At 37.9% G+C, this 144,179-nt stretch overlaps 1 long non-coding RNA gene across 6 annotated transcripts; it reads right to left on the reverse strand.

Moving 5' to 3' along the window:
* Window positions 1-24,154: 24,154 nt before the first annotated feature.
* Window positions 24,155-85,276, reverse strand: LOC131087127 (uncharacterized). 6 transcript variants are annotated; one of them, XR_009114839.1, is made up of 6 exons: window positions 85,021-85,276; window positions 55,366-55,478; window positions 49,536-49,654; window positions 38,071-38,194; window positions 25,896-27,558; window positions 24,155-25,245 (listed from the first exon to the last, which is right to left on the reverse strand). It is a non-coding gene; the product is annotated as an uncharacterized LOC131087127 (long non-coding RNA). The 6 variants fall into 6 exon arrangements; XR_009114840.1 differs by having other exon boundaries at window positions 24,155-25,089; window positions 25,172-27,558; XR_009114838.1 differs by having other exon boundaries at window positions 24,155-27,558.
* Between the last annotated feature and the right edge of the window lie 58,903 nt (window positions 85,277-144,179).

The raw sequence follows: 144,179 nt of genomic DNA on the forward strand, positions 1-144,179 counted from the left end.
ATTAATTTACGATTTCATTGACTTTATATGATTTATAGTGTTAATTAACATTGTGTCTGGGAACTGTTTGGAAATGCACCTTATTTAGGAAAAATCTCTGAAGGACACAGGAACATTAATTCCCATGAGTTTTCCATCTCTCTTTCACATGATTGTTTGCAATATGAAGGAATCTATAGCACCTATATCTGTGTTTTTTTCTGGGGAAAAGACAGTATCAGAAATTAAATTCCAATCCACTGTGTTGCATTGGTCGGTAGGGGAGCATTGGGCAGTGTTTTGGGGGTATATTACCTGAGAAGGTGCTGGAAGCTTCTCTGGAGCCAATGCCAGCCACCTCCAAGATGGATCTGCTGCTGGCTGAGGCCAAGCCCATCAGCAACAGCGGCAGTGCCTCTGGGATAATATATTTGGAAATGGGAGGGAAACACTGCATATGGAGAGAGGAAAAAGGAGTGAGAATATGGAAGAGAAGCAGCTCTGCAGACACCGAGGTCAGTGAGGAAGGAGGGGCAGGACATGCCCCAGGCACAGGAGCAGAGATTCCCCTGCAGCCCCTGGTGAGGCAGCTGTGCCCTGCAGCCCAGGGAGATCCATGGGGAGCAGAGATCCACCTGCAGCCCAGGGAGGAGCCCACACAGAGCAGGTGGATGCCCAAAAGAGGCTGTGCTCTCATAGAAAGCCCACACTGGAGGAGGCTCCTGGCAGGACCTGTGGCCCCATGGGGAGAGGAGGCTGCACTGAAGCAGGTTTGCTGACAGGAATTTTGCCCACTCTGGAGCAGCCTGTTCCCAAGGGACTGCACCCCATGGAAGGGACCCACACTGGCACAGGGGAAGAGTGTGAGGAGTCCTCCCCTGAGGAGCATGTAGTAGCCAAGACAATTTGTGCTGAACTGAAAGCAGCCTCGGTTCCCCATCACCCTGCACTGCTGGCAGGGAGGAGGTAGAGAAATCAGGAGTGAAGGGAATAAGGAAGGGCTGGGGGAAAGCCATTCTAAGATTTCTCCTTATCCTACTCCAGTTTGATTACTAAGAATTTAATTTCTCCAGGTCAAGTCTGTTCTGCCTGTCACAGTGCTCACTGCTGTGTGGTTCTCTGTCCTATCTCAGCCCAGGAGACTTTCATTACATTTTCTCTGCCCTGCCCAGCTGAGAAGAGTGATTGAGTGACACTGGTGGACACTTGGTGCTCAGACAGAGTCAACCCACTGCACATATGTCTCTGACCACTTAAAAAGAACTCGCTAATGTTGACTCAGGAAGATAGACAGGAGAGGACTTCTGGGTCCCACTCTTTCCTCTCATATACTTTCTAGATAACTTTTGTCATGGGTGACTGTTTCTGGTTTCAATGTCAGGCTTGCAGAACCTCATGATCCCATGGCTATTCTTTTAGATGGATCCACAAATCATGGTGTGACAGAATAAGCTTTTTTTTTTTTGCTGCAGGATACAATTTTATGCTGGGTCTGCACTGCCCATCTCACAGAAGCTTTTGTCAAAAAAAAAAAAAATGCTGTTCAGGGTGTTTTGACCCTGAACTGTTTTGGGCACAGCAAGAATGAGCAGCTGGAGTAGGAGGCAAAAGGCAGGCAAAGAAATGTCTGCTGTGAGCTCCCTCAAGCAGCCTGGGCTGCCCAAAATGAAGGAAAGCCCTCACCTGCCTTTGAGGAAGGAAGGCGAAAATACAGATCTTTGACAGAAGTTGAAGGTCTTGACTATTGTCAGGAATTTTGCATCATTTGCTGATTGACATGATGTCTGCTGAGTGTTTGCCCATGGACCTTAGCTCCAGGATTTCTCCCTCACTCAGAGACAACAGCTCCCACGCAGCTGCACCAGCCTTTGCAACATTCACCCCTGTGCAGGCACAGGCAGTCCGGGAGAGGGATGCCAGGACACCCAGCGCCTGTTTTGGACAAAAAAGGGACCAGCAGGCAACATCTAAGTCAGGCAGGGGTCAGGAGGTGAGGCAGGATCAGGTCAGACTAGGAAAGCCTATGCAGGATGCCTGTGGAGCAAACACCATGCCTGATGTTCCCAGTGTGGATGTGTTTAGAATGCCTTACGGCTCTGAACTTCAAAGTACTTTAAAGGGATTGCATTATATATCCTTTCTAGTACTTTATGAAGCTATTTATAGTAGTTGAATGCCAGGAGTTTGGGATTAAAAAACCAAAACACCCAAACAAAAACCCCTAAGCAATTCTAGATGTAGCCTTTATTTTCTTCAGTATTGTGGCTCTGTGTCAGATGGACAACACAGAGTTAACAATTTCACTCTTTCAAACTGGCATATTCTATTGAAAATGAGTCAGGAGCTACCCTGTAATACTTCTTGAATCCAGCAGAGCTAATGCAGACTTACACTAACATTACTGAGAGGAGAATTTGGCCATTTTTGGACATCAGTGATTTCTAAGCAATGAGATACAACATATCTCCAACATGGCTTCAGAACCCCTCATTAATGAGATTTATGAAACTTGAAAACAGACTGCTGAGCAACAACTTTATTGTTTGCAATTTTTGCAAGCTGGTGATACATACCTTTTACATTTAATAACAAAACTCCTGCCTGGAGTACCTTTTACACTTCAGCTTGTACGGGCATTGTGTCATAGTATTTTATTCCAATTTCTATCAGATAACTCTACTGTCTGTACACAGGAAGAGCTTTTACAATGCTTAGTAAAGCTCTGAGTCCCCGAGACTGGATTTTTAGTTCCCAAGTAGGGCATTCTCAGCAATAACTTTCCACCACTGCATCCAACATTCTTTGTCTCCTTTGAAAATCATGGCTGATTAAAAGTCTAATGCAACAGCTGTTTGTGATCATATGATTGATTGATATGTTTCCTAGACAGATGCTGAGTATTAGATGCAGAAACATTTTTACAGTGCTCAAGAAATTTGGAATTGATATTTTTTAAAGTCACAGTAGAACAGAGCTGCTAGACAATGCAGATTCCTTACAGACATAATTAAGAATTGCTGCAACTCAAAAGATTGATCACACCACTCAAAAAACCCATCCTCATAGGTGGTTTTTCAGGAGGCAAAATTATAAAATTATTTTCACTAATCAGAAAGTACTTTGAAAACTTCAAAGATTGCACTATGCCCATAGATTACTACACAATGTAATTTCTTTTCACTCTTGTGAACTCCCGTTGTGAAAAAGCTTACTGGTTAGCTCCCATTAGCTGGTCACTATGAGAAGAACTGCTCCTGGCAAGACTAGGTGGAGCACAAGTAGGGATGTGGCAGCTGAACAGTTTGCAGTATAGGAGACATTAGGTTTTGTAATTCTCTTTAAGATATATATATATAAAAAAAAAATCTTTGTGGTCAATCAAAGGCTGCATGATAGCTCCAGCCTGGGGAGGCATCTCAGGGCACAGATCCTCATCCACAGCCCTGCCATGAGCCTGGCACTGAGGGTGATGCCTGAGAGAGCCTCACCAGCACCCACTGGGAACACCTCTGTAACTCAGGGCCCTGAGGCCCCGTGCCTGTGCAGAGAGCCTGGAGGGGCTGCAGCAGGGATGTGCAAAGAGCCTGGAGGAACAGCAGCAGGGGTGTGCAAAGAGCCTGGAGGGGCCGCAGCAGGGGTGTGCAAAGAGCCTGGAGGGGCCGCAGCAGGGGTGTGCGATGTGTCACGGCCTGCGGTGAGGCTGCCTGGGCTGAGGGGGGGCACGGGGACCTGAGGGGATGCACCTGGGCACTGAGGGGCGGCGGCGGCAGGGGGAACTGAGGGGTGGCACCTGGGGCCTCAGGGGATGCACATGGGAATTGAGGGGTGGTACAGGAATCTGAGGGAATGCACCTGGGAACTGAGGGGTGGCACTGGGAATTGAGGGAATGTCTGGGACCTGAGGGGTGGCGCAGGGATCTGAGGGACTGCACCTGGGAATTGAGGGAATGTCTGGGACCTGAAGGGCGGCACCGGGACGTGAGGGGATGTACCTGGGGCCTGCTGAGATGCACCGGGACCTGATGGGATGCACCTGGGGACTGAGGAGCGGCACCGGGACCTGAGGGGATGCACCTGGGGACTGATGGGATGCACCTGGGGACTGAGGGGCGGCACCAGGACCTGATGGGATGCACCTGGGGACTGATGGGATGCACCTGGGGACTGATGGGATGCACCTGGGGACTGAGGGGATGCACCTGGGGACTGAGGGGCGGCACCGGGACCTGAGGGGATGCACCTGGGGACTGATGGGATGCACCTGGGGACTGAGGGGGATGCACCTGGGGACTGAGGGGCGGCACCGGGACCTGAGGGTATGCACCGGCGCTCAGCCCACCCTTAGGCTCCGGCAGGAGCTGTTCCAGACCAGTTTCCAGCCAGCAGCAAACTCTTTGTGAAGGGTATCCAGGACTGTCCCGTGAAGAGCTGGAGCACTCAGGTAGGCTGTTGCTGTTAGTTTCCCTCAAAGCTCTGCCTTGCTGCAGGATTATCTGCGTGGGTGGTTGGAGAAGGGGAGGGGAAGGTTCCTTTTCTTCTTGGAGAGAATTGGAATTTGAGGTTTTAAAGGTTCTGGCTTCACACTTGGATAAGGCTGCTGCTGTGTGTGTTTGAGAGAACCTCCCTGGGTAAGCCCAGGCTCTGCTGTCTTGCCCTAGGCTCTTCACATTTTGGGGAATCAACATGGAGAGGAGGCTTGGGCTTTTAAAGGATGTGGACAGGGAAACTAGGGAAAGGTTTTCCAAAGGAAATTGCATGCTGAAGTGATTCCTAACAAGTGTTCATGAGGGAAGTTTGAATGTGCCCTCACCTCCTGTATGTGCTCTTGGTATCTCTGGTTGTCTCACAAGGATTTCTTTTTCTGGTGCTGTCACAGATCCTGAGCTCAGGTAAGATATTTTTATGCCAAACTGGGCTCATAAAAGTAGGTGAAAGTGTTTAAAGCTTTTTAAGGAGGAGCAATCTTTAGTGGAATGCCTTTCTTTCTGGAAGGTGTGTACTTTTGACAATCCAATTATACATGCAGTTTTTCTTGGTACTAGTAAGACTTTCTGGTTTTGTTTTGGGGTTTTTTTCCTTACCAGTTCTACCTGAAATCAAAATTTTTTATCACTTCCCTCTGTGTCATGGACAAAGAAAGAGAATGTAAATGTGTAATTACTTTACATCAGTGCTGCACCTGAAACTAGTTAGTGGCAGTTGCTTGGATTGAGGGGGGGAGGGGGAAGCAAGTTTATTCCAATTTGTGACGTTAAAGTCTGTCTGTGGAATTTTTATACACTGGGACTAAGGTCAAAATAAAGTTAAGTTTAAGAACATAGTCTTGAAATAATCAAAAGCTTGAATAGGTGGTGTCTATCCACATATTACTGTTTTCCCAGGAAGATCATTTTCTCTTGATAGAGGAATTTGGTTACAGAGTAAATTAGTGAAGCAAAAGTAATATAGCAGTTACTGGCCTAGGGAGGGAATTCTGAGTCTCAGAAAACTACAATAATTTCTGCTCTTGGCCATCAGTGTCTGTATACCATGGGAACAAATAAAAACCAGCATATGAAATTAACATTCAAAGAAGGCCTTGCTCTGTGTAACATGCAAGACAAACAACCTTTGTGTGTTAAATCTGTGGGTCTTTAATGTAAAACTGAAAGAAAATATATGTTCTTGGTAATCAACTCTTCTTTAGTGTTCAGCTCACTTTAAAAGTCTTTTTAAAGCCATCACTGCCAAAGAACCAAATGCAGAACCAAATAAATTCTTTTCCCACTTAGCAGAATCCAGCTTCTGAAAAATGATAGAATAGGATTCTGAAAATATAGGGGACATGAATAAAAACATCCAAATAGGCAAATGGAATATTTCTGTATTTGTGAAATCATGTTTTTGGGAAAGAAAAGGCTCTGTTTCCTCCAAAATTGTTGTTAGTTTCCCTCTAAGAAGAAACTGATTACAAACATACAAAATAAGTGCAGAGGACATGATATGTGTTCAGTTTGTGTCAGCATGCAAGCCCCTTCTAGTAAATGAAGGTCAAAAAGCTTTAGCCAGGAAGTTGAACCAATCTATCAACACATACAAAAATAACCCAAGCCAAATACCAATTAAACATCACATATTGTTGTTTTCTATAAAGGAAAGCAATATATTTAATTCATTTTAGATTCTCTGTTTTAAACTAGGAAATGTCTATGATCTACAAGTATCCATACATTAATTAGCTCTTGTTATAACTGTTTTTAAGTTGCCTATTTCATTATGTGAGTTGGAAATATTTGTACAGATTCCTAAACTGCAAAATATTCTCAAACTTTTGCCTAAGTGGTACTTTAATTGAACTATGTGTAGTAAGCCTAATATTTGTTTAGCTGATCTATGGTGTATTTTCTTTAGGTATTTCTGCTTACATTAGTAATGTAAGGCAAGGTTATTACTCCATTAGATCACACTTATGTTGCTTTTAACACCAGGAACTAAGAAAATGGGCAGCTATGTAACCTGAACAATGTCACACAGTTTGGGCTGTGTGACTGCAATAGTGTCATTGTAGTCCCTGTAAAGCCAACAGAGCAGTGCTTGTCTTGGGGTTGAGAAACCCCTTTGGACAAAAGGGGGTCAAGCTTTAAAATAACTTACAGGGAACATAACTTCCCTGAAAAATTTCAACAACTTCATTTTAGATTCTTCCGTGCTTCATCAGGATTATTTCCTTTAAGCGTGGATGCAACTGTAATTGTTATAACTTGATGGGATTACTGTGGCTAGATGAAATACAATAAGTTTGGGTGTTGTTTTCTATGTGGAGTATCCACTAATTGTAAAATTCTCATAACACAATCAGGGCTGATTGGCTGGTTGATGATTTTTCTGTGAAAGGAGCGTGTAAGCATCTGGGCAAACAGGTGGTGCCAGTCCTACATGCATCTGCAAGGAGTGGCAAGCTGCAATGCATGTCTGCCCTGCTGAATCCAGGTGTTTTGGCTGTCCATTAGCATCTTCCTGTAGCTGGTCCCAGCTTCTGACTCAGGACTGTGTCCATATTGTAACTCTTTAAATGCCACCTATGAGAGCTGCAGCAGGTAAAGCTTGAAAGGCTCTTCCTAAGAGCTTTCCTAACCTCTAGTAGATTCAATACAGCATGATTTAAAACAGGTGTTGGATTTAGAACATGGATGGAAAAACTCCAGAGAAACAAGAGATCCACAGCCATGTCCCTGTGGGGTAGATGGCTAAACTGAAATGAAGCACTGTCTCACAGGGTTTGTGAATGTGCATTTACAGTCTCCGATTTATGGATGTATATTCTGGTATGGGTGCAGACAGCTCTCTGCACACAGCTTTCTTTGTTAAGCAAATGTGGGTTTTGAGGGAGACCTAACATTGTGTTCATAAGCACAGCTTTGCTGTAAAGCTGACTCTGGGAATTTAGGGCATATGTTTGTTTGTTAATAGTGTACTTTGTTCTATGTATATAAAGAGAGGTCATCAAAAAGTGCATTTCTGATTTGTAGCTTGAAATGCAGATCTCTGCTAAAGCTTGTTTCTGTTCCAAATATCTGCTCATAAAGAAATATGGGTATGTGTGGAGTTTAGATATTGTGAGATTAAACTCTCAGAGGCAAACTTTGCCGCTCTGTTTATTAAGGGACAAAAGCACTGTCTGAAAATTTTACAATAGAGGAGTAGTTGTAGACAGACAGCAAGGCACCACTGTGGGGGCTGGTTGCTCATTATATTTATAGATAAGTAAGGAAGCAATGTGTGAAAGATTGCTTTAAGGGCTAAAGTTTTCTAGTATAGGATACAAAGTACCAGTGGCTGTTTCTGAGAGCTGAGAACACAGATTTAGAAATGGGACCCTGTTTTTAACAGCTGCCTAAAGATACCAAGTGAGAATTCTCTCTTCTTAAAGACCTTTTTTTAAAGTTGTAACACTTCTTGTTTTGTTAGTGAGGACTTACTTCATTAGCACCTAACTTAGAATGCCTGATGAGGAACCAGTGAGCCCTTAAATAAAGATTTCTCAGTATGTTGCATAACCTAATATCTGGGGTTGCTAATAATCAGCAGCCCTTTGACTTAACCTAATTATTTTTTGATTTACTATAAGTAATGCTCATTTGAATCCTGGTGGGCAATTTGATAAAGAGCTGCCTTCCCACTTGACCAGTGCAACCCACCGTGTATTTAGATAATACTTAAAAGCTGGGTGATCAGTATTATATCTGTGTTTTAACAGGGTCATTTTCTTGCTTGGAAAGTTCTTAGACTTATCAAAGAGCAGTAATTTATTTTTTAAGAGGAAGCCTTATGTATCATTAAGTATGATTTTAGACTTCAGACTTTAATTTCCATACCCTATTGAACCTGACTAATTTAACTTGGAAATTGAACTTTTTTTCTTTAAACCTTGCATAGCATTAAAGTTGCTGTACCTGATACTTTAAAAAAAGCCCCAATTTAATTTTTTCTTTTCAACTTTGCTTTCCATGTGTATTTTTCAGCCCCTTCTGTAGAGAAAGACTATTTGGGACTATATTTCTCTTCCAATAACATGTCAAAATATAGGCTTAAGAATAGTGTATGCCACAGGCACTCTGTTTCCAGAATTAGCATTCAGAATTTGCTATTTGCTCTGATTTCAATAGGTCTATGACTTATTTGAGGTTCACAATAACATCATCTGTGTTACACAATTGTGTGACTTCTGCTTAAAGATCTTTGGAGAGTGTCCAGTCTGGAGTGCAAGTTGGCAGCTTTCTCACCCTCACCTCGTGTGGTTTGGGAGCTGGCTGGAAGCTCAGCAACCCCAAGGTGCTGAGGCACTCCTGATGGACTGAGTGAGGCTCTGCACAAGCCTTTCCTGTTTCATGTGGGAGCAGTGATAGAGCTAAATCTGCCTGTTTGTGACATCCTGCATCAGGGTCTTTCAGGCCCTCTTTCATAATAAGGTCACTGCTTGCTGTGATCCCAGAGTGATGCATTTTTATTTTCCTTTGCCAATTCATTAAAGTGGCCTAAACTGCAAACTTACACCCTTAATTTCCCTGGATGCCCAGAGCATTTGGGTGCTGACTTGCTCAGTCAGGGTGAGCTTAGGCAGGGTGTGAAATGATGCAGCTGCCTCAGGTAAAGCCAGTGCAGGCACTCTCACTCATTCCTGGGGCTGCTCTTAGTCTCAGCCATCCATAAAATCAATGTTTTAAAGATGTTGTCCTGTGTCAGTTTGGAGAACCTCGCAGCTAATTTAATGGCATATTGTGCATGATAAAATCTTCATTGCCACCCAGGTTCATGTCTGATTTCTGCCAGGTTATGCACATCTTATATGTAAGGATGTGTTAAGAAACTAAGAGTTCTTATTCTCTTCTGAACCATTGTGTGTTTACATTTGCCAGAGAATCTCTACCTACAGTCTCATGTTCATTCATTCCTTAATCTTAAAACCCTCAAACCCCTAAAAACACACCAACTTCTTACCCTCTTTCCCTGACAACTTCACACCCCTGAAAAGTGAACTGCAAGCTACATTAACCAAGATGTTCATTCCAGTCTGGGCTTCTGATGCCAGTCCATGCTCCCTTCTGTCTTCTGCTGTGCAGGTTTAGTTGTTCTGTGCTTGTATGCGCTATCATTTGGCAATTTTGTATCAAATGTATTCAGATAGAATATTGAATTTGATATTACACATAAGGAAAAACCCATTTCCAGAAACAATGATGAAAAGTATTACTGATCTCATTTCAGTTTCCAAATTTGGGGTAAAAGGTAACAGCTTTGGAATGTGACTGCATAAGGTGGTTTTTCCTTTGTAGTGGAGAGCAAGCATCTCATGTCATCAGGTTTCTAGTGCCTGAGTAGGTACCTGGAAGAAAACAAATACTGGATCCTTGGAGCTAAAACAATGGATTTAATTTATCTAGTTTTCCTTGACTGTTTTATTGCTACTTGGAATGTTCAAAGGTGACTAAGTCATGTATTCAGTTTTCCCTCCTAAAACACTGGAAATCAAAGCTCAGACAGTAACTGAACAAACCAATAGCAAGTTTCCTGTGTTTCACACAGACAGTTGAAATTACACTCCAAAATATTTTTTAATTTGCCACAACATTTTGTTTCATTCTGTATCTAACACAGCAACCCAGGTTGCCTGCAGACATCATTGTGAGGCATGATTCTATATTGCTTCTTGTGCAAGATAAAAGCTTAGCTCACTCTCATAAGGACCAAATTTTTAAAATTAGAAAACATAGGAAACAAATTAATTTTGAGCAAGGTGCAAGTGAATAAAAATGCTTCTCTATATCACTTAGTGCCATGCAGCCTCCCCTTAACCTTGAAATATACAGTATAGTTACAAGATGCTATGTTTTTTGATCAAGCTACTCAGATTTTATGTAGATTCCCTCAGGAAGGGACTTGCTCCTCAAAATGCCTGGAAATTTTAAGGAACGAGAGTTGTAATTACTGAGGAGTGTGATTGAGTGCCATCATTTATAGTGATATCTTCACCTTTCCTGCACATTTTACTTGGACTCTATTATGATTAAATACTATTTTTGTGTGTAGAACAAAAACCCATAGATTCTGGCAATGCCTCAGTCTGAAGGAAAGCTGAAGCAGTGCAGGAAATGCTTTCTGTGTGGACACTGTCTCTTTTTGCTCGTGTTCCTGTGCTTGTATGTAATGTTTACAAATCAGACAGACACCTATTTCCCTTTCCTCAGTTGTAGTCCTTGGGTCCAGTGAAACAGCTTGTAGAATATAATGTTTGGTTTTTCTAAATGGGGAAAGCCGCAGTTGAGCTTACAGGAGTGCAAGGTGTGTGGAGGAAGCAAGAAAGCACCTCGGGTCTGTCTGAATTCTGCAGCAGTCCCTGATGTGATGCTTTGTCCCCATCAAACTTTCTCTGCAGTGGTGTGCACAGAAGATGAGCATGGATTCCGTCCCCGGCCTATCAGTTTGGTGTGTGACCTCTGACAACAGCTAATAAAGTCCTAACAAATTTAAAGATGGTCTTTGCAATATAAACACTGCTTAGCAAAAAGCTTTACAATCCTCCAGTTATATACATGCATCAGAGCACAGATGTTAAATAAAGCCAGACCTTTACAGCTCAGTGATTGAATTAATGCATTTGAAAGGAGGAGAGGGGAAATGGTTTCAGGACAAACCAAACCAGATGGAAGAAGGTGAGGCTTAGCTTTCCTATCATTTTTTTTTGGGTGAACTCAAATACATAGTCTGAAGTTAATGTATTAATTTAAGAATCATTTTATGTTTTTTTAATCTATATTAAATGAGAGATTTTTGGATTAACATGTTCAATGTATTTCTTGAAAATACTGAATGAAATTAATCTGAAATCCCAATTTCCCCCCCATTTTGATTCATTGATGACGCAGTTGAGAAATCACAAAAGACTTGTTCTACTATTTTATGGTTAACCCATTATTTTATTGAGGGGGAACAGGACATGGAAGTCCAGTTACACAAAATGTTTGGACTTTATTGCATGTTTAAGTGCTGTAAAGTTTCTTCAAGATAGAGGATCTGAGGGAAGAATGATTTCCAAACCAGAGTTGCACTGAATGTCAGGTCTGTCCATATAAAACAATACAAAAAATGAACCTGTCACACGGCCTTTTAAAATTTTTCTCCAATGTCTCATTTGTGGGTATTGAGTTTTTTGGCTCAATGTTCTTTTAAAAAATTCATTGAGATACCGAATTACTGTCTCTTTCCTACTTTGTGTACAGTAGTACTAGATTTGGAAGCATTAATTTTTTATTTCAAATAGAATTTTTTATGAGAAAAGAGCTGCTAAATCTTTCAGATCAGCAGAAATACCCACTGTAATTCTAATTTTGGAGTCTTGGTTATATGATAAAGGCAATATTCACACATACAAGTTGAGGGAGCTATTTTGATCCCAGTCATAAAAAACCCCTGCACAGACTGCTGCTATATATGAGTGTTTACCCAGAGCACGACGTGTGTGGACAGTTGGAAAGGTTAGTGCTGTGGTTATGTACTGAGTTTTGTACATGGCACTGCAAACAGAGATGTAAAAAACCTACACAGATTGTTTCTAATAGTGGTGAATACTGTGGTTTTGGCTCAACACATTTATGCCTTTCTAGATGAAAGTAGAACATAAGTTTGCTAGAAGCCAGAAGATTTTTTTATGAACTCTAACAGTCTGGGAAAAAAAGAAGTTGGCTCAAAGAAAAGAGAACTGAGATGAAAAAAATTAACTCCCAGAAAACAGTTTTTGCTGCTTTTAAGAAAATCAAAAATGCCTTTATTGTTCTTTTGTTTCTGTGTTTTTGCTAAGTTTTGAGGCAGAAAGCAAAAGCAGTCTGACTATGGCTTGTCTTAGGACAAAGCAGCTTCCAAGTAGTATTTCAAGAGGATGAAAGAATTTAGCCAGGTACTGCTGTGAGTAGTTGTCTAAGGCCTCCTGGATGAGGCCCATTCTGTTGTGCATATAAAAGCATCACACAGTGAAGAGTTCCTGCAACATAAGTATAACTTGAGAACGTTTCTTAAAACAGAAGAAATGAGAAATCTTGATTAACCAACGTGGAGAACAAAAATTGACTATTTGTTTTGATATGGCTGTGCAGACAACTGCCTGGTGTGACATGGGATCAGCAGCTCTGCATGGACATGGCTGTCTGAGCATGTTGGCAGCAATGGGATATTCATCCTCAAAAACTCCACCCAGAGACAAAACATTTCAATAAATAAATAGAGCAATGAAAACTTGAAGGCTTTTTATCCTGGTCTGGCTACAAAAGAACTAATACTGATTTGCCAGAATCCACAATGCATTTCTCAGACATTATTTTCCTCCAAAACAGCCAACTCCTTCAAATTTGAAATGCTCTCACAAGGAGGGGAAGAAAACCTGGTAGCTGTAAAAGCAAAATTTATTGCCATTTTTGATCCTTCTAACTCTCAGTTCCTATTGAAATGCTAGAAGTAGGAAAGCTTATTTTGAGAGTAAGCTATCAAAGATTCTTTGTGCTACATCACTAATATCTTATCCAGGGGGCAGGACAGGTGCCTTTGGCTCTCTGGAAGGGGACAAGGCCAGTGACATGCCAGCTACTGCCAGTCTCTGGTCCATATAAGCCCACCTTTGAGTGGACTCCAGCCCAGAGTCACAGCAAGGCAATGGGCCCAGATTGCTACCTTAAAACATGAGGGTCTGGAAAAGATGGGTGCCTGTGTTGGTAGGGCTGTTGCTGCACAGGTAAGCCCTGCTGGCTCTCATTCTGCCATCTTTGTCTAAACCAAGGGCACTGATGATTGCCAAGGTTTGTTAGCAAACATGGATGTGAGCAGGAAGAGTTCCAACAGCTGCATGCCAGTCATTGGTGTCCCTCCATGATCCTTTTTCTGAGACATGTATTGGCCTGTTTTCCCCATTCCTGCAAAATATCTCACCTCCTTTTGTTGAATTATATTTTAACCTATGCTGAGACACCATCTGATGCTTCTGTAGTCTCTCTTACTTTTTTTTCTTTTTAAGTTTTGGTTTCACACAACCATTCTAAACCTTTTCTCACTGGAATCTGTCTATGAAGTGCTCTTTTCTCATCTATCAGTGCTACAATTCCTTAATCCTCCTCCCATTTCTGCCTGACCTAATCCATGCACAGCATCCACCTGTGCCATCGGTGTCCCAGTGCCTGAGCCACTTGAGCCCTTCCCTGCTGTCCCAAAGCACAGCTGCCTAGGGACCAGCAAGGATGCCTGCAGGCTTCACCGTGGGACGTGTCACTTGTTCCATTCCACTGTTGGCCTGCACTGAGAACATGGCACATGTGCTCTTGTCTACAAGTCTTTCTTCAGTTCTGATATACTTCTCCTCAAGGAGGTTTTCTTTTCTACTGCCAAGTGTCCTGGTGCTGACAGTGTCAAATATGTGAAACTTTCTAATCTCTCTGCAAACTTTTTCCTGAAAAAATGCCTGAAAGATGTGGTTCCAAGAAAAGATTGAAAAGCTTAGTAGGAGGACTGATGATGCCTGGAAAGAGGAACAATCTTTTACATCTTTAAGAAGTGGGACCAGGATAAGGGGAGTCACATCGTTGTTTGTCTCTTGGCTGAAGTTAAATTCCTTGGATTAATATTGGAATAAATAGTCCAACTTTGAAAAATCTCAGGGTATGTGAGGAGAATGACTTGTGTTGAGGATTTCTAAGGAGCAGACTGTAAAATTTCCAGTACAATGGGATAATAGGCCTTGAGAAAAGAGAGAACCAATAATGTAGCCTTGCACTAGTAAGGTTCAAGGCAGTTGTCAGTTATTTGCCCTCCAAATAAAAAGCCATTGAGTGGGGTGGGAAAGCTTCTGTTCCAAGTCAGGACTATTCAACAAGTACTCTGAGAACCTGATGTTGTATTTGAGTATCTTGGCCAGCTTTAGAATTAAGGATAAAATTGGGAAAAGGGAGCTTGCAAGTATGTTGGGGAACCATAGGTCCCTTCCTCCATCTTTCATGGACTAATCTTTGGCACAGACCTATGCAATTGAACATCAGAAATTTGGTACTGCTCCCTTGTGTCATTTTACATTATCAAAATTCTTATATCTTTATATGGGCTCATGAGGATCTAGTAAATTTAATTGTTCCAAACTAATATTGTTTTCATGGTACTTTTTTCTCTCCCTTTAAGAAAACTCCTAAGAAATAGTGAGGTGATGTAATGGTTAAAGAGATAGCATAAGAATTGATACTAGTGCTTGTCCCAATAGGAGAACATTTCACATCTGTTATTTATGATGTGAAGCACCACTGGGGACAGCTTCAGTAACTATGTACATAGTAATACCTTTAATTAGACTAACAGAATAAATATTGCACACAGGCTTTAGGGATTTCGTAAAAGCTCTACCCCTGGAGAGGAAATTGGTGCAACTGGATAATGATAACTGTAACCTGGGAAGATCACTATCTCCTAACTTCTTGTGCAGCAAGATTCTTGCAGCACTTGTGGGTAAACTTAAGGTTCCTCTATGACCTTTCAGACAAAACCTTCCTGTGAACCTGGAAAGCTTCAGAGTGAAATTTACTTGTCAGTCAAATGACAAATGTCAGATGACCTTCTGCTATTACTATGCTTATATTTAAGATTTAAAAAAAACCTCTCCAAATCTCTTAGAAGTACTACAGAGATTAGATTATTAGAGCAGAAAAATATCTTTACCTGAGACTGTGCTGCCTCTCTTCTGGGCTGCACTGCCTGAGGTATAGAGCTGAAGCTTGGGGCATGAGGCTTTGAAGTTAAAGCATAACAGGCTCTTTGTTTTCTCTGTTTTCCTTGCCATACAGAGCACATAACTGCAGTGACAGAGTTCAGTGAATAGGGGCTTTACATGGCTGCCCAGTGCAACACCTGCTGGCAGCTGAGTGTGACACCCTGCAAACCTCTACCTGTGGCACAGGAAGGGACACAGAAACCCCTTGTTCAGCCTCATGTTTTGTAATAGTCAGAAATATACATGTGCTGGCTTGCATTTTCCTCCTTGAAGCCAGTTTTTCCATGTGTTTCAGCCAACACAAGGCCTGCAAACAGAAAGAATAGTTTTCCAGTTCAGGACTTTGGAAGTACCTATAGCAATGCTACAATGGAATAGTGACATCTTTAGCTTGTGGGGCTGCTTTCAGTGTTTGTAGTGGTCTGCAGGCATAAGTGGACAGGGTATTTTAATAATCTGTGGCTGTGGATTGTGTCTTGTAGCTTGTGTCTATCTTGAAATAAAAAGCCAATGGTTCAGTCTCCAGATTAAAGAAAAACTGATTGTAAATTTAGAACTTTTTGCATGGTTGTCATAAATGAATACTTTCGTATGAATGTCTATTAGGGGCAAGGGAACTGAGGTAACAAAAAGTGAATTGCACCTCGTGGATGCAGAATGTCTGCTCAAATAATGGAATAGCAATAACTTCTGCTATTGTTGAGAAATAAGTGAAAACACATGAATTACCAGACTGGCTTCAACTTGTGTTCTTATCATTTACATGCCTTGGTCCATTAACATTACTGCTTATCTTCTTCCAGTACCTTTCTAAATTACTCTGTTTGTGGGTTTGGTTGTTTTAGTTTGGTGTGTTGTTGGTTTTTTGGGTTTATTTTTTTTAAAGGTCTATTTGTCCCTTGAAGAATTATAGGATCTGCTCTTACAAAGAACATGGCTTATAGCCCCTGCCAGATCTTTTTCTGACTTATTAAATGTTAATTTCCAAATGCAAGGTTTGAAAAAACAGCAAAGCAATGTATTTTTTACAAATAGATGCCTCTGAGCTATGTTTGATATGAAGTAGCTTTTTAACATTCCAATTTTATGTCAAGAGTTAATAATTTATCCAGAAAAATTCCACATAAAGTGAAAATTAGTGCCCATATTTTGCTGTTTAAAGTTTTATCTGAAACAGCACTTGTGGCTATTGCCTGAGAGGCAGGCTAAAACCTTATTAAAAGCTGAGCATCTACTGCAATATTTCATTCTCTATTTAGCTTTTTTAGTAGTTGAGAGCTTTCTTGGTGGGAGATGTTTTGTTAACCATAAGAAAAAATTCTATACACGTATAAATAAAACTTGGTGATGAAAAGTAGGTCAGTCCTTCAATATGGCTTTTAGCTACATCTTAAAGATTTTTCTCTGCAGTGATTTGCTGATCCAGTTATTCTTAATATCATAATCCTCAAATTTATAATCCTCAGTGATAGTTAATGATTGCTAACATGCAGAATTTTCCACATCCAGTGTCATCAGTGGCAGTGATACATTTGGTCACGTGTTTATAAGTGGCTGTCTGTTTCAGAATCTGGTTTTTTAAAGTGTATCTAATTTAATTACCAAACAGTGAATACACTGCCTGCAAAAGTCACTGACCTAGAATGGTGCCTCTAAGCTTTTGAGCATGGCTGATAGTGGAATGATGTAAAATGACATGAAAGCTGAAGACATAATTGCTCATTGTGAATCTTTTTTTTTCAGTAGCTAACATTATTCCAAAGATGAAAAGTGACAGTTATATATTTTTGGCAATGTTTCCCTGTAGGAAAGGAACAGGCAACCTACTTATTTTTTCTACTGTTAGGGCTGACTCAAAATTATATTCATAAGAATTTTATTTACTGACATTTTAGACTGAATTTTTGAGCAGTCTGTACCCAAGTACTAATTTAGGGCTCTTATAGTCTAGGTATGTAGTCATGAAAAATGAGCTGTTGGAGGTTTAGCCACAGAATATCACAAGATTACTTCAAGGAGCAAATGCTGTGTTTGGGAGCTTTTAAGAAAATAAAACCTGAAAAACAATGAAGCATTCAAAATTCAGATGTTCTTTCTGAATATCTGGCTCTACAAAACTTAAAAATGCCATCTGGTGACAGCTTTACCTTCTCTCAGATTCCATCAGACTGAGTGTGTGTTGTTCCCATTGCTTGCAAATTTACACTTGTAGCTGATGGGAATTGTACATATGTGAGAGCTTGGAAAGCAGTTACTGAGCAGCCTTATTTCCAAAAGAGCTGATAAAATGTAGCAGCCAACAGTCTCAAAGTGAGCCCAGAGCCTGAGCTCACATTGCAGCGTTGTGTGCAGGCTCTGGGCTCACTTTAGCAGCGGCTCTCACAGCTTCTGATGATGATCAAGGTCCATCAGCTGTAGGCAGCTCAGGACCCCACCCGTGTCTGGGTGCCGTGCAGAGATACTGAGTTCTGTCTCAGCAAGTGAGAGTTCTTTTCTCTGCCTTTCAGCTGTGAGTCCTCCTCTGAGAGGAGCATAGTGGTGCCAGCACCTGGGACCTCAACTGCAGGAAGCTGCTAATGTGATCTTACTGATTTGGGATCCAAGTCCAAATTTATTTGTAGACCTTACAGATGTATATAAACACTTGTTATATATAACACTTTACTTGTGGTAGAAAGAAGGCAAAATAATCTGTTTTGAGAACTACAAATAGTCGTTAAAACATGGTCTATTATTTGTAGGCACTTTGATTAAATCAGTTTTTAGTTTCAGTTCATCAAAGGATAGTACATCCTCCTGGCAAATCTGTCACGAGTATAGTGAGCTAATCTGACCTCCTCACAGAAAATGAATGAGGTAGAAAGATTTCTGTTTTGGGAAAATATAACTCTGGTGGCTCACCTAAGTAGAGAGGAGCCTCTAGTGCTAGATGCTAAGATGGGAAAGGCACACTCCTAAGTTCAAGCAACAAACCCTTCTGCACAGGCATGCATGTCTCAGACTTGGATTACTCCTCAGCAATGCTCCTGACTAATTAGCAATAGACACAGCAATGCCTTAGAATCTCAATACAAGGTTTAAAGCTGAAATCCTGTTCCCATATAGATAGGCATCTCTGTAAGGAGGAAGGAAATGTAATGTTTTGTTTGGTTTTGGTTTGGTTTATTTTTCTCCTGCGAGGATGAAGTGTCTTAAGTGCTTGTCTGCTTCCACAAAAGGCAGTGATGGGATGGGTGATGTAGCAATGGAGAGATGAAAGAAGGGGAGGTTTTTTTTGTTTGGTTGGTTTTGTTTTTAGAATTCACCCTTAACAGTCAGTTTGTGGTATTCAATTTGAGCAGACCTGTGGTTTGATTATCTCACTCTTGATACATGTCAGCTCGTTCCAGAAGGCACTTGCAGTCAGCACTTAGCAGCATTTGTACGTGTACCTGCATTGTCTAATTGTGCAGAACATAAATCATGTCTGGTGAAGGCTGATACACATTTGAAGTCCATATGTAGCTCTAGGCCAGAGAGGGATGCCAAAAAGCTCCCAAAATAAAGAAGCCCCTGGGTATTGTGACAGGAGATATTTTAAAAGATGTGATAATGTTTTGCTTTGATTTTTTTTTCTCAGATGCAACCAATAAGTGGCTTACTTGGCTAGCTCTGTGTCAGAATAATGGGAAATGATGGAAGTGCACAATGTGAAGGGAGGGAGAGGAAACAGGCTGCCATTGCTTCAAATATATACACTTGTGCTGTGGGAGCCATCGCCAGCCAAAAATAAGCTGTGAGCTCTTTCCCACCCACATAGCTCGAGCTTTGTGAAGCTGAGGAGACTGTCATGTGGTGGCAAAGGCCAGATTATCATAATGTGGGTGACATGTTTCTGCCCAAAAATACTCTCCTGCCTGTTGTGTTCTGAAGCTCCTTATTTGTACCTGCCAAGCAGTAATCTGCACCTATGCAGAGTGAAGTGTCCAAGTGCTGTTTGTGTGGGGCACCCACAGTTTGTCTGTGGGCAGAAATGCTCTCTCTGGAGGTGGAAACTGGTGTTTTTTCAAGTACATGTTATTTTGTTTCTCCTCCTCCCCCAAGAGTGACATCTACCTCTGCATTTTTTCCCTTAGTGTAGGATGTGTGGGACCATACTTCTTTTACAGTTCTCTTGTATGTTGGCTTACCAAATCCTCAGCTTGCACAAACTGGCATAATTTTACTGAAACTGTTGACTCCAAAACCAGCAGGGAATCTGAATTCATTAGGTAGCAGGCCATGATCCACATGAACTTCTGGAACAATCTCCTGCTATTGTTTTGGGGATGTACAGAGACACTCCTGGAGAGTCTGCAAAGATTTCTTTTAAGATTTGCTAGGCCACAGCTGGCTGTTGTCTATAAAGTAATGTCTTTTTTTTTTTTTTTTTTTTTTTTTTCTCCTGCTGTCTCCTACAGTTATATCCTGAATATCTCTCAAAGTTCTTTAGTTTTGCTGTCCCTCTAGCAGTTTGTGGCCTCCCTGAAGCGTGTTCACTGTCTGTGGGAGAGCCTAATTTCCTCATGTCTCTCAGTCTGGTAACCAGCAGCATATTGATACTGAGTGAACTGGATGGCATTTAAATGTAAATCTATTGTCATGAACTCGAGGCTTACTATGGCTCATTATTTTCAGGCAAGCAGAGTAATTAGCACAGGGTGTGCTCTATGATAATTAGAAATGTTTTACACATCAGATGGTGATGTTGACTTTTGAGGGCAACCACCTGGACTCAACTCTCACTAGCTAAAACAAATATTTTTGTATTTCTTTTTGTTTCAATGTTTCAAAATGCCTGTGGCAAAATACTTTAACTGTTTAATCACTAAATAATAGATCCATGCAATCAATTAGCTGAACAGTATGATTATTTGGACAAATTGCTGGTACCCAGAGATGACACCATAGTTGAGATATGCAGTTTATGTGTATTGTCATTTCTCTTGAATGCAAGGTGGAACTTCCACTATCTTGAAAGCCAGGCACTTGTTGCTTTCCAGCTCTCCCTCCTCTTTACCTGACCTGGTATTTGAACCTTCTGAACACTGGTATCATAGATTTGTGCTATCTGGTCCATTTTTGACATTTTTTTCATTATGAAGAGTAGTGTGACATTCCTAGTGAAAAAAAAAAATTATTAAAAAAACACTCACAAAAAACCCCACCAAACAAAACACAACCCAGACATTTATATTATCAGGTCTCATTATAATCTCTTTGTGAACTTGTTAGATTAAAGCAGATTTGTTAAAACATCAAAAATTTAGGGCTATGTTGGAAGCAGCTCTATTTCATGAAGCAGAATCAGGAAAGATAAAAATATGTACTGTGGCCCTATATTCTGTCTGCAGAACTGGGGGGCTTATTTCTGATTTATGTTGAAATACAGGCAGTTTCTGTTCTGTCCCTCATGGCTGTGTGGATTAGTTTCTGTACCTGAAGCTTTCTCTAAATTTCTGGTGTTAGTTCATATCCAAATCGAGGAGGAGGAGGGCGTTCTCCTTTCTAGTGGCAATACAAAGGCAGGCTCATCAGAAGATGTAGAAGCTGGGCATTTCTGTCAGTTTCCATCAGAATTGTATTTGAAAGCTGTGCAATTTGAAGATTTACCATGTTTCCTCCTCAGGTCAATAATTGCTAAACTCAAACATAAACTTTCTGTTATGTATATTTGTATTCAGTGTGATAACTGGTTGTTATAAAGTGAAGGCTCTACCACAGCCATGGAAATACTGAGCTTGTAAATACCCTTTAGGTACAGACATCAGGAGAAGTTAATCATTATGCTTCTGCTGCCTCTTTTTCGGTTTGTACTCTTAAAATAATGTGGGAGAAATGCAGTGCAATGGAAAGTTTAATTTTTTAAAATTAAATCTTGATAGGCTTCTGCTTGTATTCTAAGTTCATCCCTGCTTCTATGTGTTGCCATGTAATTTCTGACTAATTTTCAAAATATTAGTGATTGGGTGAGGGAGGAGGAAGAGGAGCTATATTGTGAAAAAGAACCTCTTAAATTAAAAAAATTTGCAAGTAGTGCATTTCAAGGGGATGAAATAATCTATTTTAAACTAGGAAAGAACTTGTGGACTCTGTATCTATGGAATAATGTTAGATAAATTTAAATGTGTTAACTGTGTGGTGCCATTACAAGTGCTTTTTTTGGCTGAAAAGGATCAGTGATTTCTTGTAAAATCAAGAGACACCAGATTATTTCAGCTAGCCCTGCCTGGGCTCTTTGGAATGTGGTCTAAGTTTCTGGCACTTGCACTTAAGGAGGATGTATGGGAAGAAAAAAAAAAACAACTAAAGTTCAAACAAAATTACACAAACCTAAATAAAAGAGAAGGCAAGATGTAAAAATTATTCTGTAATGGGTGTGACCATTCAAATGCTTGGAAAAATAATTGGTTACCATTGCAACTGTGGCAAGGAACAAAGATATACGTTAATAGGGGAAAAAAGGTGGTTGGCAAGAAAAACAGGTATTTACATGAGGTACAAGTCAGGATTGCAGGAGCATTCTTTTTTTTTATTTTCCCAGAAGACATGTTTGGAGTCTAAAATTGTCTCTATACTGCTTCTATTTCAACTATAAATGACTTCTATATTTAACTCTTTAACTTACTGTGTGACTTCACCATCTGTAAAGCAAGAGATGTTAATGCTGTGGTGTCAGCTGTGCCAAAAAGCAAGTCTATCATATTCATGCTGCCATGGTCCTGAATATCACAGACTATTTCTATCATAGAAATTCTTTGACTTGTGGTTTTAGAGGTACAATCAAGTGTGTTTCTGTACTTGCTTAGCAGAAGTTATAGCATTGATGCAGAAGCTGTTGGGTTGGATGTTTTAAATCATCTTATGCCAGAAGCCAGGGAGAAAAAAAGAGCTTAGAGGTAATTAAAAATCCCAACAACTCCAAACCTCATAACAAGCCCTTAGTTCCACCTCTGCTGTACTCAAGCACGGTGATGGGCACACTGGCGAGCAGCAACTGATCTCTCATGGATGGGAAGTGCATTCCCTCTCTCTTCCTCCACTGCGGTAAAAGCAGTGCTCCTATTATGTCAAGGTCCATTGCATTTACTGCAACTTTGATATGCTTGACCTAAAAATATTGCTGTGAGTGAATTATTTACAATGACAATGAGGAGCAATTTTCTGGAATGTTTCTGTGGCCTGTGGGCATTGTACTGAGTACATATGTATGTTATTAACAAAACCCATGAAAATTACCATGAAACCTTTCCACAGTATATCACAGTTATCGTTGCCAAATTGGGATTGTTCTGTGGCTTTAGAGCATAAGGAAACGTATGTGCAAGCCAGCATTTCTTGTGGGGAGTGGAATAATGGAACTGTTTTCCAGTGAATATTAAGTAACTAGTCTGTAGAGGTTGATTTCAGGTTGTATGAAGTACTACATGTCTGTGCACTAAGGAGACATTTTTCCATTTCTATACGAAAACACGGTGTAACTAAAACCACTGATAAATGCCCATGCTAGGCACCATTAAAAAGTCATTCTTCTCTTCAGAAACCAGTAAAAACTTGCAGTCAAGTTGGAAATATTTCATATTTGCAATCTGTGCTATCTGTGCCTAGGTCAATGCTGGCTGAGGTTCCTGCACCCTGACTTAGTGGGGTATGAATAGTTCTTCTTCCATTCATAAGTATATGGAACAAAATGATGACTGAAATCAGGAGAGATGTGTGTTTTGAGGGAAAGTACTGCCTTAAAAAAGGATTTAAAGTTATCTTTTTCTTGCAGTGGAGTCTGTCCCTCCTCAATGCTAATCATTCAGGCATTATCAGTTAGCAGAGAAAATATATATACAGAAACCACTCATGTTCCAGGATATTAGCTCTTCCCAGAGTTGAGAAATTCCAGATTCTTCTGTTTCAATAAGTATTTTCTCTGTTAAAGGCACATAACGCATCTACAACAAGCATTAATAAGTGTTTCGCAAAATGAAGAGCTGGTTTTTAAGTTTCAGTAAAGAACTTTGTTTTGTAACAAAAACATACTAGCTACAACCTAATTTGAAATTTTCTCTTTCTAGACAGAATGTATACCTCTGATTCTTTTAATATGATCTTTATCTCCCTGCAATATGTAAGTCTTTAGTAATTCAAATTCCCATTTTTGTAGAAATGGGTAAACCTAAAGATACAGGCTTATCTGTGAACAGCATTGCTGAGAAATCATTTATCCATAGCAACTCTTCCTTTTAATACTTTACTCCTCTGTCTCTGACCAGGATAGTATTCAGTGAGCAACAGAGCATGTGGGTTCTTCTCCAGTAAATATTGGAATGAAAAAAGATAATCTTCCCAAACACCCCCTTTAAACAATGTCCAAATAATTTCAGGATTTATATTGCTATTGTGGTCATGTTTTTTGAGTCTATAAATGTTAGTTTCACATGTAACAGAGGACTGATCTCTTTCATGATTGAACTGCTGAAATGCATTCCTACAATTTAATTAGACTGGTAACAGTTCAAGAAGTGGCTATAGACGTGTTGTTCCATGATAGCTTTGACACTTTTCTGTTCAGTTCCTACACAGAGAAGCATGGATAGACCAAGCAAGCTTAGTACACAAGAGTACTTGTGTGACTAATGTGCTGAGTAAACTTTGTAAATAGTCCCACTAAAGTACTCTTTATAAACATTCCCATAATGAGAAGAATGATATGAGTGATATGATGATATGCTGTGAGTTTTCCAGATTTTGTAAGCAATTTCTGCTGCAGAGTATTTGAGTCTAAAGGTAGAACTTACCTTGGATGATTGTGTGAAGTGAGAAATATAGACTGGTTCTTTTGTGTGTCTGACCAGGTTAAAAAAGGTTGCAAAGAAAGAAGGACACAGTTGTGAGCTTATTTACACTTTATTTTCTTATTGCAAAACTCAGAGCATGACATAGGTATTCAGTTTACTGTAACTTTAAAATTTAACCACTTTTCCATTATTATTTCTAGATCTACATTTCTTTGTCATCTTTCACATCCCTAAAAATAGCAAATGCAATAGTATTTTTTTAAAATCAGCTTAATGTAAAATTAATTCATATTTTTTGATGTAAAATTTTTATCCATAACTGTTAAATCCCATTTGTTTCCAGTTGTATTGTCATAAGTATAGACTAAACTTTTGAACTCTTCAACATTGCCTAGTTAAATGGCAATTAAATATTCTTTCCTCTTATGTCAGAATCCTTAGGAGTGGATATACAGAGCTTCCTATCCTGTCATTTTTTCTGCATACATACTAAATAAGAATTTTCACATTTTCATGGTACTGAACCCTGTGAGAACAATACTCCAGAAAAAGGCAGCAAGTTTTTTTTCCCAGTCAGCTAAGTTAAACACTCAAAACCAAGCAAGCAAAAAGTCGATACCCCCAACTATTTTTCTGACCAGAGAACTGTAGCTCATAAGAAGTGTTTGCTTCTCACTATTGCCTTCAGAGCTGCTGCTCCTCTTAACAGCAACTGTACAATGTGGGGCCACAGTTGCATTCATTGTTCAGTGAGCTTGTCCACATAGTTAAACCCACCGACAGCAATGAATGTTGATTGTGACCTTTTTGTAAAGCTTGGCAGGGTGAGGGAGAAACATCATAAGATGGTTAGGTTGCTATCTTCGGTGTTAAGGCCTGAAAGCATGAAGTAAGGAGGAGGATGGTTAGCTGGAGGGTACAATCAACGGTCGATGGTTTTCACTTTAATTCCAAACTCACCGACAGCGTTGAATGTTCACTGAAGCAACCACTACAACAGAACTCCATTGACTTGACTGCATCCTCAAATCTCTGAAAGTAGGGGGGGAAAATCAAAATTCACGCAGTGATTTTAATTATACAGATGATGCAACTTGAATCATTTTTCTCTTACCGACACCAACACCCTTCTCTGCTGATCATGTTTCAGTCTTTCTGCAAGGAGCTGGCAGTTTCCCAGACTTCTTTCTATGAAAAGAAAATATTTTTCTCTTACTCAGGCTTTAAAAATAAAGGTTAGAGATCCAGGCACGAGTGGATTAATGTTGTCTGTTATTTCACAAGACTGAACTTCACAGAAAAAACATGAGATCCCATAAATGAACAGAGCTGGATAAGAGTTTTAAAAATTAGTGTTGCCAATTAGAGATTTCTCAATTGAGAAAAATTGCTTCTATTGACATGGTTCAATTGGATAAAAACTTGTTTAGGATTGATAAAAATAAATTTTCTTTAGAGAAGGCTTAATTTTTCAAAAAATATCTCAGAGACAGAAGGCCTTTTTTTCCTTACAAATTTTCACTCATGCAGAACCTGTTGTGATAGTTTTCAGGAGGAAAAAAGGCAACTGTCAAGGCTTGACCTATATTTATTGTAATTTTTTTTTGTTTCAGCATGTTGTGCACATCCAGCTGATCATCGCACAGTGAAGTCCTTATTCTTAAAAATTTCCACAGTAACACAGCACTTTTTCCTAATCTTCTGAGCTTTCCAACTCAATTGTCGTAATTATTACTAAAAATAAATAATACTTAAAAATTAAGGTTGTGGGTTTTGTGTTGCAGAAGAATTTTAGAAGCTGTATAAGAAGACAAAACATGGTAATCTAGAAATTTTACCTTATTTTCATTTGTGAGCAGAGTTCTTATGCAGGTGTTCTTGAAGCTCAGCTTGTCAGAATTCTTTTCTGCTAAGGCTAGGTCCACTCTTAACTGTGCTGAAATTCCGTGACTGATTCATTGACTTACATGAATTGCTGTATGTTTACCTTATCCTTTGGATAAAGATGCCCTCTACTCTCTGTGTCTCCCCTCCATTGTTATTTATAAGGCTTTATAAATGTTTGGGTTTTGTCTGTACTTGTGTTAAGGGAACCCACACGTAAGAACTGGAGTTGATCAGTTTGCTGCCCCAGCCTATTTTGCAAACAAAGACTATGACAAGGACTTGGTCCTAACCGTTTCTTTCAATGCATTGCTCTGCGTGTAGAGGTATTTATTTATTGCATTGTTTGACTCAACTGTATTTTCCATCGAATACAGCTAAAAGAACAAGTCATTAATATAGCCTACTGGAGAACTAGACCAGAACAGAATAAACTATTATGGTGGCCTAGATGTGTTTTGTTTATGAAGGCCACTTTGATTATGAATATAGCTAAATCAAATACATTTTAATTAAATGTGGCAACCCACCTTCCTTTCCCAATACAGCAGCAGAGGATATTTGCTGCCAATACTTTAGCTGTGATTATTTTTAGTTCTCCATTTATTTGTACTGAAATTTCAAGGTTTAATTCCATGGATGTTAGGAGAAGACCTCTGCACACTGGCATGAGTGATGAGAGAATAAGGCTCTCCAACTCAGTCTTACATGCATCTGTTCAACTTTGTTCTAGCCAAATGAATTAACTTTATGATTAAGGGTTGCTCATATTTAACATCTACCCTATTATAAGCTTGTTTTCTGTTCTCCATTTCTTTCAGTACTCATTCCTATGCCCTTATTCCCTGCTTCCATCTGTCACTTCACATTTCAGTTGGGGGCTTGCCTGGTTGATATCTGGCAATTGGGATGGGGTGCAGGGGAAGGAGAGGAGCTGTGTAGAGCTTGTGGCTGGGTGGATTGCATCTTGGAAGGAATTACTTTCGCAGGTTGTTATTAATGCCTCCCCACCCCCCATAATGGATCCTCAGTATTTCCTTGGTCACCTAGCCTGTGAAATGGGCTGAAACTTCTAAGTAAAAAAGGTATTTCTGGATTCCAGCCCTGATTCCTGATGTGTGCAGGTTATGCAGGGTAAATATGCTTTCATCTTCCTTCATCTGGCTTTCATTTTTTTAAAATCCCTTATTGGGCTTATCTAGCTGTTACAAATGCCAGCTTTATTTTAAATTTTATTTCAGATCTGCAGGCTTATGTGAACATTCAGATTGGATGTATTTTTTTTAATTTAAGGTTAGTAGGTCATAAATAAACCAAAGCACTTTCCTTGCTTTGAGCAATAGGGTCATGATGTACATGAAATATCGCTTTAAAAAAACTGCAACCTAACGTGAATTGACAGAGGTACATGAGGAAGTAGTTCATCGTGTCGCTGCAAAGGCCATGGGGATTTGGACTGCTAGGGCTGCCTGTCTTAGGAATAGATTAGATATCTTGTCTGATGACCTGCACTTAATTTAAGTGACTGCCTTTGCAAGTCCTTCCAGAGGGCAACTGTGTGAAGTAGAGCATCTCATCTTCAGTCTTCTGTCCTTTTCCTCCTCTTGATGGCCTGACCTAAATTGAAGATATGGTTGTTGTGCTTGCACAAATAGACAATTATTTCAATACTATGTGAGCTGCATCTTCAGTTCTAATTAATTACCTTTTCCATTTTGACCTTGCTATGTTGAATCAAAAGACCAACATTCCAACTTCATTGTAGTGGTTAATGCTGGGAAGCTGTTATACAATATACTCATGTTAACAACTGCCTTATGCAAAATAGAGGCAAAAGCTCCCTCTCCCTGTTTAGAAAAGCTGTCAAGTACTACTCTGCCCTGCTTATTGCCCCACCTTTTCCTTTCTTCCTCCTCTCTCACCCACACAGATGAGATGAGATATGGAAGATGTCAGCCAGATCACAGTCTGGCTTGCAAGCCACTTCAAACAGCTGCCTTAGAACTGCTACCACCTTTACTGCTGGTACAGCAGGGAGATTGCTTAGGAACAAATGCTTAGGTGAATACACAGAACTCGGCCTTGAGGCTCTTGTAGCTTTAGGTGCTTTTTCTAATTGTGCATTAAAACAATCTATGTGTACTGCTTAAAATACTATGTTAGCAAATTTATGAGGTAGATACTTCACGTGGTTTACAGCATCATTTTTCTTTCGCTGACATGGAATTGTTTGTTAGTGGAAGGTGGAGTTAAAACTTTCTGAAGCCAAATATTCATTTGTATAAAAGGAAGACAACGGAACAGTGTTCATACTGATACTGCAAAGTTATCTCATGGATGCAGTTGTTGGCTACTTCCACCTCCCACTTGCCCTCTCCCACAGTCTGTCAACAGACTTCCAGTTAAACACTTGGGGACAGGAAGAAATGCAGTGTGTGGACGTGTTTTTTTTAATTGTCTTGCAAAAGTGAATTCCAGGGGCAATGTCTAAAAATGGCAGAGGCACACTTGGGATCAGATTCTCAGCTAGAGTAAACTGACACAGCTCCATTGACGTCAGTGGCATCTGGGTTTACACCAGCTGACACCTGGATGCTCATCTGGAAAAAAGTGAATTAGAATGATCAGTTATTGGTTCTTATAATATAAATTTTTTGTGTTGTGTTCATCATTTTTATTAAACCTTTCTAAAATGACAAACTTTCATGTTGTATTGACATTTTACTTTCAATAAATCAGCAGTAATACTAAATCCCAGTAAGTATTGACACTGCTGTGCTTCCACTGAAAGGAATTAAATCCAGTTGACTGTAGTTATTAGAAATTCAATTTGTTCTTAGATGACTTTGAGTTGTATGCTGAAAGGTGAAGAATCTGTGCAGCTATCAACAGGACAAAATGAAAAGTATTTGTTTCTTCTGTGATCTAAAAATCTGCAAGAACAGAAGCAAAAAAACAATCACTGTAACCTAAGACTCTGACTGTGTTCTGCAGACACTGACTGCAGTTGTTTCTGCAGTGTGCTGGAGTGCAGCATCAGCTCCTAATGCAGTATATCTAAGGGGAATGTTTTACAAGAAATCCAAACGCACAATCACCATGTTTTCATGTTGCCTTAGACCTATGGAAACATCTCTGTTAACGTCTGTTGGAAAAAAAAGTTTGAGGGAGTATTTCACCATTTACTGGAGTACAGCCATCTCTGGGGAAGAGGAGCAGCTGTGTAACATCTTGAAGCGCTAGTGCATGCCAGCCTGAGACAGGAGCAAAAAGTTGTGATTGCCTTGTTTAAATTCTGCATTCTACAAGGCTGCTTTTTTGTACATTCCTGGTTCTTGCTCATAGAATAAGAGGGTGGAAAACCAGAAAACACTTTCAGGTGAAATATTGTCCACAAAACTGGTTTTTAAACAAAATCAAACTTGTTTGACATGCGCAGCCATCACAGAGTGATCTGAAGTTCACTGTCTTATCAGTGTTCTGATGGCCTAGAAACTGTGACATCTCCACACATGCTGCTTTGTGTGTTTGTAGGCTTTGACGAAGTTTTTGAGTAAGTTTGCTGTCCAAAAATCGACTTTGCTCTTGAAATGAAACCCATCAGCTAATATTACGTTTACAACACATGCTATGAGGTGGGATACTGATTAGCCAAGCTAATTTAGGAACAGAACAAATGTGAGAAGCAGCAGTGATATTAGTTCAATCAGATATTTGATTGCGCTTCCAGAAATAATTTAATTGCAGAGCTAAAAACTATGCTTTGCCCATTAGAGTTCTACCTGATTGGTATTTTGTTAAATCTTGATACTAAAGAAACTTCCTAGCCCATATTTAATGTGAAAGCCCACACAGTAATATTGGCTTTTTGCTTACTATTTAGATTTATTACATCTCAATCAATATAAATTGTTACTCTTACTTAACAAATCATAGTTGCACTCATGTTCTAAACAGACTTTTGTGTCTGCCCGTTTGAGCCCAACTGCAATTTATTACTGCATGTTGTTAGTCCTGTTTGACATTGTAAGCACTTTTCCAGCATACAGGATTCAGGCCCTGGCTCTATGAGATTTCCTTTTTATTTAAAGCCAAGAAATTGGTAAATAAATTCTAATACTGCCTGCAACTGCCCAATCTTATGGATCACAATTCTCTACTCTTGGTTACTGGAACACATTACCATTTATGGAAGATATGCACATATTTCAATGTCCATAAATCATAGGCAAACATCTGTTCTTTAGATCAGTAGATGGAGTATGGTAACTGGTTCTTACATTAATAGCCATGAAGTAATGCTCACCTAGTGATGTTATACTTTAATATTTTAGCAAATATTTCAGTAATTTAACTTTTCAGGCAATATTAATCAAAGCAGTAGAAATTGCAAGCATAGTCTGGCATAGAGTTCTGTGTAGCCTGTACCTGAAAAATGCCGAGTGAAAGTTGTAAGATAGTGGGTAAATATTCACAGCAACATGATCAACCTGGCTAAAACACAAAAGGTTCTGTTAGTAATTCTCTCTGCACTCATTGCTGCCTTTGAAGAGAATTTCTTTCCCTCCCCCTTCCTGTGATAGCTTTAAGCAGGCACCCTTTTCTCATTTGATGAATCTGGACTGTGTGTAGTGGTCTATATTGTTGTCTTAGTAGTATGATCTATTTCCCACGTGACCCTGCAGGCAAGGTTCTAAGGCCAATAACTGTGAAGCTGTGCTCTGAAAACATATGGTGTGTGTGGAAACCAGGGCTGTGTATGAGGCAAAATGTAAGAGGTGGGAAAGACAATATTGTAGGATAGGATGGGCACAGGATGGAAAGGCAGAGGATAAGAGTTTTCTTATTCTGTCTTCAATCTCAGTGTTTGGATTTTTGGATCAAGTGATTTCAGTTGTAAAGAGAAGAATCTTCAGCAACTATCCTGTCTAGCATTTATGTCAAGCCTTTATTTGGTTGTCATATATACTGTGGATACATTGGTTGTTTTTCAGCATCTCCTTTGTGTTTGTGTTCTTTTTCAGGAGCAGAGACTTGATACTTTGAGACTAGCGATATAAATGTCAGCATAGTTGAATTTTCATAGGAAGAACATATGTGTAAAAATGGAGAGCAAAAACATTCTATATTTTTAAAAGTTGAGTCCTACTGTAGTCAGCCATAGGACAGGAGACTGTAGTTCTTTTTCAGCAGAAAATGGACTTGCTTTTAAGTTACCTACTAATCTTGGTATAAAACCTCCCAAACTGCTTCAGAATGAATTCAGAACCCCCTTTTAGGATTTCTGGAGTACTTCAGTACCATTTACATGTTGTGTTTTATGTTCTTCACAGTGAATGTGTTAAATAGATACATATAGAAAAACATGCTTGTGGGCTCTCAAAACCTTTTGTTTAACTGTTGCTCCTGATTTTTTGAGTAATTTTCTATAAAAGGTGCTGTGAGTGTAGGTTTGCCCAAGAGATCCTCCAAGTGTCCATCTCGCTGCCAGCGCAGAGTGCAATAGCAATTGGCTTTAATATCCCATCCCCCTCTTCATTCTGTGTTGCCATAGGAATGGTCTGCGAGAATTACCAAATTCAAATAATTATAGTCCTGCTGCACAAAGTTTCTTTTGATCAAGAGCAAGTCATTTGAACCCTGATGTTTAGTGGGTAATACTTACAGCCTCATAAAAGTGTAGTGATGGCTGATATCTCATAGTGCTTTGAACATGTGAAGTGCTATATAAACAATATAGGGCTATTGCACACAACTCAAGCTATTAGCATTTGAGGCACAGTGCCCCAGGCCCTTGGAGGGGAAGTCACGTCTTCACTGGAAAAGAGGCACCTTTTTGAGTTTTGTATGCTTCCAGATTAGGTATCAGGAGCTCTCGAGGTAGTATAGACATATGAAAGGCTTGTTTTTTCAAATACTGCGTCTACTACTCTGCACTGGATTCTAACAATTAGAACTGTTATTCTAAAAATGTGTGGATGGTAAATCATTGCCTGGTTGCATTATTTCCTTTGCTGTAATTGTATTTTGGCATTTCTGCATTTTTTTTTCCTTTGTGAAAATTCTGTATGCTAATCTATTTCTTACTAACAGCCTCTGTAATCTTCATGTGTAATTTGAAACAGATGAGAAATTATGCTTCATCTTTGTTCCTAAAAACATCACCTTACTTGCAGAATTTAGAGCACAAATGCAATTTGAGAATGTGTAGAACACCCCATGAGTGTTGGTGTGTACATGTTGGTGAAGCCTTGTTCTTAAGGTAGCAATTCAAGTTAAAATAGGCCAGGGGTATTTGCCACACAGCTGATGTTATAGCTGAAGGTACTGCTCAGATGGGAACAGTTTTCCCAGGATTGATGGAATTGCCTGATTTGCTTTGTTTTGACTCTTTTCCACATTTTGCACACTCTGATAAACAAGGGCTCCTGCTTAGGACCCACAAGAGGCACCTCTCCTTGCAATCACTACAGCACAAACTCTGGGGCAGTAGAAAGGCTCATGACTATCTTCAGGGAGAAGAGGAAATTCCTTGAAGTCTTTTTATGCCACTCATTGCTCCAGTTTAAAAACAAAGCAATTCTTGGTCCAGAGTTGGCAAAACATTCTTTTTGCTTTTTGATGGTGTAACTTCTTTTCACCAGTAGAGACTATTCTAAAGGATTGCATTTTTCTGCTTGCTTGTTGTGTGGCTTTTTTAATGTCTCAGGCTAAGCTCTTAGGCATGTTAAATGATGTAAACAAGTTTTGGATTTTTGTTACTGTTATCTAGGAGCAGCCATTCAAAACAAATATGCTATTGACTCAACTCTAAAAAGCTCTGAACACAGAATAAGCTCAGACTTTGAAGGACTGGGCACACAGTTTAAATATTTAGCATAGCAAAACCCATTGCAGTACAATTGCTTGTACAGGATCCAATGATTTACAGCACAAATGTGAAGCATAATCCCATGTATTCAGGGAGCAAATGCCTGGTTAGTTTACTGTTTTCTGGTGGATTTTTTTATCAAGACTGACACACACAAACACAAAATACCTTTTACTGCTCTGACAGAGGCTTTTTAAAGTAATTCATATTCTTCTAAAGAAATAAATAGATACAAATTACCAGAACTGTTCTAAGGCCTTATCTTTATTATTGAAAATGGCCTAGCCTTTAATGGTTTGTAATTTGCCTGTGTTTTTGTGGCTTTCTCAACATCCTCCTCCTTGTCCTTGTTGAGCTCAGCTACCCTTTGAAAAGCTTTTTGCTCCAGTGACCACTTTAAACTTTCTATTGACAAAATAAAGCTGGACTCCTAATTTGTTTTTCCAACAGAAGGTGTGAGTTGAAAGTGGTCATTGGCCCAAAAACCTATCGTGAAGACAAAGTTGATTTTAGTGGGAAAGGGGGAGTGATGTCTGGTTTCCTTTTCTCTGTCCTTCAATTCCCACCTCCCAGAGTCCCAACCTCACAGCAGCAAGGATTCCCTTTTTTGCAGACTTTTGCTACAGCAAGGAAAGGGAGGCCAGGAAATTGTATTTGAGTCCTCAACTCAAATTGGTTTGTGAATCCAAATTCAGTCTTTTAAAACTGTGGGAAGACTGACTGGGAGACTGGCAATGAAATAAATGAGTGAATGGGTTGAGGAAAAGCATGTACAGCCAAATAAGTTAATAAATTAAACAATTCTCTTTGCTTCATGTGCACTTGTGTAGCTTAAAAATACATGCAAGCATACCTGCAGACATTTTCATGTGAAAAAAGAAAGGGAAATATCTCTTTGTTTTGGAGATCTAAACAGATCAGTACAATTGTAGCACCCAGAAACCTCAAACATTATCAAAATGGGTTTTTCAACCGCAGGGTCTTGCTTTTCTGCAGTACCCAACGCATTTAAATAAAAATTCTGAAATGAATTAGTAGGTTCAGGAGTAAGTGGATGGCATTTCACACAGTCAGGACTTTTTGTAAAAGTCTCAAGAGATTCCCTATCACCATTGTGGTAACCACTCCTAATCACAAATCATTATCTGCACAATCATAGGTGGTACTGGCTATTCTGAGAAGTTTTGTTTCTGCATTTTGTTTGTGGATTTATAAACCATTCTTGTGTCAGTGCCTGCCTCTTCTGGCTGAAGGTAATCAGGGAGCTTGAGGCTCACAGATTACATTTTCTGTGCTGTTCAAAGGTGTTCTATTTGTATTTTTATTTAGAAATATCTGGATGAAATTCCATTTGGAGGGACGTTCCATCCCTTAAGCCCTATACTCTGAACACCTAAAGCAGAGACATTGTGCTGGCTCTCAGCAGATAGGGTGAATTTCATTCTTACTGAATACGACCCAGGTGCTAAAAAGCTGTAGCTGAGAGTGCTGGGTTAAAAGCACGAGGCAGCTAGGTGCATAAATATTACATGGCTGTATCTTTAATGGGTTCCTGTCATAGACTTGCTTTTGTTTAAAGATTTCCATAACCCTGCTGATTTATTGCATCTTTTCTAGAAGTATGCTGTTAGCAGGAAACTCAGTTGAAGCACTTTCAATCATGTTGGAGGATCATTATACTTTCACTTGAATAACTAATTAGTTGCAAGAAATTAACCACTGCTGTTTAGCACAAAAACACTTTCAAGAAGGGCTTTCATTTTTGTTGTGGAAAATGACCTTAGGCACTTCAGGAGGTGGGGCAGAAAGGAGAAATAATGATCCTGCTGTCTTTTAATATAACTTTTGTTTTCAATTCCACCCAATAACTAGCAGGCAGCATAGCTGTCTGAATAAGGAACTGCACTTGGACTTTGGATAAATGTGTTCTGATCTTTCTGATCCCATGGATCTGGCAGCTGACCTGAACCTATTGATTGACACTGGTTTAAGGTTCTAAAAGCTGTCACTGAAGGCATGGGAGATGGAGTACAAGACTGAGGAAGAAATAAATTAGTGAATAGGATGGAAGGAAGAATAGAATATGGGCAAAGAAAGGTATAACCAGTCTCATGTTTCTGAAACTTAATTTTCATATTGAGAAATGTAGATTTAAAAATTTTTTTCTTGGCACGTAAAGGTCCCTGTCAGTATTATTGTCACATGGTGTTCACAGCACTATCTAATGTCAAACACAATGAGGTGATGAAGGAGAACAAACAGCTCAAATATTTAGAGATTCACCCTACTTCTGTGGTAAAAACTGGGAGGAATTTGAAGACAAATGATTTCTGAGATCTAGTTTCCTCTCTAATGTAAAATTCATTTAAGCCAATATAAGTAGCAAGTCTTAGACACTTTTTTGTCTAGAACTGCAATTTTTCCTGTTATTGGAGAAATATATATATAAAATTGATCTTAGTTTATCAAATAAAAACATAATAGGATGCACTTACAAATCAGTTACCTTGTTTTGGTCTCCTCTGTCTAGGAGGAGAATTCTTCAGATATTTGATAAAAACAAGAAATATTGGCCAGTAAGGTGAGGACAAGGGTGAAAGGGGGAGTTTATTGGTATTTTTTGCTCTCCTTCCTTTTCTCTAAACACACTTACAAGATTAGAAAGTTGTCTTTGATATGTGTATCTGAGATGTGATATGAAAATACTGGGAATTATTCAGTGCCAAAAGGAAGGGGGCTGCTCATGACAAACTCCACCTGAATATAAAATATAAAGGTTCCTATAATGCTTTTAGCACTTTAACTGTCTTCTCTGTTCTTTGCATTCTTTTCCATCTTGAAGCAGCTATTTTGGGTATTTTATTGTCAGGATTAGAACCTCATTCAGCTCTTTATGATTGTATTGGATTACCTGCATAATGTGTCTTGTGTAAATATTTACATAAATGTAGTACATTCTGATGGCTATGGTTTTTGTTTTGCTTTGGGGTTTTTTGTGTGGTGGGGTTTTTTTTTGTTTGGTTTTTTTTTTTTTTGACTAAATTTGCAACTTTTTGGTATATGAGAATGCAGGAGTCAGAGGTTTGCATATGTGCATATCAGGAAATCTAACTTTTTGCTTTCTAGAGAATTCCTTACCAGGCTTTTTAAAACAATACATTACTCTGAAATGGCATGCAGAGAATTTCAAAAGGACCAAGGGATTTAAAAATTCTCCTTCCCTGACGCTCAGGGGAATTGCTTCTGATAATCCCAGTGCTTTTCTTTTGTACATCACTGAAGATTGAAATCTGAGTGTAGGAATATCACAGAAATCTGTTCAATGCCTTGCAGCTTGTCTCTCAGGTGAACAGTGTGCAGTAGCCTAAGATACTTTAGTTCTACACATGGTGAGAGTGTGGTGCAAACACCAAAGCTGTGGGTTCAATCCTCTATGGGTTTGTTCACTCAGGTGGGACTTGCTGATCCTGGCGAGTCCCTTCCCATCCAGAATATTCTGAGATATAAAAACTCCTTCTTTGTAGTAATCACAGTTGAGTAGCATAGAACTCAATATAAGCCCATTAAGAGACATCCAAGTCAGATGTTAATGACAGATGTCTCAATTTCCCTTTCCCCTCTCTGAGCATGTTCTCTGCTTTGCTCTCATTATCTCATTTTGCTTTGCTTGCTCTTTCATTTTGATCTGTTACTGTTTAATGAGTATCAAATGTCTTCAAATAACGGGTGCTGACTTTGAGGGTAGTTTCAAATTTTGGTTCAGACTTCTGCCTGTGGTTCTCATTGGGTGCATTTGAGTTCTTAGATCTAAATCTTAAAATTCCTTTTCACTTGGATACTCTTATTCATGCCAAATACTTTTTAATCTTCAGTCATCCCATGTCCCCATCTCATGAAAAATATATGGTCCTTCTTAGTCTTGTATAACCAAAAGTATTGGAAAATGTGGAATCTAAAAACCCAGCATATCTAGGGAGAAGAGAGCATAAGACTCTTCTTTAAATAAAAAAACCTTTGAAATACATTAAAACACATAGACAGCTATGCCTGTCCTGCATTTACACTTCAGTTATTCAATGACATCACAAAATCAGAGCTGATCATGAATGAATCGACAGAATAGCCTTCGACCTCTTTACTCAGAAACTGCCTTGAATACATTACAACCCTGAGGGAGAGAAATATTACTTTAAGTGGATTATAGGAAAAAGCATGTAACTGTGTTCCATTTTTTCCATCTAGGAGGCTCCTATGTATTACTTGTCTGTAAATGGAGCTAATTTTCTATTTTCAGTAGCTGTGGTCACATGCAGTTGAAAAGACGAAGTGAGAAAGTGGGTTGGGCTTGTAATGCATTTAAGAATCCTTGCTTTTATTGGGCCTATGCCAAGTAAACCAAATGTGTAGGGATTAGCTCCTAAAGCACATTGCAGGTGATTTCAGGCAAATGGAAAGAAAGTTACACTGTGGGAATTGGAGAGACTGTGCTTGCTGGTCTGGTATAGTCCAGAAAGATTTTTTTTTTCTTTTTCCTCCTTTTTCTCTGCATTTCCTCCTCTACTGAGGATATAAACCAACCTTATTTGTCTTCCTTTCTAGTTTACCAAAGTGTGAGTCTGTAAACATGTCCCCATGCTGACAAGTAAATGTTTTTCTGCAAAATTTTACAGAGCACAAGCTGTAAAAGCTGTATATCTCATCAGTTAATGAATGGTGACGTTCAGCACAAAACACGTCTGCTTCTCTCAAATGGTCAGCAGTTCTCCATACAGAGCTGTGGTGGGCAATTGAAGTTTTCAGTGTTCAAAACCCCTTAAGTGCAGTGAATGAATATAAATCCAATGTCTTATAGTTAGAAATAATCATTGGAATTTTGCAGTTCCTGAGTGGAATTAGGAATAGTTCCACTGGTCAAAACCAATCTGATCTTTTCAGATTATACCATATCTCATGAAAATGAACAATTAATAGTCTTGCTTGCATTATGGCTTCTTTTTGTCTAATACTTTTATATATATTATAGATATTTGGCAGAGTTGCATAGTCAGAAGCTGAATGATGAAGAGAGTCTGCATTCTCTTGGCTTTGGTATTCTGCCCAGGATTTTTGCCTCACAATCCTTATTTGAAGAAAAAAAAAAAAAAGAATAGGTCTTAAGCCCCAAAACTACTTTATTTCTTATTCTTTCTTGTGCTGTCTTGAGCATTTGTATAGCACTAGTATCAATTATTCAATCAGTGTCTTTGAAAAGCACCTACCAGGCTGCCAGATTCCTGTTGCAGAGAAGCTAGATGGTGCCAGAAATCAGTCACTCTGCTAAATATTGCTGCTGGCTCCACTCCCCGTCTCTCAGAGTCGGTAGAAGTCTAATCTACTGTTCTCCTGTGAAAAGATGGCAGGATGTAAAAATGCCATGTGAAGTTGCTGTTATGTAACAAATGTTTTGCCATCCTGCATGGTTAAGGAGTTAAACTGGTCTCCGGTCTTAAAGTGTGGGTATCTTCTGTTACATGGAATGCTTTTATGTTCAGCTGATGTGGTATTTGTCCTTTAATTCTTCACTTGCCAGACCTTTAGCTCTGTGATTTTAGAAATTCCTCTGTTTTAAAGAACTGGTTTGCTTGCAGTCAAGTATAAGTAAGGCAGATATCACACTGCCTTGCACATGCACAGAAAACCACCCAGCAGAGTTCCCATAAAGCAGTTCATCTACCCCAGCATTCACCACCCAGATGATGCATGTGCACAGTTGCCATGCTGAAAATTAAAATGGTGTAATATTAAAATTATCTCGGAAAAAGTAATGCTGATGGCAAATGTGCAAACAAATTTGTTCATAATTGCGAATGTATCTTCATGGCATTTCCAGTTTTTATAGAATCCAGGGACCTTTCTAAAAATGCTAAGAGCCATTTGTTTGTATAAGAAGAAATAGAATTAATTTTTCAATCTCACTTAAATTATGCAGATAGTTTTTAGTAGGCATTTAAAACAATCACAACAAAATTAGCCTACTGTAAGACTGATCAAGCTGCTGTATTTCTGTTAAATGTGCCCTACAGCTGGGTTAGGTGCTTAATTGGCACGCAGTACCAAAATAAAAAATCTGAATGCTTAAAACAGCCCATTCAGGGCTTGTCTCACCATGGAGGAGCCCAAAGCCACTGGGCACAAAGATATCTGCCAGACAACTTCTCTGTTGGGTGGGCCAGGCTGGAGCTGAGCCCCCCTCTGCAGAGGTGCCCTGCAGCTCCCTTCCCCTCTGCTTTCTGCTCCTCTCAGCAGGCATCAGAGCAATCCTAAACATGAGGGAAAATGGTGTCTCCATTACCAGGTGTATTCTCTATTGCCAAATCAGTGTTTGAATTGCTCTTTGCTTCTTGAGGAAACATTTGGGAGCACCCCTCAGTCACAATATCTTGTTGTAGCTGGGGGTGTGTTTAGGTTTGGAATCCAAGGTCTGTGCCCTGGGTGGGTATGTGATTTCTTCAGAGGGAGGCAGTAAAAGTGCCTGCTCCTTTGTCAATTGGCAGAGAAGTGTTTTCAGGGCCAAATTCCAGGAGAGAATTTCTGGCCATATTGTTATAAGGCCAGCAAAAGTTTAAAGGCTGCAGTTGTAGGTCTCTGGCTCTCATTAGTCCCCCAAATAGTTTAGGAGGATTACCTTCAACCTGCTGGCTTCTGAGAGTATTTTTCTGTGTGCAGTTTTTTAGGCAGCTCTACGTATTGCCTAGATATAAATCTCTGTGGATATTTTGGGTATGGATGCTTGGCAGATAACTGCAGTGTTTAGCTGATCTTTGAGTTCAGAACTTTGGTTGCTCTATTTCCAGGACTCTTCTAATTAGGAAATGGCTGCAATGACTGTGGGTTGACTCCTCTTGTCCTTAACTAGGAAGCTAATGTATTCTTTGCTGGGTGTTGTGCTTTCCTCCTAGGTCTAAGTTGATATTGCTCCTTCTGCTGAAATGACAGCTCCTGGGTGAGGTGTGACACTGCACAACTGAGAAATCTGCATGCAGGATGTGTTTTCTCCAGCTCCACAGTTTTCCAGGAAGAGGTTTAGCAGGTAAACCAGAACCCCAAAATCTGTTTCCATTATCAAAAAGCTTAGCTTCAACTGCTAATTCTGGAAATATAAAGGCATGAGCCCAGTATTTATGCATATGACTTTGATAGCTGAAAATGTTAGCACGTGAATTTGAGGGTCTGAAAAGGATTTTTAGAATGCAAATTAACTTTTTGCTAAATCTTACTCTGAAAATTAAACCTGAGAATATAAATGAAAATAATATTTATATGTAGCAAACTGTAGGGTTTATTAATCTGTCAACAAGACAGACAAAACCAGAAGGCTTGTTGCATCTTACGGTTTTTTTTGGAGATAAAATGTTGGAAAACAGCTCCGAGATAAATTTCTTGTTTAAAGATTATTAATGTGGAGAATTACTAGTGGGAACAACCTATGACATTTAAGGCAGTTTTTCTCCTTTGATAACCTTTATTTCGGATGCTATAATTTACCTTTAATGTAAGAGAGTTTTAGCCTTTCCTATCTGCAAAGCTGAACCTTAAAAAGTGCAATTTTCTTCTATTCTGTGTATGTCAACTTGAGTTGGCCTAATTAAAGGAGTACTTTGCTTTTCAGGTGGGGATTTCCTAAGGTATTTTCCTTTTAAATTGACTTTGAAAGAAGTGAACTGAGTTTTGAGCTTCCTTACTCATGTTTGACTGCTTTATTACTGAAACTTTATGCTGATTTTTGTTTATAGTTCAGAAGATCATGTAATTGAAATTAATTTAGTTACTCTTCTCTAGATGCCTTTTGGGCATAGTTGGAAAAACTACTTGAACAAATGCTATAGTATGAATCTTGCTGACTTTCATTTGATTTTGCATTCGTTACTTTGAGACAAGGAGAACAAAGGTTGCTTATGTAAAATGAGAGCACAAAAACATGGCAAACATGCCTATTCTTGTGAGAGGTGTGGTGTGTAATAGCTTATGATGAGGTGCATTTGAAGAGTTATTATGACTAAAAAGATGCTGCCTAATACACAGGTCTGGAAGAACTACTGCTTCTGAATGTGTTTTCCCCCTTTACTTTCCTGCTTCTCCTCCCACTGCACCACCATTCTGCATTTTCCCTTCATGGGGGAGGGAGTTTGTAGGGGAAAACTGGCTGCCAACAGAAGCGTGATTCCAGCTGGACTCTAAAGATAAAACTCAAAAATATGTTGCAGAAATACACTGGAAAAAGGGAAATAATAGCCTTGGGAGCGCTCTCTGTTGTGAACTGTGGCAGCTGGGCAATTGCATTGCAAGGGGTTATGTGTCTGTGGCTTATGACTAGCTGGTAATTATAAACTGAAGATAATTCAGTGCACTATTTATATAATTTCTTGTTGAAATTTTCATGGATGTTCACTTGTGATTCTGTTTAGGTTTGGCATTTTCATCATATTGCATTTACAGATTTTCCTGCTTTTCTTAGCAGGAAATTTTCATAATTTGGGAAAATTATGATCAGAAAGCTTTTCCTATATTAGGTATTTTCTCAGGACCAGAATGCAAGTATAGATTTTTCTGTGAGTTCGGAAATTTTTTTTCTTTTGGAGTTGGTTTAGGTTTCTTTGCTCTTCAGTATTCTCTCCATATTTCTTCAACTCAAACATAGGCTCTTAATAATGAAAACTGATCATGTTTCATGTGCCAGATATTTGATTGAAAATGTTTGTCCAAACCTGCAGCTTAAAAAGAGGTGTCTGGATGAACAGCAAAACAGAATTGTGCTAATTCATGTTCCCTCCAGAAGCTATCTAATCATCTGATTAAAAAAGTAATTAATTATTGAACTGATATGCAAACTCTTTCTACTGTAGTATCTTAATTTTTACTCAAATTTACTTAAATTTATTTGCTTTTCATATCATTAAATCTATAACAGTATTTAAAAATCATAGATGTGGTAGGCCTGCTGCAAGTTTCTCTACAACCCTATGGATCTGAGTGACGGTGAGCAGTGAAAAGTGGGGACAGGAGGAATAGTTTCTACCTCCTTGTGTCCCCATCAGTCCCATCACATGTCCCTGAACATAGGTGGCTGCTTCTTGACTCTGCAAGGAAATGATTAAACGTGTGCAGCTGGATTTTGGTCTGTAGAAATTAAGCATTCCAGACAGTCAGGCTATCATGGTATGCAAGTTGGAATTAGAAGATGTGGTTGAAAGAGTTTATCTGGAGGAACCAGGGAAATGGCTGAAAAATTTCTAACTCATGAATACACAGAAATATTTTATCAGGAAATTGAAAATTTGGTTACCAAGAACATGACTGAGTGTTAACTGGTCTGAATAAAAGAGGGTCTTTGAGACACAATATAATAGATTTCTCTGATGGTCACGAGTGGAAAAGGATTTTTACTGTGTCAAATATTTTTGTTTGCTGGACTTCACAGAGCAAAAACTTTCTATGTAGTTGAGAGGAAAAGAAAAATATTTTTGTATTGCTTTTTGTAAAGGCTTATTTGTATCAGCACTCCATCAATAATATCTGCTAAACATTTAATTTTGTGTTTTTCTATACAAGTATTGAAGAACACATGCTTTGGAAATGTAATACACTCATTTTTTTGTGATACATCCTGAATTGTGTAAGAAAATGGTGTTTTCCTTCCATTTAAAAGGAAAAAGATATAAAAAAATTACAACAAGGTGTAAAATGGAATGCATGCAATCATTAATATCCTTGAAACGCTTGGAAATCCGTAGTCTAATGTGGGACTTGTGACTTGTAAGAGGGAATGCAGAGGGTACTGATCATTTTCAATTTGTTTTTTGTTCAAATGGAGTCCACTTCCTCTTGTCAGTGAATTTCCTGTTGCCTCACCAATAGCACATATCAGTAAGTTTAAAAATGGGCCTGATATCCCAGTTTGGAGCACAGGGTAGAGTAAAAGGTATTCTAGTTTTCCCAAGTTCTTTCATTCTATACCTGAAACACAGGTTACAGCCAGCTGATTTTGAGTAAGAATGAAATGCTTGCCAGGCAATACCACATCTTTTGAAAAGATGTGTGAAGAGAATATCTGGTATTTAACCCTTATTTAAAGGTCAGAGATCAAGTTTACTGAATCCACTAAAGGAGGCAAACTCTATGCAGAAGATCTCCTGGTTTTGAGAATTCAAACTATGTATCTCTTAATAGATTCTTTTGGGGGGATTGTCACATTCAAGAGCTTACAAACAGTGAGTTGTTCCAGGGCTATCTCTGGGCTAAACAGTATGTCTTCAAAGCAGGTTTTGAAAAGGGCCTGATGTTCCTTCACTGTCCTCTTAGTGAAGTTAAATGGAAATTTCGGTGCTGAGTTTAGAAAAGGATGTGCAAGGAGGACTTTCTGTGTGAATTGTCCGAACAAACCGTCAGTACTTGGAATGAATCTAGTCTAGGATGGCTCCATCAACTCCTTAAGAGCTTTTGAGGTAGTTGTGAATGACATGAATTGAAAAGAAATTAAATATTAGTGGGGCATTGATAAAAATATGGTCAGATTCAAAAACTGAGAGTATCTGCAAAGGATCATCCATATCAAGATTTGGTGATCGTGCCAAGTCACCTAACACACAATTATCTAATGGTCTAGTGTAAATTGAGTGCATTTAGCAGTAGTTACCATGGGTAGTATCTGACATACCACATCTGTTTCTTTTCACAAAGGAGAACACATGTCACAAAGAATAGTTAAATGTTACAGCTAAAATGTGCTTTTCTTCCAATTCAGTCACTGGCTAATATAAGGTCCTATGTACATTTTTTATCACATAAGTATATAAAATTTTGCCTTGTATTATTACTGACATGTGAGGAGAGCCTGCTATCTTCCGTCTTGATGATACTTCAGATTTGGACAAGTCACCCAGCACAGGGTAAGGCCAGGTTTTGCTTGGGTTTGAGTAGCACACTGGGCTAGGTGAGGGACTGAGGTCCCTTCCAACCTCACTTATGTCCAGTGTCTCGGTATCTGAATGATACTGAGCTCTCTGTTCTGAAGGTCAGGAATAGCAAATGTATCCTTTTGATTATTGACACATGAAAAAAACCCCAAACATTTGCGATCTTCCTATGTATGCGTGAATTTCTCCAATGCCTACAGTGGGGTGGCCTTTTGCTGTGGTTTGACTGTGAGAAAGGATGAGTGAAAAGCTGGGTGGAATTTTGTTATGCTTCCATAGTCCTCTGTCCAATGCCAAATCATTGTAACTTGGGATGATATTGAAAATGGAGTGTAGGAGGAGATAAATCACATCACATTGAGGGGGAAAACAAAGAAATAAAGAAGCTACATTGCTAAGATATTAAAAGTTTTCTCATTTAGAAAAAAGTGAGCTAATTTCAAGATTTTGTAAGAAAATTGTAGGCTGCTTTGTCTTCCTTGGCTCAGAAGAAGCAATTGTAAAAGTTTAGTTGAATTGTTAAATATATTCAGTTGCCCTAGATGTTCTTGGCAAGTTGAGAACACGCACAAAAGTTTTCATGAATTCCTGATATTTAGCTTTTCTGAATTGAGACTATGCCTTTAATAAGTAAAAATCAATGCTGGTTTGCATGTGGCATTAAAAATGGGCCAATACAGAATAAAATTAGCTGACTAACTTAAGATTGTGCAATTTTTTCTTAATGTGAATACTTTGAGAATCTGAGTGCTTGAAATGATGAATTACACATGCAGAAAGTAGGAAATAATGGAATCTTGAAGATTGTTCCATATATAAATATTTCATCTCAAATGAAGATTGTCCATTTGAGGGCTACAAGCAGCAGACCAGCTTATGGGAGCAGATGTCTCCCCACACACCCCTCAGGAGTTTCTTGACCTTGAAATAGCTTGCTTGAAGCTTTTGAGATTGAAAAAAGTTTTAAATGCTGGCTAAAATTCTGAATTTAGTACCCAGCTCTTCAGTAACTTGCTATGACCAGTTTAGCTTTTTATTAGTATAATTTAGAAAAAGAAGTGTTTCTGATTTAGTCATGAAATTATTCAGTAATGTCAATATATTTTCTTTTAAGGTTCTGTCAAATAATTAGTTGTTATTTAATCAATATTTGTCATTGTGAATAACTGTATGTAAAGGTCAATACATGCAATATCATGGTTCTGGGAAACAGTATTTCAGTAAATATTAAATACTTCACTGGAAGTAAATACAAAAAATACCTAATATTCAAAATAACCCAAAAGAAATGAGAAATCCCACCTGTTATATTTTAGAAATTAATTTGAAGCATATTATTTTTGACTCCCTAGCCATATTCTGTATTTTCATTTTAAGTTCTCAATGACTTTATCTGCCTCTGTACTGTTTGTACGTCTAAGAATTTCATTGCTGTAAACAGGAGACGTGGATATGTGATGAATGAAGTGTTGCAGCTGCCTGAGTAAGAAATTTTTGTGGAGCTAAAGATAGACTTGTCTCTTGTATCTATCCTTTGGCAGAGAAAAAGGGTGATTGAAGAGAAGTAGAGTATATGAAAGCACAGCTAAAACACAGACACACTGACATTATAATACAGTGTCTCATCGGGTGATGTGGTGTTTTGACTACATGGCTGCAGCAGGTCTATAATTTAAATGCCATTAATGGCACACAAAACAATAGTGTGGAGACAGGAATACTGTAAAATCTCTGGGTCTGTACTTAAAATGCAGATGAAATAACCCTTTGAACTTGTAATGCCAAGTGTGTCCAAAGTTACCATTCTTCCATGAGGAAAGCAGTTTGTTTTTGTGGTGCTTTATGTCTTCTTCTCCTAGCACAGACATTTTCTGTTTAGATTGCTTGGCTTGTGTCACTGCAAAAATCCCAGGCCAAGGGGGGCTGGTTCTATTTTGCCTCACTCATGTCCAGTTCACACATTCGGTACAGAATTCACTATTGTCAATAGTCATGACTGTGTTTTCTTTGTGCTCGTTGTCTTTTGAATATGCTTCTTTATCCTTTTCCTAGAGTCACACACAGCACTAGTTTCACCAGAATCTCTTGGTGCTCAGCTGTAACAGAGTTACACATAGTCCTGTGACTGAACCCCAGCTATAATATCTCATTTGTTTCCACTTGGCTGTTGTAATGTTTTCTACTGCTTAAACTTCTTGTCCTTTCCCTTGCTCCCTTTTTTCCTTTTTCTTTCATGACCCCATTTAAAATTGTATCTGACTTAATTTTTTCTTATTCAATTTAACTGTGTGTAAGCACATGTTTCTGTACCCTCACAGATTTAATGCACCTTGGTGTAATGTTTGCTCTAATTATTTGCCAAATTGGAGTGAGTCTTTCCAGAAACAGTTCCTGATCTTTGAAAACCTTAAAAAACGTATACAATATGTTAATTGTGAAGCTTTTTTCAGAGCATATTTCAAAGGAGGAGAAGAAATGCTATGTAAGTAAAACTCGTTTAAAGTGCTCCCTCCACCACTTCTAACAGGAGACTGTTACAATAGTTGCATTATTTCTTTATCCTGATCAAATGCCTTTGTAAATCTCACTTAGGCTTTTTCTCCCCCCCTTTAAACTGGTTCACTGTGTAGGTCTGGTACTATACCATGTAAATACTTAGCTGTTCCTAATTTTGGCTAAGTGGATGAACTCCTTCAAAATATTCATGCAGTGTTAACAAAACTTAATGCCAATTTATACTCCATGAACTATAACAAAATATTAAAAGTTGTTAAAGGTGTAGGTATGGAATTTCAGCAAAGTGGTTTCTCTTTATAGTCCAAGTCTCAAATTTGAATGTGGGTAGTTAGGTATGCCTTTCTTTTCTCACTTAAAAACAAATAATACATAATATTCAAAGCATATGGAGTAGACATGGATCTACTTAATACTGAAAGTAAATAGAATTGAAGAAGAATAATTAATTTATTCTTATTAATTTTGTATTAATTTAGCAACTTTGCATCTTAGCAGAAGTAATTTATTGGGCATTTTCTTTATCTAGTGTGTCTCAAGTGTATAGAAACAGGGTCTTTCAAGTCTGTGATCATCAAAATGGCTTTCTACTAAACCTGTGCATTCATAGAACAGCTCAGGTTCTTCCAAAATAGCAATGTTAATATGTACAAAGATGGAATCTTGTGAATGTTTTGATCTTGGAAGGAATCTTGATCAGAACAGTCAAAAAATACAAAATGGTACAATTGGCTAACAGAAAGCAATTGTCTTTGTTTATTTCTTTCTCAGTGTAGTGGGTTCAGTGCTGGCTCAGCCTACTTGGTTTTTCCCTTAACCAAAACCCAAGCCACTTCAAACCACTGCATTCAATAATATTAATAAAGAAACATTTTATGTAGGCCACTATTCCTGGCTACTGCAATCAGTACTTTTCAGTTTTGTCTGAAGTGAAGCTAATAATTTGTCTTGCACTTGTTGCCACAAACTCTGAAGAGCAACATGAAACCAAAGCAGAATTTCAGAGAAGTAATAGATAGCATTTACCCAAACTTGTTTTTAGTTAGATAAGAGTATGAGTTAGTGAAATAACTCTCCTTAGTGATAGGTTTGGTAAAATCAGTCTTAATTATCACACTGTTTTCCTACCTAGGAAATAATTTCTGGATTGCGATTTAAATATAGAGTAAATCTGCACAATTTCTCCGTGTCAGAAAAATACACTATGCACTTTGACAAATTTTCCCTTATACCTTGTACACAAGTAATTTCTTCAGTACCAGGTTGTTGTTAGTTTTCTGTGATCAGCCCCAAGTATATTTTATAACCTGAGCACAGTTCATTTCCTGATGTAGCAGTGCAGTCCCAGCTGCCCTCACACGAACAGAATTCCAGATGTTCCTGTTTTGCTCTATGGAGCAGTGTTGTAATTGTTGGACAGCAAGGATACAATTTGGCTCTCTGATAATGCTGTATCTGTAGAAATAATTTCACTGTGGCTGTAGGAATGTGTGTATATATTAGGAAGGAAACTCTATTATGGATTTCAGTCTTTAAATGCATTCATATGGCCCAGGTGATTGCAAGAACCACTTGGATGTAAGAATACCATTATGACATTTTAAGTGTCATGTAAGGAAGGAATTAGCCATTATCTAAAGCAGTGTACATGGTAACACAGCCAGTGATTTGAACCTGTCATTCATTTAATAATTCACATTGGAAAAGGCATGTGAGATCATTGTGTCCAACAGCAAACCTAACACTGCCAGGTCTACTACTTAAATCTTGTCCCAGAGCACCATGTGTGCATGTCTTTTAAGTACCTCTAGGGATGGTGACTTCATCACTTCTCTGGGAACCCTTCTCCAATGCTTGACAGGCTTTTTGGTGGAGAATTTTTTCCTAATATCAAATCTAAATGACCCCTGGTGCAACTTGAGGCCATTTTCTCTTATCCTATCACTCGTTACTTGGGAAAAAAGGACACTTGATACTCAGATATGCTCTGCTTCAGCCTCCTGTAAGGTACTTATAGAGAGTGATAAATTCTCCCCTGGGCCTCCAGACTTCATAATCCCAGTTCCCTCAGTTTCTCCTGGATGGACTTGGGCTCTAGACCCTCCAATTTAATCATGCAACTGCTTGCTCCAGTCACGATTACAGTTTTTATCTATGTAAGAGTTTCTGGATATTCAGCTTCGGTGTTTCTCCTGCTGTTTCATGAAACTGTTTTTATAGGAGACTAAAAGCTTAATAAAGCTTGGAGTCAGTAAAAACAAAGCATGTGAGATCACCTTTAGTTGTGGTTGTTCCCATATTTTTGGTATTATTTCAGAATATGTCCTACTATGGTCAAATGTGCATCTGTTCAAATTTCTTGAATGTATTCATGACTGGGTTGGAGGCTGGTCCTGGGTTCCTTTCACACTTAATAGCTCCATTAAATACTGTGAGTATTCTGGTTGTGAGTTATCCCATTTTAAATCATCTCTACAGAATATTTAAATGCCTTGGTGATCAATTGGTTAGGGCAGAAATCTTCTCATGTACCAATTATAGTTGCCACTTGTGGCAGAAAAGATCAAATGGGAATTATTTGTATTCTGAAACTCTCTGTGGCCATTTCTATTTTCCAAATTGGCTTAGGCTGAAAATTACTTTTTTAGCAAAATTTAGCAAGACAGATTCTTGATTTCATGTGATGATACTGATGTTTTATTGTAATAGGAATTTGTAATCAAGGTTATAGAAACTGTTAACAGTATGCAGTTCTGCCTTCAGGATAAGAAAAATGGTGATGATTCCTGGAATCCTACTTTGTGGGAGAAAGATTGGAGGGGCTAAAAACATGAACTTAGGAGTGTGGAGAAAAGGATCTTCTCTCCCTTCTGGGCATGTAGAGTTGAACATTCCGTTTGCTTTGTGGTCTAGGTTTATTACTAAACTCTTGAGCAGGCCTGAAGGCATTTCCTAAATGAGACTGCAGCTACACAGCTTTTAAACTCAATTAGCCCTCTCTCCTGTGCTCTGCATGCCCTGTCAGTTCTAATGGGCTTGGCTTGGCTCTGTGAGAAAGGGAAGGTGTGGGGGTCTGCACAACCAGCCCCCTTCTTCCCCCAGACTGGGTGCAATTCCCACATCTTATTGTGGCCCTTGGACAGCAGCAATTTAAAGGTTCTCCAGAATGTTAAAATGTTAATTTTGCCTGAGGAGGAAGGCTGGAGAAAAAAATGGGTAGTCATTCAACAGCAAAGAAACAAGTTAGCTTCTACTACCTGATGTGAGACTCCTTCATGGTGGAAGGAATGCCAAACTGGGCTGGACTTTGTGTCATATCAACAGAATGGGCTGGCCCAGTGTCTTTGTTCCACAGTGATCTTCCGAGTCTTGTGGTCTGCAAAATGCAAACATGAGAGAAAGCAATCCTGTCACAACTAATGGCAAAAGAAGTGTCTTAAGAAAATTGCTATTCCCAGGAATACAGATTAGAGTGCATTAAATAGAGGGGTAGAAATTATATATTACCATTTTAAAAAGTAACAAAAATAAAGACAAAACACCTAATGACTACCTTATGGAAAATCCCATTTGTTAGTCTTCAGGCACAAGAAAATATTTGACCTGTTTTGAGCAGCAGTGTTTTTATAACATGCTTCTGTTGGATAGAAATCTTTTTTCCCTTCTCTGTTTGATCTAAAAGTCCAACTGTGTTAGTTTATAAAATTAATGTAATGCATTAAGCTTGTAATATGATTAAAGGTATTACCAGAACTTTATAGAAGTTTTTTTGTTTTTCTCATTCTGTTGGTTGCAGTTCTATGCAAAGCTGTAACTACAACTGGTTGAAAACTTAATATTTTTTTTCCTCTCTGGGGAAAATGCAGGAGGTTTTGAAGAAATTAATATTTTAATGGAAGTTTTTCTGGGAAGGCCTTTTGTGTGAGGAAAGGAAAAAAAGCCCCCTTGCTGCCCTAGAAGGGTTGATGGCCTGGTGTTTTGGTGTGCATCCAAAATGTCAGAGCTCTGTTGTCTTTGGAGAAGGGCTTGGAAACCTGGGTTTCTGATATTTTCTGTAGAAGTCTTGATGATCAGATTATCTATCTGGCAAGTGATCGTGCTGCCTATGTTTTCTCCTCCTCTTTCTTTTATAAGCTCCTTTTCCCAAAAGAAAGTTAAAATAACTTAGACATACTTCCCTTTAGTCTAATAATAAAATTTCAAAAATCTTTTTATCGCTCTGAGAAAGGAATATTATTTTCTGATCTGTCTTAACAGTAATGCATAGATCCATTGTTCGTGTTGTCCAGTAATGAGAAAAGTATGATAAGGATATATTTTGCTCCTAGTAATGAAATTGAAGCAACTGTATGTAAGGAGGATGCTGTGGCTGGAGAGCTCTGGAGCCATGGAAAATTCTTGTGTTTATTCCACTGAGTATTGCAAAGAAGCACCTTGCTGTCTGTGCACTTGTAGGTGTACTTATTTTACTTTATTTATGCATAGTGGAAAACTAGAGCTAATGTTGAAAATGTGAGAGCTTCTTTAAAAAATTCAAAACCAAACAGAAGTAAACAAGTTTGAGGGGGAAAAAACCTCTTCATAAAGCCACAGTGACTCTCTATGGAAGATGTGTCTGATGTGTCTGTGTCACAGTCTGATGTGTCTAGATCTCTTTTCCATTCATACAGAAACATGAAAAAAATCTTAGCTGCTCTGATTTACATCATCTCTTTTGAAGTGCAAATGCTAATTGAAATCAGTCAAATATCTGTCTAAAAGTATGCGTGCTAAGATACTGCCAGATCATTTTTTAATGTACTTGAATACAGATATATCTGATTTTCCCTAAAGCTTCTATCAGTGGGGGAAAAAAAGTGATCCTTGGATGATGCTCCCTTGATCCTCACTTTTATTACTTCATGTTTTAATGTTTACCACTTAAATGTGGTTTTGAATGTGCTTCTGAATCACTGTTTTGCAAAAAGAAACAGACACTGCAGTCCATCTCCAGCTGATTTCCCACCTTGCCTAAAGATTGGTGCTTTTCTCCTTTATTCTTTAGAAAAGATATTTTAAAATTAGGTTCTGCTTTCCAGATAAGCTGCTCTTCACTTTTAATTCAAGGGAACAAGAGGTAGCCATTGGTGTATGTTTGATCTCTTTGAAATATTTCAGTCTGCTATGTCATTCATTCAGATGTTTGTTGGATGGACTTGAAAGTATGCTTTGGTTGCTGTTTAGAAAAATCTAGTGCCCTGTAGGTGCAATACATGATAAAAAGAAGTAATGCCCAAGACCTATTGTGTGTGGATTGCTGCAAACTGCTTTTTCCCTTGCTGCTTTTAGCTTGCTGACCTGCAGAAAAGGTTGTCTCCATGTTTTCTTCCTGTTATCAATGTGAAATTCTTCATTTCAAGTACTTTTTCATTTTGCTTTGACCTGTTTTTATAGTTTTTAGTGCTGCCTGTTTAACACGTGTGCAGCAAACTGCTGCACTACAGAGTTCCTGCAGATGTTGGGAGCCAGTATGGCTTTTATAACTGCCTCTATAATGTTCAGTCATGGAAGCCTTGATTTAGGAAGAAGAAACCCTGTTCAATCATAGATATCTTCAAATGTCCTGACCTACACCTGGAAAAAACAGTATGGCATTTTCTTGCACTGTCTGCGTGCTGAGCTGTCTGGGATAGTTTACTTTTGTGGCTTTAAACACATTAGGTAAAGTTTGGAGCCATCCAGTAAGTGCATGTTCCAAGTTCCTTTTTGCATCTACAGCAATCCTGTTAATGTTACCTCTTTAAAATTCTTTGTTAGTAAATATTATCAGATAAAAGATTTTTGTAGTCCGTATTTCTGCTCTGAAAAAGTCCATGAAATCAACACAATCTTACCAGCTGACTTCTGAGTTTAGGTTTTCTGGGGCTTTTAGCAGGTTGTTAACAACTACAAGTATGGCATTTTTAACCTTCTGATTTGAGGGGAATTTTGCTTATCAGATCACCTCTGTTTTCCTGATTCCTCTGCCTATAAACTTGCCCTAAAGGAGAGCCATCTCTGGCCACATTTTGTTTATTATGAGTTCAAAAACCTGGAAATCTGAAAAATATTTTAGCAAGAGCCTTCCACTGTTGAAACAGTGGCCAGGACAGTACTATTTTTCATCTGTATTTTGCTATATTAATTTCATATATTTAACAAATGATAATTTTCATTATTTTCAAGACAAATGTCAGAAAGAAAAACCTTAAACAAAGCCATATCAGTGCATTTTTCTGGGAGTGAGGTTAGACATCAGGACTGTGTCACAGCCTGTGTGCTTGTGCCTGGAAGGGGGAGTTAAACTGTGGGGGGTAACCTTTCACAAGGGTGTGCTAGGCAGTGTTTGCAGGACATAACATCTTTCTTTATATGTTTGAGCTGGGTTTTTTCTCCCTGCTCTGGAAAATAGCGTTTTCTATGATTTATCATAGACCTTTCTCATTACTCCCATTTCTACCATCATATCCTAGGTATAAATACAAGATTTTTCTTTTTTTTTTATGGCAGTTTCTAAATAATGCTGACAAGTTTGTCAAGTCATATATTGTTTGTCAAGTAACCAAACCTGTACATAGCAGTTTTTTAGAAAGTGGGATGGAAAGGGAAATTAAATCAGCACTACTGGTCAAGAGTTGCATGGAGGTGTTTTCCAGGGGAAAGAATTTTAACAGTAAAGCCAGGACCCATTGGTCCTACTCTCTGTGCTGGTTCACAGATTGTTTTTGCCCCTTCCTTTAGGCCCACCAAAAATCTTGGCTGCAGGCACCTCCTGTTTGTGGTGGGGAGGGGATTAGAAATATAAAGATTTAGTGTTCACTCTTTAAAGCTGATATTCTAGCTCTTTTTTTTGCTAAGGTAGAATGAAAACCATAAACTATTGGTAAATGTCAACTAACCGCTAGACTTGAAAGAACCAGCAGCTGCTTTCTGCTTATGAAGCAGAGAAACTGTGTGGGAGGAGATGTAAAGAACCTCCTCAAATCCCCACTATAACAGAGGGGCGGGGGAGAGACTGTGCTGAATATGGGGTTTAACCTTTAGAATTCTTCTTCTGTTCTCTCATGCTCCTAGACTTGTATGAAAATGCAAAATGGCAATTGATTTTTTTCAGGTAAAAACATCAGACAAAGGCCCCATGCCACCTAAAACTAATTTCTGATAAAAAATGGAGTACTTAGCTTGCCTGTATCAATTTTGTGTCTGTTAAAGATTTATGGTATGAATCTCATAAACAGTTTTCAAATGTATTTAATGAATAATTGTTTGCAAAGGGCTTGAGTGTGCCTCAAATCAGAGGCAGTGTTTCAATGCAACAATATTATTAACAGCATCGTTAGTGTAGTATTGAAATGGCAACACTTAAAAATTCATCTACCACACATCTGAAATGATGAGTTTGTCTTGAATACAAATAAGCATAGAGGAAATAGACTGGGAGGTAGTCATTCATGATGTATAAAATGAGATCAAAAATAGGCCACAGGTTTATGTTAATATAAATTGAGACAAATTCTAGCTTGGCAACACTGACCTAAAAGCTGTCTAAACAAAGCAACTAATGTTTATTCTTCTTCTAAAAGGAAGTCTGTATCTGCTGTTGAGAAAAGAAAAAGGGTTGTTCTGGGATGGTTTTTGGGGTCTTTAAGTAACTTATTTATAGATCCTTCATCACCTTCTGATATGGAAAAAATATGCATAGCCTCATTAGCTCATGGCAAAAACTATTTTTAGCCCTTTTATTTGTGAAAACAGACCAGAAAATGTAGAAAGAAAAAGGGTTGGATTGTTAGGGGGTTTTTTCCCCTGAAAATAGTAAATTACAAGACACTTTATAAATGTATCTGGAAAATATGGTGGCAATCTGGCAAATGGAGACCTTTCTGTAGCTAGATGCTGACTGTACTGGGCAGGTGAAACAGCTCTCAAGGAATGATCAATATTGTTCAGGATGAGAAGACTGTTTTTACATGAACAACTCTCATATAAAAAAAAATACTAGAACTTCAACTCTGTTATTTCACCTGCTCTTCTTTTAAACATGTCCTTTTCTGTTTGCTGACTACTCCCGCTATGAAGCACTTGCCACAGTCCTGGGAATTACTACTAACTCCCTAAGATGGGGGTGGGAAACTAGAACTGGTGAACAAGGGCTGGAAGGGTACCAGCTGGAGGATATTTGTGACAGAATAACAGGAAGAGAGTAAAAAAGAAATGGTCAGCACTTTTGGCTTTTTAAAAGTGGGGTGCAGATGACTTGCTGTTATGTTTTTGCAATGTCTTGTTTCCAGACTGCTGGCTTAGTCAGCCACGTCTTTAATTTGCCCAGTTTATAACAGCTGCTTTGGCTGCTACCACAGAAAGAGAAATTATAATTTCCAAGCCTTCATTTCATCCCTCTTACCTATAATCCTCAAGTTCCAATCTGTCTGACCACTTGACTAGGCTTTTTAATTAACAGATCTTCTTGGGGGCCCTTAAATGTGTTTTGCATATACAGGAGCACTAAACAGCCTTGGAAACTCTTGATGAGATGAAAAACATCCTGCTGGGAATATAAAATGGCACATAATGCCTAGAATAATGATTTCCATAATTGAAATTTTCATGTGCTGTATTAAAAGGCATCATTTACCTGGGGTCCTGTTCTTTTGAAAAGAAAAATGATTTAGTTTAAGGAACTTCTCTGTTTAACTCTGTCTCTTCAAGGTTCTGTTGATTCCTCAGAAGAAAGTTTATGGGCTGGGCAAAAAAGGCACAAAGCTGAGGATGAAAAGTAGCATTTAGATATTTTTGTGCAGTCAGTGATTCAGATGTACTTACTTGATTTGCTCAAATGAGGCAGGCGGTGGAGTTCTGTAATGATCTTTACTTTTACCTGGGACCATATTTGGCAGAGGTGGCACATTGTTAATGATGTGTTAATAAACAACAGAATTTGGGAAGGCAGGCTCCTCGATGGAAGGTAATAGTCCTCCCTGCTGCCAGTATCTTAATGTAATTGAAGAAAACATCTTGTTTTAAAAATTTACTAATAGAATGGCACAGCAACTTGGGTCTGGGATGTACCTTGGAGACCTGATCACATGTTTCATCGACTTCTGGGGAACTGACACAGATGATGTTGGTCATATTGCCCTCAGCTCTCTTCATTGCTGGTCTGTAGCTCTGTGGTGATTTGTCTAGAAGGTAAAGAAATAAAGAATTTTGTTTGGTACCTCAGGATATGTCCAATAGATGAGCCAATAATTGATCTTGACATTCCCCTAGGAAAAATCGCTAGTGTCATTGTAAAGGTCTTAGTGGTTTTGTAGAATCTATACTAACTTTTTCTTCAGATAAAATAAGTTTTACTTCAAGCCAGCTCTAAGTGCAATTGGATTATTCAGAATATTGAGATGTGACACAATACTGTCAGTAATCCTTATATTTTCAATAGTTTAAACATCATAAAAAGTTACATCAGTGGTGTTTTTTCTGTGCTGTTAGGGTTTGTTGTTCATGTAGGATCATTCAGACATATGATACAATAAAAAATTGTCAGAAAATGAGCTCCAAGATTATTTTTCAGTACTACAGATAAGTGTTGGCAAGATGAATTTCTGAAAAATCAAATACCAGACCTGTGTATGTTGGTTTTTATCGCTTACGGAAAATTAATCCTGCTTAACTACTGAAATGCAGGTCTAGGTAACAGTCTGACCTTTACTGCTGGCATGCATCAATCCTAATGAAACCTGCACCACTCCTGCAGTTTTTTAGTAGCTCTGACTATTATTCCAATCTCAGCCTGTGATATTCAAAAGCATATGAGGAACTACATAAATGCTTCCCCCTGTCACTGAAGTGCAGCAGGTTAGGTGATGGGATTCTCAAAGCCTTCTAAATTCTTCGCATTCAGGAAAGAAAATGCCAGGGCTCAAGTAACAAATATTTGAGTTGCTTCTCAAAGCCACTTTATTAAACTAGACTCCTTTAAACAGGTTTAGTACTAAGTACAGTATATTAGATCTGGAAATATTTTTTTTTCAAATCTATACTTTTTAGTGGTCTAATGGTTACTTTTTGAAGAACTTGTGGCCTTGCAAAATACTGTAATTACATAGCATGTTCTCAAAAAACCTGGTGTCTAGTATTAACCATCTTGTGGTTTCATGGAAGACATTTTGAGAATTTCGGATCCATCTTGTTCAGCTACGCCTCCTCTATTATGGTTAATGGGGGAACATGCACGTTTGAATTCTTTGAATAGCTTTAAAAAGTCTCACATTTTATATTTGTCTATTTTATAGGACATGAAAAAAGCTCCATCACCCCTCAGGGCATTAAAACACAGCGCTTTAATTACACAATGCCCATTAATGCTAATAAATTTCATGCTAAGGACTTATGCTGTACCAGTGCCAAGGAAAACATAAGTCTCCTTCCTTTTCAAGCCCAGTGCCACACACTGCCTGGATGTGAGGCCATTAAAATGAGCTCTGTGGCAATGACAGACATTAGACATAGATGCAAGATTTCATGTTGACTTTCAACAGCTTCTATGGATTGAAATAATGTTAACATTTGTTTTTCAAGTAATCTTTAAAAGTATTTAGATAGGAATAGTGTTAGGTGAGTGACAGAACATGTGTGAAATCAAGTGATAATATTTTTCACTGCTGCACTCTTTCTATAATCTGATTATAACCTGAGTTTTCTCTGTGAAGATTACTTTGTAATGATACTCTGAAGAATGAGTTTACCTGCTGTATAAGATAAAGCATGTTTGTAACTGTTCATAAATCTTATTTCATTCTCTGCTCTTTCTCTTACCTAGGTCATTAACTGCAGCCCTTTTTTTTTCCTATATAGCTCTTCTCTTAGCATTTCTAGAATCTGACCTCAGAAGTAGATCTCTTTTTATCTTGGAATATTCCTGGAAATCAGGCAGTCATATTATTCTTGCTTCATGTGTACAAGTACAGCAGTTCTACACTCAGGGTGGTGGGGTAGGGGGAGAGTTTGGGATTTAGTTGGTGAGAATTTGAAGCGAGGGAAAAGTGGTAGTAGCTGTATCTGACTGGGAGATGCAGACTTTTTTACATCTCTGCAGTAAGATAACATCTACGATCTCTCTGTAGTAACAAAATGAAAATGGTGGTTTGGTCTGGTTGAGAATGGAGACCAAATGGACACAACTATGCATTTAGGAGGGGCTGAGTGATGGTTGGATGGTAAAATGCATAAAAACCCTCAAAATAATTTAGATACTGACTGGCTATGAACTGTTAGAATATGCCTAGACTTACCAAGTGAGAGGATAGTGGGATCAACTAAAGGAATATAAAGAAATTTCATTAAAAATAAATGTGGATTTGTAACTAAATGGGCAGTGTTCAAGTTTTCTGGTGTTCCTGGTACTTCACCTCAGATGTAATGTGGAGAAAAGGGTTGGGTTTTGGTTTGGGGTGTTTTTTAAATAAATAGTTCTGGACTATCCCCAGTCCTTGTGTAACAGTGTTGATATCCTGAAGGGGATTCATTAGTTAGTCAAAGGATGACCAGCCCTTTCTTAAGTCTTTTGGCAGAGCAGTCTTCATGAGCAGACAGAAGGGAAGAGAGGCAGCACTGGTGTTCAGAGTCAGAAATGTGCCACATCCTCATGGGCTGAAGGAAGGGGAGCTGAGCTCTCTGCCCATGGCTCTTCCTGCAAGGCAGAGGGCCCTTGAGGGTCTTTAGAGTGCTCTCAGCAGTTGTTTATCCTCAGTCACAAACCTGTCGATTCAGGGTGTTATTCACATTTTCAGAATGTTTATTATATAACATTTTCTGTACTGTTTATAGTTCTGTTTATACTGCATTAGTGTTCTACTGCAAGACTGGAAGACTTTGGCTGAATTTGAGTGCCTCTGTAGAAGCAGCCTCCCATAAGACAAAGTATATTACAAGTGGAGAGTTTGTAAGAATGCTAGATGTTGATGAGCACTAATTATCAGAGCTGGAAGCATTCTGAAAATCTTTCTGATGCCTAAAAACTCCATTTTACACCTCTACTTCCTAAACTGCCCATCTGGTGGGAGGTTATGTTATTTTTAACATAAGTAGTTTCTTTTGCCACTGAGTCCTAAAGGACTGGAATCACATTAAAAACAATAGTTTCTAATCTTATATGCAGTTGTGAATATCCTTTTTTATTTTTAAATTAGTGAGAATCTTGAATTGTCCCAAATCTTCCCCACCATAAATTGGACTTTCCTTTCCAAACAGCTTTGACTAGTTTCAAGAAGAAATCCTATTGTTGCTTTTTCTCCTGCTCTGCTTGCCTGCATTCACCTCACTGCTGCTCTCCCTGCTCAGAGGCCGACCTGCTCCAGCTCAGTGAGGAGCACCATGAAAGTAGTAAACTTGTTATGAAAAACTTGAAAACGTGGATGTGCCTATGTGCCAGGCTTTTAAACTCATTGCAACTTTATTAACAACACTCTGGGTGAAGCATCTTTTAGTAGTAAACATAGTTGAACAGATTTGAGCTAAAAAGCTGGATTGACTTTGTTTTGGTTGTGTACTACAGCATTATCAGGAGATGATTTAGAGGAACAGCCGTGAGCTCTTAGTTTGAATCGTGTTAAACTGAGGGTTCTCCATGACTGAAAATGTTTTTCTGTCTTTATGGGAGCTTTCCCTCTCCTACCCCCTGTAGCACTTAGCAGTTTAAAAACAGCTGTGTATCAAATAGCATTTGTTGAGCTTACTCAATAAGCATATGTAATTTCGCTTTTTCTTGAAACATTCATTCCTGCTCTGCTTTTGAGATTACACGTGTGCCCGTGTGCTATTCTTCTCCCTAGTAGTTTCTACATGAAATCTAATTTCCCTGAAAAAATGGAATCTTTGTGTCTTTGTCTCCTCACTAGCTTTCAGGCATGTTTTGGCAGGGGCTCTGACTATCGAGGCACTGGAGAGGAGGGGCCTTGCACTCATTTGTCAGCTTTTCTTGCATCTGTAATTTTTGCCCACTCAGCAGTACTGGAGGGGCTTAAAAAGGGGGAGAACTTGCAGTTGTTGAAAGTCAAACTCCTGAAATAATTGCCAGACTGTAACAGTTTGGGAAAGAGGTGTGTGTGAGAGAACAACAAATGCTTTGGCTAAAACCAGCTTTAGCTTTAAGGTTTTAGCAGCTCTCCATTTCATGTAATTGCATGCCTTTTCCCCATAGATCTTTACAGGCAATGGTACTGTGTTTTTATAGATTTGCTCATTATGAGTTGATAAACTGGCTTTTCTTGATGATGAAAATATTTTCACTGGTGTTCGAGACTTGGTTGTTTCCGACCAACAGTTTAATTTAAAATGCTTAAGTCTTCTCCAACTTCTGTCCTAATCCTTTCCTGCAATCTCCCTTCGGAAGCAGGGTGCTTTCATCTCCTCATGTAATGTAACTGAACAGAAATTAGTTAATTTTTTTATTATTAGAAGACAGATCCCTTCATAGTAAGGAAAGCATTTTTCCTCTTCAGCTTTTTATGGAATATTAAAGTTGATCTCTCCTCCTCGTTTCAGTAGGCTATTTAAGCTCAGGGCTCATACTGTGAGCAGTTAATTAATCAGTGTGACAGATGAAGAAAGTATCCAACTATGAAAGGAAACCTTACTTCAGTGACTAACAATAAGGATGTGAGCCCGAGTGATTTAAAGGATTTTTTTTTTGTGAACGTGTGATAAGGAGCCTTAAGCTGTTTGAGGTAACGATGGGGGTTTTTTTGCTCAGATTGTGTCACTGCACAAACATTAAAGGGCTCATCAATATTTTGTCTTGAAAAGTCTAGACAGGAGTTGAAAGAGCCTCTCCTACAGTTTGAAGAGATCCTGTTTCCCATAATTAATAACAGGAAGCAAGTAAATAAGGCTTTACTGACAAATGAAACAGCAACAGTAACATGTACCCAGAAACATTAGCTCCTGGCTGAGAAATGTAGCTGGGGTCTGTTGGTTTTAGTGTACAGGAAAAGATTGCTCTGGAGGCACAGTAGAGCTTTGCTCATGTCTAATTCAGTTATGTGATAGCAGACTGAAGTCAAAAAGTAATGATAATGCATTGTAATTATTGAGAGTGATTCGTGACCTTTGTTTACATCCGTGTTACAGTCCAAGAACTCTTCCCCTGTCATTATTTGAAATTCTTTGAACTCAAAAGGAGATTTTCATGTTTATGTAAAAGCTACCAGAAGGCATTTCAGACATTTCCTGGAACAAACTGTATATATGTATTTTAGGAAGATAAGAAATGAAAGGAAACTGAGGAAAAGCTTTCCATTTTCTTCCTTTTTGAAGACTGCATTTTCCCTTCAAAGATACCTTTTCAGAAAGTAGTTGGAAACCCTTCTCTCCCCCTCCCAATTCCTCTCGTTAAAATCAGTTAAACAACAAAAAGGGGAGTTAGACCCTCATCTCTTCTGTACCAGTGTAAAACCAGAGCAGTGCAGTTTATCTCTCTGAGCTGTTAAGTACATTTCAGTAACTCCACATTGCACAGACAAAAATTCAGCCTTGCCCTTGCCTGCCATACTTCTGATTTCTTTGGTTTTTTGGGTTACCCTGGAGGGGGAGGTTGGAGGTGCAGGAAAAGGAGGAGGTTTCTGTCTGTGTGGCTGGGGGATTGGTTGTTTTCCTAGGGAGCAGCAGTGACTGAATGCAATATTCAGAAGTACTGGGAAGCACATTTAACTCTGTGTTTGTGCTGGACCTTAAGTCTGGGCTTGTTGAATTATGGGTTCATCGTCTGGCATGCTGACTACATGATACAACTGTGTAATACAGACTGTTTGTCATCTTGTCTGACCTTGAAAAGAGAAGAAAAGTGAATTTGTTTCACTGATTCTTAGATACACTGGACAGTAAATTCCTGCTTTAGCTATTTTATCTCCCCCTGTAGGTGAGCTGTTGGGCTTTCAGCTAAAAATGACAAGATAGAACAAAATCAGCTTGTTTCTAGAGCTGATGTTTTTTTCTTTTCTGTGTATTTTAGAAGATTAACAGCCGTTGCTCCACAGAAGCATGGTGATGAATACTAAATAGTGCACCATAAGGCATTTTGGAAGGAATTCAGTAAATTCAAAGACACCCCAACATTGTTTTCTCTAACTTTTTCCACTGACTGTAGCTTGTACTATGACAGCAACAGACTATATCCCAAAAGAGGACCATGCTGTTTACAATACCTTGTCAGGTTAAAATGTTTCCTGGCAGTTATTCTTTTTTTATTGACTGATTAAGTGAGATATTTGAGCACATGCATATAACCTTAAGCATAGGCTTCTCCCATTTTCCTCTATATTTTCACAGTTCATAACTGGACTTCTGTTATCTTCTAAATGCCTTTCCCTCTCCTGCTAAGTACTGAGTTCTGTCCCTTTGAATCATGCATGCCAATATCTAGCTAGACTTACAGCTTTTAAATGAGACAACCTGTGGAATGTGGTGCTACTTGACACAAGTGCTTGGCTTCTTACTGAAAATAAATAGCTCAGATGTCACTTTAAATGCCCATTGTAACAGGGAAAAGCCAGAGACAACTGTTGAAGGTGCACTTTCAGGGCACTATAAGGTATTTTGTCAAGTTTTTTCCCTAGCTCAGAGCTGTAACCACTCATGAGCTCCCAATAAAGTTTATTTTGGAAATGGCATTTTCTTTGCCGTGAAAAAGTTACCCTACACAGCGAAGCTGTGAATAAAATTGCATTACTTTTTCATTTATTTTGGACCTTTGAAAATCATATGTCTAGATTGGTTATGTGCAGCATATAGGGTTAGAAATTTTTCTAATTAAAAAGGAAACAATACACAAGTTTCTTTAATACCAAACTTGAGTATCTTCAATGTCATATCCCAGAAAATATTCTTATATTGAGCCTGATCTTTGTATTCAGTTTTTGGTGTGGTTTTGCATAAAAAAGGTGGAAATTTCCATGTTTAGGGTGCTTCTTTTAGAAAGAAAGGTGATCCATCAGTGAACAGTTTAAATTCTTTGAATTGTCAGATTATGTATTACCAGTGCTGTGTGCACTGGTACATGTAGGTTGCTTAAATGCATATTTCAGAGAGATTAATGACTATAGGAAATATTAGACCAATGTAGAGTAAGATTCCTGATATAACCTCAGTTTAAGCTAAAAGGTGCTGATATGAAAAGCTACAGTTCTAACAGGATTAGGTATTGGTGGCAACATTTTGCTATCTTTAGTCTTATAGTACATACTTCCCAAGTGGAACTCTTGATCACTAGCAGTTTCCGTGTTATTATCTAGATTTCCTGTTTACTTTACGTGGCATTGTAAGGATCATCTTGTGCCCTTTTCCAAAGGAATGAAGACTCTTTAATAGGGCATTATCTAAACCCTGCTCTGTTAAAGTTGCAAGGCTCAAAGTAACTGCAGGTACCCTGATTATACCTCACCTTTTAATACAATTTTTTTTTTGTCCTCTAGGATTTTTAATTCCTTTTAGCATACTTTCCTTTGTGTGTGTGCTTGTGATTGGACCTGATTCGTCCCTTCTCCATATTTTCTACTTTAAAGATAAAGATTTATTTCTGATTGAACAGAAGGCTCCTTATAAGAAACCTAACTAGAAAATAGTACAGGAAAATGAATTTTCATTCAACTTCAAATGTAAAAGTTTTTAATTACATTCCATACCATTATTTATATATGTTAAGAATATATTTTTATGGTGCTGCACATTTACTGTAGGAAGTGTTTGAAAATCCCTTTAATTCATAGAAGTTGGAAAGCTCTGCTTATTTCTTTTTAGCAATAGACTTACTTTGGCATACAATTTAAAGAGGATATGCCTATTCATCCTCCTCTGAAATTAAATAAAGATTGTATGGGTAAAAATACTGTAAATTACTGTGAAGGTGTTAAAGTAGAAGCGAGCAGATGGATTAAGACTTAAAGAATTTGCCCCAAAGTTCCTTTCAGCTCGGCTGCTATTGGCTGCCTCTCGGAAAGTTTGGCCTACTGTGTGCGAAAGCTCCCCAGGCTGTCAGGGAGCAGAACAGAAGTGAAATAGAAAAACTGTTCTGAACTGCCATCAGGTAATAAAACCCATGGATAGCCAACAGGATATGTGAGTTCAGGCATTCCATTTTCAGAGGGGTTCACTTCAGAGATTCAATTAAAAAAGAAGTTTAGACTTTCAGTTTCTTCTTTGTATAACAGGGAACAGAAGATACCTGCTAACATTAGAAAACATCTTTGAAAGGGGCAGACACCTACTGCGGCCTTAATTCAGTGATGCTGTATAGTGAGAGGCCTCCTGGCTCTCCCAAGTCTTTCTGTCATGCATCCTACAAGGGGTTCAGAAGGAGGGGAAATGCCCTGAGAGTCTTCACTGTGCTCTCACTATTGTGACATCAGTATTGGGAATCAAAAATTGAGAGAAATTCTTCAATAGTTCACCTGCACATTCTGGAAGTTAAAACTTTTGCTTAACACAGAACAGTAACTGAAAAACAAATTTCCTGTAATGCCCTCTTTAGCCATTAGAAACTCAAATGCACCACTGTAATCAGAGGAAGAAATAGTAGAATTGCATCTTTTTTTGGCAGCAGAGAAGTAAGGGAATACCTGCAGCTATTATTTCTTGATGCCCTAGTTTAAGTTCAGACTCACTAAATCAATGTGCCTCATGTTCTCACTCCTTTAAACACAGCTACCTGTATCTTTTTGAAAATCCAGGAGATAGGAATATGAGAGTATGAAACAGGATTTTTATTTGTTTACCTAAATGTTCTTGTGAAGGATTTTTTAGCTACCATGAACTGCACCTTTCCAGAAGCATTATTTCTCCCAGGTGACCTAAATATAATGTAACCAGTTAAATAAATGTATTTTTGGGGTTTTTATGGTAAAGCATATAAGGATGTAGAATAAAAAAGAGTGATACTTTGCTGTTCCACGGCTTTTCCCCTGAAAGCAGGTAATTTTCTATTCTCATAAAGAACAAGAACTATTCTCTTAAGTATCCATTGCTTTTACTTTTTTAAAGTTCTCATTTTTTACTAGACTGTATTATTAACATAGGTGTAGTAGAAACCTTCATTTATGGTACAGAAAGGGAGCTCTGTTAAACAACTTTCACCCTTTTTTTGCTAGGATCTGTAAAGTAGCTCCTCCCTGAAGTCATTATAGGAAGAGGGACAGAGATGGCAAACTTGTTTCATAAGTATATAATATGCCAAATAGTATTTTGGTGTATGCAGTGAGTTGGTTTTTTGAAGTAGTATGTCATACAATCCTTCATTTTACTAATTAAATGAGCATCTATAGACATTTACATTGAAATGCTTCTTGTCTGCAAGTTAGGGCAGGTTGTACTTGTCAAAGCTTCTTCTCCATCTTGTTTCACTTTCAGAGTTTCGATCTGCTTCTCACCTGCAGTGAGGCCGTGGCTGGGGCACTCTGGGGGTGGTTCTGGCTGGCTGAAACCATTTGGCTTTTGTTTGTTCCTCCACCACAAGGTGCCCTGGCAAAGGCAGCCCAGCAGTGCATGGCCTGGGCAGTGCTGCTGCTGTGCGGACATTACAGCCTGGCCGGTGGTGTTGGCTCATTGAAGAGGTTTCAACAGTACATGTTAATTCTTTTCAACTCGGGGGAAAACTTTTAAATTGCTCTCTATCCAGCAAAAACATTTTGCCTCGTGACGCTGAGTTCTGACATTGCAGAGGAGTGCTTTGACTCTGCATTTTGAATGCTTCTAGACAAAATTTCTCTCTGCAAAGACAAGCAGCTCACTTGGTGAACTGAGACATCCTTTGTGTTCCTTTTGTTACTCTTTTTGATTGACTGTTAAAACAATTTTTCCTTTTAATCACTAAATGCAGACTTGCATATTCATTTCTTGAAAACGGAAGTGTTACGTGGATCCTTCTGCCTTAAAATGTGTTGAGAACCTTTTGTAAGAATTCATGTAAGGAAAAAATCAACAGCCTAAAGTACCAAGATGATTTGACGTATATAAAGCAGTGTGCATTAAGATTTTAGTGGTGTTTGGCTTTGTTTTTTGGAGAGGCTTTTGTAGGGGTTGTTGTTTTTAATCTGGAGATCTCTAACCTTATTAGACTCCATTGAAAGAAGAAATTTTAGTTATCTTCCACCTTCTAATCCCAAGCATGCTCCATGTACTTGGCTTCCACTTGACAAAGGAAGATACATATTTGTTAAATATTTGTGTATCTCTCTTTTAATCATATAAACCTTTCTAATTGAATGGTATTGTGTCTTTGTAAAGAAGTAACTACATCTTTTGTTGGATAATATTTTTTTATGATACTGCAATAAACAAAGCAGTATTTTAACTTGGGAGGCAACTTCCGGGTGTTAGAAACCAACAAAAGCAAGTCCAGTGCATGATTCACAATGAGAAATTTCTCTTAAGGGATTTGCCCTAAATTTGATGGTAGCTCAAAATACTTAAAGGTTTTGAATTTTATTTTTTATTAATTCTGCAACTCAAACAGACAAATCTTTGAAGACCCTTTGAAACATTTCCCCCTCCTTTTTAAAATTTATTTTAATGTGTATGCCTTGCCCTCTTCATAGCTTTAAAATGGAAGATGAAAGCTGTGCTAAAAGGCTCTTCTGATGAATTCCTGTGGAACATGGAGTTTTCTCCATGAGAAGTCCTCAGCAATCAGTATCAAATACCACACTAGTATGGCTTGGAAAATGGAAGTCTGCAGTAACTTTGATAAAGGCTGAAGATGTTTCTCAGAAAGAGAAGCATCTCTTTAACATTCTCATCTACAATACCATGATGAAGGTTTTGAAGCCCAGCAGAAGCGTCTCAGAGACCTTTGTCAGCTGCACATTTGCTTAGCTGTGGTCATAAAAGAAAGGCAAGGTCTTTATCTTCTCTGGCTTGTTACAGGTATCACCTATTTTGTGATGGTGGAATCTTCTGGCAGCAGAATTATTTTTAAAAACAGAGCTGAATCTCATTTATTTTCCTCTTCCCCCTCAAACTGCACTAATCAAAGTCCAAAAGCCGTCCTTGCCCTCCCCTGAATAAATTTGCATAACTCATAGCAATTGCAATTCTCTATTAAAACACCTGAAAAGTAGCTTTGGATCTGGGATTGTGATGAATATACTTTATCTGGGGGACTGATCTTAGGGCATTGTTATGTTTTATGAGATGGTTTTACTCGATATTTAATTGGAAAAGTTGGGATAAGTAGATACACTTGTCCAAAATGGACTAAAAACTTTTTATTAGAAATTATTTAGGTTGGTACTGTTGCACATAAGATTGCTTGCAAATTTCCTCACAAGTTTTGTATTTAATTCTATCTTGAGCTGTTAATTATGGCAAACAATTTTGAGGTAATTCTGACCCACTACATTAAGCACTAAGTAACTTAGTGGGAGGCCACGTTGTTGTGCTTGTATGAGGGTGAGATAAAGTAGCATTACTCAGTATGTTGAATACATGTGACCACTGAATGCTGGGTTGCTAATTTATACCAAGTCCTTCACATAAAGAAATGAATCACTGTATACCATTCATTGCTATTTTAACTGGGAAAATAATAAATATTTCATGACCACAGGTAAGCAGAAAACTCACTTTTTCCAGCCCACAAAACTTTGAGTTCAAAACTAGTCCTGTTCTACTTTGAATTTCAGTGAGATTTAGGAAGAATGAGGAGATCTGTCTCAAATAGTGAATTTACTGCTAAATGTGAAACAGGTATTTTGGAGTCACTGTGTCTGTTTTTTGACTATAAATTCCCTTCTAATCCCTGGAAATGTTTTCTGAAGGAGTTTTCTTTTAAAAGGGTACCACTCCACATGAAGTTTAACTTTATGAATCACCATCCTCCTGCTTGACAGAAAAGCCGATATTCAAAGACTGCAATACTTGTGAATAAGGAGTCAAACATGAAGTGAAATCTTCTTACGTTTTTGGTGAGAAGTGGCACTTGATCCTTGAGGCAAAGAAATTCACTTCAACCTACATGACACATCACATTGCGAGCAAGTGCACTGGCAGGGCTATAAGATGAAATGCCATTTTCTGTTAAGTTAAAAGTAGGACACGTTTTTTCCATTTCTGAGAGTTCTATCACTTCATATAGTTGCTTTTGGAAATGAAAAATGGCAACAGCCCTGTACTGGAGTGGCCTATGAATTACAGAAAAGCAGCTTATGCTGAGTAGTGTGGCACAAGAAGATGCCAGGCATTTCATGAGGAGAAAATGCAGCACAGTCATGTGGAGATTACAGAGCCCACAAAATTTAGTTATGCTAAGTCTCTTTTTCTTAAATAGAGAGGAGAATGAATAAAATATAATTAGTTATATTTTTTAGCAGGCTTATAGATGTTCAATATACTTGCAGAACATGTGCAGTAAGTACAGAGAGGAAAGAGATAATATGGGGGGTTTTAGGTTTGCTAACTTCAGTATCCTGATCTAAATTACTGCTGTTTGAGGGTGATATATAACTCTGTGTATCATATACCATACAGAACTACCTGGATTTCTCTGTTACTCTATAGCAGTGTCCAAAAGATGGTCTGCTTTGGTTTATAGTAGAATGAATAAAGGGAATAATCCTAACACAGCTTCTCACAGCTTGGGAATCAGGGAATAAACAAAGAGGAGTTTCTCATATTACATCATTCTGAATCTGGAACAGGAGCCCAGATGAACCTGCTGTCCTGCTGGCTTTACCAGTAGCTTGGTTTTCCCTTAAGGAAGCTTATAAAAATGTTTTAATCTACATTAATAGGTTTTGTTTAACTGTCATTCTGGCATTTATGTTGGAATTGTGTTCTACATGTGGATAACAGCAACTATAAGACCATAAAGGTGATGAAATGAATGAAGAGAATTTTATTCTTTGCACCATAGTTTTATAAATTGCCTTGTTTTAAGATTTTTGTTATTGTTTTAATAGCTTTGAGGCAATTTTATTTTCAAGAGTTTGAATCAGTGGAAAAAGAATAACAAAGACTTAAAAACAAGGAATAAACTGCAGTGAGGACTGTAACCCTGTCTCACAAAAGCTTTCGCTTATAATAATAAAGACTGGAGTTGTAATTAGCTTTTTTGGAGTGTTTTTCACTCCAGCTGCACTAGACAATACTCTGACTTGTAGTTAATACATACAGACATATCTACTTATTTTCCTTTGCATTGCAGCATGTGTACTTCCCTAATTGGCAGCTTGCCATTTATATGTGGAAAACAAGATTGAGTTAGCAAGATGGAGAGAGAGTGAGATATCAAATATCTGCAGTGCACAAATTTCTGAGTTAGATTACTGAAAGGAGAGGAGATTTAAATTGGAATTTAGTTATTTGAATCATAGTGCACTTAGGCTGTAAGGCTAAACATGAGTTCAAACCCAGATCATAGAACTCAGACTGCCACTGTGAGATTTCACTTTAGGAGCACCCATTACTTTCTTTTAATGTGGAATCTAAGTGATATCCAAAAAGAATGGATAAATTAAATAAACTCACTTGAGTTTTCTCTTAATACTGAAACTTAGGTCAAACTGCTAAGACACTGTTCTCCCCTGAAGAAGGATGGGACTGTGAAGGCATCTGCTTAACTTTTGAAGTTAAACATCATAGGTAGGGACAAAATGATGGAATACAATGATCTAGGAAATAAATGCTCCTTATGCCATATAAGAACTAAAAATTAGCATTAATGTCCCACACATTTTTGTAAATTAGAGAATTGGTGTAACAACAAGAGCTCTATCAGGTATTGTATCACTGCCCTTTTAAATGGATGTACTGCTAATCTAATTGAGGATCACTTGGCACCAATTTCATGTGGTCTAGCTGGGCCACCACAGTCTATCTTGAAGTAAAGCATTAAAGTCAATTTTATCTCCCTGGGAAAGTCTTGCTATGTCTTCAAATTTCTCTTGCTACATCTTAAGTGAAATTGATCTTGAGTAGAACCAACTGTAATTCTGGATCTTGTCTGAGAAGTCAAACTTTCCACTAGTAAAAAATACTTACATAGAACCAACAAGTTTTAACTAACTTCCTAAATTCTAGAAGACAGAATTTTAGTTCTTTATAAGCATGGATCTTGCATGTTTTCAGACATTCATGGCTTAAGGGCACAGAACTAAAATAAATTTTTAAAATGCTTTCAGAAAGACTCAGTTTAGGACTTCGGTTTCCTTAAATTCCTTTTGTCAGAATCCGTTTTTCTCTTTGGTGTATGACAAGTGCTTGTAGTAATTCAGGTGTTGCAGATGGATTATAAACTGAAAAGTATTGTGTGTTTTGTGCCTGCCAACCTAAGGAATTAAATGAATAAGTTTTGCGTACTCAAAAGCAACGCCTTTCTAGACTGAGTACTTGAATTAGACTAACACACTCTGAAGACTTTCTGACACAGGCTGTCTGCTATAGCTTGCATAAATCTGTGCTGAATGAATACTCAACCAGAAGTACTTGAAAAGGGTTGATAGAAGTACTGCCAAATGAAGCAAACAATTCTCTTAGTTCTGTAAAACTGAGGTGGTCGTCAGTGAACATAGTCACTGCTGTATTAAGGATTTAGTTATTAAAGGTGATAGAACAGTGGAACACAGTTAAAATCACCAAAGTTTGCCATCTCTATTCCAATCTTGCGTTTTATAGTTCTCATCCTGAATTTAGGGAATTCAGTAGCTTCCCTGATGTAATCAGCCAGAAGTGACTCTGTTCAATGCATATAATCCACTGTCTTAACAGTCTGTATGATCTTCACAGATTTTAAAAGAATTTCCAACTGATGGAGCTAGCCTTCAACCCAGCTTTGCTGGGAGCTTATCCAGTTTGTCACACAGGAATTCATTCAATTCCATAAATCTGCACACATCTTTTCTTTCTTTGCCCTTTCTGTTTATTAAATATAGTAGCCCCTATCCTCTAGGCAGGTTTTGTTAGCTGAAACACAGCAGGTAAAACAGGTAAAGAAATTTTCCAGACAAAGTGATCATTAAAGCACCAACAGTACCCTCTTAAATACTTTTGATTTAGGTGTTTCTGTGAAAATCCTGATGTCTTGTGATCCACACATCTAACTTCAACTTTTAGATTAGATCCACACATCTAATCTAACTTTTGAGCTGGCTAGTTAAATGGTGATGTTAAATAAGACATACATACATATCAACAGAGTTTTGCAGAATTGTCTTCCCTAATCAGCATGTCTACGACTTCTTACTCAACTCTGATTCTGGCCTCACAGTTTTGAGGATAAACTTTTCATGATCCATCTCCAGAGATATAAAGCATTCCACTAAAAAGGTGTTTTCCTCCAAAATATCTATATTTTCCTCGTCTTCCCACCCTTGCAGGTAAAACCAGTCACTTTCCCAAGTGCTCTAATGAAGCAATATCATTTCATTAGGTGGCTTAAAGAACAGCTAGAAAATATTTAAATACCTGCTTACACTTGTTTATATAATTCTCTTTTATTCTGAAATAAGTTTTTAGTAAGTTTTCATAATAGGCCACTTATTGAACATTTGTTCCTACTAGGCATCCTTTAAGAAATACAAAAAATGTATCAAGATCAGTGTTACAGGACACTGAGTCAATTATCCTTATGAAAAAATAACGTGAGAGAACTATTTGAATAAGAAACATTATTAACTGAAAATAGGATTTAATTTGAGAGTCTATAGAGAAATGAGATGTTCTTTCAGCATCACTGAGATAAAGTAGTGCTGGTCTGTTGAGGAAAGCACTTACACTTAAAGCACTTTGTTTTGGAGACTTTTTTGAATTTTGCTATTGTCAGTGAAAGGTAGAGTTACCAGCTCTGGAAGGCAAAAGTGCCCAGCTCCCATTTGCCTCAGCAAACTTCTGCTTTTGTTTTTAATCAATCTGGAAGTAATTTGCGTACGAAAATGATGAGTATTCTCATGAAAAGCCTGTTTTAATGCTGCTTTTAACTGTCATGTTTAGGAAAAGCTAGGTATTCTGGTAGGTAACAATAGGAATGGCACTATATGAGGGAGACATTGTCTCCTTGTCTTTCTTAGAGCAGGATAAAATGTGAGGCTTCTGAGGCTGTGGGAAATGACTTTTGCATACATGAAATGTTTTGACTTTTAACTAAAAGATTGAGTTCTACAGTGCCACCATCTTTTAAAGATTAAATCCACATGGCACTATATGGAATACAATATCCATTGTTCATACTTCTTGAATGACTTGGAATCATGTGTTAACATGATGAAACCAGATGGGATGTTCAAACATTAAACTCCATTCAGTGGTAGCCAGATGTCTTTCCAGGAGAATGGGGGAGGGATCCTCCAAATAGAAATTTCAGAAAAGATCGCAACTGTCAAATTTTGAGCAATTTATTCAAGTTAAAAATATGTTATGTTTGTGATTCAATAATTGCTTATCTTTTCTTAGGCAAGTTTGATCTCTCATCTTTGCTTCTGTCTCCAGATAAGGATGCATCACCTGATCCATAATGTTTATTCACCTCTAGCCCGATTTCCCCCTTAAATGAGGAAATAATAGTAAAATAACTTGCCAAGTAAGCTGGGAGATACAGGGTTTGCTTTTGTGGCTCAGCTAACGTCTTACAAACAAAAAAATTAGAAAAAAAGTGAGCCGCAGAGAAAAAAGTTGCTAAGTCAAAAGCAAACTGCAGAATGTAGTACTAAATTTTAAAAAAGTTCATCAAATGGTTAGCAGCCTTTCAAGGCAGTTTGTGTCTCTAGATGAGATTAACAAATGTTTCTATTTATGAGCCAGCTATATCTGCAGCTAGATTTGCAGAAAATTCATGGATATATCCTTGTGTCTTAAAAAACAACCAAAACAAAACCTCTTCAGTTGTGCTACCTTTGACCCTTAGAAAAATTCCACTACAGTGAGCTTGCAGGCGTGTGGAGAGACTGTAAATATGTTTAGACAGGTGGTACAGTCTGAGGCCTTCTTTAAGGAAATGGAAAACAATACAGAAGGTCTTCATTTGGAAATATTCTCGTATAATGAAGCATGCCCAGTGTCTTTCAGTGCAGAATGCCTTTTCCAGTGAATCTCGCTGCTTGTCATGAAATAAAGTACAAGTTTTCAAACAGAACAATTGAGAAGCAGTCTCCCCCACGTTTCTCTTTAATGCTATCTTAACATCACTTATTTTACATTTGTGCAGTAAAAGAAATGACAGCCAATTTAAGTTTCTAAATTTAAAGCTACTGGATGACAAATCTTTGGCAAGGAGGGGTGCACAATTCTAGTCTTCGTTATGCTTGCCGCCTCCTGTTGTAGAGAGCTAAGGAAAAAAAGGAGCAGGAAGCTCATTAAGATCTTGTAGCCAAAGGCCACAAACCCCTCTCCCATAAAAGTCTCAAATTTTCTTGACTGTCTCCTCTTCCTTTGCAACATCCAAAACACGCAGTGAATCCTGAGGGCATCCAGCAGGAAATCATTGCTGTCTGTTCTGTGTAAATCCCAAAGAAGGAAAGAAAAGGACAGGATATAGGCACTACGTGGTGAGTTACTCATCAGAGAAGCATTGCAGGAGGAGAGAGGAGAGACCATTTCTTAATACAATAAAAAGTTGGGAATTCAGCCAAGTCCCACTGGTCCTTTCAATGGCCTGGATGTTCTCACAACCTGAGCAGGCAAGGCATCATTCTGCTTTCCCCAGGAGTGTGTTGGGAACACGATGGAGCCCTACCCCACTGCAGCCTGCTGGGATGAGGCTAGAGGAGATTCCTCTGCTGTCTGCTACAAAGGTACAAGTGTGTTGCCATCTCCTCAGAGAAAAAATGCAGTTGTGCATCTAAAAAGTAGATTCATGAACTTGATACATGTTCAGTGCTGGTCTTTGTTCCCTTCGAACTATTTCTTCAAGTTCAGGATTTTTTCCTGTGGTATAAATTTAAACCAGTGTCTCAGCAAAAACCATCTTGATTCCTCCTCGGAAAGGACAGGAACTTCATCAGCTTTTTAAGTAACTTAGGTTTCACTTCCTACATTAGCAGGACGATAGATTTTAATTTTTTTTTTTCATGGAAAAGACCTTAAGTTACCCCAAATTTAATACTGAGCCTGAAAAATTCAGAATAGAATATGGATATGGAAAGAATAGTCCTGATTAACGATTCACTAAATGAAGTTGTGTAAAATTTATTCCCTGAATATAAGTACAAAACTGGCATGGGATAGTGGTTAGAGGGATATTTTCTCCTCTTTAGAAAAAACCCCAAAAAACAACTAAAATAATCCATGTGTTTTGTAGATTTGACTATAAAATAAAGCAGTAAAACTTGATAATTACAGTACAACTGAAATATAAGTTTGCCAGTGAGGTGAGGAAAGAGGAAGCTTGGACTTACAAACAAAATGTCAGATGAATCCCACAGATTGAAATACCAATGTCCTATAAGTTGATTTAGCAAAATTTCATGAGATTCTGCTGCTTGCTTTACTGTACTATTTTGTGTTTTGAGAAAATAACAAAAACTAATCAGATTGCAACCCAGTTTTTTGAGGTTTCCACATTAATGAAAACCTAGATTTGAAATCCTGATCTTTCCTGTGTCAGTTTAATGAAAGTATTTCCGCATCTTCAAACTGCTCCATTAAAAGACACTATTTTACTTGCATCTGTGCTTTCAAGTAAAATTTTTAAAATTGTGTATTTATGTAACTAGTTTCAATTTTTACATCTTTACATTTTGCTGTTTGCAGAGGAGTACAGCAATTCAGGGCAGAGTTGTTTAGAGAAGCAGATTGGATGGGGGTAGAAGAGATGGGTAAGAAGCTGCTAATCAGCAAATGGATTTCACAAGAGGAATCTGTCTCTAGTTTTAGAATTTTGTGAACTGGTGCTTTGAAGCAAACCTGAACCCTGGTCCTGACATGAAGAGAATCTGGAAAGAATGATGATTCTCTTCCTTGTCTCTGATATATTAGGAAATCAGTTACTTGAAGAAAATGGGAGGATTTTTAAAGTATTATGCAAGACTGAACTATTACATAAGAATTACAGAAGGAGACACCTGGCTGTTTGACGGTTTTTTGTTATGGCTTTTTTCAACTGACATGAAAAAAATTATAATGAAGCACAATTCAGAGATGTTTTGCTTTAATTTCCTTTCTCCAGGTAAAATGTGTAGTGAAGGCACTGGAAATGATTGTAAGTTAGAGAATGAGGGAACCGTATTCACAGGAAAAAGAAGATTCAGTGGACAATGTTTTATGTTTTAGGTGCACGTATTGCATGTAGGAGAGACTGATAATTCATAAGAGCAAATGAACTGAAGCATAAGAATAGTATCCTATTTCTGCCATGCTATTTTTTCAGCAGATTTAGTTTTCTATCTGACAATTGTAACAAATCAGTTTAGAACTTACAGACAATAAGACTGAGTCTCTTCTGAAAGCCATGACTGTGATGTTCCAAAATAGCAGAAAATGAATGTATATTTTTGGTAATGTAGTTTTTATTTACTTAAATTAGAATCTTGATTAATTTCAGTTTTATTCACTTTTATACTTGTAAACCATTGTAATGTCAGTTATTTGCAAATATTGCAAAACCTTCATCATAGGTTGTAGTCCTGAAAAAAAAATTGAAAATAGTCCCCAAAGCAAGATAAATGAAACCACTTTTCTAGACAGAAGATCCTGATGTTCTGGGAGTGAAGGACCCAAATGACTGCTTGCACTGATACACAGCAGATTCAAAAGTGATGATCTTAACAAGATAGTAGGTGAAAACTGTGAGAATTTACTTCATTCTGTTTATTTCAATTCCAACTCTTCAGTGCTCTGTGTTTTCTTTACAGAAACAATGTCTGTTTTCAGTCTGCAGAAGTAGTTGAATTCTCAGCTGTGCAAAAAATACAATTATGACAAGTACACTTGACCTTCAGTGAAATTAAGGAGAGTACCACCTGCACTAAATATGTCTTGTAAACAGTGTTGGGAGCAAAGGGATACAGTCTGGCTAGAAATCAAATCCAGTTGCATGGCTTGATGCAGTAACTTTTCAGGTTTTTAAAGTTTTGACTTCTAATTGTACCCTACTCTTAAACAAGGAGTGCTGATGAGTTGTCAGCAGCTGCACTGTGAACAGGAGCACTCTGTGCTGAGATAAAGCTGCCCAGCTCTAGAAATACTCTGTCATTCAATAAACAACCTTTTTTTCCCCACCATTATTCTCTTGTAGTTGCAGTGTTACAAATTAAATTGAAAAACATAAGAACACAGTTTCAGGATACACTTCCAGAATATTTTGACCCCTTCACCTGTGCCTACTCCTGGAATAAACTACTTATTAAGATCCAAATTTTGTTTTAAAGAAAAATTTCCCCTAAAATCAGACCCTGTAAAATGATCTAGGTAATAAAGATGACCTAAGTTAATTTTTATTTAGCGATGTCATAGGAAAACACCAAAATATTTTTTTTAGAGAGGCACAGTGTCCTGTAACCAGTACAGCTGCTCAGTGGATCTGAAAGGTAATCCAGTAAAATAAATGTTTTAGTCCAGATGCAAACACATCTCTGTCATAGCAATTCCCTAAATATAAACCCTTACCTGAGCTCTTTTTTATGTGAGTCTCACCTTGAAGTAATGCTGTGCATAGAAGATGTCTTATCCTGAGTTATTCTGGCTAGACCAGTAGGGTTTTCCATAAAGCCTACCTGCTGCTATTCACCTCTTTTTTACCAGTCCTTTTCCTTCTTTCTTTTCCCTCAGTGTAATGAAAATTTGTCAGCATGGCTCAGTGAGGAAGGAATGTGTGGAAGTCAGTCAGCTATTTAAAAGTTTTAAATTTCTAAACTAACTTTTAATTTTGGGGGGCACAGTTAGCTAGTGTGGATCACAAAGTGCAGGAACCATGACTGGACAGTCTTGGATTTGCAGTAAACTTTATGCCACTGGAGAAGGGTGAATTTTAGTACCTGGTGTCACACATTTAGTACCTGGTATTTAGTACCTGGTAAACAACACAACATCTCTAGAAGATGATGGCACCCAGATTATACTTTCTCCTCAGACAAGTTAAATTGTAGACCTCAAAAATCTTAGCAGCTATCTACTAAACATAAAGCATAGAGAAATAATTATGTGTGTATTTTTATATTACCCTCATTACTGAAAACTGTAGAATTTATAGATTTATACCACTCTTTATTTTTTAAATCAAAATTGAAATTGTACAGACCTTATGTAGTTTAGCTCTTTTTATCATTACTTTCTAAAACTGTTGTTTTTCTTTAAAATTTATATCACTCTGAATCTAATTAATAACTCTACAAGAAATCAATTTTTTTTCCTCAGGAAAATCAGCTGTATTGTCTTGACTATTTTGAAGCAATGGGTTTTGTTTTTGTCTTTCATTTCCATAGCAAAGAGAATTAATTTAAGAGAGATCAATAGCATTGCCAGCACATGTTGCACACTCGTGGTATAATTCACAGTGCTGGTGAGCATGAGATGAGTTTATATTTAATTTTTTATATTTTTGTATGGAATTATGTAAATAAAATACCCTTACAAAGAAGCTTTTGTTTTTATTAATTTAATGCAGTAATACTAATAAGGGGAAATGTGTAAAACAAATCATTGTGTGTACTTAGGATAAAAAAATGTACTAACTCTTGATATTGGGTGGGCATAATGGATGTGTAAAGTGCTCCGTGCACTTTGCAGTGTGTGAAACCTGCAAAAACTTCCAATAATGTTAAAGCACTTGCAAAAATGTTGCACCTGGAGCAGGGAGGAGTGAAGAGGGCAAAGGTCAGCATTAGGCATTAAGACACTGACTAAACAGACTTTACACTCGGTGAAAAGTCCAGACAACCCCTGCAGTGTCATCTTACAACTCTGGTTTTCTTCTTTTCAGGACATAGTAATCCATAAATACACTCAAGTCACCAGCAGCTTAGCTCTTCCCCCGCTTCTCCCCCTTTTTAACTCTCCTTTCATTTATAATTCTTACATAAAGATCTGAATTTTTAACCCTTTCCAAGTCCTTTAATCAACCTTGGGAACTGCTTTTCTTCACTGTTGTCATTTGCTAGACTTATCGTTTTAAATCCTTTTCTTTGCAAATTTTTCTGTTAGAAAAATGGTTTCAAATAAGCTGAAAAAAAATTCTTGAAAATAGTAGTACAAATTCGGTGTATGGATAAGATATTCTGGGAAATTATCAGATTTTTACTTCTAAAAAAAGGCAGTTATTAAACTCTGCAAATTCCTTAAAAGCAGTCTTTGTTTCTGAAGCTTATTAACCAGACACTCTATGTAAAATATCTCATGGGATGTGGTGTAAATTTTTTTTCTGCAACTACTTCTGAGCTTATTTGTTTGGATAGATGAAACTAGTTTCAGCTGGGATGCTGCAAGAGAAGAATCATCTTGTTTGCCATTGTTGTTTTTTTCAATCAAACAAACAGAGAAAACCTCATCCATTTCTCTAAACTGGAAAAATGCAGAGGTAAAACAAAGAGGTGTTTGTACTTTTATTGTACAATTAAGTCTTTCAGTTTTGCATCTATTACACTTAGCAGATGAAAGCATGAGACCAAACTGATTTTAATCATTTTATCTGATCCCATTATCCACATCCCATGGCTTAGCAGACTGGATAGACTCCTAATGTAGGCTGGAGCCTCAACAGTAAAATAGGCTGGTGAAATCCAGCCCATCAGTGTTGCATGTAACCGTGCACATTTTGCTCACTTCCTCTCCTTGTTCTGAGCACTGCACGAGGCTGTATTTCCATGCAGGATATTTTCCTCTCACCCTCTTTTCACTTCCCTACCCTTTCTTTAAACCTGCTGAGATGTTCAGCAGCTCTGTCACATTGTCTTTTTCATTAAGTTTTGCATCTTGTGAGCAGCACTGATGCAAGATAGCCGAAAGTCTGAGTGTTCCTTTCATACTGTATATGAATATTGATTAGTAGCAACATTAATAAGAAAATGTTTCATGTTTTTCTCTTTTGCACAGAGATTCCTCATATTTCCCCAGGGAGAGAAAGCAAAGTTTGTAGTTCCATGTGTGTGACATGGTCATTACTCAGTCACAAAATGGTGGCCTCAAAGGGTTTCCTGTCAAGTCTCTTGGCCAGTGCAGGCTCACTGATTCCTGTTCCTGTGCATGATTTTTAGCGCTGCTGCTGAAGGGTTTCTAACTTGGTCTGTTCAGTGGTGGGACTCAAAGCACCATCAATAGAAACAGAAAGGTGAACGTGGCAGCACAGTTGAACAGCGGCAGAACCCAGCAGAGGTGTTTACTTTTCAGGGCAGTGTGCTCTGTAGAAATTTAAGGCCTGTTTCAGCACGATGCTTTGAGCACATGCTGAGCTTCGAGACGGTTCTCTAGGTGGCCTTCAGGTTTTGTAAGTAAGAAACAGTCGACGCCATTTCAGGGTCAGCTCCTTGATGCAGAACACCAGGGGCAGGACGTGTCTAGGGCCCAGCACTGAACTCTGGTCATGCAGTGCAGCATTTCACCTGCTCTGTCTCACTGGTACCTTGGGGCAGTCTGTTAAATAAGCCATTACTGGAGCTTTTTAGTGGTAGGCCTCACATGAGTGTTGAATCTGGAGCATCTTTACAGATGGAGCAGTAACTTCCATTTATCCTGTATTCTGATGTTTTGTTGCAAGTTAGTAAAAAATAAGAAATGTAAATCCAAGCACATAAAGAACTTTTACGAAATTAAGCATGTACTGAATGACGTTGATCTCTTGAGAAAGAGACTTTGTATCTTGTCTTTTTGTATCTTTGTTGTTGTAGAAATACCACACCAAAAACGATCTCACTTAATTATGAAAACAAAAGAGCATTGTTCAGTCTAGTATTTTTTTTTGTTTTCAAGCATCTGAGGTCTCTCCTGAATCCCTTTCTGTGGTATTTCATTGCTGACCTTGTAATTATAATCACACATTCAAAACTTAAATTCTGATAATGTGACATAGATGAGAAGCCAGGCAGTTAAATGACTTGCCCAGGGCTATGAAACATCTTGCTGGAGAGCTGAAATCAGACCTTTTACCATGTCTGCCTGGCCAGACCCAAGGTCTGTGCTTTGTTTTATGTTCTCAGGCATGTTTCTTCATGCAAATGTTATTTGGACTGCATGCTTGACAAATAGCAAAGGCCATGCTGCCCACTGAATTTTCTCCTGGATTGTTTTTCACCTTAAGTTTAAAAATTATATGGGTTTTAACGAAATTGTTCTTTTCTTCAGATCATGCAGTGAAGCCATTTTCATAACTCTTTTTCAGAACTTATATTCTACAGGTGTTGTTTATTGATTTAAGCTTATAGTGACAATATGAAACTACCAACCATTCAAGCATAATGTTAAACTAAACTGTGAGTAGAGTGAATTTGTACAAAATAGTACAGCCACAAGTCTGTTGCTACTTTAACCAACCAAAGTTGCTTCATATTGCTCTCAATTAGTCTTTTTCCTCACCCCCTTTTCTTCTGAACGATTCCTTTTACCCACTTACCTTATCCATGGGCCACGTAAACACATAGGTAGGACTTTGTGCATCCTTTGCATACTCTACTTGTTAAATCTCAAATATTGTTATATTGCTTCACACACATCTCACTAAATGCAAATAAAATAGTAGGTAAGGCTGCAATGATGTCCTCTGGGTGTGTATTTCTGTAGGTAATGTTTGTGTGTGATGCACACAATTTTTACAGTCTGTACCTCACATGTAGATCACACAGACACAACTGAGGCTGATCACAACCAACGCAGTGTGGGTGGGACGTGTGTGCGTAAAGTCTATGTAGGTAAATTTGAAGTATTTCAAGATTACAGATGTTTTAATGGTCAATATTTTGGACAGTGGAAAAATACATTTTTCAGACTCTTCTGAAATGTGCTTTTCAAAAAATTCTTAAGGTACCATATCCTTTAAATCTTCCTTCATTAGGAAAGGTAAAGCAGTTCATGCTTTAATTCACCCACACCTTTCAGTCTTTTTGGTCATTCTTGAGTTTGTTTTGGGAGGTCTGTTTCCAGTTTTGTAGGGTTTTGTTTTGTTTTAATATTTGGCCATTAAATGATGTCTAGTACTTGCTTGTCTGGTATCAGACATACATCTTCCTTGTTACATGCATTTCTAAAAGAGGAACACACTATGAATTTTGCTTGAATGTTAATAGATTTGCTGCTGTACAAATAGTACAAATGAAATATACTTAATTATTTTAGCTCATACTAGAAAAGATTCAGGACAAAGGAGAGATTGATGCAGTGTGCCTTACAATGGTCCTACTGATTTCTCTACTGGCCTTTCCTCTGCACATGGTCAATTAGAATTGAAAATCCTGTGCTGATTTCATTCGCTGGAATTTTTAAGCAGGTCAGGAAGAAAGATGTTATTGAAAGGAAAAGTCTCATCTAAATAAGAAAAGAACACGTGGCCATCTGGTCTAACTGTACCATGCTGAAAGTAGTTTTGACTTTGCTCTAGTTTGAGCTTTGCAACAGTTTGCTAAAATATCGAACAGAAATACGTATACATTAAAACAGTCTGTGCTTTTTATCTACAAAAATGCAATGTGCAGTTCTCTTCCTATCTGTAATGCATGAGCTCCTTTGACCCTGTTACCTTATTGAAACTGTCTATATTTCTGGTAGGTTCTCAAGTTACTTCAGCTCTGTAGAGGTATAAGTGAAACACCAATCTTTTGAAAGTTTTGGATGTAATTCTCAGTGCTTTATTCCTAGGACTAAAGTCACACCTCTGCTAGAACTAGGAAAGGCTCAAACAAGCCAATGCAACAGGAAGCATGGGGGGAAGAGGGGAGAGGAGAGTTTAAAAAAGGAAATAATTTGAAAAAAAGGAAAGAACTTGAAGTTTGTGTGAGTAGCACCGTGGAATTTGCACAACCAAATGTAGGCCACAGGCTAATAGACAAGCTGTAATACATATCAAATTTTTAAGGAATGGAGTCATAAATATGCATGGGCTTCCATGATTTCATCATTTCAGCATCAACTATTAAAAAGTTTAAAGAAGTCAGTAAAAAACAGAGTTCAGCAATTTTCACACAAGGTAAATAAATTCTTTTTGCAAAAAACTGAAATGCACAGCTCCAAATTTCAGGTATGTGAATAACAAACACACAGCTCCAAATGGCAGGTATGTTGGTAGCAGGAGAGGATAATGCCATTTTTAAAGCAACACTGGTCAGGTATCTCCTCCCTACTCTAGGCAGGGCTTTTGTACCCAGCACTCTCGAAACCCAAGAGACCTTACTGGGAGAAGGGGACAGTGTTGAACTAAACATGGAGGCAAGGACCCTGTATTCATATTCTCCAGCTTAATGCTTATCTCTTATGTGATTAGACATTACTTCTACACTGACAAACATTGCATAAATTGCCAGTTGAAACACCCTTCTAAGACAAGATAGTGTGTAAATCACTTCTGAAGTTTAGAGAAATTGATTTGCATAGGATCTCAGCCTTTAGGAAAGGATAAAAATATGATTGCCTTGTCATAACCTTAAGAAAATGAAAGTGAGCACTTCATGATTTAGCTGCAGGCATTATTTCAAAACACATTTTTTGAAACAAGTGACAAATTTTGCTTTAAAACATAACATGCCAGGAAAAGTAGAAAGGAAATTATCACCTTAATATTGCTGAACATGTCTACATATAATTCACAAATGTATACTCCTCATGTATGACCATTGTGTAGAGTTAGCTTGTATATTTCATATAAGCAGTGTAAACTGTTCCTTTAGAAAAACATTTAATCCCTTATTTACAAAAAAATAAAATGCAGGAATAAAAACTTGACCACAGCTCTTGATTAATTAACTTAATTTTCCTGACATCTCTATTCAGGAATTTTTACTTTGCAGTGGATATTGCTGCCACTACATGCAATCTTTTGTTTGCATGTCTCCGCTGCTATTTGGAAAGGAAGTTTTTTTAAGATTAAATTTATGGGATACTTATGCTGGGTTCCTTTTCTCATAGTGTTTCTAAGCAATATTAGAGGAAAAAAAGCTAAAAAATTTCTTATATTTCTGTTAAGATACCTGTTAGAGTGATTAAAATATAGTTTAAGCATTTTCAGGGAGTAAATTAACAACACTGTACATGTGTGCATGTGGTTGTGTGTTTTAAAATGTATTTTCTTTTAGGTCTTTTTCACACAAAGTTCACGTTTAAAAGCAAATATTATTCATCATGTTTATCACACCATAATTCATATCACAAGACAATGAAATTCCAAAGAATTTAGAAAATAGGTCGATCTGCACAGCATACGTTTAAAAATTAAATAGAATACAGGCTTTGAATCTGCCTTTCCCCTGTATGTCTCTGCTAACCCCACCCATAGCCACACCAAATGGAGAGTAACTATTTTGGGGAGTGCTGCATTCCCAAGCCCAACTTTGTGGCACGATGGCACTGGGCCACTCGGCATTTCCCTGGGCTGTGGCAGCAGCAAGGCCAGGGCTTGCAGGGCCAGCTCAGTCCCCTGCCACGCTCCCCTTCTTCGCTTGGAAGGCAACCTATTCACAAAGCATTTTGCTACTGCCTCATTTAAAACTATCATAAAACTGTCTCAGAGCTCCTGCTAATCTCTTTAAACACAAGTATTTTGTAAGATTTCTGCTTGATGGGCATTCAGGAGCGGGTATCTGTACAGTAGCTACTTGCCTTTATGTAATATATCATATGCACATACAAAATCATTACATATATTTGAGAGCTACACAGCAATTATGTAAGTGATGCATGAACTTAACATAAAATACTGCATTGACTGTAAACCCAGAGGAAAAATCACAGTAAAATGGGAAACACTGGATGTCCCTAGTTACACTGTGTTGGAAAGTGTGTGTGCCTGTGCATATGTTTTGTACAATAATGTGTATATATGTTTACAAAGTTTCTTATTTTGGTTTTTATTTTTTTGCAAATCACGACAAAGTTGAAACTGAGCCTGGCCGACATAAGGAGGGAAGGCTTGTGTTTGTCTTTAATCTTTTCTGCAGCACGGTTCAGACTTCTGTCTGATCTGCACATAGCAGAGCAAGGGGCTTGCCGTGCATTGCGTGCAGGCTCCTTGATTGTGGAAGGGAAAAAAAAAAAAAAATCTGGCTGGAATCCAGACAGGCGAGCGCAGTGCTCTGTTGATCATTGTGTCTAGCCTTCAGGTGTCTCAGCTCACAGTGGGCGGCGGGTGGGGGAGGGGGAGATAACAGGAGGGCAGACAAAGAATATAACAGTGTATTTACCAAAAAAAAAAAAAAAAAAATTCATATGTGGGAGATTCACGTCAAATCCTTTTTTAAAAAATGCTTCTTTTAACGTTCCTTTCCCTGCAGTGGGAGCAAGCAAACATCTGTCCAGGAAGATTTATTTAAGCCATAATTAGTAGCGTCTGGAGTCTTTCAACAATTTCTCCTTATTGCACTTAATTTTTTATTTTTTTTAAAAAAAGAAGTCTGCTCATCTTTCATTTAGAAACTGTTTTCACTTCATGCATTATTAGAGATCCAGCCTAGCCAGGACCGAGTCAGATTTCTATTGTCTTTGCTTTTTCCCTTCTGATCGTAGTTTTCAGAATCGAACTTTTAGTAGGCAAGGGAGGGTGGGAAGGATCGTGCAGGCAGGGGGGAAAGACCTTTTTAAAGGTCTTACAAGCATGTGGGGGCAAGAAAAAGAGCACAAATACAAATCAGTGCTGTTTATTACACGGTTATTCATTTGGGCTGAATTTCTTTTCCGAGGAAGAAGGAGAAAAAAAGCGCTGCTTTGTCTGTTGCTTCTGTTTGAGAACTCTCATAAATCTTGCCCAGAAAGCAACTTGGGCTTAAGGAGATCTGGCCAGTAAAGCTCTGGGAAACAATTTCAATGTCTCCTGCTATGGATATTCTCTTCTTTCTGCCCCCTTCGTCCCCGCTCCCCCTCCACCCCGACCTTCTGACGTTCTACCGTAAAGAGACCCACACCCTTTCCCACCCCATCAGGAATCTGAGTGAATGCAAACTGCAATCTCGAGGTAAAGTTGCTTATCAAAAAGCCTCTGCTCACGCTGAGCGAGTCCAGATATTGCACACTAGTTGTGTGTTTTCAGTCCAGCCATAACCCTTTCCTAACACTCCCCCCGCTGCCTTGCCTCTCCCCCTCCCCCCGTGGAAGGGGTGGGATGGGAACCTTGCTCGACTTCATTGTTCCAAATGTAAGAGCTATTTGCCCCAAAGTGTCTTCGCTGTCTTTCATAGCTAATTATAATAACTGTCAGATGTCTGCAAAGTCTGGGCTGCCCTTGCTGGCAGAGTTAAAGTTTGCCTTTATGTTTTCCCCTTGGGGACAGATCAGGCCTGATTAGACACAGAGTACAAATAAAAGTGAACAACATACGTGTGTAGGGCTTTTTGTCTTTGTTTTTCTTTATGAACAAAGCAGCACGCTGCCTATGTCAAGAAGCAGTGTGTCATGCAGCGTGCATGCAGGCACTGCCCTGGAGGATAACTCGCTTTTGCCTTTTTTTTTTTCCTCTTTCTTTTATTGAAGCATGCAAGAAATATTTCTGAATTTGAATAACACTTTACACATACTTGTTCATCTTATAAGAAAAGTAATCCCTGATTTAGGGCACGTAGCATTTTTACATTTTTAAGATATTTGCTTTTCTGGGTGAAAATAAAAATAAATAGAGCCTGTACTCACAGTTTTGTTGTGCTGTGCAGGTCGCTGTCTCCTCCTGCAGCGACAAGGAGGGTTGGAGAATGTCAAGGGTGCAGAATCCCAGATAATTCAGGAGAAATGTACAAATGAGCTTCCTGAAGTCGCCTGGAAGTCAGCTACTTGTGCTCAGACATCCCATTGCTGCTCTGCACGCTATACTATCTGCAGTTCTGAATTGAACTAAATACTGCCCATGTGAAAGACAGGGGAAACACAGTCATGTGGGACACACAAATCCACTCTATTGGCTCTGAAGGCACAACTTCAGCATTCTTGCATTTCCACCATTGGTTAACAGTTCGAGCTGGAAGAGTCTAGGTCCTCCTAGTGAGTCCGTTTTCCCTTTATGCTGAAAGAATGACTGTAGGATTTTACAGTGACAGGATTAGTTAAGAAAGGGACTGAAGTCATCCCTTTGACTGAAGCTGGTGGGTGGGGATTGGAAGCTGTGCTTTTCTCAAGTCGACGTTTTTCCTTTTTCTGCCTGCATTCTCAGCGTCAGGAAATGCTTGCAGTTAACTTGGGCAGCACAGAGAAACTGAAGTGACTTTTTTGGGCTCGGGGTTAGGGACCTGGCTTTAGAGTAACACAGAGTTACAGACAGTACACTGATTTTCATGGGAATAACTAATCTGGTTTACTAACTGGTTATTTTTCCCTTTTCGGATTTTTTTTTTTAAGCTCAGAAAGGGCTATATCAATATTATTTATCCTGAACTTTTGCATCACATAAACCTGATAAATGAATCCAGCAGTTTAAAAGCCTAGACTGATAATTTGACAACAGAAGAAAGATTGTACAGAACTATTGGATCTCTGCGGAATGTTATGATATGGTAATAGTAATATTTTGAAAGAAGCAACAAAGTCCAGAAAAACTATAATTGCTGATATTTGAGACTAATGAAGATATAAAGATTAAGTAGGAGGGAAGAAGATTGACTATTCCCTATTTTGGTATCCTGTCATTTGTCTAATTTAGTTATGCCAGCATGAGCAGTAATTTGAAACGGTACTCAGTCATGTGTGACACAGTTCTCCAATTAACCCTTATTAAAAAGACCTTTCCCAAATCCCATATGCATGTTTTCCTAGAACTACAGAAAACAGAGGTATGACAGATTTACAGGGTTTGTGTCCATCTTCCTCTCTGGGCAGATGTATTTCCTCCCTCATGTTTCCAGTGCTATGTCGAGTGTAGTTCTAAACACACCCAGCGTGTGACTCCTGTTGGTGGACTGTTGAACTTGGGGCCCAATTTAGCAGTTGAAGTGCTTAAATATGCTTGGAAATTTCCCAGAATAATTAATCTGGAATAGTAAATTCATTGTATGTCTGTGGTGTACGCAAGGCCAAGCCCAGACTGCTCTGCTGGCAATTGCAGTGTGTGTGAGATCCTATTTAGCAGCTTATGCCTGGCCCTGGCTGTCAGGGCATCTTTTTGTGTCTTCCAGTCAGACTTGTTCAGTCCACCTTAAACCAATGCTTCTCCCTCCTCAGAGTTCACCCTCTTAAGCTATTTATAGACTTTTATCACCACCTCACTGACCACCCTTGTCATCACGTAGCTGAACACCATATTCCAGGTGTAGCTGTGTAAGATATGGGAACATTCCTCCATGTCCTGTGACCTGGTATGGCTGCAGCAAATCAATACGTGTTTGCCTGATATGTGAGCAGGAAAAATGCATCTCTTAAAAATAAACTGACACACCTGACAAACAGGATTTTAAAGAAGATGAAGACAGTAAATATTCTACTCTGGTTAAGAAGGCCTTGTGAAGACCTTCTTTGCTTCCAAGTGCTAAGAAGATGCAGAGGGGTTTTTTTTTTCAGCAAGCTCACTTATAAATGCCATTAAGTAACAATATATAAAAGGTGGTTTGGTGGGCGTTGTTGTTTGGCTTTTTAATCTTCATGAAGAAAGATAGTTGTCTGGTTTGGATAAAATAAGGCTACAGCAGTAGCATCAAAACTTTCTTTCCACCCTTCAAAAATGTTTTCAGCTCTACTAGGCTTTCCACATCTGGACTCCAGAACACTGAGGGAAGAGAACTGAAAACCCTGGGAGACATTTTCTTTTTTTCACTGTGCTGGTGGTCTTCATAATTTTGGTTGGTTTTTTTTTTTTTTGTTGTTTAATTCAATTAAAGAGGGAAGAAATACTAATAAAAGAAAAATTACTCTAGAGAGCAGTAAACTCTTTGGTTTTAAGACCAATGCATGTTCTTGTCTGAAATACATCTTTTTCATGAATGTCAGTTTCTGATTTTAAAATGCTGAAAAGCTCTTTACAGAGAGGGAAGAAACATCTGGGTTCATTTATTATTGTTTAACTTTTCCCTCAAATAACTCAAGAGTGGATTTCAGGAAAATCTAGGGACTCTGGAGCAGTGATTATTTACCTGCATTTCTTGAACCATGAATGAAAGACCTAGATGGTACAAGCAGACATTTTTGTGACTCGCAGTATTTTGGAGACCAGAATAATACTTTGCATCATTGTTGCCTCTAGAGAGAGAAGTGTATCTTTATATGTATTTGTGCATCTAAATGGACATTTTGCTCTTCCTGTCATGTCCATTGAAAAGAAAACAAAATAAAGATTTGAGCTACATCATATTCACTCTCCTTGAATAACAAACTGCTGCTTTTGCCACTATTGTTGGTAAAGATATAGTCAAAGAATAAGAGCATCATTAAATTATCACTGTGTGGAAAACAACGTTGATTTGCTGATTCTGTCATTGTGATGAAGTTTCACACATGAGATAAGATGCTGCATGAACTGGACTGTCAGAGTCTGGAGATCCTACTGCTCTGTGACCCTCTGTTACTCCATCCTTGAACACCACAGGTCTCTGTTTCTGGGTTTGGGTTAGGGTTTTGTGGTTTTGCAACTTTTCCCACCTGTCTAGCAAAGACTGAGGGACACTTAACTCCTGTCTAATAGACATCCTGTTCCTAAGAATTTTTACACTTCCCTAGCCAGGAACACCAGGAAAGAAAAGACATGACTGAAGTTAGAAATTATAGTTACCAAAGGAGCATTTTCAATATTTGGAAGCATTAGAGAGCAGATGGTTGGTGTGAGGGTGAGGAAAAGTAGGATGGCCTTGAACATCTTGTACAGGGTGCATTCACAAATAACTCTTAAAAACAGCTATTGATTTTTTTCATGTGGAAATATAAGCTCAATGTCTACTTGGGAGGAGGAGCAGATTTGCCCCTTGGCTTCTTCTTAGTAAGTTATACAACATTTAGAAAGACAAAAATCAAAAATTGAGATAAATTTCTTTCAGAGACAAGACACTAATGCAGTTTGCCTGTTGATGTGTTGCATGGATATTTCTGAAAATCTGTATTTTAACTGTTCCTTTAGACAATCAAGTGCAGTCCTATTATGTGTATTATGCAGATTTCATGTTGCCCAGCATTTTTAAGCCTTTCCAGTTTTTTTTTCCAGTGGAAAGTAATTGAACTTCATAGACTGTGTATTTGCTTACAACTTTGCCAGAGAATTTTTGCTGTTCTATACACCTTTGCTTTTTATAATTCAGCAGTAGGTGGTATTTGCTGAAGTTTCAAGCTTATATTAGTCACTGCTAGTAAAATCCCTTGAGATTGGTAGTGCATAAGCAAAGAAGAAATCAGACAAAAAAAATATCTCAGGAGATATTGGAGAAGCCAGGAAAAGGCAGAGAAGAAGAAAAAGACATTGAAAATCTTTGAGAGAGCAAGTGGATGAAGGACAAGCAAAAACCATTTCATGGAGAGAAACTACCAGAGCCCAGAAATATGCACATGCAGTGTGTGCACATATTCTGGAAATGGTTCTGTACCCTAGTTAAGAACAGCCCAAAGCTAACACCAGGAGTTTTTCAAATGTGTCTGGTACAAGAGGGTTGTGAGTAAAGGTTTGTTCTCATCTCCTGCACCAGGAGGGGTGAAAACAGCTGAAATGTTGTCTGAGCAAATAATCTTTGCTGTATTTGACCTAGTTGGGCAGGCTGCAATATCTACCATTGCCACAAAGAAAAATGAGTTTAGCTGTTAATATCGTAATGGATTTTGTGAGACTTTGAGTGGGGGGTGGGAGTGTGTGTTTTGCTTTTGTTTTTTTTCCAACTGAGTCTTATTCCTTGGTCTCCTCTGTTTCTGTTGAAGAAGTGAATGAAACCACATGAGATTCGGGGAAGATTTTTCAACAGTCAGAGAGGAAGTTGGTATTCCCCCACTAGTGAAAGTCAGAATGACTTACTCCTCTTTCCTCTGCAGGTCTTCTGTCTGCTTAGGGACAGCTTTTGGTGGGTAGCTTAGATAACATAGCTGTAATTTAACCACTATGAAAAAGTGATCTTGATATATTGATCTATGCACTGGAATTCATGCATATGTTGAGCTTGCAGTTGTTGTGTATGTATAAACCTGATTTTTGTTACAGGACTGTAAGTGAGGAATTCAGATCTCATTCAGGTGAACTTAATACAATAGGAAAAAATACAGGATAATTAACTAATTGATCCTAATTTTTTTGCTAAATTATTCAAGTGAAAATTGAAATAATGTGTTTAGAATTGTATTTGTAAAAGTAAAATTCTAGATAAAACGAAATGTTATTTAAACAGTGGGTTAGTGACTGCAGTATACCTCAGATCAAATTGGGTGACATGAGTCTTTTAAAGCTTGGCTACAAATGGGCTCACCTTAGAATTAAGCTACCCAGAAAGACTTGGTCAATAAAGCTAGAACCAAACACACTTTTGATCATATAAATCTTAAAATGCAAGTTAGGTAAACAGTTTCTGTATCACATCTGTGTATTCCAGAAAGTCTGGTCATTTCTCTTGAATAATGCTTTTTTTCTTTCCTGGGTAATTTCCTTAATTTTTAAAAAATCCTCCATTTCTTCTCTTTTCTTTAATAAAATGTTCTCTTAAGTCCTTTCAGAATAAACAATTTATTTTCCCTAAAAGATACTTGGCTGATACTCAACTGGCTCAATTTTCCTCATAAAAAATGAAGGCTTTGTAGGGACAGTCAGACTTGGGGACCATAATGGGAATTTTTCCCTCAAACTACTCTTACAAGGTTATGTAGCTTTTTCTGGTTTCAGATGCAAATTGTTTCATCCCTAATCAACCCATAATAATATATCTACATATGTATTTTATAAATTATTTATCAAACTGTCATTTCCTTATACATGTCTGCAACTGGCACTTTGTATTTTAATTTTCTTGTAAAGTAAGATTGGTTTCAAAATCTAGAATTTATCAAAATTATGTGCAATCCAGTATTTGGTGAAGAATAATAGTATTTAGCAGTTCATGTGTCAAATGTAGAAGTCTTTTCATTGAAAAAATCCTACATGGTCTAATTGTGAATATTTTTTATTGAATCTATTATTCCCTGGGATAAATCACCTTTCTCTTCACAGAGAAAATAAATGAATGTTTAAGTATTTCAAACTATATGAATTCACTAAATTAAATAATGTGTTCCCTGCACTGTCCCACCCCTAAACACTGGCTGCACAGTACTGCAGTATTCTAGGTGAGATTAAAGCATCACTAGGACACAAGCCTGTAGCAGTTGCAACATCTTTTTTAAAAAAAAATATTAAACTAAAATATATATTCCAAAATTTTCAAAGTAATATAGTGTTTGTGGACCAATATAATAAATTTTGTAGATTATTTTTCTTCTTTGACAATAATTTTGGTGTAATGGTATTTCCCATTTTTAATTCGTAGCTCTTGTCTGGTATCTCAGTCTACAGATGAAGATAGTAGATAATTTTCCCCATTTCTGTTCCAGTTTTGGGTGGTCTTAAACCAGGACAGTTTCAAAAGGATTTGTTTCTTTAAACCATCTGCCTTCCACATTTTACTCCTTAATGAAATAATTTATTTTGTTGTTTGTTTAAAGGATGTTAATACTGCATAAAAGCAATAAGGACACCATAGTTTTCCTTACAAGAAGCCAGACCTGTTACTTTAAGGAAGTGCATTTTTCCTCTGGTAGCTTATGAAAATTTAAATTAAAAGGATTTAATAATTTAAGCAGCATAGTTTAGTGACTGAGTGTTGAAGAACAGAGGAGTTTGAGGTTGCTAGCAAAACACAAGGCATTTCAGAGAATATAGTTCAGTACTGCCTTCAGGCACTGATCCTTACTAGGTGCGTGCAGGGTACAGATGCTTTCAGAAATAGATTATTGTATAGTTGAACAGAACTGCTACTCCAGGAATGACATTTTATATTTAATTCTATATTTGGTATTGATTAATGAATTTCTTACACTCTACAGAGCAAATAATTCATTTACCAGGAGGGTTTTGATCTTGGCTAATTAACAAGGTGTAGACAGAGGAGACAAAAGTGGCAGGGCAGAGGGAGCGAGTCAATGCACACTGCACTTGTTCAAATATTTCCTGTTGCAAAAGTATGTTTGCATATTTGTCTGATCCTTGTGGGGGAATAAAATCCTACCCTGAGCCCTCCTGCATGTCATCCTACTTAAAATAATCTCTATTATGTTTTTTACCTTTTTTTTTTTTAATAGAGCCATCATTATATCTAGATACTCTACTACTCTGTCTCTCGCTCTGTATCATTTGTTCCTTCCCATTGTTTAATTATGGACCTCATTTATGGTATTATCACCAGCTGAACTGGAGGCTTCTTGCTTGAGGGACCTTGACTGAGATCCTGACCTTAGTGAAATCAAGGAGAAGAGTGGGTTTCAGTGTCTTAAGTGGCACCAGGATTTCACTCAGATTTTATTCAGGACACCTCTGGACAAAGGGAACAAGTAAGAATGAAGTGCTTGAGTATTAAGCCAATTATCTCTTCTAATTGGAACATGTATAGGGAACTCTTAAACTAAAGAAAGGGTGAAATCTGCTGAATAAATTATTCCCAGTAAATAGTGCACCCAGCTCTAGTCCTGACAGAGATAAAGCTGCAGTGGCATCAAAGTGTCTGTTCTTAGAGGGTGTTGCTCTGACACAGATGTCAAATGACAAATCAACATGAGGTGAACACATGAGTCTTATTCCCTGCCTTGCTCAGCTGGAGAGATTACAAAGGGGGTGGTCAAATAAGCTCCAACAATGCTCTTATAACCTCCTTTAGCTGTAAAAGATAAATAAAACTGGCCAGGAGGTAACTTCTGTAATTCCTTAAATCTGCTTTGCAGATACTACAAAGTGTAGACTGCAAATAGCTTGGGACCTTTTTCCACAGCATGGAGGGAGGCAGGGAAATCAGTGAGAGCTTGTGGCCAGCCCCTCCAAGACTGAAAAGAGACCTGAAAATTAAAACCAGTTCTTTTTGTCTGGTGAAGTAAGTGTTGCTAAAAAGGGGTTTAGCTCCGGTTCATTTCCCAGTATTGAATTTACCTCCATATCTTTTGCTGGGCTGTGGTGAGATGTCTCTGAGACTAAGTAGCAGTGATGGAAATATTGAAGATTTTAATAAAAAGTGATTGAAACCCTATGCTGGGGATGGTATTCTGACTTGAAAATTCTTGAAAAATGCCATAAAAATCATAATTTTGTTCAGGCTTCTTTTACGCTGCTGAGTGGCATAGGTATTCAGCCTGTTTCCCATAAAATTGAGTTCTTAATGAGGAAAAAATCAAAAGTATTGGAGAAAAAGTGGTTTGAGTGTTTCCTGAGGACAGGCATGTAGGGAAGGGCCTCATTCATAATATTCATAATTCTTGTAGGGCCCTGGTAGAACAGTTTGAGCGTGTGCTGCAGGAACAGGGCGGTCTACGTGCAGAACCTGCCGTGGCAGCTGGGGCACATGGAGTCAGGCAGCAGCTCCAGCTCTGCAGCCTCAGAGAGGAAATCAGAGAATTCAGATCCAATGCCTCTCTATCCATCAAGATGTCATTCATGCATATTAAATGGCATAACACTGATAAAGTCTAATTTTAGCTGAAATAGTCTTTGCAACACCAGATTTTACTTCGGGTAATAAAATAGAATGTTATTAAAAAAGAAAATATTTTTTCACTCATTTCTTCAAAAGGGCAGGAAAAAAAAAAACTAAAACCAAAACCCCATTACTTTTGCTTGCCTTTTCTCCCTCCTTCTCAGAGAAAGAGCTACCTTTATAGTCTTTGCCCTAAATGTAACATCTCAAGCCATAATTTAAAAGCAGTGTAATTTTGTATCAGATTTTTTGTGTTTTTAATGCACTTTTACTTAAACTCTCCAGTGAATCTGAAATGCAGTTTGTAGTCCTTTAAAACCATGAAAATCTTTTTTTTGCAGTGATGAATTTTCCCAGAGTAAAGTGGATAATTAATGTATCTTGGTTAAATTTCTGTATCTTTAATTCCAGTAAATTTCTAAAATTTCTACCAACTAGTATCTATCACAAAAGTAGAATTATTCTAAAGATTAATTTTGTCTTAGTGTTAAAAACTCTACATCATAGGCAAACAATCCATGTAGAAATATGTGCTTGTTCCTTTGAGAGAGGTGAATAGATAAACTGTCCAAGGTACAGGGAAATAGAGCATGGATAATGCGGGTTTGAGATATTCTGTTGCTTAAGTGATGCATTAAATCAATATTCTGCAAAGCTTTTTCTTGTTAAGTTATTTACTTGGCTGCTGTCACAATTCACCATTTAGGTCATCATCTTTTTAAAAAATATATTTTCTTGTGGCCTAATTTAACTTCATGTAAATACTCCAATTCCTCAAGTAATGAAGCTGCTTCAAATGCTGAAACTAGATCTGTTTTAATGCCAATATTTACACTTATGTTCCTTACTTGGTTAATATATTGAGGAAATAATAGAATTTCAAGTGAATTACTAGTTTATCTGGGTGGAAATCTATTACTACAAATTAATATCAAAACTAAGATAAAGCGGTCTTAATAATTTAATAAAAAGAGAAAATTCTTTAATCACGTTCTGAAAAGAGGCTCATGAAAAGAAAGACAAGTGTTCTTGCTTCAGCTATTCTCACTTTAACATAATATATGCATAAATGAAGTGTCAGAAGTTGCTTCATTTCACCAGTCAAGACCATTCAGAAAGGATCCTGGAGATAAGCAGTGCCTTGTTGTAAGAGGAGCTGGAGGTACGCGCTCGGTGAGGGCACCTCAGGGACAGCCTCAGCCCTCACAGGGCTCAGGGAGAGCTGCACAGCCTCAGCACCCTGCAGGGACTTCCTTTGTCAAAAAAAAAAAAAAATAAAAATAAAAAAAATAGACCCATCCTGGATTGTGAATCACCTCTGCTGGGCTGAGGTTCTGCTGAGCACCAGATAACAAAATCATTTTAGACCAAGCAAGCCATCCAGTAATTTTTTTCCCCTTAATCAAGATTCAAAAGGATAAGATCACTCGCTTCCCTTTGTAAACTGTGCTAATGGTCTCTCATCTGTACAGTGCTGTCTGTGAGATGCTGTTTATGTAAAGGGGAATAAGTGACAGGGTCTGCACAGGCATAGCTACATCTGCACTTCAGTTTAGATGGTTTTGTACTTTTTAAAAGAATTTTTTATGAAATTAAAATTACACTGTGGTTTTGGTTTTCTTTTTTCTTTCAAAGCAGTTTCATTTAATTTTAAACTAGGCTAAGAAACAGTGTTACCAAATAGAATTTACTCATTCTTTTTAGGCTATTTAAAAAATATTGGTTGTTCAAATGGTGATGAAAACTGTCAAGTAAATGCGGGGCATTTATTTGTGTGCAGGAAAGTGCAGAGATTGTGATAGATTTTTAAAGAAATTATAAGTACTGAAGCTTGTAGAAGAGAGTTTGGGAATGTCTGCATTCCTTACCTCTCACAGGGGATGATTTAGCTTGATCTGAAGAGATTAGAAAAAGATAGAGCAGATTCATTAGTTATGAGAGGAAGTGCCTTTTCATACAATGTGTCGTACAATTGTGGAGCTCACTGTCAGGATTACTAAGGTTAAACCTGTCTTAATTGCTGTATGAATATCAAATGGTTTGATGCCCTTGCATTTTTTTCTTCATAGTCTCTGCCAATCCCATCAAGTTTTGTTTATCTGTTTCTACAAGCACCTGTCTTTTCTCATGCACCTTTTCTGGTTTGTGGGAACTAAATGCAAAACAAAACATCTACTGTCTTGCCACTGCTGCTCTTCAAATTGCAGAACCTTTTAAAGAACATACACAGATCAGGCAGCATAGTTGTAGTTCAGTGAGGGAAGTTAAAATTTTCTGGAGTTAATGCAGCTACTTTTCAAATTAATAAGGGAATGAAGAACTACTTCTATAAATGTATGTATATGTATATATATAAACACTGAATAAACAAAAGTGGCAAGATCATCCTCGATTGTTTTCCCCATCAGTAAGGATTAGTTTAATACCTTTTATAATCTTGTAGTTTATTAACATGAAGTATGACTATCAAAAGCAGTGGAACCCCATGTCCTGTCCAGATAAACGGCCTAAACTGCATGAAGCACAGTGTGTGTAATAAGAGGCCTTGTAGAGTAGAAAAATGCATGCAAACTGAATCTCATGCCAAACCTCCTTTTAGTGTGTTCTTTATTGGCCTAAGAGGGCCAGAGCATGCTATCACTGGCATGGAACAAAATTACAGAATACCTGAACTGATGAGAACAAGAAGTTCCAATGAACAAAAAATTCACCAAATCCAAAAATGTAAAGTACTGACCCCCTTTGACCCCAACAAGTTGTTAATTAGCAGAGGATTAACACCCTTTTCATGTGGTGGCAATCACTAGAAAGTAATGTGCATGCATCAAAGAACTTTGGGGCCTTCTAACAAAAGATTAAATGCAAAAATTCTGTGGATTATGAAAGTGGAATCTGAAAGGGTTGCTACACTGTCCAATTTGCAATTTTGAACATATTATTGACACCTTAGAAAGTAAAAAATATTTTGGGAAGAAGAGGACTTAAAACAGATTTTTATACAAAATTTTATACCAGATTTTTATACAAAATTTTATACAGAAAATTTATTTCTATTGCATTAATTTCTCAATTTTGTGTCCTTAAAGACTTAAAGCAAGAGTTATTAGAGAAAAATCTTGACATTTTTTAAAATATTGCCAGTTGAGGTAGACAAAGAGGAATTTTATTTTTTTAATTAATTTTTCAAAAGGGATTTAGAAAGTTTAATTCCTATTATAAATTACTATGGACATCAGGTTATTCAGTAGTCTACATAAAGCCACAACCTAGGATGAGTACTGTAGAGCAAGCGAACAAAGCCAGAACTTTTTCAAAAAGAGAAAGCTTCTCTCTAAAAGTTGGTTACTTCTTAATCCTGAAAATATGGCTAATATTGTGAATGCACCTGCAGCAAAACAGAACTGACTTCCTTTCAAGATGCACCAGTACTTTGTAATTTACTTCTATAAGAGGTTTTTAACTTCTGTTCTGAGTGGGGCCCCTGAGGCCGCGCGGGTGTTGGGGTGTCCCCTGTGCCAGTGTGCAGGTCACTGGCAGGGCACAGAGGGAGGGCTGGGTCCCTGCTGGGTTCTCTGCTCCACAGCCTGTGCAGCAGTGAAGTGCACACCTCAGTCAAGTGGAGAGTGGGAGGAAGCTGAAACCCTGTAAATTTAGCCAAGAATTGTTTGGCTCTCACTCCTCTTAGAATTGCCAGCCTCAGAAACTTCTGCAAGTCAGCTGTCCATTGGGGAAATTTATGCACAGCCCTGCCCCCATGCAAGCTTGTCATTTACAGCAGGAAGCAGTGGGCTGGATAAGCGCCTTCCTCTTGTCATAAAGACCCTCTCTAATTTCAATATCCAGACAAATATCTGGGTCACTAAACAAACGAAACTCTTGGTTTATCTAATCACTTGTGGCTAGTGAGTTCTGCAGATTAGTTTTGTTGTGAAAGTGTATCTCTTCCTTTATAACCTAAAGAGAGTACTTTTGTAACTTTTTGCAAAACGAGTGTTTTGGCTTTTAGAGGATGACAAATGCCTGTTCGACAACTTTTGCTGGTTGTGTTTCACCCAGATCTAGTCTCATCTTATTCAAGTCCATTTCCTTTTGTTCTTTCCACATTATGGATTTGGCATATTTAAGGCTTCACAATGGACAGGTTATGGAGTGAATTGTATCACAAGAAGCAGTAATGATGAGTCCACCTGCCATTTTTAGTGGTGTGTTCATAGCTGCACTCATCTCAAAGGATGCTTGGAGAGACTACCTAGAAGGGAGGTGGGAGTGTTAAAGGATAAAGGCAGGTTTTTATTGAAAGTCCTTCATAGGGCGCACCTTGGGCAGTGCAGGACTCTCACAGAGACTACACCCAGGATGGATGACAGTCACAAGTTTTTCAGACAGAAGTTTGGTCTATTTGCATATCAGAGGTTAATTGTGCAATTACAGCTTCAGGTAATGCAATCACATGCCCCCAGTTTGCTTTCTTCTTTTTGAGTTCACATTTTTTGGGGCCTGAGACAGTAAGATGTCCTTTAATTTCAGGCCTAGAGAAAAATTGTTTTCTGAACAAAATGGAAGAACAGTAGCTGACAGGCCATGGAGTTTTAGAGTTATACCCTAAAGCAGTACTGTTTTGAAAAATATAAAAGCTAAAACTTAAGGCATCACAAGGAGTCCATGCTTTGACTTGTACTTAAGGTCAGTCTCACAGGGCAGACAACTGAGAAAAACATCTTTCAGACAGATTGAGTGAATTGGACCTGGAAGTTTCTGAAAGATCATAAACAGGAAGCTTTGCAACTTTTAAACTCATTTCTTAACAAGGCATAATTGAAGCACAAAGGCCTTCTCTCTATTGTGAATTTGATCTCCTAACACTTGTTGTAGATTCTGTATCTCCAAGGGGATTTTTCGTTCTTGATTATACTGATGCTGACTAGGACATGTTCTCTTTATATGTTTGGGTTGTGTCACTCACCTGTTCAACTAGTGAATAAACTGGAGCCTCCTGTGAGTGCATAGGTCTGCCAAAATATACTGTATTGACCAGTTAATTCCCTGATTTTTGAAACGGATTCAGCTTCAAACTTTCTATGTTAATAGTTAAAAATAAAATTAAAAGATCCAAACTTCTTATGAGGAAATTAGCATAATTGTCTCTAATCATATCCAACTGTATATGATGCAAGCTATTGGTAGCCTAGATAATGAATGTATAAATTGACACTAATTTAACTCTTCTTATTTCAGGTAAGTAGGAAGTTAATTCAGAAAGGGATCCTATATCTCAATGAAAAGCATGATTGTGTTTGATTCTTTATTATGCTTACTTCAGGATTCTGATTAAATACTGCCTGTCAGTTATGTCTCTAATTAGATAAATGTTTCAACTGTGATTCTTGGAGGACCAGACTGAAATTGTGCTTCCAGAGAAGTTCACAGAAGCAACTTTGACATTTGCTTTCTGCAAGTGCTCATGCCAGCAGAGTTGATTATTTGAATACAGTTGGAAAGCAAGCAAATTCAAATATCTATTCATGAAAGGTGTTCCACTCTCAGATTTAGGAGCCAAGAGTACAGAGCTATATTGTCTTGGACTTTAGGCTGAACAGCTGGAACTGTTTCCAGAAAAATCTGTATTGGTTTATACAGCATTAAAATTCCCTCTTTTTTTATCTAAGACAATGATTCTGTAAATACCTGGAATAATTCAATCCCCGCCTCACTGAAAGGCAGCACTGCCCTTTCCAGTAGAAATAAGTAACTGTGGATGGGAGAGGTGAGACTTTTCCTTTCCTTTTGCTGGTATAATTTTAGAGTGGTGTAAATCAACCATGAACTTCACCTTAGAGTAGCATAGAGAAGGAAAAAACATAACCAGGTATATTCTATTAATATGATTTCCTACCACTTAAAATTAGATGAAATAATTTCTTCAGAGTTCTCATACTTTCAAGACTTACTCTTCAAAGGTCACAAGCAGCATGACAAAACCTAGACATTTGCTGACAATAACTAAAACTCATAAGTACTCTCTAAAAATACTCTAAACTGATGTATGAATTTTTAAGATCCACATTCTTGGAACTAAGCCTGCATTTCAGTGCTTACTGTTTGTGTACAATCCCTTCTGTTAGCACACACAAATGCAGTTTGCTGCAATAACTAAAATCCATGGGCAGTGAGGCAAGGACCACTTAGAATTACTTACAATAAAGATGGTGGCCACAAATATACTCATAGGTTCCACTGGCTCCCCTTTTTCCTTGAGCACTGGATCAGATATGTTGGATACACTGTGTGCTGAGGGGAGGTAAAGCACTTTTCATGTCCAATAAGAATAAAGAATAAAAGTGCTTATATGTGCATGTCTAATGAGTCTATGAAATCCTGAGCCTCTCTTCTAAAACAGTCCTGCAGAATTCAGTATTGAAGTGACTGTGAAATGTGGGCTCAGTTCAGTTATGAGACTGTGAATCAGTCCAAGGTTTCTTTCTTGAAGGCACAGGCTTTCACAATTTTGCACTCTCTTTCCCTGCAGAGGAGTGGGAGGGGAGTGAAGGAGCCCATTTCCTTGTTTTTCAGAAGTTGAGTCATGGAAAGCTGAATGGATCAACAGAAATTGAAGTGTGGGGAAGATGTTGATGCATAATAACCCTACTCTTCTATGCTCCTGCTAATTCCAGACTTACCTGCTGCTTATCACATGGTGGGACTATTCTCATTATTATTTTCCTTAATGCTGTTCATGTTCAAAGTTAGATTAGCACTGTGCATCCCATTTATCACAAACTCTGTATGGAAAAGCCATATGGTGATCAAGGCTGGGAATTATGCCCCAAGTTTCACACTAAATGCACTTATATGGTCTTATGGCTACTTACACTTGGTGCCCATCTGTTAGGATGGCAGGGGGCCCACTGCTAAGTTTGCCAGACAATTGCCCTTGAGAATAGTTGCCAGACAATGTTTGAGCTTCTGTGGGCAGCACAGCAATGGAAAAACCACCAGCTCTGCTAAAACTGCCTCCTTATACCAACAACGGCATCTCACACAGTTACGGCTTCTACTTCACACAGAAAATGTATGAAGTAAAAACGTGGAAATGATGATTTCTGTCCCCTGCAGAGATACCGGTTAAGCTGCAATGGGCAAATGTAAAAATCATCCAGGAGAACTGCTTCGAGTCAGAGTGCAGTAAACTACAATTACATATGTACAGTATGCAGGAGATTGCCTATCAAGTAGGAAACTACAAAACAGACTGATGTAACACATCTGTGGCAAAACTAAAGATGGGAGTTCTAAAAATACTTCAGGGATTTAGCACTCAACATCAGAGAGTGAATATCCTATGACTCAAGTTGGTATTCACCATGTAGGAGGTGGGATGATCCTTGCTATTTCAAACAACCAAACATGTTTTGCTTCATGCTAAAGTATTATTTTGGGGAGAAAAGAATCCTTAAATCTTTGCAATTGAAAACAAATTTAGATTTTGAAGATAGTTCATGAAAGGTAGGAAGAGAAACAGTAAGGAATAATGGTATGAATGGTATAGCAAATGCATTTTGCAGAGTATGAAAGTAGAGGTTAAGCTATGAAAAGAGAATGTAGGAATTAGGCAGCATCAAGAAAGTATCAGAAGCAGGGGGAAGAGAAAAAAAGCAGGTGGGTTTGTTTATATAAATTTTTAAAAGTACATGGTACACAAAGTCTTTGGTTTGGACTTGGAATTGACTACATTGAAGATAAAAGCAGTCATGACTTCAGGAAGGAGAGGGAAAACATAAGCAGAAAAAAAGCATTCAGTCTAAGAAAGAAAAATAAGCTTTCATGTGTAGGGGAGCTGGGAAAAAAAACCCCAAGAAATGAAAAGCAGGTGTTAGCAATTGAAGTTCAGCTCTTCCATTGACTGTGTGGATTAGGCCTTAGAATCTCTGAAGCCTTGGTTCCTGAACAGTGTTACTGAGAGAAAAAAATAAAATCTGCTTCTCATAAGTTCTTTCTGGTTCTGGGCAGCTCTCTTGTCTCTAGAAAGTTTACTCTGTCAGAATGTGATCTTTGCCTATACAGATGGTGATCTCTTCAGTAACACTGCCTTCTGTACCTGTAACTTTTCTAGGGGCATCAAATTCTCATTTGAAAAATCAAATTAAGCAGATTTTGTGTTACTGAAAAATAGCAAGATCTTGACATTAAGACTTCTCACAGGACTCTAAGAGTTTTAATTGAGATTTTATTGGAAAAGATTTGTGTCCAAATGGACAAAACTAATTAAGATCACAATTTGGTGGTCAGAATAATTGCTTATGATGGAGAAAGTTGCATGCCAGTTCTTGAACCTGATTCATTCCAGGAAATATTGATTTCCTTCATGCCAGACAAGTGCACTGGTCTCTGAATTTTCTGAAGGAAATGGTCACCTTTTCCTTATCTTGTTTTCACCTTGTTGGGGATAGCTGGAACACAACATTTTTTAAAAAATCCATAACTTCCAATGTCGCAGGTTAAAGAGGGCACACTCTGTGAAGAGGAAATGAATGTGGGCTGTCACAGACTCTGGGCCCCACAAGGGTCCAGTAGGTGAAACTGGTTGTAGATCCATTGCCAAATCTCCCACTGGAGTTTTGAGAGGAAGGTTTAATTTCTGCTATGAAGGTGTTACTAACCATGTCACCTTTTCAGTCTGAAAGGGACACCATCCTCTGTTGAAACGAGCTGGCCAAGGAAATGCTTGAAAGAGAATTCCTCTTAGTGAATCATCCCGCATTTCTTCCATTTCTAACGTTTATTTAATAAATGCGTATTTTCTAAAGTAATCATGGAAGATACAGTTGTGTGTTCCAGGAGATTAGGTTAAATGTGCTATATGGAAATGGAATCATTGAAGTAAAACAGTTGTTTTTCTTAGAATCATATTTTTGTAAGCCACCTTCACTCTGTAAATAAGTTCAGTTTCTTTGTGTTGGCTTTATGGCATGTTGTAGTGTTCATAAGATTAAGAGGTTAAATCTGCAATCTTTAGTATGTCTTTTGGCTGTGTAACATTCATAGATTCACATTGGAGGTTTTCAGATGTGAACAGAAATGTGAATTTAATTTTGAGCTTGGCCCAACATCTAAGATTAACCCATGATAACCCAGTTACATAGTTCATTCTGGACCTGAGCTCTAGCAAAAAACTTCTGTCTTTTAAGTTTCCCTGAAATAAGTGAAACACAGCACCTATTAGTAACCAGATGTAATTGAAGCAAAATACTTTCAGTTTTAACAGATGGGCCTTTCAAAACCAACCATATGAAACTAGTTTATTTTGAGTGTTTTGTTCCTGGAGGGACAGCATTTTATTTAGTCATCATAGCTCTCATTTGCATATTGTGTTTCATTTGTTTCATGACCACATTAATTAGAAGAAAAGACTATCTTGCTGTAGATGACATTTCAGTTCCTGAATGAACAGGGACATGAGCTTCAGGCAAGTTGCATTAATTTCCTCTGTATAGAAATTAATAACAAGTGTAGTTCAAACTTTCCCTTCAAAAATAATAATTTGAATATTTATGCATAAGAAAAGGCCATTCCTGACCCTTGGCCAAGAGATTATTTTGTTGGTTTATCCCCAACAAAATATTTTATGTTGACAAGCCATTACGTGAGTGACTTTTTTGAACAGAAACAGAGCACACAGTTCTTACAAAGCCTTGATCAAAAATTTGTTTCATAGAGATTTGATTATGACCTGAGAGGCTACTCTTGATCATGGAAATGAAATGTCCAACGTTCATTTCTACAAAAGTTCTAGGCAGAAATAGCATAGTCCCTAATAAAAATTCCAAGTGTTGGGTGTAATGGTCAAAGGCAAACAAGAAAAGGGGGCATGTTAATGTAGTTAATAGGTATTTGAAATGAGAAGGGACCATACCAAAGTTAGTCCAGGATATTCCTTTTGAAACTGCTTCCAAAACTACTTGGAAAAATGTCTCAAAGTGAGGATTCCCCAATGAACTCCCTCTTACAGTGACTGCACTGAAAAAGTGCACTATTGTAGGGACATGTGCACTTCAATGCCATGCTTGAAGAGAGAATTCTGATGGGTAGTGCAAAAGTAGAAAAAATCTGTTCAGAACAAGAAATTTCATCATGTGTACCTCATTTCTGGAATGTGAACTTTAAAATCTCAGTTTTATTAGGTATTATTGATAAGCAAAGCACGTTCAGAGGGCATAGCTTCAACAAGAAACCTCAAGTAGTCTGTAAAGCTGTGTTGACAGAAATATTTTTTTAAGATATTGCAATCTCATGCTTTCCATTGGAGGAAAAAACTCCTTTCCCCCTCCACCTTTCATGAAGTGCTTTATATTTGCAGACTGCATACCTTTTAAGGTCAAGGAAAACTACAGTTGTCCTTTTATCTCTGGCTTTCCAATTATTTGCCTGGACTTAGGGCTAAACATCCTACTCTAAACTTTACAAATTTGTTCATTCTTATGCACTTTAAATTTTAAAAAATCTTATCTTTAAAGTTTGATTAGGGTTTATAAATATATTGTGTTTAGAAGTTATTTTTTATAACAGTTCTGATTTTGGCAGGGGGAAATTTTATAGCATCTCCATGTTTTGATTTTATTCACAATATCTTATTTCTTCCCTTCACTTCCACAGGTATTTAAGGAATTTAACTATATTCCTACAATGATGTCTTTCTCAGAACCATCTCAGAAAAGGCAGATTTAATTTTGACTTTGAATTTTCATTAATGTTCCTTTTTTTTCATATCTTTTCCTTCAAGCTTATTTTCCTAGCAGTTCAGTAATTCTAGTCCCATTTCCAGCTCAGCCTGAATGCTTTGAATTTCACATGGATTGCCAACCACCTCCTAGACTCTCAGAGGGAATGGCTTGAGTTACAGAGAAAAGGGCAGTAGCTTTTTACACTCCTTGGTGTACCTTCTCCTGACCTTAATCTGAAGACAAAATGTCTTAAATTTGATTATGATAATAATGATTTAAAAAACCATAGCTCCTTTTGTGTTCATTGCAACAATAATTTCTCTAAATGCAAAACATAAAGAATCAGCTAAAGTAGTACAGATGGGTTTATTTGGCAATAATGGTCCATCTTTTGCACTTGATTTTACCTGTACAGTCAGCAATAAGGGTGCCAGGTTATGGCTGCTCAAACAAGGGCAAAACATGATTTGTGACTTGAGATATTTCCTGGGCAGCCCAAAGGAAAGCCTCAGACATTGGCAGCCACCTACTTCAGCACTGAAGTCACTGACACTTGCTCTGCATCTGCAACAGTTGCATGAATTCCATTCATTGACCTATATGTATTTATTTTGTCTCATTCCAGGTTTCTCAATACATTTCTTGCAAATCACTGAACAGCTTACAAATCCAGTCTATTAAAACAATTGTATCAGGTTTTGCACCCAGTCTGTCTGGGTCCCTATTTAATCTTAGAAAATGAACTGCATTGCAGAAGCCATTATGTTGTTAATGCAAGCAAATGATGTTTAAGGGAGCTTGGGTACCCCAGCAAATCTCCTTTTATTCTGCAGCTCTTTTCTTGCTTGAGTTTTGTTAATTTTTTGAGTGCTGCTCATGAAGCCAGGAAAGCAGTAAAGTCTTTGAAAAGCATGAAATAAATTCTGTTCAGTGAGTGGGTAATTGTTCAAGGTCATCTGTTCGTTGTCTTTGTCTTGATTGTTTGAATTAGTAGCTAATAATGGGGCTGAACCGTGAATGAATTATTATCCATAGGGCATATTTTGGGGAGTGTCAGGAAATATTACAGGGTAATTAAGGTTATCCAATAGCAAGGCTGTGTTACCAGCAGATGTCTAGTAATTACTATGTTTAAAAAGTGTGGGGATTAAACTAAGATTATAGCTTTTATATTGACTGCCTTTACAAGTCAGACTTGGAATTTATTCAGTTTATTCTGCTGCCCTTTTTCTTTTGTTCTGATTCTGTCACTTAAATTCCAACTTAAACACAGTCCTTTCCTGCTGAATTAAAATAAACATCAGCAGATGGTATGCAGTACATGTGTATACAAAATAGCAGTGTGGCTATTGAGGACTACAAAGATAACTGCATTGAGATATACTGCTACTATTTATTTATTAACAAGTTCTGATTCCATTCTAGGGCTTGTGCATTAGGTCTTTCAGGTCCTAAAATAGTGCAAAGATTCCTTTCTTTAAATATTTTTCAATACTGTAACAGTGTTTAATATGAAAGGAGAGCTCAATTGTTCATTCAAATTTCATTTGTTGATTTGGATATCTTCAAGCAAATCCAAAAGTCCTGAGTTCAAAGTTTTGTTGTTAGTACTGACCCTAAGCTGGCTTAGTGCTACCAGAGGCCAGGGAAGGGGAAGCATTTGTTTAGTCCCCGATCCAGCAAATTTGATTTTAGCAGATGGGCTGAAGGGAGATAATGTAATGGACAAGTATCTGTGGCATCTGGAATGTCTGGATTTAGCACAGTTGACTGGCACTGGGGTGGGGAGGGCAGCGTGGAAGCTGTCTGTGCACACTGAGCCTCAGAGGGAATGAGAAACCTCTCAGGAGAAAAGGGTGATGACTAGGAAGAAAATGTAGGGCATTGAGTGTTTATAGCCATAAAAAAGGAAAAGTGGGAGGTTTGAAAAATGGAGGAGAGCTACAAAATGAACATGACAGGAAAGGGAAATGTGGACTACAGTGAGTAAAGGTTTTGAGCAAGTGTTTATGTGGTATATGGGACCTTTTCAAAGAGGAACGCACTGGCAGATTGGTTTTTTCCTTAACCATAATTTAAAAACACAATTGAAATAAAAATTTCACTTTGAAAATTGTATGTAACATCCCAAAGTCTAAACCCCTTTGATTCTGGCCTACCAAGTCTTTGCATAATTTTTCATCTGACTAGCATTAGGCAGGGTAAGCTTTTTACTTCTTTATTTTTCATGCTGCTGGCAGTGCAAGAGGGGATTACACAGGAGTGCTATGGATTTGGAAGTCTGGCTCCCATGTTAGTGGTTTTTGTTGGTGTGGGGCTACCAGCAGGTGAATCAGCCCATGGCAAATGCTGTTGGTTGTTGCAGACCAAGCCCTGCTCACTCTGCCTGTAGCTATCTTATGCCAGAGATAGCCATTGGTGCACAAGCTGTAATTTCAGAAATTATTATAACCACACTAGAAGGAATCCACTAATATTTTCTTGTCAGCTTCTTTGGCTTTTCAGTTAAGTACAAAGGCAAATGTTACATTTTATGGCAAAGGATTGTTCTGATTCAAAAATGCTGATTATGTACATGCATGTATGAGCAAAGAAAAATAAGCAACAGTAACCTGACATGTCAATGTGGGAAAGTGTGGATACTAGGATGAAACTTTGTCATGAACTGTCTAGGATGTCCAATGTACGTTAATTGTCTTAATTGCATGTGGGATCTCATTAAAGTCCAAGGCATTTTTCATATCTAAAATTAAGGGCCATGTGAAGTTTTTTACTTGGCTAAAAAACATTCTTACAAAATTCTCACTTGAAGAAATTAATGAAAGCTAATACAGTTCAGAATCAAATCTAAAATTTCTGATATTTAAAAATTTACTATAATCCAAATGGATTTTCTTTGATATAAATTTTCAAAAAACCCCAAAATTAGGATTTTTCATGTATTAACCCCTATTGGTATTAATGTTTGACCTGTGTAGATGAAAAGCTGAGAACATGGAAGGGGAAGGACAGGGAAGGGCAGAAACAACTAGCAAAACATTTGAGATTTCTCATTGAGATAAATGATACATTTGAGGTAAAGATAGAGGTGTAATATGAAGTGTCTCTGAATTTTTCTGCTTGTGATTATTCTGAGTTAAAGTCCATACTCATCCGTGCACATTATAAAGGGATTTTCATCTGTTTAGGTTTCCTCACTTTTTAAAGTGCAGACCCCTCATCAAAGCAATTAAGAACCTCAATACCTATTAGTCCCTTCAGTGAAATACTGTAATGCCTCTTGTTTGTATTCCAAGTCATTGATATCCATATGTTAACATGATAAATGGTAAAATCTGATGCAAAATGTTCCAAGCCTTGTGGAAGACATCCATATTTCGTGGTTGTCTGGTTCCTACCATACAAATGCCTGAGCCTGCTTAAACTTAATGAGAGTATTTTTATCACCTCATTGTACTTTGGGTGCAGATAGCAAACTATATAACTATTTTCTTTGGGTTTTTTTTATTCTATTTTATTAGCAAGTTATTAGTTTTATTTAAAGGAAGTAAGATTGAAATTTTTTTGTGGAATTAGTTAAAATACAGCAGTAGGGAAAAAGAAAGTTCAAACACCTAATCATACCTTTTGATCTGATTGTAAATTAACAAAAGTAAAAGCACTGCTGCTTTTATAGCAGTTTGTATAGCTGAGAAAGGAGCTTAATGGAAAAGCTGCATTTTACCCTAAAGCTTTTCTTTTACTTTGTAAGGAAAAGAAACACCAATGATCAAGTTTCCCTATGCTGAGTTCACTGTTGCAGCAGTAATGCTTTTACCGAAATCTCAACACTACCAAACATAAGCAACAGCAGTAAGCACACAGGGCCCTGCATTTACTCCCTCCAGTGTGCTAATAATGACCTTGGGTGCCTCAGAGAGGAAACGCACACTCTGCAACTTTGTGAGGCTCTTTATACAAGAAAGGGGATAAAATCAGACTGTTCATTAATAATGAAGGAATAACCAGTGTAATGAAGATCTGTCATGTGTGAGACCTGGACAAACCCAGTAAAGATGGAAAGTATAGTGCTAGTCATGGTCTGATTTTAGGACATTTGCAGGTTTCTTTAACCTTAATCAACCTGGGGCAAAGCCAGGCTTTTCCTTCCTTTTCAAAAACTATCTGTGTGCTTCTTTTAAACAGGGAATCTTTTACACTCAGGTTAATGTTCAACAATCTTCAACATTTGTAAGAAAAACAAAGATGTTCTTGTCGTGGGAGATCTGGTTAGAGACCTCAGAAACTGACCAAAACACTAAAACAACTTACCAGTAAAAATTGATTGAGCTAATGAGGTACATTAGGGACTGTGCAGAACATACATTTAAATGTATGCTAGATTTTACTGGCATGTGCAATTTTTTTTTCACATTGATGCTGTTAGGCTAAAGTAGATTGTCGAGAGGTTTTTAACCTTTATCGTCCACCTTTTCCAAAATGAAAATGAAGGGTGCAGAAGAAGATATGCAGTGTCAATACTTCACTGTATGATTTAAAGTATAAGAATTATCATTGGTGTAGTCTCACCACATTTGAGTCTCAAGTGCAGTGAAAGGTTGCTATAAAACAAATGTAAAATAATGAAGTTAAGAAATTAAGGGATTCTAGTAGACAAAAAAGGATGTTTTAGTTTTCTTTTTTCAGCATTGCTTAGATTTAAGAAACGGGAGAACTTTGAACACCCTGTGTTTTTATTTTAACCTCAGAACAAACATTTAAAAGCTGTAATTTTGGGTGGATGATTACTAATGACTTTCTTTGATTTAAACCTTAGATATTTCTAAAATTATCTCAGCAGACATAAAATTAATGGTGTATGGAAATGAGTGAAACAAAATTGTTCACATATAAGCAGCTAAGCATGTGCTGGCATGAGTTACAGAGATAGGGAAGTTGCACTGGAGCCCTCAATTTGCTGTGCCAAGGTTTTTAGGATTGTATAAAATGTCTTTTCTGTCTGCAGTCTGGGCTAGTGGAAGGTGTCCCTGCCCATGGCAGAGGGGTTGAAATTAGATGGTATTTAGGTCTCTTCCAACCCAAAGCCTTCTATGATTCTGTGTGTCCTAAATGAGTGTTTCCACACTGACCCCATGGCATGGGCCAGCCCCTATCCCAGGCTTAAACCCAGACATTTACAGCTTGAAACTATTCATAATAAAAATGAAGTTTTAATGAAGGTTAGTTTGCAAATCAAATAAAATATTCTATTATCATTTGATCTAGGCCTATTATTTATTAAAGGTTTTGGTTAGGCCACTCAAGTAAGACTCCCATTTTTCAGAGTTTCATTCTTAATATCATTGCATGGAATTTGTGGCTGTAACTCTTGCTCTGAGAACTGTGCTAACACTACAGCATGTCTGGTAATTCCTCATCTAAAACATGGACTCCAAAGTAAAACATGGTGTGAAAGCCTGTAACTTTAACTGGTTTTAATTTCAACGCCTTTCAAATTATTGCAGCTTAAATCTGAGGTATATTGAGCATTTTTGTGGACATTTGTTTTCTATCAGTCAAGAATGCATGCTCCAACATCAAATCTTATAAGTAGGGGAAAGAATTTGCTGTAATTTCTTCAGATCCTTTTCTACTTTTGTAAATATCTTTAAAAATTTTCCACCTAAAGATTGCTCTCTTTTTTTACTTCAAATATAACTAGTTTTAGATGGGAGAAGAAATAGTTTGATGTTTATTTTAGATCTACAATTCTCTCATCTGGCTCTGGACTTTATGAGCAGTGTGGCTGGTGTTTATTTTTAACATGTTAAATCAGAAAGGAAATAAAAATGGTCATTTCTTGAAACATGATTTGCTGAACTCTTAAAAAGAAAAGGGTAATTTAGTAGGGTATCCTGTGACAGGAAATGACAAGCTGCCTTCACCCTGGTATATTGATTTAGGAGGGAGATGCTTGTGCAGAAAAAGCAATACTTGTTCAAGTCACTGGACAGTCTGAGGATTTGAGGAGGAGGCGGGGAGGGGCTGAGGCTTTACACTAAAAAGGCTGGAGTCATCAACTTTAAAATAGCCTGTGTGGCCTTTTTCAGTGAAAATAGAGAGTAATGTGGCTATAAAAAGCAAAGTAAACTACTAGTTGACTGCCTCTTTTATGCCATACACATCTCTGAAGGTTAAATTTGTTATTTTAGAAAAACATAGGGTAGGTTTGAAAAGAAAACCAAGGTTGTTTGGCTTCAGTTTTTTATTACGTGAAATCAAAAAGTCATCTCACACTGAAGAAGCAAAAATACTCGCCTTTAATGTTGTGTTAATGAACAGAACTGTGCTATCCTTTAAAATTCCTTCAATAACATTGTCTAGTGTTTAATACTTAAGTGTAGTTTGTAGACATAAATTTGACTGTCATATTAACTTGCAACTATAAAAAGGAAATTCACAGGTTCACAAGAGTGTGAAGAACTAAATGTCCATACTGCAAACATTTCCAGTTTTTAAATTTTCCCTTATGCATCCAGCTTTCTGAAAAATGCTGGGTTTTTCTAATATTACTGTTTTTCAGAGATAAGAAATTTGCAAATCAGTAGTGACCTTTTGATTTTATAGGGTTATTGAAAGAAAATGAAAGAAAAATGTGTACAGATTTGAAAAGAAAAATGAAAGTAGGCATCTTATTCTTAATATGAAATACCTGTAATATAGGCAAGTCTTATAAAAGTTAGAGACATCTCTGGATTGCCTGAAATAGTAATGCTTAAAATATGGTTGTCTCATTTTGTTAATCTTTTTTTGAATTTTCTGTTCCTTTATCCATGTAATACCTAACATCATGAGGATCTTTTTTTTTCTTTCTGTTTTAGCAGCAGTGGAGTTAAGATATGTAAAGACAGAAATATGAGAATATTAGTGTACAATAAATATCAGATTTGGAAATGGGCAAAAATACAAGAAACCTTTAAAGATCTAATTTTATTCATCCAGTGTTGAAAATACACTGCTTGCTCTATTTTATCACAGCCCAAATCTACTAAGTTGTTCAGAAGTCTCAGGACTTCAGCTCTTTAAAAACCTCTCTTCTCTCACTGACTGGTCTGGAAACTGTCTGTCTTTGCAAGGACTATTCTTTGGCTTCTTTAGACATTTCAGCTATTTGGATCTCAAATCACCTTTGACAATTAGAATTAGTAACTCATGTTCTTCAAGCTACACAATAAAATCACCCTTGATTTCATTTAGAACATTCATTTTGTTTAAAACTTCAACTGTTTGAGACGTGATTTTGTAGATGTGATTTTTTTTTACAATTAAAATTATTAATGATTATAGCTGTTTCAGGCAATTTGATACTGTTGTACTGTTGTATCAAATCTTTCCCTTTCTATGCCTCTACAACCCTTCTGAAATACAACCCTTCTGAAAAACCCTTATGAAAATTGAAAACTACAATTTCAGGGATTCATGTTCCTTATCTTTTTTCCTACTACAGCTTAACTGCCACCCTCCTTTCTTCTATAGGTTATTCTCCATACTGAAAGTGTTTTCTAATGCTCAGAAATCACTTACTAAAATATAAGGTTTATTTGGGGAACATTAGAACTGTTGGACAGCAATATCTTGTCTGTCTGAATTCTTTTCATCTACATAATTTTCTGGCTACTCTTAATGTTGCCTTTCCTTCCTTCCTAAAGAAGCTTGTTTTTATATCTCAGGCCCTTTTAAAAATATCTATATACACATACAAATGAATTTTTAGAAGAACTGACAGCTTGTAATGATTTAATGAACACACACTCTTAAAAGGCAACTGAGTCATAGCCATGGTATAAAACATTTGGGTCATCTTGCACTTTTGACTTTGGGGAGTTGAGTAACTAATCAGTTCATTCACAAATTAGAATGTTTTGGGTTTTTTTTTTTTTCAAAGTATGGTTATAGTTTGTTCTATTATTCAGTTTCCTATTTCAAAGAAGCAATAAAATTCTCAAAAAATTGTTGAAGTGAGTGTAAAATAGCTTGCAAAAACACGTTCACCTGAGGAAAGTAGCTGGAAAAGGAGCACAGTGATACAAATGTGCAGGGAGGAGAAATGTTACTTCTTTTGGAGGCTGTTGCACTGAGAAGTTCCTCCCTGCTAAGATGACATTGTGAGCTGATGTTTGGACATTGGTTCAATGCAATGTGATAACCTGAACTCTTCATGTCTGAAGGAAGTTCATACATCTGTTAATTAGTTTAAAATATCTGCCTCAGGACATGAAATCAATTAGGCTGAACATCTCACACAGCAAACTAGTAAATAAACATACAGGTGTTCCAGCCAGCATGCAGATTAATAAGAAATATTTTTATTATTGAAAGCTTATTTTGAGTGCCTCTGTCATTGACATAAGGTCGGGGCCAAGCAGGGCTGAGGGGTTTTCCCACCGGTGACAAGCAGGGAGTGCTGCCCAGTCTGTGTTCCCAGAGTGGGAGGTGCTGAGCCTGAAGTGAAAATATCCCTGAATATTTTCAGGGACCAGTGGTGGGAGTGAAGAGGCAGCAGTCCTTGAGCTGGGCAGACAAAACAGGAGAAGGAGGGACAAGTTGGCCCAAGAAATAGAATAGTGTCAAATATTTCATATGGGCTGTGTCTAATGACATGGGATGACTGTGCCTTGCTGAGTAGGCCAGGCCAATATGAGAGCATAATCCAGCATTCAAAAGATTATGATGATGATCATCATCATCTGCATCTGTGCCTGTCTATTTTCACAAAAATGAAACAGAATATCTTATTTTCTCATGTAAGTGATATGGGATAGTCCTTTTCTGTCTTTTCCCTGTATTGTTAAAAAATCAGGGGTGAGAAGTTTTTAGAGATCTCTGAGCTAATAAACCCTAGGTTGTTGCAAGCCAGAAGACTATAATAGAAAAGTGTGGCTACTTGATACTAATGTACTGCACTAGCATTTGTTGATAACCGGTGCTGGAAGCAAGCCTGAGACCACAGCACACTGACACCCCCCCTCCAGCAGGGTCACTTTACCTGCTAATAAACAGACCTGTCCCACCCAGACTAAAAGGAGATGGCTGGTATGGTAGGGAAATTGTTTTCTCCAGGTTAATACTGGAAGGAATCTTCCAGGTCAGAACATTTAGCCAGGCACTGTTCCATGTCTAGAGGGCTGAGAAGGGTGAAATTTTGCAATAGCTGAAAAAGAGGACAAGAAGCTGGGTCTCCTATGGAATTTCTTACAGTGAAACAGAAAACTAAAGATGAAAGAAAAAGATGAAGCAATGGAGGAAAAAAGCCACAACCACCACCAGCACCAAAACCTAGTACACCTTCCATATTTCAGAAAAGAATGTGGAAAGATTTCTACCCTTCCAGGAGTCATTCCTCTTGGAGCATTCTGTAACAGGGCACTGTGTATTGCACCACCTTTTTTTTTTCCTGTCCCTTTTGTTTCAGAACCTTTTGGGCGGCCTGTCAGTCTCTGCTTTTATGGTTTCATGTACTTAAAGAGGTCTCACTAAACTAAACAGCCCATAGTACTGGAGCACTAGAAGTTTTTCTTTGAACCTGCCAAGTGTTGAAGTGCCACATTGTGGGCAGGGTGACAGACTGTTCTGAAAGCAGAAAGTCTGCCAGGAAGGCGAAGAAGGAGGCAGCTGCCTGGCTACAGCAAAGGAAGGTCAGGGGGATGTGGGATGCAGTCGGGAGGACATGGACTGACAGAAAGGTACCCAAGCACAGCTGATTTGTTTAGTGTCCCATGGAGGAGCCACTGTTGAGGCTGGATAACAAGAGAGCACAACTTGGGTTTTGCCAGACAAGGTGAGATCTGTGGTTCACCAAATGTTACACAAAAAAATGATGAATCATAGATGATGTATTTTGACATTTTCCCACCTATAAATACTATTTTTACCTTGCAAAACACAAACTTTGTTGTATTCTGAAACTAGAGAGTCCTTTTTTCTTCATGATCTGTCTTACAGATTTGATAAACTCTCTCTCAAGACCCTGTAAGATGATATTAGCCAATAGTGCTAACATCAAAGGTTCTTTATTGAATATGATCAAGGAACCTCTAATGTCAATACAAGGGGCGTTTGTTTTGCAGCTGGTTGGCAGCCAGCCACTTGCTGTGCAGTTATGAAGCTCCTTAATGCTGAAGTGCCTTTAAAAGTGTGGTGAAAAAGACTGATGGAAGGCCTACAGCTCTAGACTGTGCAGGAAAGGGATTGCTTGCATATTACAAAGGTAATATTTTTTAGTTTATGTTTAAAAGGGGTGGAAAGGAAAGGAAAAAATGAAGGTAAAAAAGCAACTGTATTTTTTCAGCTGTGTATGGCCAATCTGGCAACCAGTGCAAATTAGTGAAATGTTACCAGTGACCCCTTTTCTCATCAAAGACGAATAAATTGAGGTAGAAAATTTGACATTAAATATACAGTAGAATAGCAGAAACTCTTGTGACCCTCCTTGCTAGGAATTTCGTGCCTCTGGATTTCAGTTCTTGTGGTGGCAGGCAGAAACACGAAACGCTTCAGCCCTGACTTGATTCACAGAGAGAGGGCTGAAAGTGGCAGCTGCCCATGTGAATGACCAAGGGTTGAATTTGTCCACTGTAAATCATGCATTCCAAGGAAGCTTAACAGCAAGTTATTTTGGAATTTGTCACATTTCTATCCTAGGCTTGTGAGATCGAGCAGCACACCTTGTTTATGGATGTTCCTTTCAGTACCATTTGGATAAATCACCCTAAAACTGCAGTGATGTTGTCAGGCATCTTATAGTGGTGTTGGAGGTGTGGAGCTGGCTGAAGGCTGTTTTGATGAGATAGCTGAAAGACAAACTAAAGTTTTGTCTCTGCTGTGAGATTTTGGAACAGTGCTGCAGGAGTCAATGTATCATCCATCTATATAAAGATCAGATACAGATGGTGGCATAGAGTAGCTGCAATATGGACAGATTATTTTTACTCAGTTGTCTGTGAATGGATTCTATTCAAGTTACTGTGTTGTCTCCTTGGATTATGTATGTTAATTTTTTACACTGAAAAAAAGTGTGTATCTCTGTCTCTGCTAATGCTCTGTCACCTATACAAAAGAAACTGTGTGAATAGTAAAACTCAGTCTTCACCCTGCTTTCCCAGCCCAAGACCAAAAATCCCACAAGTTAAGACTTTAAGCTACCCTGAAGTGAATGAAATAGGACTCCATTGGTTTGGCACACTATCAGCTGATGCTATTGTTACCCATGAAAGCAGTGATGAATTTTGAATACCACAGAGCATGGGAGCAGTGAGTGGGGCTTGAAAGGAGCGTCAGTCAGTGAAAGCTCCTCAGCTTGCTGCACTCACTGACACAGAAATGAGAAAAGTTTGGTTTATAATCCTCATGCTTTTATACTAATGTTTCTTACAAAATCTTAACTCTGTCCTAACGTTGCAGAATGGGTTTGCAGAGAGTCTGAAGCGCAGGGTGAAAGCTGTGACCCACAGCAGGCTGTGGAGTGTCCCTGGTGAGCTGGGCACAGGACAGGGACGTTCGCTGCAGCGCGCGTTTCATCGTGGAGGGAGGGAGGCAAAGTGTGATAGCCGACAAGCTGGAGTTTGGTGTTCACACTGACAAACACATGCATGGCTATGGATGGGAAATTTCCAAACAATCTCTTAGGGATGCATAAAAATAAACAATCAAATGCTTACAGTCTGATAAGGGCACATATTTACCTCTGATTTAGAACAAGTGTGTTGGAATCTGATTCTTGGTTTTTTACCAACAATGAGCTATTTCTAATTTTAGTGGTTTGCATGGTCCTTTTTTTAAAAAATGAAACTAAAATGTATAAGATGGCTGTTTCTTTATAAGGCTATTTGCATGCATAGTTTAATTAAGATGTGGTATTTAAGATTTTTTACAAGAAAAATAGTCTTTTAAGTCTTTTATAATTGGTGAATATACTCATTAAATGAGAAAGATTATGAAATAAAATTTCTAAACCAAATTTCTAAAATTTTAAACCAAAATGTTTAAATAGGTTCTAAAATTTTGAATTGAATTTAGGCCATATCCATAGCTTAAGTAGATGTAAAAGTATAAAACTGGCAAAAATTAAGTAACTGCTTTTTTGAGAATAGGAAATGCAAAAAAATCTTCTTTTTGCAATAGAAAAACTCTATACATGTTCCACATTTGAATGTTTGATTCAAATCTCATACGAATTTCTTGCATTAAAATAAAGATATGTTTTATTAATTAGAAAACTGAAAAGAAAACAAACTATAGGATGAATGTGCCTGATATTTCAACTCAAACATTAAGTAGCTGAACAACATTGACATCAAACTAAAAAAATCTATAGTTATGTATTGGCAGTGGAAGTAAGGCTATTTTCACTAAGTTCTATAAAAACATTGCTGATAATCCTCTTCTAATTTTTACTTGATAAAAAAATCAGTGGAAAAATAGAAACCTAGGATGTCAGAATTTTTGTTTGAGGTACTCTCCTAAATAAGTAGAAGAAATAAAAATAGTCACCTACCTATGTATTGTCTTTGTTGCATCTTTTTGTGAGTGGTTCTCGATACTGTTCCTTTTTCCCTCCTACACTAAGTTCAGTCTTTTGTCTCTTTCTAACTCTCCCAAATCAGCATCCAAAACACCTTTGTGAACTGCTGTAGCAGTCAAGTAAGCCCAAATGGTTCTTATTCTTACACCACAAAAAAGCTTTCTAATATTAGAATTAACTGTGAATTCCCCCTTAGATTTTAACTGTTCACCTAACTTTTGATATTTCTATTACTAATAACTATAATAACTATTTCTTTACAAATTCCATTTTTTATTTTTCCTGTACTCCTGTAATAGGGAACCTCTAACAAAAATGGAATTAATGCATTTGAATCCATGCTCTAGCCGCACAAACTGAATTTTCAGCATCTCATTCTCAGGTTAAGACATATTGCTTCAAACGTTTGGATATATTTTACATAAAAGCCCAAATGTGAATTAGCAGACTTATTGATATTAGCAACATAAAAAACAGTGTTGTCAATCTTATTATTAATGCATTTGTAATGTTTTTTGTTGGAGGGAGAGGAGATGCTGGCTGTTGTGTTTGTGCAGTGGCACAGCCATCCCATAACCAAGGGTTGCTAACAAACACAAACTGATTAGAGCGCCCCTTTTCCGCTCTGGGTCTGTCAGAGCCACAGAGGCCAACCTTGAGGCTGCCCCTGGCTGCCACACAAACCATGCTGAGGCCCTGGCTGGGCATGGGTTTAGTGCCAGAGCTCTGGGCTCTTTGGATGGAGCTTCCTGGATGAGCCTCTGTAAACCCTCAACATTCATTTTGCTATTTTGTTCATGAATACCTCAGAGCTAACCTTTCTGGGAAAAATTATTTTCTTTTTAATCTAAATTTAATCCACTCCACTCTATGATTAATTTGACTGAGTGGAGTCCTGTGGTTGTGAACAGCCTTCTATTTTCAGCTGGGTGGGGAAAAAAATTGTTTTAAAATAGGTCTTTTAATGTTTGTTTTCGCTTTGATTGCAGACAGTGTCCTTACACTCAGTAAATACTTCTGTAGCACTTTTCAACTTCAGTCCTTGCAGGCTATCTACTTAACATTCTCTCAGTGATGTTAACCTGTGCTTTATGAGGTCAGAGGATATCAGCAGTGACTTTATACGCTATCCTTTTTTAGCTTTAGCTATTGATTAACTGATTTTATAAATGCATTTCTGTGACATTTTGTCATCAGTATCTTCATGATTTGATTTAAAAAAAAGCACTTCTCTTTTTTCAGGAGCGGGGGTGGCAACCTTTAGCATTCTGTGTGGAAACTGATTTGTATTTTCGTTAGAGACAGGTCTAAAACCAGGTGGCAGCTTAGAATTTTTGAATCATGTAATCATCTTTTATGCCAAATGAAGTTTGGGAATATTCCATAAAATAATAGTCTATATGACCAGTTATCAGACTGCACTGTGTGCAAGTTCTTCTGCTGCAGCTGTCCTTGTTTTCTTTCTTACAAATAACTAAACCAGAGAAAGTATACAGTATTTATAATAATTTAGAGTATATGTCACTATTAATACACACTGATGTTCTAGGCTGTTCTGATACTCTCAGTTACTATCTAAAGAAATACCAGTTAGTTAAATATTTTACTGCAATTTTGAATAATTGTGTAGCTGAATAATTACCCCAATAAGGTTAAAATATATTGTTGTTAATGCAGTGTGAGTTTAAGTTGTCAATTCAGTTGATTGCCAGAGTCCTCTGGAAAATGAAACAAACATTAAATTTCCCAGAAAAGTCAGCAGATAGTGGCTCTTGGAAAAAACAGAGCTTTCATGTGTTTTGTAGGTTTCGGGAAATACTTTTTAAACTTCCTTGTAATTCAAAGAACATGGGATTATTCAGAAAAAATGGACTGTATATAATTGTATTAACTCTTCATCTTATACTGCATGGAAAGAGAATGTTTATTTTTTTCACTGCTGAGAAGTTTTTAGTAAAGATCACTGTAATTTTAGCATGGGAGAGGGTATATACTGAAATTTTTGGTCCCATCTGCTGCCTCCACACACTCAGGACCGTTTTTTTTTTTTTCTCTAGACAAGAACTGTACACCTAATTTTAAGTTCTTTGAGATACTATCTCCTTCAGCAGCCTGGTGTGCAGGTATTTGTAAACCTTCTCCCAGATGAGTATTTTTTTCCTTCTTTTTTCCCCCTTTTTTCTTTTTCTTTTTCTTTTTTTTTTTTTTTTTCTTTTTCTGGCAAGGTGGAAGTGGTGAGGGACCGTTAGAGCAGTGGTTTAGAAGGTAGGTGTCTGTGGGTAGTGATGGGAAACAGTCGTTAGAGGAAAGCTGCATCACCACACAGGAAGAAGCACACAACTCTTGAAAGCATTTTCTCCAGCTGTTGCGGAAGAACAATTTAGACAGTAGAACTTGAAAGCCACAGATCTTATACCTCATTTCTAGCTGAGAGGCTCCTTCCAGAAAAAGGACTGATTAGCTGCAGTCTTTTAAAAGCTCCCTCTCAAAGGCTCAGCAGTTTCACAGAAAAGATGGATCTAGCAGTAGGGAAAACAATAAATTGCAAATGTGTAATCAAATTTATATAGGATCGTCTTCAAATTTTGCAATGAAAAACACAAACTATGAAAGAAAATACTGAATATCTTATTTTTGAAACAGAATGTGTTTATTACAATAATAATTTATTACAAACCTGCTTGCCAATAAATAGTAGCTAGTGAAACTTCTGAAAAATTGCATTTAAAACCATTTCTGAGTGTAATTAACTTTCTCCCCCCTCCTTACCCCTCCCCAGTCACACAATTTCTTTATTCTTTCAGCTATTTTGCATTAAGGGCTGAGCAAAATTTCCCTCTGACTTGGAGTCATTCAGGTATCTGCAGGAGCTGTGAACTGAGAGCTTGGTTCCTCCTTCTCGCCCCACTTTCCTTAGACTGTCTCAAAAACTAGACAGACTATTTTTCCCAAATAAATGTCCAGTGTTCTGCCATCATTTAATTTCATCACTTATTTCTCATGACATATTGTTGGTAGCTATTCCACTTCTAAAGGATTGTCCACTAGCACCCTTGGAATAAATATTTATCAGCTTTTCTTTGATGTATGTATTTGGAGACAAAGCAGACCAGCATGAGCTTTAAGGCAGTATTTTTCTTTCAAGTGAGATTCAAGGGAAGAAATATTATAGTTTATAAGAGTAGTACATGATTCACTTAACTGATGGCACATTTTATAGTCCCACTTCTGTTACTGACCTGTTACATCACCATAGGCAAGATATTTCATCTCTGCTTTTGTCCTTTCCAAGGCAAGGGTGGTCACTATTTTTTTGTTTAAGATGTACATTTTGAAGCAACATTTAGTGAATTCTGTCTTGTGTGGTGAATGTGTGTTCATGTGTGATGTCACATCTTGCAGTTATATCTTTTGTCATAATTTTGCAGGATTTAGGGGTTTTTTTGCAACAACCTAGAGTGACATTGGTCAAGGGAAAGCAGCCTGTCCCCACCCAAACCCCAAGAAGAAGCCATGACCCATTGGTCTCAGAGACACCCAAACCCAGGTGTCTCAAGCACACAGGAACTTCTCCTCCTCAGTGACAGAAAATTTGAGCTGCAATTGGGGTGGCAGGTTTTTAGACCCATTCTGAAGCAAAGAAATGTCCCAAAAATATTTTCCAAAAATTAACTACCCTCTAAGCCTGTAGCAGTCTCAAATATTCAAGCATTTTATTTCATGCTCCCTCTGTGGTGCAAACCTCATGCTTCTCTATGTGCTATGTATTTCCATAACTTAATTTATAATAGTTGGGTTTGAGCTGCTTGTGATATCCTGCATTGATAAACATTTGTAATTTAAGAGGTATACATTTTGTCTAGGAGCAATCTGCATAATTTCATATGCTAAAGGATGAAGAAGAAGGTAGAGATGTGATAGCTCACACACATTGAGAGACAAAAACTGGCAAATTGTACTAGAGGGAGAAGCTGGGGGGCCTAACTGAGAAAGGGAAACCTAATGGTGGCAGACAGGATTATTTTGATCATCTTTGGTATTCAGGATATGAAGGCAGTAATAGACAGGAAAGTTCCTCTCTATAAGTATAGGTAACTTCATTTGCAAAATAATCTGTACTTCTACTGTAGATTACTTTGGTAATTTCTACCTACAGTCATAGGAAATAAGGCACATGTGGGTTTTAGATTATATTGTTTTGGCATCTTTCTTGGGAAGGGGGAGACCATGGTACAGTTGTTTAAAAAAAGGCTCCTGAATGGCAATAGTGATCCAGAAAGCTTTGTCATGGCTAGACAGATATAAGCACATGTGTGTCAGCTGAAGAAAAGGACCAGGATAAGGTAGAACACTGAATAGTCTGGAGTTCTTTATTATATTTAGCCTCTGCAAGAATAATCTTAGAAAAAGCAACTTTTCTACAGTGCAGACAACCCCAGAACTATAAAAATACATAGATGATGATGCATTTGGTATGCATTAGCTTGACTTTAATGTTGTGACCCAGAAACACTCTTTCTCATACTGACAATCTGTTTTTTATGTGAAGGGGAAAAGTAATGGGGCTAGTATATACCTACCATAGTGCAGATGTTGCTATTTGATACCAAGAACCAAATTGACTATGCTGTCTTTACTGGAAATCCTAGTTAATGTTTTGCTTGTGTTAATATTTCCATGTGCTGCTCCTCTTGGGCAACACCTCAAAGTACTTGTGTTTCATTGCTAAAAAATTTTAGTTTCGTTGAAAATCATTGGGATTTGAATTTTTGAGGTTGGTTGTTATGTTTTGTTTCAAGTTTCACCAATTGCTACATCAGAGCAATACATAAAACAAGGGATTTAACTTCTTTGGGCAGATATCCAAAAGGTATGTGGTCTGAAATGTGGGAAGCAAGACTTGACTCTCTTCTCTGCCAGAGATACCAATGTCATTTTGAACAAACCTTTTAATATTCCTGTTCCTCACATCTCCAGTAAGGAAAGGAAAATTGGGGTAGTTCTCTGCTTGGAAATACCACCTTTCAGAGGCCACTGCATTTACACTTGTATGTCAAACATCTTTCATTGCCTTATTTTCCGAACAATCTGTTCCTGCATTCTGAACCAGTATTGTAAATTTGCAGAAGAGAGTTCTGCTGAGGTCTGCACCTTGGTGGGTACATCAGGTGCTAATTCTGTTGTGAAAGGGTCATCTGAGAAATATTTTAAAGGCAATGAAATTGTGTGTCATTATCATTTTAACTCTTCTAATTCAACCCCCAAACAAAAATGAGTACCAAGACTTTTTTCCCTTCCACAGTGGGGTGGGATGGGAGGTGATGCTCTTCTGTGTCTGTGTACTTCATACATGAGTACAGTGACACACTGGAGATGTATATTCTTATATGAGCAGATGGTATCTGTCCATAACTCAGGCAGCCTGTGAAAGCCAAAAAGCTTCTGAAAATCTTCCAAAAATAATGACTTGTTCCCCAAGACAAACTTACTCAGGATGCAGTTACCAGACAGAACTCAACATTCTGTATTAAGAGAAGCTGTTTGAGCAAAGGCAGTTATTACATGCTATGACATTTTGAAAATGAAATTGATGGATTCTTCTCACGGCTGGAGCAGACACTAATGGAAACTCCTGTGAGAGTGCTGAGAGCGTTTGAAGGAGCCGCTGGAGAGCTGACTGCTGAAACAGCACAGCTCCACAGCACAGCTCCTGCTCTGGGGCTGCTGGTGCAGGACTCCTCCCCACCACCCATAAAATCATCCACTGAGGAATCTTAGTTGTTGCCAAAACATTTAAGGGGAAAAAAAAAGATGATGCATGCTATTTCAGCCCCCTCTTTTTTTATGGTTTAGAGCAAACTTATGGAAGTTTGCTTTCAAATCCCCTTCTTTGAAAAACTGGTGGAAATCTAGTGTCAAGGGAGTAACAAGATTAGGTGACCACAGATATTTGAAGGGTCGGGGAACACTCCTATTCCTTTGGCTGCCACTTTTTCTATAAATTTCCTTTGAAACATTGCTCAAGGGTCTAGGCAGACAAAATTTTAGTTGTTAAAGCAAGCAAAAGAGAGTTGCATACTCTTGTTGTCCTTCGCCTCTGCTAACTCATTGAGCCCAGCTTAAAGTAAAATTCAGATACTTGTCTCCTGGGATTTCAAATAAACCATCTGGCTAAGCAATGTGATAATTAAGTGTCTTGTATTCCATCCCACTAAATTGTCATTTAAAACAATAATGACAACACTTTAGTAGTTGAAGCTTTTTAAATATTTTTTTTTTAATTCTATGCAGATCATATTTAAATTTCAAAGCCTGGGTAGCTGGGCTATCAGACAGACTCTTCATTTTGAAATGCTGACACACATTAGTTAAAATCTCACAGATACTATAAGGGACTGAATAATTACTCATTAAACAAAACTAAAACAAAACAGAAAATCCCCCAATACTAAACATAAAAACTTCAGCGGGCCTTCTTTGGAAAGTACTCTTGGTTTTGCACAAGTATTTATTATTCCTTAATTTTACTGAATGGGTAGGAAAAAGAGTTTCCTTGTACTGTTTGCAAACTGCTCATAAACTCTGTGCAGTTAAATTTGTTTTGTGGTTGTTCCCTGTTGACACTTAGATCTATTTGAAAATACATGGCTAAAGTTCTGAATTTTCCAGTACAAATTGTGAAATTTGGAAGAATTTATTGTATTTTAATGCTATATAAATATTGTGGAGTAATAAAGTTACAAAGCACTGACCAAGCATTGGGCAGCTCTGAGCTAGAAGATAAGAACACAGAGCTGAATGCAATTTCACCAAAGTTTCCTCTTTACACAGACCCCTCTGAACACAGTACAAGCTGTTCCTCACAGTACCCCCCGATGGAGCAGTTGGAGAGTTGTTGAGTGACTGAAAAGTGCTGGCTTACTCTAATAATTCTAATAAACTTGGTGAGGAAACTTGTGATAAAGTGTTACTGGAAAAATAATATCTTTACCGTTTCTATTGATTTTTGTGATTGGCACAATGAAAAGCATAAATATTTTTATTTTCTGTGGGTAGACAGACATAGGGTAAGAATAGGTATGAAAATCTCATATATTTCATTCTTTAGCTGTAGTGAAGTAGAGAAGGAATGGATAGATACTGCAAAGTAAATTTATAACAAATCTTTTTCTAGGGAAGAGTCAAATGTTTCAATCTTCCACATCATAACTGAATGCCCAAACCAAAGGTGTCTATAGAAACAACTTCTTCTGTAGCCCAATAAATTTCTGAGGTCAAGAGACTAAGTAGCTCACTGCTTGGCTCTTAACAAATGGGAGCCATGATCTCACTTGGCATTGGATAAAATGAGGGAGCAGCAGGCTGCCAGAAAAATAGCAGCAATTCTTACTGGTGCTGGGACTGCAGCTCTGAACAAATGTTGGTGAGACAGTCTCAGAAGTGAGATGGAACCAAATGAGGACACATTATTAGGAAAAACACATTGCAATTTACAGTCTAGTCCTGAACTGAATAATTATCATATGGCGCTAATACCCATTTCACTCTTCTGTGAAGCAGGTCTGGGATTTAACATCTTGAGATTGGCTTAATCTAAAACATATGTGTTTTCTTTTATTTCACATATGTGTTCTGCATTTCCCTTTTTCCAAGAGCTGGGATCAGCATGATAATATGCTGTGATGAGAGAAATACAGAGAGAATTGTTGTGATAGAGCTACAGAAACAATATGGGACCTACAGGAAAATGCGTGCGTTCTCTTTTATGGGTTTATTTTGTGGTCCAGACGGTGCTTCTATTAAGATTAGAAAGAAAAGTTTCCCCTGTTGGTCATGCTACATGTGTATATATGTCCCATCCCCCAGAAAAGCTTTAGTAACTTAACTGAACATTTACTAAATTTGCAGCATAGGTTGAAGCATCCTGAAATGATAAACCCTAAACATGTGTCTGTTTTCTACCATGGGAATACTGTAAAGGAGGATTCTGTCACAAAGCTTGGGATCACTTAGATTTTTGTGGGTCTTTGTGTCTGGATCTATTTAAATCTAGCATTATAAGACAAAGGACTGAAATAGTTTTTTTTAAAAAGAAAAGGATGATTTATAGCATTAGTTTATCAAAGTGGAATAAAAAAATATATGTAAGTTGAAAAGCATTTCATGGAAAGATGTCATTTCCTTTCAGTACTAAAATATAAGTCTATCCCATAATATATTCTTTTGTTATGTAGGGCTGCACTAGACTATACTACAAAATAAATTAATTCCCTGTCATAACAATGTGGTATATGCAATTCTTGCAGAATTGTTTGTCCGACACAATTTTCTTTCTAGTCAGAAACCCCCTAACTGTCACGCTGAAACTGTCTTTCCTGGCAAAAGAAGCTCCCTTGATCAGTGCTACATACCCACAAGGGATTTTCTTTTGTCTTCTTTGGTCATAAGGTTGCCTTACTGTGTGAAACTAGTTCAGTATGGTAAATGAAGTCTCAGCTGAAAACTCATTATACATCATTATGTAGCACGGTGCCTCTCCCCAATGTGTTGTTTCCTTTTGCTAGAACCTCTGCATTTAAATAAGTGAATATGGAAAGTACATTTGAACTATAAATAGTCTGTAAAGGAAAATCCAGAAAAGATACTTGCTATCTTTTCTAAAAGGAATCAAACATGTTTTATGTGTTTGAACCATTGCATTTGCATGGAAACTCCTCTTTACCCTCATGAGAATTCTAGGGAATTTATTGGATGTATTTGAGCATGCTCACTGGTGTTAGGAAGTAATGACCGAGGTTATCTACACGAAACCTCCTATTTAATCTAACCTACAGCTTTCTTTAGTCTTCAAAAGACTGCAAACATAAAATTCTCTCTTATTATAACATGCATGTAACAAGCATTAAATTCTGCTGTGTAATTAATATTGAACACGGAGTCTCTGTGCTGATACTCTAAATGGAAAGTGTTGGAAAAGAAAATGAATCATCCTGGTACCAGCCTGCACAAATTGAGTGGAGGAAGTTTCAGTACCTGGCTATAGGCAGACACTTAGGTGGTCGCCTGCTGTGCTGCCCGAGGGCTGAGCATTGACCAAACACAGTGAGGCAGAGAGGCCACAAAATAAACCATGCAGCCACACCTTCACCAGAATGTGACATATATAATGGGAGGAATGTGCAGCAGTGCCAGCTCTTCTCTTTCCTTATTCTCTGGGTTTTACAGGGTGTCATTTCAGGGGACTGAGTCTTACTTGTATAGATCAAGCTAGAAAAGTCTAGCCTAGATTTGCCTCAAGAACATTATTCTCTGAAGCTTTTCTGCATCTAAAATGGCAATCCTTATGCAGCCAGCACTGCAGTGCAGCATGGCCTCTGCTGAAAGAATAGTACATAATGTGTACATTGTTTACCAGTAGTATACAGTGATTAATTTGTTTGGTCTGAGATGATACCCCAAAGTGGCATTTGCCAAATAAAAGTGATTTGCAGTTTGGTCTTAGACTGTTACTGCTTAAACAGAGGAATGGATTCTTTGCAGCACAGTCTCTAAATCTGCATTTAGAGACCTTATAGAAACATTCTTCAGATACAAAAATTCACAATTAATCTTTTGTTGTAGTGCTACCCAAATTGAATTTCTTTGGCCACTGTGTTGCATAAAGTATGAACATATAGTTTTATTATTCACTGGACAAATGTTTGAATTTTATTGAGCAAGTGGATTTTCCAGTGCAGAAATGCATGTTCTAAAGATGGACCAAAATGTATGGATTTGTGTACAAAGGGAGTGGGTAGCAAGGAAAGTTCAGTATCATTTCTTCTGGCTGACTATTAAAATGTGCAAGCTTAATTTTTTTTCCATTGTATTGTCATTTGACTTGAAAACATTTAATGATGGATGGCTACGCTTGTGTTATTGTATATACAAACATGTTTGTCAATTTCTTTGTTCTCTGAAATGAACCAAACAGGAAACTGCATGTCAGGTCCTTTGATGATGTGTCTTCTTATGATAAGTAGGAAAGTCTGCATTCAAGTCAGTATTTTTTCCATCACCTGTATTCAAGCTCTATGTCCAAACCACCCTACATTTTAGAAGTCAGCATAAATCTATCCCATACAAATATTTCATTTATGTTGTTATGAGAAAAGCAACAAAAATTAGTCTTAGTTATTCTGAGTTAAACAGTGTTTTAGCAAAAGGAAACAGTTCCAGACAAAAACATAAACATTCTTTAATATCCATATGGTTTATCTTTCTGAGAAGCTAGAGAAAGCTTGATTCCTTACATCCATTTACAAGTATTTAAAAGCCTTCTAGCTTCTAAACTTTTCAAACTTTAAAGCCTTTTTAACTTTTCAACTATTCAAAACTTAAATTGCAGGCAACTGCCTTGGCAACAAATGAATAATTTATGTGATGGGATTCCGTGTTCAAATTCTGCGCTTCTGCAAATTATATGTGTGATGTTAGGAAATAAAGCTCTTCCTTTTAAAGAGCTTGTTTCACATTGGATAATAAGGCATTTTAACAATTGTTTTTAAGCCATCTGTTAAAATAGAACGAGTTGTTTCAGGGTTGGTATTTTATACGCCTGATTTTGCTTCAGCCTTATCTCTGAAGAGAACTGCTGTACAGGAGAAAAAAGTGGATCTATATGGAAGGCATTGCCAAGAGAAAACAAAAACTAAGAACAAGAAAGAAATCATTAAAAAATTGAGAACATATATTTTTCTTGTAAAGAGAGTGGGTTCACAATTTCCAAGTTCAAAACTCAAGCAAGAGAAGGACCAACTGGGCTGTCAGACTGACAATTGTGTAACAAGCAGTTAATCCAGGCTGGCCCGGGGGACATCATCTGCTCCTCCTCTCAGAGACTGCACAGCACTTCTAATACCCTGTAACAAGCTTAAACCCATGATAAAAGATCTGTGGTCACAATTGCAGTGTGCCACAGGAAGAAGGCAGGAGACTCAGCAGCTTTATTGCTCTCACAGGCCATGGCAGTGGCAGGGACTCACTGAGTGAAATTTCCAGGTGAGCCTCAGGTGTGAGGCTGGCTCTGTGTGAGGAGGGGAGTCCCACAGCCCCACTTGTGCCAGGCAGTGATCCCTGTGGGGAAATGCCTTCCTGGCTGCAATCTGGCAATCTGTAAGTGCCTGAGCCAAGCATCACACAAACTTCAGGGATTTTTATATCAGCCAAAGGGTTCTGTTCCTATTTCTAGCTACAGCTACTTTTCTTCAGAAAAATACCCCAGGAGTTAGCTAATGTCACCTTGGGGAAAGTGCTGGGGGAGAATAGGTGATGGAAAGAAAAGCTGCTAGGTCCTGCAGCAGTCAGTGAGAGTGCTGGAGCAAGGGGAATACAAGCTTAATACAAAGGTCCTATTGAACTGTTTTGTCACCACCCTCACAGGATATACTAACAAACTGTGTGGTTTTAGAAAAATGTGTTCTGTCTGCAGAGAGGTGCCTCTTGCTCCATACCCCTCCCCACCAAGCAGTTAGGTCAGATATACAAGGCTCTCTGGATTTTGGTTGCTGTGGCCATGAAGTATGGGACTAGAAAGAGAAGTAGGAAGGGGATTTTCTATGTTTTGCTGAACATCAAAGCCAATCCACATCTAACATCAGCAGCTGGCTTCTGTTATGGTTGAATGAAACAAAAAACAGGATTCAAGAACACTTGTATCATTAGGACAGTCTCCCTGTTAAACACTTCCCAAAATAGTCATGTAATAAAAAGCTAAAAATAAATGTTAACTGCAAATTTGAGATATTTAAGTATTAAGTATTTTGCTCTGTGCATATTTCTGAGAGAGGCCTGTTTTGGAATAAATAATGCTTGAACAATTCAGTCTTAAGGTGGTTGTAAATCAGGCATATGTTAGCATTGGCTTGTTTTAATTGATACTTCATGAAACTAGTATGTATTAGCCTGGCTTTGGTCTTTCTAACCTGCTCTGAACTTTAAGAAAACAGATGATCAGGTCATATACTAGGCCTTTATTAACAACACCTTTGTAGCATTAATACTGAAGTTGAGCACCTTTTTATACCTGACACTTTGCATTCCTATTTTTCTGTTATTACCTTAACACGTGGTAATAAGACTGACAGAACCTCACAGCCAGGCTCTCTGCACAGGCTGAGAAAACAACAGCCCACTAGGTTTTATGCCTCTCTCACCAAAACACTGGTAATTTGAATTTACCCTTAAAAAGTTTGATGCCTCTTTGATTGTTAAATCAAACCCTGTTTATTAAGCAGTGTGTGTTTGAAAGGTGTCTGTCTCCAGATGCCTGGTTCTCATTATTTCAGATATTTAACTTGAATGATCGGTCAATTCCCATGAATGATTTAAAGAATTTGTTATAAGCTGAAATAAGTTAAATGCCTAATTTTAAGCATAGATAATTGAGTGACCCACTTCCTTTCTGCTTAAGATGTTCAAAGAGGCTTAGTTTCAGTTTCTGATGGATGTGTTGCTGTTTTATCCAACTCTCTTAATCCCAACCTTATATAAACCCCACACTGGTATTTCTAAGCAGAGACAGAGATGGGAGATTCTGTGTGTACACTCAGAGGGTGAATGTCATTTGGCAGCAGCTGAAAACTTTGAATCAGACTTAGTAGTATTGTTCTATGGGCCTGAGAGGGGTACAGCCTTCTGTGGAGGGGTGAAGAGGAAACATTCCTTGTGCACTGTGTGCCAGAGGGTGATGGAGCTGCTGGATAAAGCACCTGCTCTGGTACTCCAGTCCATTCAGGCCCAGCTTTCAGTGTGGCAATTCCCAGGCATTAATCTGCTCACTTCCCAAATGAATTGCTGCAGAACTCAGTGGGTTTACATTCAGACAGGAATGTTTTTATCACTATCTTAAAGAATTACCCTTTCAGTGGTGCTGAAAAAGAACAGTGGTCCTGTGATCCTTGTCTTCAGTAATGTTATGTCCTCTCCACACTAGCTCACAAATTATGTAAGCCCAGGACCCCAGAAGGTCAGCTCTGAATCCATTCTTTTCCCAGTGTGAGAAGCTCTCTCCTTGGATTTCAGCTCCACCCACTCTAGAAATAAAGGCCAAATGCTAAGGTTTGAGAGGGACTGGGCTTGTACAACTGGAGCTGGGTGATGTATAATAGTCTGTGACTGCTTGCCAGTTCTAAAGATAGTGATTCTTAAGCTTTGATGGAAATAATTCTGGAGCACAGCTATAACTAGCATTGATCCAGTGTGGCTCAGTGCATTTTAAAGGATTGCCTTATTGGAAGCTATGCCATCCAGTATGTGGCTTACTCAAACAAGCTTTTCTATAAACACCAGAGTGCAACTTTATGGACCCTGTCAGTCCAATGGATTTAGATTCCACATCATTAAACTCCTTCTGCTCTTATTTTTTTGTTTTCTTTCACTTTCCCCTTCTTTCTCCATGACCCCTTTGCTATGCCGCCAGGTATCCCTCCATCTCTTCACCTTGCTGGGCTGAAAATAATTCTGCAGAATTATTAGTATATTTGGTTACTGTGAGTGTAATGTAAATGATAGTATAGGTTTTCATCTCTAAAAATTTAATGCAAATACCAAACTAACTGAAATATGCTACAATTTTTCTGGTTGGATTTTCAATTGCCTTTTCCCCACAATCTTTGAGGTGGTTGCAGTGCATCCAGATCTTAAATCATAGCAGCTCTGAGTAAAAGAAACAGAGTTGTGAAAACTAAGAATATTGGAAAACTAAGCAGCAAATAGTTTGCTGCAGCACCTAAGAGCAATGACTGATTTAGAGAAAATGTCTGTCTGCTTGCTGGGGGTGATATTAAAGCACTTAACTTCTCCTGTTTTATTGGAAGGAATGAGGAAGCTTTGATATAAAAGTGCTGGCACTTTTTCAGCCTCAGTAAACTTTTACAAAGCTTTTGTGAGTTTTAATATAGCCATAAAGCAATGGACGTTTATACCATATCCTAAGTTTGTATACTGTATCTCAGGTTCAAGTGATATTCTGGAAGCCCTCAAGCTTTTTCAGAAAATTGACTTGGTTTCTTGTGCATGAGCACTTTTCCAATCTGCTTTACAGTAAACTTTTTTATTGCTGAGATTTTTTTGTCCACCATGACTAAAATAATGTTAGGGGTTTTTTTATATCTTGTCTAAGCCAATTCATTTCATGTTTGAACCAAGATGCCATTTTTTCCAAAGGCTGTAGGTGCTAGCAATGTCAGTTAGGGCTGTAGGAACAGCAAAAACGAGATCAGTTAAATAATACCAGAAATAAATTTGGTCATAGACTTCTACTACAACAACAAAAAAAGACTTTATCTTCATATGGAAAGGTTCTTCACTACCACTACGTTAATAAATCAGTTTATTCTTGTTTTCTTTCTTTCCCCCTTAAGGCCTTGTGATTAGAATTTTATTCTCTAACACCTAAATTTAGTTCTGAATCAAGTACAGTAGCTCAATAGAACACCACACATTAAGATCCACATTGAATTTCACATGACAGGCTTTACATTTGCTGAAGGCTTGGGGGCTGTGGTTTTAACAGTCATCTCACATTTTGGCTGAACACAGTTTGATGCACGTCTATGAAATTTGTGTTTTGCTCACACAGGGGATGATTCAAGTCTACAGCTGTCGCAAACAGTATGTAGGACCTAATTCATGAATAAGCTGTCAGTTACTATAACCCCAAAATAAAAACAAATTACAATCACAAGAGGAAATTGGTATGAAATGTAAAAGTGGAACAAAAAGTTAATCCCATTAGTATTAAATTTGGACACAGATTCACCTTAAAAAATCAGTGTACCTACCTCTGCCTCAATTTCTGTTATTGCAATTGGAATCTTTGTAAAGCACACCTCACTTATGAATCTAGAATTCAGAACACTTGAATAGTATTATTTAACCTTAAAAATATATTAATTAATTTACAGTGCTGTTAAAATAGCTTTAATGGTAAAAGCAATGCAGTCACTTAATCATGCTGTTGTCCTTGTATTTGTCAGCAATCTGCATGTAAGACAAATACTAAAAAATACCATGTGAGGAAGTTACCCTTTTATAGCTAAACTCAGGGTTCCTCGAGAACTTAAGAAACCCAGCAATCCTTGTCTCCTAAGGCTGGGATAGAAGCATCCAACACAGAATGTACTTAGCAGCAGATTGAATTATGTCACTCTTCTGTGGGCAGGACTCTTCCCATTTGGCCATAATAGAGTGTTATTCATTTATTTACAGAAGTTTACTGATGTAACATTTCAGACAGTCAAGTGACATTTCTAGCCTTATTCCAAGTGTGAAAATAAGCATGAGGTGCCAATTTATGGAAGTGCTGATGCACTGAAGTATTTTGAAAGCTGTTATTTGATCCCATTGTGTGTTTTAATACCCAGATAGTAGTAAAATATATGTGTTTTACTCAGAAAAATATGAACCAGAGTTAAATACATATGTGTGATATATAACTAATGTATATAATAACTAATTATATTTATATTATATATATAACTAATATATCTATAACTCCTATATATATAACTAGTATATATAACTAATTAAGCTAGTACTTGGTGAATAGTAAAAACTTACAATGATTTGACACCAAAAAGATGTTGTACAAGAGTAGACAGCCATTATTTTTACTGAAGTAAGGAAACTTCAGAAAATATCACAAGAAGCCTACTTATTTAGTAGTAGTACCTATGATTTTTGATTTTTTTAGCTCTCTTATTGCAAATTTTGTCCCCTAAAAGACCATTTCCATTCATCTCATCTTGTATCTTCAATTTCACTTGGGCTTCTCTGGCATAGTACTTTTGGCTGTGTGAATGTCATTAGGCTTGATTTCTAAAACCTATTTTCTAATCTAGATTCAGAGCATCAACATGAATGCAATTCCCCTGTTCTTCTTCTGTGTCACCTGAATAACCATCTCCACCCTTAGCCCATTCTTTGAGAAGAAACTTTTCCTTAAAGCCTCTTCAGCCAGAGCTTCTGAGGTACCAAGGGTGGCTCCTCATCACATGAGCTGGCCTTCCTCTCTCATGCTCAGAGCCTGTTTGACAGCCCAGTGGGACTCAGGGGCTGTGTGTGTGGTGACACATGTGCCTAGGCTCACATCTCAGGGGACGTGTGTGCCCCAGTTTATACCAGCTGTTGGGCAAGAACAGTTAAATACTAATCTCATCATTATTAGCTCAACGTAAGACTTACAGTGCAAGATATCTGGCTGGTAGAAGCAAGTGCAGTTCAATTCTTTTGTATGGGAAAGCTCTATCTGTAGCCATTCCTGAAAGGCATATGTTGTACATGATTATTGTGAGGCACAGTTATTTAAAATAATAAATTACTGCATTTAAACTAAACTAAATCGGAACGAGCCTGGAAATGAATATTTCCATGTGAAGTACCTGTAACCACATGATAGCAGAGTAGTTTTTGTTGAGGACAAAAAGCATGCAACCTGTGTGCCTTGAAACATACATGAAATAAGAACTTTGGAAAATGGAATATCATTGCTACAAACAAGGCCAAGGAATTGTTTGAGGTAATTAAAGCTGCACCACACAATAGTTAATTTGTGTATGTAACTTCACTTCCAGTTCAACTGTCTCTGTGTACAGATCCCTCAAGTGCTCTTATCTAGTTTTCTCCAAGCTTGTTCTGGCAAGTTTGAATAGTGGTGGTTTGTTCAGAAGCAGTCACTCCTTCTGACAATGCAAAGAATTAATCTTTTGTCAGTGCATACCATGTGCAACAAAGGCACCATTCTGCACAGCCTGATTCCGTGGCTGTTTTTCAGCAAGGCTGATGACTGCATTTCCAAATTGTGAAAATTTAACACTGCTGGCATGGCTGGAGATTTATTTTTTCTCATGTGCTCAGTGACAAATAAGCTCAGAGTTTAAATTGTTACCATTTTAGAGGAGCTCACTTTTTAATTATATTTGTTGGATTTTAAGACTACGTGCCTTACTTTACGGATATACATAGTCATACTTGGTTTTATTTGGCATTTAGGGGAAATGTCATACCATTTTCTGAAATGTCTTGAAATATTTAAAAAACACTTCTGGCCATAGTTTATTCTTAATTCTCAAAACCTTTAATTTATACTTTTGTATTCAAAGAGAGAATCTCAGGGAAGTCACAGATGATTATAATAATAGTTATCAAGATTTATTTTGGTTTATTTTATTTTAATCAGCTTTAACATAATACCTATTTACTTTTTTAAAGTTACACAGAGTGTTATTTTATATCTAAATAGAAATTGTAGCTTTTGATTCTTTAGATCCCTATTTTCATAATGATATGTGTTCCTACATCTGAAATTGACAGTACTTTAATTTTATTATGAAGCCTTGGGTGGTTTAACTTACAGATATATGAAATATTCTCTGTCCCTGGAAGCCTCCAACCCTTGTGAAAGATCTTGCTGTAGCTCATGAAAGACTATTACCTATAAAATCATATTATGGGCTCTAAAGAAGTATAACTTGAAGAGATATGAAATATACTGTGAAACTTTAATTACATATAATCTGTCAGACACAGGCTGACACAGACCAAGCTTTATTAATAATTTGCAGATGAAAACCACCAAGGAACCTGAATAGAAAGATGGACTCCTAAACTTGTGACTGCAGGTATAGAGGGGATTCCAGGCAGAGAACGATAAGCTTCTAGTAAGGATAGAACTTTTAGTGTCATTTATTCTAGGTTGGTTTTTGGTTTGGGGTTGTTTTTTTTTTTTTTTTGTTTGTTTGTTTTAATGAGATTTTTTTTGGATTCTGAGGATGCATCTGTGTTCACATTCCCTTGAATTATGTCTCCACTTTGCACTGGTGTCAGTGATTCAGCAGTGTCTGCAATGAGCTGATGTTGAAAGGAGTTTTTGGTTTCCCTTCCCACTTAGTCCTAGAAAAGACCATTGTGGCACTCAATGCCTGCACCCTATGCATGCCTCTGAAGAGAGAGTGGGCTGTAGGTACCTTTGCACCAGCAAAGATTTAATCATCTCAAACATCATCTTTGCTCTGTTACTGTACTTGTCCCCAGAGTGATCTATTTGATATCAGTCCTCAAGTGCTGAGCATTATCTTTCTTCTTTTTTATTTCAGAATTGGTTTGAAAAATGAAAATTATGTTGGAATGTCCCCAACCTTTTCAGTGTATCAGAAAATGATAGCAATAAATATTCATGGAGATCTTGTGAGCAGCATAATCTCCAAGTTTCTTTAGTTTTAGTATCACTACTTCAGGTGATCAAGTGGATTTGAAGCTAATTCTTCCCTCTGGTGAATGGACAAAATTAATGACTCAGAGCTATCACTTCCACAGTCTGTCTCTTAAAACACTGTCTTTGAAACTTTGAATGTAACCTTCACAACTAAGGGAATTAGAAGCTTCAGGTCTTTAGCTGAAGTTTCAGGTCTGGTTTACCAAAAGCTTTTCTATGAACTAGCCTAAATTAAACTTCTTCCTAAGAGAAATTTCTGCCAAAACTTTCATTTTTCTCTCCTATGAAGCTGCATGAAATCTCAAAAAGGTCCTTGTAAGATTAGTGACCTCTTGGTGAGTCCAGATAGAGTAGAAAAGTTATCCGTCATCTTATCAAAGGTATCAGTCTCACAGTTGCATTTCATTGCTTTCTTTTAACAACTCTGCCATAGCCCAGTGCTATGGAGATTGGTGTGAGGGCTTCTAGAGGCTTTGAACAAAGATGAACTTTTTTCTTCAGGCAGATAATTACTGGGATTAATCTTGAAATTTGATTGTATTTTCTAATTCTGATTAACACTCTATTTAGACTAAGCTGAACTGTTTTACCTACCTTGCTCCCCTGATTTATTGGGTTGCACAAGCACTAATGGGAAAGTTAAATTTGAGAGATGATGGAATTACTCAGCTACTTACAAGGCTGTTTGCAGTGGTTGCAAGGTTTTAGATCTTTTTATTTGAATTACAGTTTATATGGATTCTGACAAAGCATAAAAAGTGAGAACATGGGCATTTATCTAAATATGTTTAATGATACTCTTGTGCAATGAGCATATCATATGGCCATCCCTTTAGCTTAAGTGACCATTGCAAATCCTCAGTCCTATATTCTATTCCTCACTTAAAAAGGCATCTGTCATTTTCATCTCACTACAAAATCAATCTTTCTCAATCTTTTTGCTATCCTGTAAGCATAGTTCATATGTGTTGACTGGTTAAGGAATGACATGTGGCAGAATGCATGATGTTTCAGTTAAATAATGTGACCCTATTAATTATCTACTAGAGCAGTCTAAACTCTAGAGTGTGTAGCTGCTAACATTTCATCTTGGTTTCCTATTTGTTTCTTTTAACTTTTTTAGCACTTATTTGATTCTTGCATTTTCTTTTAGGAAGGAACTTAGTGAAATTTGTTTGCAGCAAGCCAGTTGTTTCTAATATAGAAACTATTTTCTTAATGGAACAGAAATTTCACTATGAAAATGCAGACTCTTTCTTTGTGGTTGTGGCTAAGACATTTGATTTCAATAAGACAACTTCACAGTTATTTTTCTAATGCAGGGTTATTCCTGGTCATATTTTTAATTGCAGAGTTTCTAGTAGACAATTTATGTAGGCTGCTATGTTTTGTTCCTCCATTTAGAATGGTAAATGTACGAACAGGTACTTGAAGGAAGTCTCTAGCCAAGAATAAGATAAAACTACTGTTATTTAGGTCTTTTATTCTGTGATAAAATTTTAATCCATTCCAGAAAGACTTAGTTGTCTCTTAAAGAAGCAGTTGTTTATGTGAATGGGTCTGTTTGTGATGATATCTGGGCTCTCTGTGAGATACAAGCAAATAGAAAAAATTTCTTGTCATGTCTATATGAAGATCAAGAGCTGTGGCAGAGATGCATGGCCAGTACCTCCTGTCTGTGTGTGGATGTGCTGCAGGGCAGGGAGGAGCTCTAATGTACAGCCAGGGCACATCTTGGCTCCTGTGCGACTGCACTGCAAACCCAACTGCTCATTCACCATAGATAACTCTGGAAAATTTTCAATTTGCACTGCATTTAGTATGGGAATTGCCTGAGAAGTAACACCAAAGAACCGCTGAGTGTCTGCAGGCAGAGGATTTAGCTTCAAGGTCTGAATAGGCTGTACATGCAAAAATCCTCCTGAAAGCACACAGGAATTTTCCTTCCTCCAGTGGCTGCAGAAATAACCTCCTGTCACCAGCCCATCTACCAGCAGGGAAGCTTCTGTATGTTCACACTTCACATCCTCCTCCTGCTCTGCCTGCCTATTTTGACTTCTGTAAGGCAGTGGTATCAAGGTGATAAGTGATGTTTCCAGTCAAGCAACCACCGTGAGGAAATCAGCCCTCCCTAAAACACCTCCTCTGGCAACTGTCCCCAGCCATTCTGGCACAGCAGCAAGGGCTGGATCCAACCTGAGCCCACATGCCTTCTGTCTCCCTGCTACTGGAGATAAACCCACAGGAATCTCTCTGCACATCACCTCATGTTTTGTCTGATTCCATTCCTACACCTGCTGATATTTTTCTCAGATTAATGGAGTCTTTATATAAGTTTCGTGGAAGCTCCAGTCCATCCAATATTGCAGTAGAAACCAGAGATAAAGGAGACATTGCTGTTGGGGCTATGCATAACCTTTCTATTCTCTTTCTGATTTTAAAATTTATTTATTCTTGAAAGGCTTTAATTTTGACTTAGAGGCATCTCTCCTTCAAACTGGGAGGTGAGAAAGCCTTTTCATTGCTCTGTTTTTGGGGAGTCTTGGCACTTTATTGCAGTCCACAACTGACTACATAAGGACACAGCACAGAAGGAGGAATGGCTTCCTTAAACACCTCCAGGGACAGTGACCCCACCAACTCCCTGGCAGCCTTTTCCAATGCCCTATCACCCTTTCCATGAAAAAACTTCTTCCCAATGTCCAACCTAAATGCTATATTGGATCTATCAGGATGATATCAAAGATGGCAGAAAATAAGGAGTAAGAAAAAAATTAGTCTGCAACTGCAGCATTTATAAAGGACTTGAAATACTGTTAGTGCTGAAAAGGTGGCATTTCCAGAAGATGCAAAGATTTAGTGCTTTTCTTTATAAAGCCTCTTGCTGAGTGTCAGCTGCAATCTGGTTTCTCCAATGGAAACATTTTAGTACAAACCGTAATTATTTTCTTTGTCAGACAAATTTATTTGTATTTTGCTGAAATGTATTTCTTTGGAATGCCACTGTTCAGTTATATGTGGACAATAGGAAATATTTATTCAACACCTTAGAATGAAAAACTTGTTAATTTGAATGTGGTTATTAATAGATGCCTCATGTATTACACACTAAAATGGTAGAACTTATTTTTCAGACAAATAAAACAAGACTGGAAAAAGTCATTCCCTTTCATGCTAAATCTACTTAATAATAGTTTTTTTATTATTATTCCTACAGCCCCTCAAGCAAATCAGGCTTGGATTCTGTCTGATGTGCATTTGTTTGTATTTAAGACATTAACTTGTCTAAGAAGTGAATATGATAAAGGATCATATTTCAAAACTATGAATGTATTCCAGCTTTGTGAATCAAAGACCTTCTGACAGAGCTTTTACTTGTCAAAATAAAATATGTATTTTAACATTTCTATCCACATACTCTGATGTATATCCTCTTCCAACCCATATTTAAAATGTCAATTGCCTAGCCCAAATTGAGAACATCCATATATGAAAAGACTTTGTCTACATGTTTGGAATTATGTCATTTTTACTTCAAAAATGCATAACTTAAAAAGACTTTACAGTTTCATTTTAATGTTGATATTAAAAAACACAAATATTTTTTAAATGTTTCACTAATTGTTTTATTTTAATTGGAGCAAGTTTTACTGCTATGTCACAAGTCTATGTTTTTTCTATCAGCATTGTACTCTCCTGTTTAGGGTACTGCAGGAGCACATTGTGCATATAAATTTAACAGGGTGATCACAGTTCACAGGGAGCCACACATCTATGTCATGATGGTTTTCAAAGATTTTATGAAACAGTATTATGGCTGCAGATATTCTTAGTTCCAGAAGATTGTTTTAACCAAAGGACTATTATTATCTTGAATTAGCCTATTTCAGGCTCTCAGGAGTCTCTTCAACTACAGACTTTGGAGGAGATTTATCCCTTCTGTTCTGGTGTCTTTCTTCAGAAGTCCACAGACACAAACACAGCAAACCAAGCAGGGAATCACAGGAGAAAACTCAGAGCATTTTCAGTTAAATACCAATGGCATGTTAGTATTCACTTCAGCCAGCTTGCAAATCTCACTGATTTTCTAGAAAGAAGAGTACAGGCAAAATTTGCAGCAACAGCACTGTGCAGGACTCTTTCAGGTTGAGAAGAAAGTCCTTAAAATCCTAAATACCTTGCTGGCACTTGAATAGAGATCACAGCATTTCTTCTCTGTGTGAAACTCATCTTTCTTACCAACCTGAGAGTGTATTTCTTGTTTGTCAAAATGACAGGAGCCGGGCCGGCGCTCTGTAACATGACAAAGCACAAAGAAGGGAGCGAGAGGCTGCCCTGAGAGGGCTGGCAGAGGCAGCAGGGAGCCAGAGGCTGCCCTGAGAGGGCTGGCAGAGGCAGCAGGGAGCGAAAGGCTGCCCTGAGCGGGCTGGCAGAGGCAGCAGGGAGCCAGAGGCTGCCCTGAGAGTGCTGGCAGAGGCAGCAGGGAGCCAGAGGCTGCCCTGAGCGGGCTGGCAGAGGCAGCAGGGAGCCAGAGGCTGCCCTGGGAGGGCTGGCAGAGGCAGCAGGGAGCGAAAGGCTGCCCTGGGAGGGCTGGCAGAGGCAGCAGGGAGCCAGAGGCTGCCCTGAGAGGGCTGGCAGAGGCAGCAGGGAGCGAAAGGCTGCCCTGGGAGGGCTGGCAGAGGCAGCAGGGAGCGAAAGGCTGCCCTGGGAGGGCTGGCAGAGGCAGCAGGGAGCGAAAGGCTGCCCCGAGCGGGCTGGCAGAGGCAGCAGCCCGAGTGCCGCCCTGCCCAGGGCCTGCAGCTCCGGCCGGGCTCGCCGGGCTGCGGCTGCCGCAGAGCGCTCGGAGGGCGGTGCTGGCACCGCCGCCGCTCCCACAGCGTTATTTGTCAGGATAACATGTTTTGTTTGTTTGCCAAAGAATATATTTGATCAAAGATCTCGGGGCTTATCTGTCTCAATGTTTTTGTCATTGATTATACAACGCCTGTGTTTTCTAGGTCACTTACGTATTATGCTTCTATACGAGCATGTCAAAGAAATGTATTCGCTAATGTATGTTTAATGTGAATGCATCTGAACTCTTATTCAAACAACGAATGTTTCCTACTCTTTAATATCTTCCACTCAACTCCTTTTGGAAATTAACATCTTTTTATAAATATTATCCATAATCCCAAATATCATCAGCAGATATAATAGGTTTAAAAAACCATAACATTTACAGTTGAGCCTTAAAGTCTGATGCATGTTTTTCACTAATTAACCCATTTTAGTTGTTTTGTATCCCAAGACGCTCTGTATTCATCATTTATATGCTCTATTTAACTCTTTTCAGGCAGAAGACAATATGAATATATACAAGCAAACTCCTGCATATGTTACCCTAGTGAATTGTTCATTCTTTGATGAATGTGGTGGCTGGAAAGTGATTATTGTAGTTGAATAGAAAATTCTTGTTCTCTTGTTTAAAAAAGTGGGGGAAAAAAGGCAAAAAAGGCTTTTTTTTCCCAGGACATGGTGTTTCTAAAAGAGACAGACTGACTCTATACAAAATAAAAAATATGTATACCAAAATTCCCAGCTTTTTAATAAAAAGAGGTTTTCAAAATTTTCATAAGGCTAATATATAATAACACTGGAATACTGTAAGTGTATTCTGTAGCACTCCTACAACAGACCCCGCACAAACACTGATGCTACCTCTCTATTTTCTCCACAGAATCTCTGAATGTATTTACGTATTTGGAAACCTGTTTTACCAAAAATATTTGAATCTGAAATGTGTGATTCGTATCCCAGCAAACTGACATGGTAAGTAAATGCTATTTCTTTTGCATAATTCAGTAACTTTAAAGGGAATTTTAAAATTGGAATTATCTGAATGTTTTGAACAGAGTGTTCCTATAGGAATTTTTCTTTTCACACCTGCCAGGCAAAACGCCACTGACCTTAAGAACTGTAATGCAGTGCTAACTATCTCTGGCAACCAATGTTTGTTCCAATTATTCCTTGAGTGAATAACATTGTTAATAATCAAGAGCCTTGAATGTCTTGTTGTGGTGTACGTGTCCTTAAAACAGATTTGGAAAACTCAGCCTTGCCTATGTAATAACACAGTTTCACCTTGGAGGAAACACATTATTGAGTATAATGTAATACCCAAACCTTTAGCTTTTCTTTTTATTGAGATGGCTATCTGTGGTTGTTTCTTTGGACATGGGTCTCTTGTGACTAGACAGACAAACTGAGATCTCTCAGTACCTAAAGTCAGGTAAGTCAGAAACAGGGCCAAGGAAGAATTCATGGTGCTTAGGAAACCACATATTATATGCTATGACATTTTGAAAAATATTTTTTAAAAGTCTAAAGTCATGCAAGAGTAAACTCCATTCCATAATGTGTCACAAATATCTGTACCATCCCCTCAGAGTACAGAACACGTGCTGCCTGCTTTTTGTTTTGTTCAGTAAAATGAGATGTTACAGTTCCACAGTGGTTGTTAGCCTGACGGACATTTGCTGAAGTCATTAGTAATACATTTAGAGCAAATACATGTGCAGGATGATTGTTTTGTGTATTGAGAACTTTTAAATGGAGATAATTAAATCAAATAAATATTCTCTTTTTTAAATTTTTTTTAAGCTATAGGCTGTTTTAACCTGAATGGGAAACTGTACTCACCCTCACTCTTTTCTTAGTCTTTATGAGGTAAAAATTGTTATATAGTTTATTGCATTGAAAATGTGAGTTATAATTAGATTGTTGTTTCCATCAAAACCTATCCTAAAGCTCCTGTTAGAAACAACTAGACAGACAGATTTACATCACTAAAAGGGCAGAACAAGAAATCAAGTAAAATATAATTTAGTACCTATAAGCAGATGAGTAAAATCTCCTTACCAAACCACCCTCACTCAAAGAACAGAAATTAAAATCCAAAATAAAGCACAGACAGGATACTTCAAAAGACAAATTTGAGACTGGTTAGAAAAGGGAGTGAGAAAAATTTCTGTTTGGAGCAAGTAATTATCTTTTAGGATTTTACCCCACATTGTATGAATACATTGGTACCCAATTTAGCTTGGAGCACCAATCTCCATTCAGAACTAAACTCTTTCTGTTCCTGTACATGAATTACATGTTCTGAACATCATCCTGCAGTTTGTCTTTCTATTATACTGTTTTACAATTTGACATTAATTTTTGACATTTAGTAATTACCAATGTCTCAATACTTATGTCTGCTCTTTTATAGGAAGTTTCTCTCTCTAATATATCCAGTAATATCAGAATAATCTCCAGTTTGAATTTTGATGTACAAAATCTGTAATGATGGTAGTTCTTTGGGAGAATTCAGCTTCAAATTAGAAATAGGTCATTTATTCAAGAAGTCACAGAAGTAGGAGCAATTCTTTCCTCCTTTGGCATGTCTCCCTTTTTCCTTTCATGCATTTCATATGACCAAAGTCCATTTTTTTCCAGCACTTGGTTTTTACCAGTATGTTAAAATGGTTTTGTCTTGTTGAGATTTGTTAGGTACTCATGTTTTATTGCAATTGACAGTTTGGGGTAGTGCTATTCATGGAGTTTTGTATTTTATTTTCTATTGAAATGTTTGCTACCATGTTCTGATAATCTCTGCCAGGGAAAACAGGAAAACAACAAAAAAAAAGGAGGGCTGATGTCCTCATATTAGAAACACTGCAAAGATCAGAGAGACAGACACTGGAGGAAGAGTTATTCAGAAGTGATTTGTGAGCAAACCTAAGAGCTGCCTTCCTTCCTGGTTAATATTGGCCATTAAATGTGTGAAAGTCAAGTCTTCCACTTGCCTGGGAGAGCTCAAAGGGATTCATAAAAGGGACCATAATTCCTAAAGGAGATCCCTCATACAGATCAATGGCTTGGGTGAATTTTGACTATTTAAAGTTCAGCACAGCATTTCAGGCTGGATGATCCCAAATAGGGATTTACCAGCTTAGCATTTATCAACATTCAAGTTTAAAAATTTGGGCTTTGTGCAAAGTTAATTATATATTGCACTATGTTATAAAACTCGAATATTTTTTGTTGCATTTTAACTGATCCAAAAGGGGAAATATAATGGACATGGGCAGATCAAATTATTTTGCCTGGGGAAGCATCCTCACAGTTTGATTTTTGAGAGTTACAATTAGGTAGGTGCAGTGAATACAACAGTGGTGGGAGACAGATGAAAAGGACTGGCTGTTCCCCAGTGTTCCATAAGATTCCCTTCCTTGGCCTCACTGTGTACAGGAGATTTGTGCCTTATGTAAAACTGGCTCTTATGCAAGGTCTTTGACACTTCTGTGCGCACTGAGAGTCACTGGAGAAGGCTGCAGGTATCCCTCTGCTTTTTAATTTTTTTTTAGTCAAAATATTTAGAGCTTAACAACTGAATTCCAAAGAAGCAGCAACTGCTGAGAGCATCTTTATTTCACACAGAGCATTCAGCATCTTTAAGAACTGATGCTTTTCTAGATGGATTTGGCATTGTCAGCTTGCTTTCACTGTTATTTTCTGAGTGTTTCATCTACATTTTTCCTCTAGTTGTCATTGGTGTCAAAAGAGAAATAAGACAACTGATTCAAAGGTCAGAGACATCATTTCAGATTTGATGAGTCAGTGACAATAGAGCTCAGAGAAGTAGCCCTTGGCAAGTTTAGAAGCAGTGACAGTTTTGATGGTGAAGTGGTTCTGGGCAGCTGGGAAGGAGGCTTCTTTCCACATAGGAAGGTAAATAATGAACTAATACTTCTGTTGGTGAGATAGGCAAAAGATTTATTTAGGGACAAGTTTGGTCCTTAGTTTTCACAACCTGAAAAGTGATGAAGGTTTGAATATTCCAGCTGCTCCTATAGTGATCACCAGCTGCTGGTAGGAAACTGATCTGCTGGGATGGAATCTCACCCCTTTCATGATGCCAAAGGATAGAGCCTTTTCCAAAAGATCCCTTCTTTTGCCCAAATATATTTTTAGTTCAAGAGGTCCTGTGCAATTGGGAGACAAGCTGCCTCTTACATGGCACCAAGAATGGATTTTTTTTCCCTGAATTGAGGAAGAAACTAGGGTAATAGTGAAGTATAAACCTATATTAATAAATGCAGGACATTTATGCTGAGACCAGTTTTATTTGCCCTTCTTCTCCAACTGGAGGTATAATTTAAAATGAAAGTAATGAGCTGGGTTAAATCACACAATTTTTCTTATGTTGTGGGTCCTCAACTGGCAAAAGTATGTGCACTGCTCCACATCCTGGAAAAAAATAGAGGAATAATCAACATAAAAACATTATACATTTCTCAAGGGGGAAACCACTCACTCTGTAACCTCTGTGTTTTGGTGTGCAATAGACTTTCACTAAGTATGTCCACATCAAGTTTCTTTCTTGTTGACTCAAATGTAGAATCTAAACCGGAGACAGAATCTTTGATAATATTAATAAAACTTTCCTGCTTTATGCTTTGATTCTTGCCTAGAGTAGGAAGCTGGTCACAGAAAAAGTAGGTCACTGAAATAATTACTGTACTGAAAATAATATAGCCTGACAGTTCTGGGGTTGAGCTACTGTGTGTCCATGGGGCTGCAGCAGGTTTGGAGTATGTGTATTACCATGAAGATGTGTAAGTCTCTAGTATTTAACT

The sequence above is a fragment of the Melospiza georgiana genome, chromosome 9 (genome assembly GCF_028018845.1).
Source record: "Melospiza georgiana isolate bMelGeo1 chromosome 9, bMelGeo1.pri, whole genome shotgun sequence".
In the NCBI taxonomy this organism is placed as follows: Eukaryota; Metazoa; Chordata; class Aves; order Passeriformes; family Passerellidae; genus Melospiza; species Melospiza georgiana.